The sequence below is a fragment of the Prionailurus viverrinus genome, chromosome F1 (assembly GCF_022837055.1).
Source record: "Prionailurus viverrinus isolate Anna chromosome F1, UM_Priviv_1.0, whole genome shotgun sequence".
Lineage (NCBI taxonomy): Eukaryota > Metazoa > Chordata > Mammalia > Carnivora > Felidae > Prionailurus > Prionailurus viverrinus.
In genome coordinates, this window is record NC_062577.1 from 23,562,501 (window position 1) to 23,699,423 (window position 136,923).

General features: G+C 42.3%; 2 protein-coding genes across 2 annotated transcripts; one reads left to right on the plus strand and one right to left on the minus strand.

The window, feature by feature from the left end:
- Positions 1 to 17,804: 17,804 nt before the first annotated feature.
- LOC125155043 (uncharacterized) lies at positions 17,805 to 51,126 on the minus strand. The gene is made up of 7 exons (XM_047839851.1): positions 50,853 to 51,126; positions 47,639 to 47,764; positions 32,566 to 32,629; positions 24,105 to 24,184; positions 23,811 to 24,007; positions 23,640 to 23,720; positions 17,805 to 17,909 (listed from the first exon to the last, which is right to left on the minus strand). Exons 2-7 carry the CDS (start codon positions 47,754 to 47,756, stop codon positions 17,805 to 17,807), a joined length of 645 nt encoding a protein of 214 aa, XP_047695807.1. The 5' UTR covers positions 47,757 to 47,764; positions 50,853 to 51,126.
- Positions 51,127 to 80,885: 29,759 nt separating this feature from the next.
- Positions 80,886 to 82,592, plus strand: ZNF648 (zinc finger protein 648). The gene has a single exon (XM_047840192.1). It carries the CDS (start codon positions 80,886 to 80,888, stop codon positions 82,590 to 82,592), a length of 1,707 nt encoding a protein of 568 aa, XP_047696148.1.
- The last annotated feature ends 54,331 nt before the right edge of the window (positions 82,593 to 136,923 follow it).

A 136,923-nucleotide genomic window follows, 5' to 3' on the forward strand; every position in this document is an offset into this window, starting at 1 on the left:
ATGTGTTTTGAATAATGTTTGTCAAAATATTCACAATGTGTGTGCAGGGAATGAAGGTTTATCAGAGTTGTTGCCTTGGTTGACAGTTCTGCATTTAGGCATGGGCTAGAAACGCAGGCTGACCCACTGCAGATTTTAAATACTGAGGGAAATGAATTAGGGAAATGACTCAGAATTTCTTTTGCCACAAAAGTATCTTTAATTTCAAGATCTTGCTGGGAGTAATGGCACAAGAGACAAATGATAATATCTCTATAAGATAGATCATTTGAAAGAGTGCCCAGTGCAATCTCCATCTTGTGTGTAGAGTATTTTCAGATTAAAGTTAAGCAAAGTAATGCACTTATGAGAGACATAGCCGTGCTCCATCTTGAGAGGACAAACACAGAGCTCCTAGTTCTGACCCAGGAAAGGGCCCATCCATTCCAAGAAGACTTCGATTCAAAGCACCACTGCAATTTTAAGTGACCAGTAAAGTGGTGGGAACTGTCAGACACAAACTATAAAATCTTGTCTTAGCCTGGTATAAATCCACCTGAATCTGGCACAAGGAATTCTCCTAGAAGTTAGAGTTACCTAATTCTGATAAAGAAATTAAAATGTTCCAGAAAAAGAGCAAAATTGCTGATTTATATATTCATCCATGCATTGAACAAACATGTGAGTGGGTAGTACAAGCTCCTAGGAAATAAACACAATCTCTGCCCTCAGGTGTGTATAATCTAGAAGGAGAATTACGAAATGCTTAGTGTAACTAAAAATCCCGTAAGGAACGTGCAAGGTACCATATGAAGAATCCAAAGGTATGTAGTCTTATGGTTATAGCATGTGAGAGTGAAATCACTTCCATCTGGGGGACAGAAAAAAAAAAAAAAAAAACTGCTTCCAGGAGGGGGTAATCTTTGAACCAGTCACAAAGGCTGAATTATCTGAGGAGATAAGGAACAGGTGGATAAAAGGGATAAAAGGTGGGAAACTGCCTGGAGTGGTTCATTTGCCTGGAGCATAGGGTCAGGACGGGAGGTATGAAATGGCTGCCTTACAAAAACGCTGAAAACAGCATTTTGGCCTGAAAAGGTGAGGCCTTAAAACATGATACAATAAATCTGAAGAAAGTTGAAAGTTTGTGCGAGGGGTAATTGGAATTCCCAGATCTTATAGTGTTGGTATTAAGGACTGCTCTTTAAAGACTGAAAAGGTAGCGTTCAAATTAAGAGGAAACATACAGTACATACTAGTGTGATTAGTACATTTTCTCAAGGGGCATCTGGGTGCTCAGTCAGTTAGGTGTCCGACTCTTGGTTTTGGCTCAGGTCATGATCTTGTAGTTAGTGAGTTCTAGCCTCACACTGGGCTCTGTGTTGAGAGTGAGGAGCCTGGTTGGGATTCTCTCTCTCCCTTTTTCTCTGTCCCTTCCCTGCTCACTTGCTTTCTCTCTCTCTCAAAATAAACTTAAAAAAAATTTACTTAATACATCGTGCTAGAAGATTTAGATTCAAGAGGAATTTAATTACCTTCTAGATAACAAGACTATGATGATTATTCAGAGAACTGAACAGTGTTTGAGGGGGACCAACCTCAGTCTCCATGTGTTTAGTGCCTTGGACAGAGTATGATTCTCCCCTAAAATGTCTCAGCCCTGGAGTGTAACTAGTTAAAAGCTTGGGTTTGGGTTACGGACAGATCCGGGTTCAAGTTCTTTTCTGTAGCATGCAAGATATGTGACTTGGGCAAAATTACTTTGTCTCTTTAAGTTCTAGATTCATCTGTAAATGGTAATAATGACGCCCACTCCACAGGATTTTTATCAGAACAGCCATATTAAAGAAGAAAATGCTTGACAAGTACTTAACAGGATCCCGGTGTTACCTGATTTAAATGTTGCCTGATTTAAATGGACCGTGGGCCCAATTTGGGGTGACGTTTCTTAAGGTCTGAATTTAGGGCTTCAAAGGAAAAAAACATGTCCCCGTTTGCCTTCATAAGGGACCTGTTGCATGTATGCGTGTTGCATGTAATATGCTCAGCAACACACCCCAGGGCTGTCCCTCTGTGTAGCACTGAGGGTTGTGGATCACATGTGAATTTGATTTTAGGTATCTCAAGTCTTCAACTATTGAGCTCCATTAACCACACAAGACTAATCCTGTCTTGTGTCCAGGGCTGGGCTGAGACTTTGAGGTTTCTGAGAACAAGAGTTAAATAAATTAGCTATGAGAGTGTCGGGGCTAGGCTAAAACAACATGGCCTGAGTGAATGTGATATTGAGCCAAGACTGAAATAACAGGGAGCTATGGCTGGCCTGGGCAAAGAGAGAAAGATGAAATTGTTTGTAGGGGAAAAACACCAAGGCACACAGCTCTTGAGAGTCCAGGAAAACAGGGGGGTGATGGGTCAGTAAGAGAGACAGCCAAGACTGGAGGCCACAATGAACCTATCTGGAAACACTGAATTCTGGAACCAAAAATTTACCCAGAGCTGGGCTGTGAGGAAAAGTTCTGAGTATCTCTAGAGAAATGTAGTGGACAGAGAGCAAAAAAGCTAACTACAGTGACTCAGTAGGGCTGGAGCCAGCTCTTTCCTCCCCTTATAAGAACTCTTTTGTCATGAGTTAGATAATGTCTGAGGAAATCTGTTGTAATGAAGCAATGGGACTCCCCAAGACAACATGACGGTGGGACCCTCCAGACTCTCCAGGGCCACTGTGAGCTCATTTCTCAGAACAGCATCCACCCTCCCGGATGAGTTTCCCTAGGAGGACCTCTGTCACCAGTCCCTGGAGAACACCTCCAGAGAGGCCTCCTTCCCTCCCCAGGTTCTTCCAGCAAAGAAGCTCCTTTCTCTTATTTTCCTCTAAAACCTAACAGGGTCCTTCTCAGAGGCTCCTCCCCCAGATTCCCCTGAGTTCACATATCTCAATTGTTTTGAAAAGAAACATTAACACTCAGGAACAGTCAAGACTTGAAAGAAATCAGATGGAGTCAAAGAATTGTGACCTTGGGTAGTGATAATAAGAACCACAGCTTTCAGGGTGCCAGGGTGGTTCAGTTGTTTAAGCATCTGACTTGATTTTGGCTCAGCTCATGATCTCATGGTCGTGAGGTTAAGCCCCACGTCAGACTCCACGCTGGGTGTGGAGCTTGCTTAGGGTTCCCTCTCCCCCTCCCCTGCTTGCTCATGCTCTCTCTCTCTCTCTCTCTCAAAAAAAAAAAATAATAAAATAAAATAAATAATAATCACAACTTTCAATCTTCCTAGAGGATTAGCCCTCAGGTCTCTGGAGCCCCTCACCAAGGCCATGGCACCAGTGAGGGTGAGAAGGGCTGATGACAGGTCTTTACATTCCTGTTGGCAGCCTGAGAGTGCATGGGAAGAAATACAAGCATTTCCTTGTTCTTGTATTTCTTTGCTGCATCCCTTACTGTTCTTCCACTCCCGCCTCTTGTCCCTGCCCATCTCCCTGCAACCAGCCCTCTGCCTTTGGAACTTTCTTCAACATCCAGAGAACTTCTGGAATGAAGTAGGAACGGGGTGGGTGGGGGGGGGGGGGGTGAGACATCATCATGAGATCTTCCCAGACCTGAGATGTCCTAGAAGTTTAATGAAATATTTAGGGTTTGGTGGAATTTGTTTTTCCTTTAAATATTTTCCTTTAAATACTTTCTTTTTGGCCACCAAAAAGAAAATTCAGACTCCTCTCTTCTTCTTTATCTTTCTTCCTGCTCCTCTGTACCAAACATTCAATCACTGATACTCTCTGAGCACCTCCTAGGTGCTAGGCACTGTTCTAGGTTCTAGTGAGATGGAGAGAAATCAAGTTCTCACCTCTGAGGAACTTACAGTCAACCTTCCAATTACAGTTATCATTTATTTACACGTGGCTCAGAGACCTGTGTACTAATTCAGTTTCCCCCCCACACGGTACATAGGCCAACCAAAGTGATTTTGCTTGTACACAAAAGGAGGCAGGACAGGCGGTGGCTGCAGTGGAAGGGGTAGGTTTGACCAGTGACTGGAAGAGGGGACAGGAGGGAGGGAGTGGAGAAGGGAGCAGTACTCCAGCAAAGGACAAGGCACTGTGGTTTCTTTTCAAGCTGTGGCTCCACTGGTGACTCCTGCACATACTGTTTCGAAAAGCTACATCCAAGGCTTCTTTGCTCACCAGCTCAATTTCTGGTAAGACTAGACCAGCAGAAACCTACAGGGGGCAGGACATCCCCCCCCCCCCACCCCCCCGTGCCCTGCTCTGGGGCCCAGGCTCTGTGAATTAGCTAAGGCTGAGCTATAGTCAGATTACGTCCCATAGATGTAGGGAAGTGCAGAGATGCGGGGCCAGCCTTGGGTGCTGGGCACTGGATAGCAGACTTGAATTCCAGTCTTGAACCCACAATAACCATGCAGTAGTAAATCACTTGACCTCTCTGAGCCTCAGTATCTCAACTATAAAATAGAGACAGAGTACCTAAGCTACTGGGTTATTATAAGAATTCGATAATGTGATAACATAATTTTGCAGAGCATGTAGTTAATACTCAGGAAGTAGTAGCTGGTATGAAAGAGTAGTATGCCAAGGACCCAGGAATGTCTCTCTCTTTTTTTTTAATGTTTATTTACTTATTTTTGAGAGACAGAGCGTGAGGCGGGGGACCGGAAGAATGTGAGTGAAGGAGGGGCAGAAAGAGAGGGAGACAGAATCCCGAGCAGGTTCCTCGCGGTCAGTGCAGAGCCCAACACAGGGCTCAAACTCAAGAACTGTGAGATCAGGACCTGAGCCAAAATCAGGAGTCCAACCCTTAACCGACTGAGCCACCACCACACCCCTCAAGAATGTGTCTTTTAAGCTTACCCAAACATTAAACTAATTTCAAATATCAGAAAATATTTTCATCATCTGAACCACATGGTTATGCACTCATCTGAATAACTAGCTCCTTGTTTTGAATATTGTGATCATTGGAAAATGAAATATCTTTGTAAGTATTTTTCTAGACTGGAATTCAGCAGGAAGTAGATGAAGAACGCAATTTTCCATCACTTTGCAAACATTGCCAGGGAACTCTACATGTTCCAAGACTAGATTTTGGATTGCTTCAGAGGCTTTATTCAAAGACAAGTTTGTTGGGCTAAAGTCACTTTCACCATTTTGGTCAGGATTTGACTCTTAGTAACCAATCTTACCAGGGAAAAGAGTTAAATAATTTTTTTTCAGTCTTTCAGACGCTCTACTCTAGTGAGCAGGAATTTTAAATCCATGAATCCTGCTAATACTGCGACTACTAATTATTATAGCTCACATTCAGCAAGAGCTTACTAAGAGCTGGGCGGGCCTGTCATAACTGTTTTGCATGTGTTAACTCATGCCTGGTCAGAAACAAGTCTGAGACTGGTGCTATTATTAGCCTTTTTTTGACAAACAAGGAACCAGCACACAGATGTGGAGAAACTGACCCTTGGCCTCCTAAGTGGGAAGCTCCTAAGTGGGAGCTGGGACTCATCCAAGCAGTCTGGCCACTGTGCCTAGATGTGCCACCTCAACGTCCTGGCAAACTGAGGACTGAGCCAAGTATATGTAAACCGTTTCATTCTTCCCACCTAGGAACTTCTTTTCATAAATTGATTACAATGACTATTATGTGCAGATATTAAAAATTCATAGCATTGTTTTGTTTCGTGGTTTTATGTCATTTCTCTATTTTTATACTTATTTTTAAAAAATGTTTATTTGGAGAGAGTGAGTGTGAGTGGGGGAGGTAGGGAGAGAGAGGGAGAGAGGGAGAGAGAGAGGGAGAATTCCAAGCAGGCTCCATGCTGTCAGTGCAGAGCCCCATTTGGGGCTTGATCCCATGACCTTGGGGTCATGACCTGAGCCAAAATCAGGAGTCGGATGCTCAACCAACTGAGCCACCTAGATGCCCCTCTACTTATCATTATTTTTTATGTACAGACATGATATTGATTTTGCACTGAAAGTGAAACTGTAAAGTTTTCCTCTGCAGAAAACTGGTTTCAGTAAGGAAATCATTCCGAGGGAGAGGGATGAAGCCTTCAGTAGTGTCTCTGGGGGGGCACATGGACATGGCGGGAATGGGGCGAGTGGGCCTCTGGCTTGCTGAGCACCACGCGAGCCCAGCAGCCATCTCTGGTCAGCGAGCTGGTGTTTCCCTGGACAAGGCCAAGTGGCACATGACACCAGGGTGAGGCTGGGGTACAGAGGCGAGCTCACCTCTCGCTGACCTCATGACCCTTTCGGAGGTCAGTCTCAAGCCTTCCGTTCTTAGTCACCTTGTTACCAGCTTTTGTGGAGACTGTGATGTGGCCAGAGAGGGTTCCGACCCCCTCTAGGGAGTAACATAGCTCATACTTTGTTAACTCTTCAATGTTTTTATTGAAAACATTTATTTCAATACTGCTGTGAAAGGGTGAGCATCGTTCGGGTATTGCCTGCCCCACAGCTGATTTCTTTTGTAATGCTGCCAAAAACAAGAAAGGGGAGAATGAGGCTGAAGAAGGGAACAGGTTCAATAGACTTTGTATTTAATTACTCTTCTAAACATTTAAACCTTGCCCTAACCATTGACATTTGTAGGGGCGCCTGGGTAGCTCAGCGGGTTGAGCATCTGACTTGATTTTGGCTCAGGTCATGACCTCCCGGTGAGTGAGTTTGAGTCCCATGTCCAGCTCTGAGCTGACAACATGAAGCCTGCTTGGGATTCTCTCTCTCTCTCTCTCTCTCTCTCTCTCTCAATAAATAAATAAATATTAAAAAAAGAAAGAAAATGCATTTTCTAAGACACTGAGAAAGGGAGCAGCAGTGTGGCCTGGAGAACCGGGTGTTTACTGCCTAGAAGAACCAGAAAGTCTTACAGGCCTGGTTGGCCTAAGAAGTGACAGCTCAGCACAGGGAAGGGGGGGAATAAACCTCCGGCAGCCACCACCCCCCACCCTCTCCAGGAAGGCGGCAGCAAGGCAAGAACAAAACATTTTAAGAGATCTGGCCAGAACTGGTCTGCACGAATTCCCCTCCCAGCCTTCCTTCTCCACTCTCCCCAGAGGAGCAATCTTGCCTCCCTGTGGCAAGCCAGCCTGGGACTCCTCCTAGCTCTCCTCTTCGCTGCACCCACCCAGAGGCAGACCACGTGGGAAGGGAGGGTGAGGCCGAGCAAGAGAAAGACAACTCAGCTGGCTGAAAACAAGCAGAGGCAGGGAGGGAGACATACTGTTCCCTGCAATCTGATCACCTCCGTGCAAGCAGAGGCCCGGAGGCGAAGCTGATTCGGCCAGGCTGGAGAAGGCAGCGTGGGGCAGATTAGAAACACATTGTTGCAGAAGTGGGGGGGGGGGGGGGGGCAGGAGGGCCCAGAGGGTGCGAAGGGGGGGCGGGCAGCCGGGCCCAGAGGGTGCACCGGCAGCGAGGCTGGATGCTGGGCATGGGGCCGGGGCCAGCGCCCCGGTGGGGCAGAAGAAGGACTGCATATAATGCTCTGTTTGTGAGCTGAGATTCCAGCTCCTGGGGTGGCCCCTGGCAGCTGCCTAAGCCTCACAGTGAGAAATCTGGAACAACAAAACCCCTGGGACAAAGGGTCTCTGGCCAGAGGGGCCGAGGGCTTTATAGGGCCAATAGCACTTCGGTTAGGAGGGACATAGATCAGCCCCCTATAAGGCTGGAGCCAAGTTGTCAAATGGGGCTCAGTGAGGAAAGAGAACTCACGTGTATTGGGCATCTACTGGGAACAGGGCACTATGCAAGCCTCTTTTCACATAGTCCATCGAGTTGGGGATCACAGTATGGAATTCTCACTGAATTGGAAACCCAGAAGCGAATGGCCTCCCCCCGCCCCCGCCCCCGCCCAGGTTATGACACCCAGAGTTGCCCAATTTCACATCAGTGTGGTTTTGTTTGAAATGGTAATTAGAGGTCAGCAGGGTATTTTGTCACTAGGAAACCGGTGGAACATGCACCCCTTTAGCTTTCAGCTCAGGCAAGAGTGTGAGGACCACACTAAGGTATATCTTCACGTCTCACCTCCGAACCACACCACCTATGGGACTGCTGACCCTCAGCCCCTCACATTGTCTGTTCCCCTGCCGGCCCGCGCCAGGCTGTTCCCTCACAGCCTCTACTCTAGCGCCACCTGATGGCCTCAGGGCGAATCCATGGCTGATTTGGCTGGAATTTGCTTTATAGCTGCTAAATCAGTATCACCCAGCCCATCTTTGTGAGGCCCACCTGTCCTTCCGTTCTGCTATTTATCTGGGCATTATTATCACTCTTCCTGCTTCCACCATCTTTGCCAGTTCTCTGCTGCCTCATCTCACTAACTGGCCTCCAGTGTTATTTTCATGCCCCCACCCCCAAACCAAATCAAGGAGATCTTGCTTCCTTTGTTAGAATTTTGCCAATACGGCAACTTTTCCATTTGAATCTTTTTCAGTTTTCTAGAGGATCCCTCTCTCCCTCTCCCCATAAGGGTGTGGGGCATAGGATATGTTTCTGAGAGTTTGGTTTTACTCTGTGAGAATGGCACAAAACTGTATCTCATTTGAATTTGTTCCTCTCACCAATATGCAGTCTTGTCCCCATCTGGGGACTGAGACTGGGGATAGCAGCTCTGTCCAGTCACAGGGTGAGTTCCCTGCCCACCTGGAAGCCCTCCTTGGGAATGTAGGTAAAGGACTTCACCCTGGTTTTGACCGGGAGCTCAGTCTTCTGGCGTCTGAATCTGAACCACAGAGCCTGACCAAGCACAATGGGAAAATCAGCCTTACCAGCAATGCATGTGGAGGCTAAACTTGAGTGAGAAGGGGTTTGTCCAGAGCAGAAGCCTCAGATGCACTTGGAAGAGTAAATGCCCGTTGCAAAACGGAAGGACGACCAAGGTCAGGACCAGACAGACAGGGTAAGTCCAAAGCCCTAGAGCAACGTCAGAACCAGAGAGAGGAGAGGGGACATGGGGCTGGGTTTGGGGAGGCTGTGTGACATCTAGGGGAGATTATGAAGCAGCACAAAGCCTGGATGTTGGGGCTCTTATCAGGGGCCTGTTACATGGCATGGGTTCGAGTGAGCAAGCTGAAATTTTGCAGAGCCAACTCAGATTCATGGAGCCACATGCACTCCCCTGATATCGGGTTCTTGTTTCTCTAAGGAGGCCTATCAAGACCTCCTGTAAATAGAGCCTCCTCAAGGGCACCCTCGTGACACAATGCCCACAGTGGATACAGAGCACAGGTATCTCTGGGGCCTTTGTCACACTGATATAGTAGATTGATCAATAGGGCCTTCAATATATAGGGCTTTATTTACAGGTTAATTTGTTTTGTAATCATTTATTCATTTTCACTCAACCAGCAATATTTAGTGTCTACTAATATGCTGGGTACAGTGTTGGTAACAGAGCAGCAAGACAAAGATAACCTCTGGACTATGGTAACTTACAGTTGTAGAGAGAGAACCACATATACTGTTCAACTAGGACATCATTATCTCTCAGTAGTTTTATAAAAACTCTTGTGTAGTACCCAGGGTAGACATCCCTATGATCACATAGCCAATGTGGCTGACTTTCTAGGACTCCGTTTTTTCTTCTGTGGAATGGTGCGTTGGGAGCATTAAAGCCAACACTGTCAGTAAAATGCTTAACATTGTGCCTGGCATATAGTCATTGTCCCATAAATGTTGGCTCTATGATGATTATGATCAAATTTATAGTTCAGAAAGGTAATATCATTGACCCATCTAGTAATGGAGAAAATGTGGGCTCAAAACCTGGATCTTCTGGGGGTGCCCGGGTGGTTCAGTCAGTTGAACTAAGTGTTGAACTCTTAGTTTCAGCTCAGGTCATGATCTCACAGTCTGTGAGTTTGAGCCCCACATTGGTCTCCACCCTGGCAGTGTGGAGCCTGCTTGAGATCCTCTCTCTCCCTCTCTCTACCCCTCCCCACTTGCATTCTCTCTCTCTCTCTCTCTCTCTCTCTCTCTCTCTCTCTCTCTCCTCTCTCTCTCTCTCCTTTCTCTCTCTCAAAATAAATAAATAAAAACTTTTAAAAAATAAAAACAACAACAACAACCCTGGGTCTTCAGATTCAGAATTCAGTATCCTTCCACTCACTCTTTACTGCCTCTTAAGGTACTACTGTCTTAGAGACAGACACAACAGCTGGGTAGTTAAGTGCTTTTAGTTGCTTTCCACTGTCAGGTTGATATGAAAAAACCATGGTTTAGGAGATAAGAGGCAAATGACTATTGTCTTACCAAACATCAGTTGCAGCTATGATTCTTCCTATGCACCAGAATTGCACCTGAATCAGAAATCACATAAAACATTTATAGGCATGAAAGGTAGCTGTGAATTCAATATACAGAAGGTGGATTCTCCTTAGTCCAGGCACTGAGGTGAGTGTCCATATGGAGGAGAAATACACCAGGTCAGTAGGGGCACAGCCCCCAAGAGATTCTTACTCAGTAAGTCCCTCTTGAGACACAGGAATCTGTGTTTTTCAGACTCTGATGATAAGCAGGTTTGAGAAGAACTGGGATAGATGTGTCCCAAGGGCCTCTGTGGTTCCATGGCCTGGCTTCTCCAGCAGAGGAGAGGTCGGGCAAACTCAAAACAGGGCTGGGAATGAGAGGCAACCTGACCACAGAGGACAGAAGTCAGCAAGAAGCTATGGATGCAGAGAAGTGACTTGAATTCCAGCCCCAGGGAAGGGCGTTGCCGGTCTGAGCCCTCCAGTGGCGCAGCCCTCCTTGGCCTGCTCGTGGCTGCTGGCGAAAGAGCAGTTCTCGTTAAAACAAGCAAAGAGTAGCGCGTGGATGGAGCTGATCTAGGTAAATCTCGTCAATAATTCGGCAAGATCAACTGTCTGAGGCAGCATGAACCAGCACATGGAGAGAGACAAGATGTCTTCATGGTCTGCTTGGCTAACGTCCAAAGTTCTGCTTCAGGCTCTTATTTACCTGCATTGTCTTTTCAGCCACATCTTTGGTCTGAGGGTGAGGCAGCACAAAGGTAACAGCACACACATTCCTCGAGCTCACACAGGTAAATGGTGAGGTCCAGGCCCAGCCCTGTGGTAACTTCACCCAGACCTAGGTCACAGGCTCCGGGTGAGTAGAAACGGGTAGGATTTCCACCTCAGAGAACTTCTCCAGGGTCTACCTCGTGACCTTGGCTATAAACCCTACTGCTTCTGTGCTGTTTTTCCCTGGATTTCTTCCCTGGATTCCCCTTGCCTAGGTCATCTGCTTTGATGATGACTCTCTAGAATGTTCTCCCTGGATTTAGTTCTGTTTTCTCCTCCCCTTCATCCCCTCTGTGCATTTCATCCCTCTGTGAGATTTCTGGAGCCCCAGCTCCACTGGCTGCTAAGACACAACATCCCAGCCTGTGTCCAGCTCCTAGGGATCTGTTTGTCTAGAGTGGAGAGCAAGGATTGGGTGCCACAGCCTAAGCAGGAATTGGATGTTTCTGCCCAAGGCAACATGGGACCTGAGAGCCAAGAAGGATAAGAACAAAGTAAAAGTTCGTTAGGAGCAGTCAAGGAAGGAACTGAGCCTTGGATTTTCAGTTTGCCTTCAAGGGCCAGTAGGCCTGAGTGTGTCAGACTGTCTTAAAGGGCCAGAAACAAGGAGAGTTGATGGTTCTCAGCTCTGGTTGCTCCTTAGAACCACCAGGAGTGCTCTTAAAATAAAACACCAATGTACAGATCCCATCACAGAGCAATTAAAGCAGTCTCCAGGGAGGGTCCCGACGTGTGTGTACGTATGTGTGTGTGTGTGGGGGGGGGGGGTGCGGTGTGTAAAACCTTCTCTGAGATTTTGATGTGTAGCCAGGGTTGGAAACCATTGAGATGATGACAGAATTAGACCCATTTGCCTGACCTCCAGTATTTCTTGCCTGGGTCTTTCCCAGTGGTGTGGGTCTAGCTCCTGCCAGAAGCAGCTTGATGAGACAGAGAGAGCCAAGTCTTTGGAGTCATACATGAGCTCAGATCTTGGCCATATCATCTACTAGTTGTAATCTGGGCAGGTCTTAATGTTTCTGAGATGTTTCGAGAAATAAATAAGATGGGATATTTAAGCACCCAACACTGGCAGTTTTTATGACATATGTCAGTTCCCTTCCCTGTCACCAGATGAAAAGGTCCCCTTGTAGACTCTTCCCTGGGTACTGAGACAATCCTAGAAGAAATGAAATCTGCATTGAAGACACTGCCCCATGTTCTTTAGGACATGAGTTCCCATGTGGTCCTAAAGTTTGTTGCTCTGTCAACCCTTGCTGGGACCTAATGTCCTAGGATACGAATACCTAGATTATTTTTAAGTTGCTTAAATTTTCTTCTTGTCACCCCCTACTCCACCCATTGTCCCAGTCCACATGCTTGGGATTTTTACCTGATCTCACTGTTGTTGGGTTCGTCCTAGTCCTTTTTCCCTTTAAAGAGACATAAAATGAGTGTCTAGCCCAGGACCAGGGCCTAGTCCTTACATCTCAGCCCCGGTTGGGTTTCTAGCCTATGTTGGCACATATTCTAACATCTTGGTATCATCTTCTGCCTACCTGGTACTCAGAGGCTCCCGGACTTTGAAGCTTTTCCATTCGTCTACCTGCTCAAGCAATGAGACAGAAATGGCTGTGCTTCCCACAACGCTACTCTGGGAGGAACCAGCCACCCTTCCACGACCAGCCTGACATCTTGGTGGGTCGTCCCTGCTGCTCCCTCTCTTTAACAGGGATCAGACCCCTGCTTGGTCTAAGTCAGACCTGTCCCCTCATGCCAGCCCTGAACTCCCCACTCCTTGCTCCTGGACTATCTCACGCCATCACACTATCTGTGTGTTGTAAGTACTTGGTGGCAAACTGTAGCTGTTGCAGGAGTTTGGACATAAAAGGTAAAGCAGTTGCATTGAAGTGAGGCTGTCCACCTAGAGGGGCTCTATAAAATCACTGTGGATACTTCTTACCACTTTGCGTGGAGTGACAAGGTGTGTTTAATGTGTTATAGGAGTTACACTCATCTTTTCCAAAATCCAAATCCACTCTGAGTCTTCAACAATGCTTCCAGCTCCTACACTAATTCAAGCAATTCAGCTATAGGGAACACGTAACATAAAGCCATAGCCTCTTTCTGGAATCTCTTCTGTAATTTTCTCACCAACGGCATTCTCGTGGATATCCTGAATTCCTTCTGTCCTTTTTCCATACCAACAAATTGACCAATATGCATCAGCTTGGGAGAGCATCTAGGGAAGGCTTCTCATGTGAAGACTCCAAGTAAAGGTGCTAGAGCAACCTACGGTGGCAGGTCAGCTTTTGACGTAGTTTAGGCTTATGGTGCTAAATCAGAATCTGAGACTGCATCTGAGATAACATCTCTACGGTGTAGGCCAGGGGCAGCAATCAGTCCTATCTCATGAGTCAATTCTGACCTATGTATAATGGCTTCCCAGAGCACTATGCTAAAAGTTAGGAGGCCCAGTCTGTGCTGAGTGAAAGAGAATGCAGCCATCGCTTAGTGATCTCTGCCATGGACAAGACAGCATAGTAGTTAACAGCACAGGTGTTGTAATCAGAGAGACAAAAGTTCAAGTTCCATCTCTACTACTTTTTAGCAGGGTGACTTTGGGCAAGTTATCTAATCACTTTCAGGCTTTATTTTCATCAGTAAAATGCAGATAGATTATAGCACCTACTTCACAAGGTTGTTATGAGGATTAGTTGAGATAATTTGTGCCAAGTGCTTAGCAATGTATCTGCACGCAGTACTCAATAAATATTAGCTATTATTGTCATAAATATTATGGGCCCAGGTGTGGGGTGAGGCAGCTGGGGCTTAGCCTATCTGCTACCCAGGTTCAGTCTTACATAAATCCTTGTAGAGAATTGCGATTAAGACACCTTGTAAAGGAACTTAGTAGAGGTCATTGGAACTTCTTTGTTCCTATGACATCAGCGATAAGTTTTCAGTTGAGGTTGGTATTGAGCTTTATTCTATAGATACATTTTTTCCTGCGTAAGTATTAAGTGGTACCTCAGGATCATCACAGACCCTCACTGTAGGTAATTGCGTCTCCTCTGGCCTACTAACTGGTTCCTAATTGTTTACAGGACAGAACAAAATTCTTTGTTGTCTTTGGTGTGGCTTAGAAAGATTTATTCCACCTAACTTCCCAGCCCCATTTTCTGCTTCTCTCCAATGAGTTCCCTGAGCTCCAACTGTGCTGAAACACTTATTTCCCAAATTCATTTTTCTTATCTACCTTTGTGTCTTTGCACATGCCGTTCCTGCCTAGGATGCCTTTTCCCACATTATCTGTCTACACATTATTCTCTGGAATAGTTTAGATATGCTTAGAATAATTTCTTCCTTGAATATTTGGTAGACCTTTCCAGGGAAGGAATCTGGGACTTGGGTTTTTTTGTATTTTTTTTTTCCATTAGAGACTTAATTTCTTTATTGGCTAACAATTGCTCAGGTTAGATATATCCTTAAACCAATTCTTATAAATTAAAGAATTTTTTTTGTTTTCTTTTTTAAATGAATCAACTTTGAATTCATTTAAATGAATCATCCACAATACCATCAAAATATTTGGGGGAAATTTTTCAAGAAAAATTGGAAAATTATGAGTGCAATAAAAATTTGTGTTTAACTTGGAAAGCCCGGGAAGAATGATTATTCTTTAGGTTTTTAAGTGGAAAATCATGAGCTTTCCATAATTAGGTGTTGACAAGTTCAGAAAAGCTTAAGGTCTGTAAAACTTCTCAGCCTACTAAGACTATGTAGTGTGGCAGATTGTTTATTTACCTGTTTCCTCACAATTAATAGAAATAGAATTTTAACTGGGCTATTTGGCCATTTAGCTAAAGACTACTTGACTTGCTCTTTAAAAAGTGAATTAAGTGTGTAGTTCCCCAGTATCTTTCCCTTTCATTGGCTAGGCTAGGTGACAGTGAGAAGTAGGTCGGCTCCTTTGGACCCAGTGAAGGAAGCCACTTGTCGGACATGACAGAGCTATCCCACTGATCCTGCACTACCAACTTCTGGACCATCACATGCAAAAGAAATTAACTTTATCTTGTTTAAGCCATTGCACTTAAAAAAAAAATTTAATGTTTATTCATTTTTGAGAGACACAGAGAGACAGAGCATGAATGGGGGAAGGGCAGAGAGAGAGAGGGAGATGCAGAATCCGAAGCAGGATCCAGCTAACAACTTAGCTAATACACCTAACAATGGGGGAACTGCAGACATTGGTTTAATGCCTCACAAATGCACTGTTTTCTGAGTCTTGTAACCATTATGATTTAGTCCTAACCCAATTAACCTAGGCCAATGGGCAATTATATCTGGCTGAAATACCTTGTCTATTCTACACAACTTAGTCTTCTCTTTTTCCCTTTAGAATGGAAGGTGTGTTTCGATCTTTCAATGGAATTAATGTAATGGCTCCATAATGAACATATTTTTTTAAGATAGTAAGCCAATGCATTTTTGTTTCAGAAAATGCTTAGTTCCTCATTTTCTATGGCTGTTCTGTACACTGAGACTGTGGTATATCATTCCCTCAGGAGGAGATTCAGATATAGACTAAAACAGTGCTTCATGAACTCTCTACATTAAAGGGTCATTTAAAAGAAAATCTAATCCACCATTTTGTAAAATACAATCAGAGCATGAATTCCTACAAAAATTAAATTAGGAACAAACATAAACATAGCGGGCACAAGATTTCTGAATTCAACAGACATAAAACTTCTGTCAAAATTCTATAAAAGTTTCTCTAACAGCTCAAATCCTGTACTTAATTGGTACAGACAGGTAAAAAACAAAACAGATTAAAGTCAAGCACCAACACCGCATAGAAATGGCCTAGGACTAGAGAGTCATTGCCCTGCTTTACATTTCAAGTTAGACCTTTTTGAATCCATGGAAAAGTATTCTTTTGGAAAGTCATGATTTGTTGGAGATAAAGGATTTTTTGGATTTCCAAACTTTGCTTTCACATATGGAATGCAGAGCTAGAACTTGGAGGTCTGACTTTAGGATTTTACTGTAACCCATTGTGTTAAGAGAAGCAAGATGTGACTGAATTCCCATCCAAAGGCAAGAGAAAACCTCTTCCAGTCACTGGAGAGTAGGGCACTGACAGGGTGCAAGGGTTTCAATATGACAATCCTTGCTCTGTCTTTCAGGTTGAATCCCCTTGGGTCTATAGAAGCTACCAAATGTTTTTGGGGGAAGCCAAGAACTGCTTCCTTGGGTCTAGCCTGGGGACACTGCAGGTCTGTCACAAATGTTCTCATTCAGCATAGCTCCATGACCATAAGAGCAAGAAGCAAGACCTCTCTATGGTGGAGGGAGGTGTCTAGACAGATCGTTCCAATAGCACAATCCTGGAATTTGTAGGTGGTGTCAGCAGATCTAGGGGTTCTGACTTGCCCCATTGGGGGGGCACACATGTATAGAAAGGCATGTTGGATGGGAAGGAGCTTGTGGTCAGAGGAGGGTCCTTGTGGTCATCATCAATGATGAGGTCCCCAGTCATTGGCAGAGGTCCCCAGTCATATGGCACCATAAAAGGCCGGAATGCATCATCTAAGATCCTCAAAACCACAGCACAGGCAGTATTGCCCTGTTGATTTCATTCTAGGAACGTAAATCTCTGTCTTTCATGTGTGGCTGCCACTGTGGCTAAGCAAATGGACTTCAAACTTTGAAATATTTGGCAAATATTAGAGTTACGTTCAGCCAGGATGGTGAAAGCCCTTCTAATTGAAAATTGGGAGACAGTGAAGACAAGGGCTTTGGGTCACATTGAGCTGGCTCTATCCCTCGCTCTGCCTTTCACTTACTCTGCAACCTTGGGGACATCATCTCTCTCATAAGTTAAACAGAGATGGAACATCGACCATGCAGCACTGGAGTGAGGATTAGGGAGTATGTATGCAAATCACCTTAACCCCAGGTATGTGCTCAGTGTATAGAAGATAAACTGGAGAAATGGAAGCTGTCCTTATCTTGAGTTGGGATTTGCAAGCTGCTGAGAACCTGGCACTCTTCTCTTTCAGTTCTATTTTCTTCTAGGAAAAAAATAGAAAGGTTCTCAATGTATGTAGGTATGTATGTATGTATCCTAGAAGAATGACTGACACAAAACCCTTCCTAGGCCCGAGGCGGCAGTTTTCAGCAAAGCCTATTCCAACTTCAGAGGGAGGCTGTGCTCAGTTTTCCTGTTAATCAGCATTATCTGTCAAGAGACTCATACTGCTTGTGAAAGTCTACTTTCACTTATTTCTTTTGAGTAGTTTTATTTCAGTAAAGGGAATCCGTTAGTTAATGAAGAAGGTATCTTATATCACAGAAATCATGCAAGGGTCATTCATTCATTGACAGGGCCTTCCTGAGGTCTAAGTGTTCTTCTAGGTCTTTGTCCAAGCCTGTTTTTACTATCCCCAAGTTGGCTATTGCAGGAACCCCTGGCCCACAGCAGCACTTCCCAAGAGCAAGCATTCACACCCCAGACTGGGATTTAATAACTTTGGGTCACTGAATTCGTGTCAGCAGTGGACTGGATATGCCTGAAATTAAGAGGCGTCTTCATGCCGAGTGTTCCCTTGAGGCATGTCAGGTAGATGACCTGAGTCTACAGGCTCACCCATATAGCTGGCCTGGTGGTGGCTTTCAAAGCAGCATTTATAACCTTGAGAGGCAGGCATGTCGTTCAAGACACTGTGAGCCAGAATGACCGTAGGGGCCGCTAAACGATGTCCCAAGTTTCATAAAACCACTGAATTAGAGTTCAGTCATTCAGCTGCTCCATTTTCTGACCATCTCCTCGTGGAATTTAAACTCCGTTTAAACGCTGTGGCTATGGCATTATAGTTGACGGAGATGTTCTGCAATGTTAGCTAGAGGAAAGAAGAGAGACTATGGCCCAAACTGGCAGGAGCTCACTGTGGAGGCAGGAGGCAGCGCCTAGGACAGAAAAATCCAGGTTCTGTTAAATAGAAGCCTCCAAGAATCTTAACTTGCTCAATGGTCAGCTAGGAATGAAAGTAGCAAAACAAATTTGGGTCCAACTTCAAGGTTAACTAAATGAAAGGAAATAAGCACATTGGTAAGAACATCTTACAAGCCAACTGGCAAGTTTTACAGACACTAGTTAGTAGTTTGGAAACATTATGGCAAGGTCAAGGGTGGGGCTAAACTCAGGCCTCCCCCTGGGTTACCCGGGAAGCTACTTTCCTAGCCAGATAGGAGACCAAGAGCTGAGGACAGAAGGTTGGCAGTACTCTAAATTAGACTGCATAGTTCAAATCACTTTCTAAAATAACCCCGTGTTTCCTTCTTCGTGTGAAATCATGCCCAGGCATGGCAACAAACACCAGGATTTTAGTGTTTGAGCAAACCTCAGAGGTCCCTGCTCTGACATGCTCTATTTCCAGTTGGGGTAAGTGATGCTTAGTTAAGGGATGTCACCAAAGCAATACAGCTATTGAGTGGCAAATCCAGGGTTGCTCAGACTGCCTGATCCCAGTCCAGTGCTTTTTCTAGCACACAGTCTGATTCCAAATGTCTGGTCTCTGGGAATTCTTGTTTCCTAATAGCACAGTGTCCCATGCATGCTTTTGTTAGAGATTCTATTTATAGCTAATAGCAGCAATTGTAGTAGCCCTTCTGGAGTTAAGATTGTCTCAGTAGTTTTTATTATTCAGGCTGAACACTGGCCATAAGAGAATAAAACAAATTTTCCACTTTCTTTTTTAGTAAAATGCCATTCCTAATGCAATCTTATTTCCTAAAGCTGCCTTGGAGAGTGATGGGTAACATTCAGGATATTTATTTATTCAATGTCAACAAGAAAATAGTTTTCTCATGCTCAAAGTCAAGGAGCTTACCACCTATTCCAGGAGCTAAAACTGGCCCACACAGAAAAGGAGTGATCCTATGAGGCAGAGCAAATCTATGAGCAAAAAAGGTAAGTTTTGTGATGTTCCTGAAGGAGGAGCTCAGTGAGGGTTGGAGGTGATGAGAGAAGATCTCATGTGGAAGAAAAGACACGTGTTAGTCTTTGGATAGAATGGGATAGATTTACGAATGGGGGATGCTGTGCCAAGGGAAGGTGACATGAAGACTGAGGGCAGAAATGAAGGAGTGAGTAAGGCATCTTCATGAATCACTGGCTGGCTGGGGATGGGAGAGGGTATAAAATGGCAAGGAACAAGACTTGATGATATAGCCCCAAAAAGAAGGTTATAAATGAGTCACCATGGGCAACAGGGAGGCACAGAAAGATTTTGAGCCAAGAAGTGACATGAACGTAGTTCCAAGGGATGACTGGCATGCAGGACAAATTGGAGGACACATAGACTAGAATCAGAGGAACTAGGCATTTCATCAGTATGGCAAGATATAGCATGACATGTCAAGTCCTGAAACCAGGGTATACCAGTACAAATGGAAAGGGCATGACAGATAGGATAGACATTTCAAAGGAAATATTGAACACATGCCACCTGCTCATGTTTCCCTAAGAAGTCTTTGTTCTTTCCTCCAAGTGGTGAAATACCAAACAGATGTACTTATGGAATATTGTGATAAATAAATGCCTATCAGTACGTATAGGTCTCTCATGATATACTTGATTTTTCAAATATTTATTTGCTTTAGATGAGGCTTAAAATATTGGATGCATTTTGTAGGGTGAAATTATCAGAATAATTTCTGATTTTCAGATGACCTCTCAAAATACTTCTGAAATCTTTTAAGATCTGAATGTCACAACATGGCATATTAGTTCAGCTCTTTCAGATTACGAGAAATAGAGAGCTAGATTATCTTAAGTGATGGAAGTTTTCTGCTGGAATTCACAGGGAAATAAGGGGGTGGGACAGGTGCTCTGTAGTTCCAATCATTTTGGGTCTCACATACTGATTCAGTGCCATCATAATGGGATGCACGATAGATATAGATTGGACTCAGGGGACCAGTAGAGCCATTGAATAGGATTCAAGTTATTGCAGTGGCTCCTGCGACCTGCTTTCTCTGTGAGCACTTCCCACGCTCTTCGAGAGAGGATGCGATTGCATTTTCTCTGACCAAAATGGTGGATGCCTGCTGGATAGAGTTTCTTCCCAAGGCACTATGCACGGGACTGTTCTGCATTGCAGTCATCCCACTCTTGATTGCCTTTGACTGGGGCTCCATTCCTGTTGTAATCAGCTAAGACAGGGTTGCTATCTCTCATAAGCAAATGATACAAACCATAGCCATTCAGGCAGAAAGAAAAGCCTGGGGTCAATTTCTCAGCAGGAGTCTAGGGCAGACACTCAAGGCTTCCTGTCTAGTTTGGATTAGGTAGACAATGACAGAGATCTGTGTATGGAAGCAGTGGGAGGGGTTATCTTTATCAGAGAAGCATATAATAGTTCCTGAGTTGCTAAATTTAGGAAGACAACTGGATCTTAAATGAGAAAGGTTTGTATATATTTTGGGCTTACTGCTAGCTTCTGCTTACATCAAAATGTTTTCTCCTCCTCTACTAATATGACAGGAAATATGGTCAGACACAGCATACCTGGGGAATATCATAGCTTTCTGTATTTTATCATGGTCTTTATTGGGGATTAAATATCAGAGATGGTCAGCTGCTCTTTCTTATTTATAGTTTTTTCTGGAGCCAAGAATTTGTCTGAACTAATTTTTCCTAAGATTATTATCAGCAATTAACCAATTAATATTGGGTGAGTAACTACTTTGACTATCTGCTCCAAGATAACATCTCACGATTTATAGCTCTGACCTATTAGAGTGGTTTATGGAATGTTTTAGGTTGGGAAGGATTCTAAGGTTTTGACAGTTCTCAGAAGGAAGGAAGGCTGATACTGATTAGTGACAGTTCCACGAGTCAGGGAGGGAGGGAAAGTAACGACCATGTGATTTTGGCCAACCTGATACCAACCTGACACTCCTCATGGTATTGTCGGGAACACTCTCCTCTTTACCCCTATCCCAGTTCCCTGTTTCTAAACCTTGGAAGCTTCAGTGGGGCCTGACTTCTTTTGCTTGTTTAGCTCCACTCAAATCTATGTTATCAACGAGAACTTTCTGAAACCTCTTTCTCCTTTTCTATTCCTCCAGACCTAACCTTGGTCCAGATCAGCCTTGCAGATGAGCAAAGCTGCTGTCTTTTAGGGGGAAGTGGCATATGGTCTAGGAGATGCCACTTATATATCCAGAAATTGTCCAACTTAGCAGACCCTCGGGCATCTTCCCACATTCAGCTTTAGTTCCTCTTTAGCCTTGCAGGCCTAAAACCCAATCATGTCAGTGCCGCAGATTGGACCCAGAAGGAAATGATTTATGCAAATCAAATTCATAGGGGGCTGATGTATACAGAATTATGGTTAAAAAAAATGTACTGGCTCTTACAGAAAATCGCAAAGTTCTCTGATTGCACGTTTATTGCTGGGGAGAAATCTCCATGCAGTCCAGGACGTGATCAGGAGGCTTGGTGAACATGAAGTTGAGGAAGGGAACTAAGTGTATGGTCTAAAGGGAATGAAGCCCCGGTTGCCCATCTCCACATAGCAATGTGTCACCGCCATTTCCCCTGGACTGCTCCGCATACACACGGTCCAGGCTCCACTCCACAGGCTTTCATGCTGGCGATGGGCCTTTGACGGCATGCTCTTTAACAACATGGATATCACCTTGGCTACTGTTAAGTTGCTCCATTCAGTTTGACCTGAACAACTTGTCTTTTAATATTGAGTGTTGATTTTATTAGTTGAACCCTGACAATTTCAGGGGGGTTCCCCACTTTCATGCCTACCTAGCCAATTCCCTAGCAGCTTACCAAGCTTCATTACCTCCAGATTCTAATAAATTCACTTGCCTAAAAAGATCTTTAATAATCTAACAATACCTCACATTTACCGACCCCCAGTTGACAGAGCCCTCCCATGGATAGTATGTCACAGAGTCCTTACGATGCGCTCGGGCAGCAGATCAAGCAGGGATTGCCATCGCCATTCCACACACTGGGGAGCTGAGATAGAACTCCCTCAAGTTCCTGCAGCTAACTAATCTGTCTCAGGGTTAGGCCTAGGGCCATGTTTTCTCTGCTATGCCCCTTTCCCTGTTCTTTTTCTACTAAAAATGCCGGTAAGATTTCCCAATCAATACTCAAAGCAGAGTGAAATTCCTAATATTGGGTTTTCAGGCTGCCCCCCCCCCCCGTCTGGTTTCCTGCTCCCTACCCCCCAGGTTTTCATTCTGCTCGGTCACCTGAGCCCCGCTCCCATTTCCAGCTGCCCCTGCACTTCACCCCCGGCTCCAGCAGCTGCTGAGCAGACAGAGAATGAGTTCAGAGGGTGCTTTCAGATCCCACTCGAGTGCCCTTCCTCAGGCTATACAGGCTATCACTTTGGCAGGTCACCTTCTGCTGGCACTGGGCTCAGGACCCTGAGATGGCCAGGGGCGAGGGAGGGACAACCTGGCTGAGAACTGAGTATTTTCAATGCATATTTGATTCTCATTTCCATTCAGGGTTCCTCATTAGGCCACAGATGCAGCATGGACCTTCATTTTGAGTTGGCAAGGCCCAAAGCCCCATTAGTGGTAACGCGCACCAGCAGGACTCCAGGGAGAGGAAGAAGGCTGAAAGGACTGGGGTTTCTGGTCCAACTTTTTAAAGAAAAGAAAAGAATGAAAGACCCATAAAACTCAGAAACACTCTCTTCCCTTGGCTCATTCACATGGAAATGCAAGTCTGATGATCATGGACAGGGAGGTGATGGCCCTAGGAGCAGGGGTCGGAGTGACCTCCAGCTCTTCCGCTCCAGGCCCATGTGCCAGCAGGACTCACCTCCTGAGCCACCAATGCCAAATGGAAAATTTTTAATGTCGTGTCTTTGGACACTTGGCAGGACGAACCATGAGTGTTCCAATTACTACACTAATAAGCACTCAAGACCCCAAACAGCCCTTTCTTTCTGGTGCACGTACTCCCAAGTGTAAGGTGCTGGGAAAACTGCACATCAAGTACAAGAAGACCCTATGATTGCCGTATTCATGATATGCAGCAGAAAAAGGGTGGCCATAATGGCCCTGGCAGTGGCTGTCAAACCTTCCTCCGAAGGCTGTATATGCTAGGTATGAGGCCCAAGCCTAGTGGGCGGGTGTCTGGGTTAATGCAGGGAAAGGAAACCATGGATCTGGTTCCTTGAGAAACCTAGAGAAACAAATACTGAAACAAGATCTATGTTTTGCAACCTGATCTCTTGATGACAGGTGTAGAGAGCAGCACCACATTTGTTATAATCACTCTGTTGTTACTTAACCTGTAAGCACGCCTACCCTGGGCATAACACTGCAGACAATGCATGGGGAAATGCCAACCTTGGTTTCAGTGGCACAACCTTCACCTTCCTTCAGTGGATTCTCAGTGCACAGTCACTCAAGGAGGCAGGCAGGGTGGTGTTAATCCTCCCAACTTACAAATGAGGAAACTGAGTCTCTGCATGTAAATAATTTGCCTGTGACTAACAGAGTTAAGACTCAAACCCTGGACTTCTGGTCAACTTTTGTACTTTTTCCAGGAAATCACTTTCTAGAAAGATGTCAAGCTAACTTACGTGGTTAGGATTGGGAAGGGCGTCAACTTTGGGACTATGAATAGCTCTCAGTTTGAAGACCAGTTTTGTGACAGGTGTATCCTAAAGACCCACAATTACCAGACTTTCTTTAAAAGACCTGAGTTGAGGCTCTCATCACAAGGAAGTGCATAATAATTAATATAAGCTAACCAGGTATATTGTGCCCTTTGGTTTACAAAGTTGACTTCTCATACGTGGTTTTATGTTCTGCTCTCCAGGTTTCACACGTCCCTTGTGGCTCACTGGCTCCTCCTTCCTTGATTGCTGACCTCTTTCTTTTCTTTCCTTGGGTTTATTGCCCTCTTCACCATGCTGTTTGTTGTTGGAGGCCAGAACATTCACATCCACTGGAGAAAAGAAAAGAGAGAAAGCCATTCAATGAAGCTGCAAGTACGTTGGTGTCCTATGAGCCCCAGAACTTCTTGTAATACCACATTTATGTACCTGGAGTACACTGATTCCTCAAGCCACGAAGGTGTTGTGCAGCCGCACCAGCCAGCATGTGGCCTCCATTTCCTGCAGGGCTGCAGAGGGAATAGAGGGGTTTGGAAGACAGAGATTGCTTCAGTTTACAAAAGAGAGGTGATATTCCCTAAGTTTCATGGCTCATCAATGGCAAAACAGGCTCATTTCTACTTCTATTATTCTCCTTTTGCCATAGTTTGTAAGACTGAAGGATTGAGAGGAATATCTGGCTCTTTTTAAATGGGAAAACAAGTCATACAAGCCTGCATTCCCTCCCCACAGAGTGTTGCTGAGGGCTACAAAGGTGAGCTGAAGGGGCCTTACTCAACGGTTCTTGAGGGGAAGAACTTAGAGAAAAAGTTCAATCTACTCTCTTCTCCTGGACTATCTTTCCAATTGTTCTTTTGGATCTTTCCAACAGTTCCTTTAAGGTATGAGTAGGAAGTGGGAACTGTGGGAAATGCCAACAATGAGAAAGCCAACAAGTTACACAGCACATAACTGGCACCGTCATGTTCCTTTAACTCCCTATGGTGCCCTTCCTGCATTTAGTTTTCCAGTCTGTTGACCTTTGCTAGAGAATAAAAGTTATAAAGAGGTTGGGAATTGCATATGATTTGTCCTGAGTTCCATGAACTGTGTCCTCCATTCTACTCCCCCATTCATCAGGACAGGCCCCACTGGGACATTAATAAACAGAGGGAGGAAAGCTGGTGAAGACCTGGGAGACATTTGAGCAGTGTCTGGAAGACAGGTGGGGACTGGCCTGGGTATGAGTCAGCAGGGGCACATTCCCTTTGTTGCTTGAGACTAGGTCAGCACTGCCGGCCTCTGCACCATTCATCAGTTGTCAAAATTATGAACATGATAGCTTCCTTAAGTGATGCACCTTCCCCCCCAAAACTGGAAAGCATCATCCTTCAGCATGTTTTGCAATGGTACTTTACTACTAATAATATAAGTCATCGATTGGCTCATTTTTAAAATATCCCCAAATTTCTTGTGCTAAGCATCTGCCCCAAATCAAACCAAAATCAAAAACAAGCTTATCGATTTTTTTCATCCCAATCTAAATGGATTCATTTATGAAAAATGGCCACTTGCACATTTGTTTCTTCATTCTACTTCGGAGCATTTTTGGCTTTCTACTACAATGTGGGTTTTTGTTTGTTTGTTTGCTTGTTTGTTTGTTTGTTTGTTTGTTTTGCTTTGCCACAAAGCACTTTGCTACATGGCTCTGTTTTCAATTCCTGATTTCAGCTGCTGGTAAGAACGAACCAAACAGGCAGCCAACCCGTCCATCTCTTCTACCTGCATGTCTGGACACTGGCCCTCCTCCCCTCGGCCTCCTCTGGTACCGAGTCTGCACTGTATTCCCAGCACAGAGACTGCCCCCAGAAGGGGACCTCCTTCCACAGCACTCTTTCCCACAGTCCTTAATGTCTGTGCTCGGAGATAAAACAAGCCTTATGCTCCCTCCCCTCTGCACATACCTGCTTATCACTAGGTAAGGCAAACATCATTAGAACGTTTCAAAGTACTGCTAACAAAATGCCAGTGCAACCCAAATCACGTGGTTAAGAGTTTTGAGCACTCATCAGCCCTGGCATTGACAAGCCCTTGAGGGAGGCCAACAGCTTCAATGCAAAAGCTTGTCGTTTTGCCTTGAACACCTTAAGTCAGGCTGGAGGTTGTAAACATCACAGGGCTGGGATTTGTGTTTGTTTTGTGCTCTAATGTATCCCCTGCCATACTGGGAACACAAACAGAACCAAAAGAGCGCCAGGGACATGGTTGGTACTCAAGAAATGTTTTTGTTTTGTTCTGTTTTTGTTTTAGCTGAGTTAAAGTTTCCTTACACTGAACAGTCTGTTCTTGAACTTCATTATACATGCAGTCACTTAGTATGCACTCTTTTGTATCTACCAGGCTTTCAAACTAAACATGTTCAGGAGATTAATCCAGGTTTTACCATGTATTATTAGTTTTTCCCCTTTTTATTGCTGTGTAGTATGCCATAAGTATTCCATAATTTGTTTATCCATTCTCTTACTGATGGATATTTGGTTGTTTTCAGTTTGGAGCTGCTATGAATAAAGCTTCCAAAAACATTCTTGTACAAGTTTTTTGTGGACATGTGTTTTTATTTCTCTTGGGTAAATAAATACTCAGGAGTAAAATGGTTGCATCAGAGGGTAAGGGTAACTTTGTAAGATTCTGCCAAGCCAACAATAAGTATTTACTGAGCCCTTTGAAATATATCTAGATAAGTTGTTCTATCAATTTGAAATATCCTTTCCCTTTCTCCATCAATTATAATAAAACTCATTTCTCAGGATTTTCCCACATACAGATTTCTCTGATTGTCACAATATGCATACAACAAGACGAATGTTTGACAGATACTCAATCCATATCTATTAGGTTTCTTCTACCTTCTTGTTCCTCTGAGGCTATAGAGATGGGAATCGGGCCTTGTCCCCAGGAAGCTCACAGTCTGGTAGAAAGAGCTCTGACGGAGAAAAGGGAGGTGTGTGTAGAATGCTCCAGGCCTGCAGAGAGGAAACGTAGGTACTGCAGCCTGAGAGGTCTTTCCAGGACTGGGCACTTCAGTTGACTCTAATCATTGGGGTGGCAAAAGCAGAGGACATTGTAGGCAAAGAAGACTGCTGATGCCAAGAGAGACAAAAAATCATGCTTCATTTGGGGACAAGAGTCCCAGAAGTTGGAGCACTGAGTGTGAATGTGGATCAGGGGAAGCACCAAGGAGAAGAAGAGGGCTGAGGGGATAGCCAGGACCTGGATCACAGAAAGTCTTGCCTGCCTTAGAAAGGCATCTGGATGACCTTCATGCTGAGAACAATGCAGAACCAGTGAATGGTCTTAAAACAGGGAGTGACACCAGAATGAACTACCCCTCCTGCTTTTGCACAGCGATTGACTTGACTCTTATCACACCACTCATTTGCGTCTTGCCACTGTGGTTTGCACATGTGCCTCTTCTTTAACTCGCCTACAAGGTAAGCCTTGTTGAATGTCTTATAGTGCCTGCCAGCAGGTGTGTATACAGTAGGCGCAAGTGCCTTGTGGGTGTTTAATACATAGGATTGATCCAGGAGTTCCCAGAGACTATTTTCACCCTGGGGACTCCCAGACTGAGAGTTAAGAAGGATGTTAATTTTCATTGGGGTATAGGTCCCGTTGAAACAGATCTTGGAGGAAAGATAAGAACATGGCAAAAAAAAAAAAAAATCACATGAAACTCAGAACTCAGTCTTTCCAGTCATGACCTTAACTTTCTCCCACCTAGAATCTCACTGAGGTATTTTGCAGCTGTTCTATAGCAAAAACCTGGTTGCTTTTCTGAAGCTTTCCACAATTCCCATTTAGTGAACAGATGGCATTGTTTTCATATGAAGAGCAAAAGAATTTCATGTACTCAAACACTGAAAGCTTGCAAAAATACACAGAGCAGGGGCAGTAATTACAATGGGGAAAGGACATGACATGTCAACAGAGAGCTAGGCTCTGTACAAAGCAAGAATCCTATTGAATCCTTGGCCAGGAATGTGAATTTTGCAGGGAAATGTCAAAGTTGAGGGTGTGTATGCGTTGATGTGCCATGAAAACAAGCACTGAGTCAGCCTAGGGTTCCTTTATAAGCATGACTCTACATATAAAGTTCTTATTGTGTACTTGACTGAGAATTCAGGATGAAAAGAGCCAGTCCCTGTCCTCAGGGGGCTATCAGCACAGTGATGGAGACCAACTCATAAAAGATCCACATAGAGAATGAGAACAGTGAGGAGAGTCCCCTATCCCCACCTAGGGAGATCCAAAGGAAGATGGTATCTGAGCTGTCTTAAGAGTTGACTGGGAGCTGGCCAGGAGAAGTGCTAAGGATGCAAAGGACATGATAAAGGGCATTCCAGACTGAGAGGACAGTGGGAGCAAAGGTCTGGAGGCCCCAGGAGTGAAGTGAGCGCAGAGACATTCTATAAGCACTTCAGCATGGCTGGATGGGGTAGGGAGTGGCAAAAATTGAGGTAGAGATGCAAGCTGGGGATTAGAAGATAACTGAATACAAAGGAAATATCTGAGGGCAACATTGCACAAATTCATGCAAATTACTTGCAAAACAAGGTGTTCCCTATCAGTAAAAGCTTCTCATAAGGTTGAGAGCATAGGCACTATTTGGTAACAGAATCACACTGCCAAGATCAACAGGCTACACAAGGAAAAATTAGTCATGCATTAATTTAATCTAAACGTGTATGGAGAACATGTGCTAGGTCCCAAGCACGGGGAGACCCATAGTGAATACTCTATTCCTAACAAAATGACTAGCACTTGGCGCTCTGCCCAAAATGAGCGCTCCAGAGACAGTTGCTGAAGGAATGAATGAACGATCAATTTGGGCCCCTGCTCCAGAAGCTCACAGTCTCCTGGGAGAAGCAGAGAGGCAAGTGATGAGTATAATATCAAACCATTACAGTTCAGATAAAGCAGGGAATTTATCCTAAAACATGCCTGCAAGAACCAGTAAAGTCAAATATGTCAATGAAGAGACCCCTGGATGCAAGACAATAGGGACCAGTGGGAACTACAGCCAGTGGACAGTATGTGCTCCTTCTAAAGGGGATAGTTGCTACCCAACTCCAGGCAAATAAGGACCAAAAGATGCTGGAAATTTGTGTTTTTATTAAGTGAAATGGCACTGTCCACATCGGTTTCTCCCATGTGCCCAGGATCCTAGCATGATCAGCCTGGTACATCCACAGTAGTGATGGCAAAGAGAGAGAGAGGGACAGAGAGAGCCCGCGAGAGAGAGAGAGAGGGAGGGAGAGAGGGAGGGAGAGAGAGATTGGTTAGCAAGGCATAGGACCTGAAAAACTGCCTTTCTGGATAGACGTGACATGGGACACAGTGACCTGCATAATCAGAGCAGGACACCGTCACCTGCACAGCCAAGAAGGCACACAATGTCAGGCACTACCAGCAACCAGGACCCCTGCCTCCTGGTAGCCCATGGGACTCATGTGCGCCCGGTGAGGGCCTGACCTGAGATGGATGTCCGGCCTTCTGAGGCCAGGACCAGGCTCCAGTGCAGCTCCTCTCCTGGGGAAGGCCTGTGTGGCAATTGCTAATTCCCTGGCCACGGGGATCTGTTTGGGGCTGTTTGCTCAGCAGAAGGAAACAGAAGATTGCAGTGTGTCCGAATCCTGCTCCTCCTCCCCCACCACATAAAAGCTGCTGAACAAACAGAGAAATCAAAGATGATTATACACTGCTGGAAACCCACGTGCTTCCGCCTGGCTGCAACCCGTGCCAGACTGTTATGTAAGCCACGGCTCCCCTCAGGCCTGGAACCAAACAGAGATGCCACTGACCGCCTGTCCGGGACCTGTACATTGCCCCCAGCTTTCCTCAGGTCCTGTCTCACCTGGAGCAGACCCGCCCCGGGGAGGGGAAGGCCCAGTCGCAAGCTGACAAGCTGCTTTTGCATTTATTTTGGGATTTCCCTCTCTCCCGTTCCAGCCAGTTCAGACGTATGGGTGGGTCAGCACTAGGAGTTTACTTTGGCCTGATTCCAAGTGACTAAGACATTTTATATTGGAAAACTCCATTTGACAATCTGGGGGAGGTGGGTGTTTTTCAGCCTCCAAAGTGAATAATTCACTTTGGCTACTTAGACACCAGAGCCGAACAAGCCTGAGGGGACCCTGTGGCCAGAAAGGGCCTGACCACACCGCTCTCATGACCAATACTTATTTCTATTTAAGGATTCGGGCAAGTCCCTCAGCCCTAACCCACCTAAATGGACTTGTAAGATCTTTTCCTTTGATGTGTCAGTGACTTGGGGAAATAACCTGAATTCTCAGGGCTCTACTTTTTTCTTTCTGTACCAGACGGTTAGGAACACTCGGTGGCAAGGGCACTAGAGCTTTTAAGTGTAAACTCTGACTTTTTAGCACAGTTATAATTATATCTTAAATGAGGTCCCAGCTGTGTAGTGTCAACAACGTTCAGGAGTTTATACCTTTCTATCTATTCACCGGGCTTCCCTTCTTGTCCCCTTCACAGCCTTAGCTGACCACACCCCAGCCAGGCTCAAATTTACAAGTAGAAGAAGCCTGAACTTTGGAGTCAGATAGAACTGTGTTGGAGATACAGCTTGGTCACACAGAGGCTGTGTGACCTTAAGCCATAGCCTAAACCTTGGTAAGTCCCTGGAATCTACTGGCTTCCCTTAATTTTCCTACATCATTTTAGGAAAGCACAAGACTTCCCAGGGGCTGATTCTGGCTTTGAAGAATGGCTGACCATGTCTACCTTTTGCTTGTTCTATCACAGAAAGGGTGAGGGAGTGGTTCCAGGATGCAGAACCCTTCATTGGTAGGTGAGATTGCCCTAGGAGTGAAAGGCTGAATTGGAATCTCGGGCTCAGTCCCCTCTCCTGGCCCTCAGTTCTTTCCCTGTTAATCCTGGAGGGAGCCCTTCACAAGCCAAGGGGTCTGGGTGGCTGTTGACTTTTTCTCACTCTTGATAGCCTTGGTGCCAGATTTTGTTCATAGATAGCTCCTTCCAGGAAGATGGAGAGCACATTTTTGCTACATATTTCTTGCATAGACATTCTGATAAAGCACAAACCAAAGAAGGAATTGGGTTTCTAGATCCCAATCCATAGAAGGACTCGTCAATAGGTCCCTGAATCCTGGTAAGAGAAGGAACTTATGAGGGTACCCTACAAGCACCATAGCAGTGGCGAGGAAAACTAAATACCCTGAGAACTACTTTTACTAAGTACTGCATGTAACCACACTGTGAAAGTAATAAGTTGCCCTCAAATTGAACCAACCTGAGGTCTTAATCCTTTTCTTCAGGGAAGCTTTTTGCTTCTCACTCTGCTTCAGGATGACCTTTGGCTAGGAAGTGACATGTGTGTCTGAAATCAGTAAAGCTTGGTTCCTTTCATATGGCCAAACCCTCCCAGTCTGGAGGGATAAATATCCCTGCTCCTGGAATCCAGTGGCCTCCGTGAAGGAGCTCATCTACCTCTGCTGGTTTTCTGGATAATAATTAAACTCATGTTGATGTGCCTTGTTACGTTGCTATCTAAAAAAAGAGAGTAGTGGTGTGGTTGGGATGGGGCCTTGGAAAGTGAGCCTTTTCAAGTATCTTTCTCCCTCTGCCCAGTTGTTGGCCTCCTCCTCCCTGGCCATACAACCTCAGACAAGAAGCGTCCTTCCTCGGATCCTTCTGATCTCCACCTGGAGAGTGGGGATGAGTATTGTGAAGTTGAATAATCTTGACCAAGGGAACTGGATTCTCCATAAAACATGCTTTCTGGTTACGGCAGGGCAGATAGCCCAGTGAAAGCTTGGAGTTTGCACCAATCATGCTCCCAAGTGGGATGTTTAGTACCAGAAAACACTTTCTTGAACCTACTAAGTAGTGGAGTAAAAAGACTAGCCAGCCTACTAACCTGTATTCATGAGGTTAGCCCTTTGGAAGCCTCCTCTTTAACCCCAGGCAGTATGACTGCAATTCAACAGCTTTTAAAGGATAGACAGAGGGGTCTGAGTCAGCAAAATGCAGTTCAATTCCCAAAGAAACAGATAAGAAAGTTAAAAAGTATGTGACACACATTTTTCATCAGTCATGCTTTGTCTATAAATTTTTTTTTAAAGCATTAGGAATCACTGGTACACATATTGCAAGATTTAGACATACACAAACACTCCAGTGTACAATTTTGGAATTTCTGCACTAAACTTTAGTCATTAATAATCACTGCTCAGTGTAATCCAGGCCATAATCTTAAGTAGAATATATCACTTACTCCTGAAAGCTTCTAAGAGTAAAAAGTCTTCTGGAATATGTATGTGGCTTTGTAGGACAAGCTGTTTTTGCTTTTTAAAAAATAAACTTTATTTTTTACAACAGTTTTAGATTTGCAGAAATATTACAGAGACAGTGCAGAGTTCTCACATATATCTCATCCAGTTTCCCCTATGGATAACATCTTACATGAATATGGTACATTTGTTATGATTAATGAAGCAATATCGACACACTTATTAACTAATGTCCATACTTTAGAGAATGGAGGTTTTACAGAAATTAGCATTAAAATTTCTCAATGGTATCTTATTATTTTTTTAGTTTATTTATTTATTTTGAGAGAGAGAGAAAGAGGGATGCCACACTGTTGAGCAAGGGGAAGGGCAGAGAGAGAGAGGGAGACAGAGGATCCAAAGCAGGGTCCGCCCTGTCAACACAGAGACCCACAAGGGGCTCAGTTTCACAAACTGTGAGATCATGATCTGAGCCGAGATCAAGAGTAGGGTGCTCAATTGACTGAGCCACCAAGGCGCCCCCCTGAGAGGTATATTGACTCAGGCTTTCACATGGTGGGGAGAAGAAGTTCTTTGCTGACCTCGGATCTCCCCCATCACTTCTTGGAACATTCACTGGATGTTCACTGCTTTGCTGCCTTCGTTCTGCAAAGAAAAAAATTGTTTCCTGGCCTAAGAAGATGGCCAGAATATGTGAAGCAACTCGCATCCACCTTGCTTTAGGTTGTTCTCAAAAGTATTTTTAACTAGTAGTGGAGAGAACTGGTGAGGGTTAGCAATTTTGGAATCAAACAGATGGGATCCCAGTTCTGCCATTTATAAGCTGTTACTTTATCAAGTCTCATTTTTCTCACCCATAAGAGAAATAATAGCACCATCTTCCTCATTGATTTGCTGTGAGGATTGAATAAAAACATTTCAAAAGCAGTCAGCACAGTGCCAGGCATATAGTAATAGTTCAACAATGGCAGCTAAGCTTAAAAGGTGAGGCCTTTTTGAAACGTACCTGTGGTCAATAGACTTGTCAATGAATAATCTAGATAAATTTGATGAAAAGTAGCTTTTTCAACAAATATCCATTTCAATGGTCACTAGGAAGAAGGTAAATAGTGACAGACCCATAAACTTAATTACCCGAAGAATTCTCTTCAAACTGGAAAGAAAAAGGTATTCATAGGAACTGCTGATGTGAAAACATCAGCTTTCTCTGCATTACCATTCTGTTTGAAGGATTAAAACATCAGTAAATGTTTGAGGCAGTAAAATCTCTATTGAAGGCATGGTTAAGGGAGAAATGACATCTTGGAGCTAATTAGGAATATTGTGCAGATCGGGCCCCTGTCTGCATCTCCGTTGGTACTCACCACATCCCATCTCGCCACCTCTACCAATGCCCCAGCCACGGGAGCGGCTGCAGTTCATCAAACGCACAGGCTCTCCTGCCTTCCACGCTCTGGCGTGCTCTACTCCTTCTGCCTGAGTGCACCCTACTCTTCACCTGCCTAACATTTTCCTCAAGATTCAGCTTAGATGTCCTCTCCTCTGGAAAGTCTTCTCTAGCCACTGCTGTTCCAGTTAGGCATGCTCCCCTAGGCTTCCAGGCTTGATTCTCAGAGAGGGAGCACCAAACCCACCTCATCCCTCCTGTCCCTCACTCTGTTGTGAGTACCATAGTAACTCAAATCTAGCACGGTACCTGGGACGGGATAAATGCTCAAAGAAACATTGGCTGCTACCTATTCTCTGATTATCTGCCTTCAATAGAGTGGCTAAGAATGGCCACGGAGAGGGAGTGTCCTATAGCCTGCCTTCTTAAACTCCCCCAGCATATCCACTCAGTCTTTCGGTGCCCTCTGTGATTAATTCAGTTGAGGAAACAAAAGTAAAGTAACTTCTTCGAGGTCACCTAGGTACCGAGTTTTGAAATCAGGCTCATCTGTCTGATTCCAGAGAATTTAACCACTGTTTTCCTCAGCTGACACCTGCTCACATTATAGGCTTGATTCCCAGAAGGATAGAGCCTCCCCATAACAGGCTGAGCTGACACACCCAGACCTATTTTACAGGCACACTTATCCCAGACTAGATCACATCAATGCCTTTTTATCTTTCAGGAAGTATTTACACCTCCTGATTCTCTTCTCTTTTTTATCTTTGGAATCCTCTACTACTGGGTATGAAGATGGCATTCCACGGTAGGTAATAAGGGATCTTCATACCTTACAGTATTAAAACCTAACCCACAGCAAGATCCACTCTGCATCCGAGGATTATTACAGAATTTCTGGTGGCAGGAATTGTGCCATGGGTCAAACTGTTCTACTATGGACTCCACTACTTCTTTAAATAGATAAGTTGGATAAGAGCTAAGCCAAGATAAGTAGGTCTTTGTTGGGGTTTGGGGGTTGTAAAATATATAAGATTATTCGTTGTAATACAGGTAGCTTCTCAGCACGAAATGTAGTCTTTATAAAATGATACAGGGCACTCATAACTATTTGGTTAAATTGCCAGCATTCATGATGTATAAATCAAGGCAGCAATATACATACAGTTGCAGTACAGATTCCCATGTGAAGAGCCCTGGACCGGCAGGTAAATATTTCCCAGGCGTGACTCCAGATGCAGACCTGGGGGCAATGGCCATTCTGTCCTCAAGCTAAAGAGCACCTACGAATGGGTGAGCTGGCGCCTATATAGAGGAACATGCACCCTGATTCTGCTTAACACCCTGCACTTTGAGAAGATCTTGTTATTTCTGTCTCAGAGTAATCATCTTGGCTGACAACATTCTTTCTCTTCAGATTGGCAAGCTAGTACAGAGGTGAAATATAAGCTGATTCAGAAATGAAAACCCATCAAGCAGTAAGGAAAACAGAAAGAAGTAGAAGGCAGAGCCATATGTACCTTCTGGCTTCTGCCGGTTAGGCTCACCCCAAGTTAGCCTTGCTGTTCCCTTGCTGGGAGATTATTCTGTGGTTTTGGCACAAGACAGTGATCTGAGAGAGAAAGCAAAGTCTATGGATATGGTTGCCTTTTCTCCTCTAAGCCAACTAGTGCCTTGTTTTCCTGTGAGCCTGCCACTGTGGGAAAATTGGGCAAGTGTAAAGTTCCCCTCTTTGTCTCCAGCACACTTCATTTACCAGTGAGCCAAGCTGGGAACAGAGCCGCCTCTCACACAGCTCATGAATGACTCCGTTTTCTCAGGGCAGCCTCTGCCTGCCCATTGTCTAACTGTCATGCCCTCTTGTATAGGTGTTCCCTGCAGTCCCGGCTGTTATGTAACGCCTGTGCAGGGAACATTGCGTGAGAGCGAGAGATCAGAGACAGAGAGGAAAAACCCAGAGGGTAACTAAGACCAAAATGTCTTCCTGGGGAAGGAAAAACAAAACGCTAGCCATTTGTCAGCTCTTTTCCTCTGGCTTGTTTGCCTGAGTGATAAACTTTGATGCTGGCATACAAAACCCCATGGCTGGCTCAAGTGAACGCTTCTGTTTATATCCACAAGACTGGACATGCTGTACCCTCCCACCCACGTTGGTACAGCTGCCATCTAGGTCTTCCCACAAGACTGACAAGAAATCCTGCTCCCTCTCTCTTATAGCCTAGAAGGAAGGGACTTTCCCCTCCCCAGTCACCATACCCTATGCCTCCCTCTCCTGCAACATCAGTGGTCCAGAGAGAACCTCAACCCTGCTGACCCCCTTGGGCTTGCCTACTGAAATTTCTGGGTGCCCCTGACTTCATCAGAGTTCAGCGTAGAGAGGCAACCATCCCTTGGTATCCACAAATGGAACCACTATCCCCTATAACTTGCATCACCTGGATGCCATGTTTAGTTCTTAAATGTTACCCACCCTCCCTCGGGGCACACTACCAATATTGTGGTGAAATGAAGGAAGGTGGAAGGGGTGCTTGTCATTCTTTCTCCACCTGCTCCTGCCTTGGCCCTGAGCTCGGGCTGCAGAATAGCACCCCCATGACCTCAAGGGACCTTATGACAAATAAAGGAGGATTCCATGGTCAGATATTTTGGGGGATCCTTGCATACTCTACCCACTCTCATAAAGTCACAAAACCTGTTATCATAAAAAAATCCTTGAAATGTTTGCAGTGAAGGACCCTATACCTTTTCAGTGTAATATTTCCCAAACTTACTTGGCCGTTCGTCTACAAGCTCTGAGAGACTTGGCCTGTGTTGTTCATGGTTGAATTTGTAGTTCACAGCCCTGTTGTGGGTGATCAATAAGTGCATTAAATTGAAGTGAATTTAATTGACCCTTATTTCTAAGACATATCTATATCCATCCTACAGAGCTCATGTACCGTGGAACACACTTTGGTGAATGCTGTCTATCCCATTCACTTGTTCTGTTCATTGCAGTGAAAAGAGAAGAACAAGAGCCACAGGTGGACCCAAGATGAAAACTTCCTAGTCCTCATGTAAGAATGGGCTATCAGAGGTTGCTCTGTCCATGGCCCTGTGAATGCATCCAGCCCACCCCGAACCATTGCACAGGAATGCACATTGCCTCTGCTCGCCCAGACCTTCTGACTTGCTCTCCACCCACTCTGTTTTGCTCACCCTGGTTCTTTGAACTCTGCTTTGGTGACTGCCTTACAGTGGGTTTCTGACTCTCTTTCTTATTATAAAACAACAACAACAACAACAACATTAAAACAAAAACAAAACCTCATCTCTGTCTTACTGGCTGGGGCTTTGGAGTCTGAAAAACCTAGATTTGAGTCCATATTCTGCCATTGACCAGCCATGAGAGTTTAAAAAATTTCTTGTGCCTACCAGAGCCTCATTCTTCTCTCTTTACAATGAAGATACTAGCAGCACCTGCCTTACAGTTGTTTTGAGAACTGAATGAGCATGTAAAGCACAATGCCTGGCATTTAGCCAGTATTGGGTACATGGCTGCTATTATGTAACTGTTCTCCCCCCTCAGCTCTTAGCTGTGTGTGCTGACCCGGTTTGTACACATGCACACCTCCAAGTAAGCCTTCCTTTTCCCTCTACTGGGTCAGCCCCATAAGACCCAGCTGCCAGGAACTCTGGTGTGGGCATCCTCTACCTCTGGGGATTTCTCTCTTCTCATCTGTTTCCTCATTTCCACAGACTTCAGTAGCTCTTAGATTCACCCCTTCATCATCTCTTTTTAAAAAGAAAAAAAATTTTTTAACGCTTATTCATTTTTGAGAGACAGAGCGTGAGCAAGGGAGGGACAGAGAGAGAGGGAGACACAGAATCCAAAGCAGGCTTCAGGCTCTGAGCTGTCAGCACAGAGCCCAACATGAGGCTCGAACCCACAAACTGTGAGATCATGACCTGAGCCAAAGTCGAACACTTAACCAACTGAGCCACCCCTCTTCACCATTTCTTATGGCTCCTTGGGGCCCCACCAAGAGAGGGCAACCTTTCACTAGTAGAGTGTTTATACTTTACAAAAATCTTTCTAATACATTGTTGCACTTAATCCTCACAATTCTCTGTATGTTATCTCTCTACAGATGAGAAAAAAGTGACTCCATGACTTGTTACATAGCAATCAAACATTGGAGGCTAGATTTGAACCCAGGTCTGGCATTAGATGCAGTGCTCTTCCTTACTACCTCACCACAGCTGCCACCTCAGTAACTGTGGAACATAATGGGAGGTAGAAGCCTATCCTCCTGCTCCCTCAGGACCTTGTCATTGACACTCTCCTTTTACCTCCACTTCCATCCCAGGACATGGTCTTGAACAGCAGTAAAAGGACATGGAAAGAGAGAATATGAGAGGAAAGGAAGATATGAGGGAGGAAAGAAGAAGGTAGACTAACTGACCCTCCAACTGTATGTCCTGGATCCTGGCCTTGTTCCCTAACCAAAGTGTTCCCAGCCTCCTCTTTACAAGACACATAGAATGCCTATGCCTACATCCAGTAACAGTGAACAAAAATATCCAATGGAATACCCAGGAGAAAATTCTGATAAGCATACTTGGGAGTCCAGTATAAGGAATGCTACATTGTCAGTGTGTGAAATGTCTCAAAACCCTCCAGGAGGGCTGTTTTAGTCTTTGCTCTTTTGAAAAGAATAAATACACATACAACAGACAGACACACACACACACATCTCTATAGTATTAAAATAAAGAAATGAATAAGTGGTGGTCTTCATTTTTGATTGTTTTTATATCCTACAACAAATATATGAAACCTAGTGACAAATCCTATGTCATCTAGGAACGTAGGATGCCTTTGTCATTTTGTCATTATAAATGGTGAATCCTTAGATTTGAGTTCCTGTGAACGTACAAAGCCTGTCAAGAACAAGAGACATTCAAAAAACACAGTAATCCTAGACCAGCACCATGGACAGTCACCCATACCTTTCTTCTGATTACTGAGACCTGATGCCCTAAAAGAAAAAGAAAGTGGCAAGTGAGAAAACAGGGACAGGTCTTCTTTCTCTATGGGAAGAATCATGCACTAGGAAAAGTAAAGCTCTCTGTTCTCCTGTACATCAGTGAACACTTTGTTGGAGAATTGGGACTGTGATAATACAACCAACACAGGAAAGGAATGGTAGTCTCTTGCTGTCTGTATGGAGGTATCAGGAATAGCTTGTCACATTTTTCTCTTCATTCTGGTTCACTTTAATTCTTCTTTCTTTCTCCAGCTTCCAAAGTGCTCTGACAAAGCATCTCCTGTGTTGTTCTCACACAGAGGCCTCAACACAAAGAGTTTAAAGCCTTCTGACTTGCCATTCCAACTGTGCCATTTGAGGGCACATCTAGAACCTCAAATTTTCATTTTCTCATAAAAATGCATCAAATCAAAGCTCTGTGTCTAAACTTTGGTGACTAGGGGCGTTTGGCATATATATTCTGGCATATATATTTGGAGGGGTATGACAAACCCCTCCAAAACCTAGTGGCTTAAAACAATAACATTTATTTTGCTCATTTGTCTGCAATTTGAGCAAGATTTAGAGGCAAACTTTTGATTCACCCGTGTCAGCTAGGACTGCTCAAAGGATGGAAATTGAATGTACTTAGGGCTCACTCACTCACTCACTCACTTACACGTCTGTTACTTGGGTGGAAAGACACAACACTGGGGACAGAAAGACCTGGGGTCCCTTTATCTCCATGTGATAGCTGCACACAGCCTTTCCAGTATACAGCTAAGCTTCTCACACATCAATTCAGAGGTTCAAGATTACGGGTTTCCTTCTATAACCTAACCTCAGAACTTAGTGTAACTTCTACCATGTCATCCTTATTGAGGTAGTCACATGACCTACCCAGGGTTAAGGGGAGAGAACACAGACTTTGCTTCTTAATGGGGGAAATTGAAAGGTGCTAAAATAGCATAGAGGGTAAGAAATATGGCTGGGGTAATTTTTGGAAAGTTCAATCTTCCACAAGGAGTAAACCAGTAGAGGGAACATCAATCTGCCGGGTTACTAGTTTCTGAACTGCCATACACTGGGCTAATGACCTTTTCTATTGTCTTTTGAGGGTTATGAGTTAAAAGAATATAAAGCAATGAAACCAAATAGAAGCAAAGAAATTTTAAATGTCATCTACTCCTTTTTTGTTCTTGTTACCTCTTCAAACCACTGGTGACAGGCACTGACATTATTGTCAGTCAGAAAGGCAAGAGACACTGGGATTTTTATACCAAGTCAAGAAGGTTGACAGTGATCCCCAGAACTGATGACAGGGAGAATAAGACTAACTGTTGCTTCAGCAACTGGAATATAATCAACAAGGGAATTTCTCCTTTCTGCTGCAAGAAGGGTTTTACTCTCAGGAATCAGAGGAATGGTTCCAGGACACAAATATAAGGAATTAGTTAAAATGTGGAATAAATGAAGACATAAAGCAATGTAGGTTCCAATGCCACTAATAAGAAAGGTAACACATTAATAAATGTAAGTCTCTTCCTATGGAGTAGGAGGATAGAAAAAACATCAAAATATGTGAGGGTTATTTTTTTTTTAACATTTATTTATTTTTGAGACAGAGAGAGACAGAGCATGAATGGGGGAGGGTCAGAGAGAGAGGGAGACACAGAATCTGAAACAGGCTCCAGGCTCTGAGCTGTCAGCGCAGAGCCCGACGCAGCGCTCAAACTCACGGACCGCGAGATCATGAAAATATGTGAGGGTTCTAAAAAGAGAAAATGAGAGCTCACTCTCCATATGCCCGTAGGGCTATATGAAAAATAAACTTTTCAAATAATAAAACAAGTTGAGATTAATGAAGTGGAAAATACAGCAGACATTTAAAATATAATATTGGGGCGCCTGGGTGGCGCAGTCGGTTAAGCGTCCGACTTCAGCCAGGTCACGATCTTGCTGTTACGTGGGTTCGAGCCCCGAGTCGGGCTCTGGGCTGATGGCTCAGAGCCTGGAACCTGCTTCCGATTCTGTGTCTCCCTCTCTCTCTGCCCCTCCCCCGTTCATGCTGTCTCTCTCTGTCCCAAAAATAAATAAAAAAAGTTGAAAAAAAATTTTTTTAAATATAATATTAATGTTTATTAATAGTATTAAACATTAAGAGACAAAATAAAACTCAAGAAACAATACAACAAACCACCTAGTGCAATAACCAAGACACTTAGACAATGTGCATTCTGATTTTGATTAATCTTAAAGACTATTATGCAAATAAATTCTTCAAGATGAAGAACTGAGGACCTATTAAGGTTATTAAGGACCTAGTAAGTACTGTCACTACCTGAAGCACTTTTAAGTTTCTCACAGGTAAGTGAAAGTGAGATAAAAACACCATTCTTTCGGTATAGTAGATTATGTTTTATGTTTGAACTCTACCATGAAAGCACACTGGAGGGTCATTTGGAATAGCTTAGGGAAGCTAGAGAAGCCAATTCTTAAAGAAAGAGCACAAATTAAACTGGTGAAAAAGTGAGGCAAGGAAGAGAAATTCCGAAGGAATAACAGAAATGCTCAGAAGCATAATATATTAGGTAATTTTAGACCATGAAATTCAAAAAAAGGAACAGTGGGAATGAGGCTTGAGAGGTAGGCAGGGGCCTGGTTATAAAAAATTTTACAAACTGTGGCAAGGAGCAGAGATTGCCTGTGGATGATAGGAAAACACAGAGAGTTTTAAGCAATGCAATGTCAATGTTAGATCATTCTATGGAGGATGGTCCAGAGAGAATGGAAGTGAGATCAATTAAGAGGCCAGTAAAGACCTCCAGGTGAACAGTCATGAGGGGCCACATTAAAGCAATTGGAGTGAAGATATCCAGGATAGGAACAAATATGAGCAATATTTAGGACCCAAATTCATCAAACTTGGTAATTTGGAGGTAGAATGGAATAAAGGATGAACACTAGGAATCTAGTACAGGCAGCTGTGAGGAAGCAGTGGTGCCAATTGGGGTAGTAAACAAAGAGAAAGAAAAGTAACTAGAAAGGGGACAAGAGACACTGAATTTAGTTCAGGGCATGTTGAAACTGGATTGCCTTGAGCGGGCCCATTTGGTAGCCTGCACCAGTCCATCGTCCAATAGTCCTCTACAGCCCAGGAAAGAAACTAGACCAGTGTTGAACCTGAGAATTTCTTGCACGACTTGGAGGGACTGAGAATGGAATCCTGAATTTGAAGACATTTTTCACTCATACCATTTAAAAACTATCTTGAAAAGGAAAATTAGAGAAGATACTCTACAATATACTTTTTAGGGGGGTTTTAGGCTGAGAAGCCTACTGGTCCATGTAGAAACTGTCCCTACTTCCATTGTATATGTTTTATCTCTTTACCTATTCTTTTTTTACTAAACAAATACTGTCTGAACACTTACTGTTCTAGGTTCTGAAGATACAAAGATGAACAAGATTTAGAGAACATCCTTTAGAGATTCATAGTTGAGTATTAAGAAAAAATATTTTGGCCTCTGTAGCTAACAATACAAAACTCTGGTTCAATTTCAAATACTCTGGTTTTTGTCATTGTTGCTTTGTTGTTATTTTTTCTCCTTCAGTTAGGGTAAAGGACAGTTTAGTGTAAAACAAAAGAGAAGAGTTTTTTGTAGCCAGCCTTATCTGAGCTATTCTAGATATATGACCTTAGTGAGTTAGTTGACCCAGACAAGTTTGAAAATGGCAAACTAGATAACCTAGAAAATTCAGACTAATTTTCCTATTGAAGATAACTGGGGAAGCTTACAAAAAAGAAAAAAAGAAAGAAAAGAGGGAAAGGAGGGAAGAGAAATAAAGGAAAGGAAAAATAAAAGGAAGAAGGAAAGAAGGGGAGAAGTAAAAGAGAGAGAGAGAGAGAGAGAGAGAGAGAGAGAGAGAGAGAGAAGAACTACTGGGCTATCTTGGAGGCCCGAGAAGTAAACTGGAAGACACAACGGCTTTACCTGGAAGTATTTGGTAACTTCTAAGAGGCTGGAGAGAAGCTAGGAGGCTGAACTAAGGGAATGGATTGCAGACTGGAACCTCCCAAGATGAAGAGGGTCAATGGTAAATCCTCTCACTGTTGATAGGCTAAAGAAAAAAGATGAATCAGAAGTAGATAAGCCAGCCATTTCAGCTTAGAATCATCCCAACTTCCTGGTGGAAGCAAATATAAATCCTCTCTCTAAAGTAAGAATACATTTATTATTTTTTTTAATGTTTATTTACTTTTGAAGGTGAGAGAGACAGAGCATGAGTCGGTGAGGGGCAGAGTGAGAGGGAGACACAGAATCTGAAGCTGTCAGCACACTCTGAGCTGTCAGCACAGAGCCTGACATGGGACTTGAACTCATGAGCCATAAGATCATGACCTGAGCAGAAGTCAGATGTTTAACCGGCTGAGCCACCCAGGTGCCCCAAGGAAGAATACATTTCTACAAAAAATTTGCACACATAATTATTGACACATAATAAAAAAGTCATGCTAAGCAAGAAAATATAAACAACAAAACTGCAAAAACAAAGGATAGTAGAAACAGATTCACCTTGAACCTAAATATTTGAATAATCACAAATTTTTAAAAAAGTCTGATATAGATATCTAGTATCAGTCAAGTTTCCAATCAGAAAAAAATGGCACAAATTATGATAATTTGGAAAAGAGTTCAATAAAGAAATAATTTGGGCACCTGGGTGGCTCAGTTTGTTGAGCTTCTGACTTCAGCCTAGGTCATGATTTCATCATTCCTGAGTTCAAGCCCCATGTTGGACTCTGTGCTGACAGCTCAGAGCCTGGAGACTGCTTCAAATTCTGCCTCTCTCTCTCTCTCTCTCTCTGCCCCTCCCCCACTCATACTCTGTCTCTCTGAAAAATAAATAAACATCAAAAAAATTTTTTTAAATAAATAATTTATAAAAGTGGGGGTGATGATAGAGATGATCCAGTACCCTAGGGCCATTAACAAGGAAGAGCCTTTACCACCTCTAGGCTTGAAGAGGTATTAGGAAAAAAGAGCCATCAGAACATTGGAGCTGAGCCTATGGTTAGGGGATGTGGACAGACAGCCCACAGTGACCCCACAGAGAGAGACCAGGTAAAATAATACCCAATCTTACTCTCCTTCTTCCCTCTGGTCTTCTGGTGTTTACCATTAGCCAAACACAGCTGGAAGACAGAGGACAAGAAAATCCATTAATATAACCCATGCAGATAAGGATTCTGGGGAGACAGCAGGCTTGAATAGAATGAAGATATAGCTGGAGAGGCAGACAGAAGATATATAACACATGCTGTTATTTTTTCAAGGAAATAAAAGAAATAATTGAGGATTTAGACAGAGACCTAGAAACAATATAAAAGAGACAAAAATAAATCCTAAAATAAAAATATATATAATGATCAAAATAAACATTTTAATTTTGAATTAGATTAACAAATGACTTTAGTAGCTAATAAGACCCAACTGAAAAGAGAATTTATGAGTTGGGAGATGGGTCAGAAGACAATATATAGAATGAATATGGAGAGGAAAGTGATGGAAAATATACAAAAGATAGTAAGAGATATAGAAGATTCATTGAGGAGATGTAAATTACTTGTAACTAGAGTGTCAAATGGAAAGTAAAAGGAATAGAGGATATAAACAGTGTCTGAGGAGATAATGGTTGCGCATTTTTCAAAACTGTTGAAAGATAACAGTAAGACTTATAGCTGACTTCTCAACAAAACAATGGAAGCCTAGAGGCAGTGGAATGACATCTTTAAGGCTGAAATTTGAAAATATCTGCCCATCTAGAAAGTTAGATCCAGAAAAAAAAATCTGTCAATAACAAATTTTCAAAAGTCTCATACAAACTGCATATAAGCAAAAACTAAGAGAATTGTCACCAGCAGGTTCACAGTTAAAGAAAATACTAGACTGTTCTTCAGACAAAAGGAATATAATTTCAGATGGAAAGCTGGAGATCAAAGAAAGAATGAAAAGCAATGAAAGAATAAATATGTGGTTAAATATAAATAAATATCAGCCATATAAAAGAACAATAACCAAGTATGGAAGGTATATAGAATACAGAGAATCAAAACATACAATAATAATGGTATATACTGTGGGAGAGATAATTAATGAAATTAACATGTATTGGAATTATTTTTTAATGTAATTTAAAGTAAATAAATGGGGAAAACAGAATGATATTCATCAATATAAAGGACACCAAAACAAGGAAAGAAAGAAGAAACAAAATATATGAGAGTTATAGGAAATGCTAAGTAAGATGGGAGATTTAAACCCAAACATATCATTAAATGTAAATGTGCTCCAGTTAAAAAAAAAAAAAAAAAAAAAAGATTGCTAGACAGAATTTAGAAAAAAATAGTAACTATATCCTGCTCATAAGAGATACACATCTGAAACATAATGCTACAGAAAGATTGAAAGCGAAAGAGTAGAAAAGGTATACCAGGCAAATAAATAATAAATAAAATAAAGCTGAGAGAGCTACATCAACTACACAAAGTAAAACTTAAGACAAAAGGTACTATTGGCGATCAAGAGAGACTCCCTTCATTATGATAAAGTTGAATTCACCAGGAAAATGTAATAATTCTAATTTTGTATGTACTACTAACATACAAAATACAAAAACATCCCCAAAATATCCAAAGAAAACCAAATTCACTATGATAACAGGAAGACTTTTAACATAATTCTCACAGAAAATGCTATGGTAAGCAGACAAAACCCTAATTGTAAAGATTTAAATAATGTGATCAATATACTTGACCTAATGAACAAGACTGCAGGTGATAGATTATAGATAGATAGAATTTTTTCCAAACACAAAGAAAACTCACAAAAATTGATCATATGCTAGATTGCAAAGCAAGTCTTAATAAATTTCAAACAATTTAAGTAATTCAAAATGTTTTTCTGGAAAAAAAATGACAAAGAGATAACTAGAAAGTACTTACATGTTTGAAAATTCAATCAAAGAAGAAATCATGATAGAAAATAGAAATAAAATTATAAAAATATCATTCCCTCCAAATTGACCTATAGATTTAAGCAATTTCCCCACATCCAAAAAAAAAAAAACCAAACCCAGCTTTTTTTTTTTTCTTTCTTTTGTGGATCTGACTCTAATATTTTACAAGGGCTAACCACAACCAAGACACTCCCGAAAAAGAAGAACAGGGGCACCTGGGTCGATCAGTCAGTTAAGCATCTGACTTCAGCCCAGGTCATGATCTCACGGTCCATGAGTTTGAGCCCCGTGTTGGGATCTGTGCTGACAGCTCAGAGCCTGGAACCTGCTTCAAATTTTGTGTCTCCCTCTTTCTCTGCCCCTTCCCCGCTCATACTCTCTATTTCAAAAATGAATAAATGTTAAAAAATTTTTTTAAAAGAACAAAGTCATGGGTTTGCTGTCTTAGATATAAAGACTCTAAAGTTACAGAAATTTAGATTGTAGAACTGGAAAAGGACAGCAACACAGACCAATTAAAATGAAGAAAAAGCCCATACATGAACACCTGATTTATTATGAAGATGACCCTGTGGAGCATTGAGGAAAGTCTGGTCTTTCCAACAAATGTGCTAAGACATTTTGCATGTCCACATGGACAACAACAACGAAAATTTAACCGTTGCCTAACACCATCATAAAAATTAATTTCTGGCATAAGTTAGATCTAGATATGAGTGGTAAAACAATAAACCCCCTAAAGACAATGTAGGAGAATATCCTTATGATGCTAGGATAAAGGAAAGACTTTTTAACCTGGACACAAATAAGTATCAAGGAAAGCATTGATAAATTAGACCACATTAAAATTAATAATGTCTGTTCATTGACAGACACCGTTAATAGGGTGAAAAGATAAGCCACACCGTCTAAGATGTTTGCAATACATATAACAGGCCATCTATTTGTATACGAATTAGGTGACACTCTATCACAAATCAGTAAGAAAGAACCTGATAGAAAAGTGGGATTTGAACAGTCACATCCTAAAAGAGAATATCCAAATGACAAATAAACATTGAGTGACCACTACACATCCACCAGAATAGCTAAAATTAAAGAGATGGAGAATATTAAGTGTTGATGAGGATGTGAAGAAATAGAAACCCATACAGTGCTGGTGGGTGCATGCTACTTAGGACCATTGTTAGGTATTATCTGCATAAAGTACCTTATGACCTAGAAGTTCTGCTCCTAAGTTTATACCCACAGAAGATATGCTCCAAAAGACAGGATGCTAATATTCATCAGCATTATTTACAACAAACCCAAACTGGAAACAATCCAGGAGTCCACCAATAATAGAATGGTGAATAAATTGGGTTCCATTGATACAATGAAGTACCATAAAAATGTGAACATGAAAAACTACAGTCACAAATAATATGAATAAAGCTTATGAACATAACATCGAGCCAAAGAAGTCAGGCACAAAAAGAACATTGTGTGAATCCATCCACATGAAGTTTAAAAAAAAGATTAAACTATAGTGTTTAGAGATTAATGCTAATCTCTATAAAACTATATTAAAAAACAAAAGGCAAGTGATCTCCATAAAAGTAATGATAGTTTTTTTCTTTGAAGAGAAGGAGGAGGAGGAAGAATCGAGAGGGTCACTCTTCTGGAGTTCTGGCAACTTCTATGTCTTGATTTTACATGGGTATTTGCTTTGTAAGAAATCATGGAGCTGAACACCTTTGTTTTGTGCACTCTTTGGTGGGACAGTTATAGTGCATATAAAAAAGGCTTTACACAAACTCATAGGCACACACACTTAACACAGTACATGTGTTAAGCTCCCAGCCTCACGCCTGGCACATAACAGATGTCCAAACGACATGTGATTACTTTTCTTCCCCCATTCCTTCTCTCTTTTCACTGACAGAAAAAGAAAAAAAAAAGGAAATGTGAATTTTCATAAACATCTCACTACCCAAGTACAAGCACCACCATTTTCTAGCTTTCTTACAACAATCTTAGTGCCATGGCAACTGCAATCATAGGTGGAGCCTGTGAAGAGGAGGGATGTGAACATGAGGGTCTGAACTTCATTACCTCCTCCCAACAAGAAAATCCTTGCTAATAACTGATATGCCGGAGCCCTAAGTTGAAAGTTCACATTAATAAATAATAGGACTGTCTGTTTTATATTTTATTTTCTTCTAGAAAACAAAGGAAAACCTTTGTTTAAAGGCTTACCTTCCTGCAGGTTGCAGTTAATCCTATAATCGCTGGGTGAATATTTATCGAGCCAGACATTCTTTTGTGCGTCAGAGAAGCAAGAGGCTGGCAGGAGAGGCATTGTCCTCTGCGCCATCACAATACCTGGGGAGGACAAGAACAGGGTTGGGTGGTGGGCACAAGTGGGGTTGTGGGCTGTAGGCAGCTGTCACTCCCTTGCTCCTGCCCCCACAGGCAGGCTTCAGCCTGCACCTGCTGAGAGGTGTGCATTCACCAGCCCACTTTCATTCCTCAGCTTTTTACCCATAGCTACTTGACTTGTTTAGAACTGGGGAAAGACTAATGACACTTGGGAAAAACACTTCAGCTCTATCAGGTGAGAAATCAAAGATGTCTGAAAATCAAGGAGGTGTCAGACACCATTTTTAAATTACCTTCCCTCAAGCCACATCCCCACCTCATACACCCCTACAACCAATTCACCTGAAAAATGCCAACCTTGGAAAGAGATGACAGAATGAGATTTTCAGGTCTAAAAATGATCCAAAGGACCAAACACTGAAATCATGAAGGACCACGGAAGTTTATTTTCAGCTGATGTTAAAATTCTTTCTTCTGACCTCAAGGGAATTGTGTCTGTAGCAGAGATTTGTTCTATAAGGGGGACTGGAAGGAGGTGGGGGACAGGGGAAGGGAGTCAGGAGAGGGCATCTATACCTCACTTCTTTGGACCTATGCAATTAGGCAAGAGGCATTCATTCTGCTGGTTTGGTAGAAATGGGAATCTCCGAGGACAAGATTATTTATTAGTTAAGTCAGCAAGTAGTTATGAGGGCCTAGAGTCTACCTGTGCTGAGTTAGGTGCAGGACTTAGAATTGCCAACCAGAGAGACTGTTGCCCTCATCCCGCGGATATAAGACAGGAGGGCTCAAAAGCAGGCTCCAAGTGGGTCAGAGATGCCTATTTAGACACAGGCATTATAAAGTGACAATTCTCAAAAAAGAGGAAAGATAGCCAGAGAATTTGCAGGCCACAAAACAATGAATTCCTCCATTTCAAGTCTGCAGAAGTCTAGCAAGAGTGACAAGATGTGAAGAGGAGGGGAAGAGAATGTCCTACATGATTGCATCCACTGGTACATGATCAAGATGGGCCACAGAAAAAGAGAACTCAGGGACATTATTGAGGAGATTGGTCATTTACATAAATATATAAATTGTGTCAGGAGCCAGGGATATTAACTCAAGGCCAGAACAATACCATCTTACAAAATAGCAAACAACGAAACAAAAAACCAATCAGAATAACATGTCAAATATGTTGTCTACCTTCTTCTAGGAGTCCAGAACTAGAAGGAAGAGCAAATAAAACATGATTGACTGACACTAGGTTGACCACCCAGAGGTCAGCCAAAAAAGGTACACACACTGCCAGTATGCTCGTGAGTGGAGAGGTAAAGGTCTGATGTTCCCATCTATCTGGGGCAGTAAGAGATCTGCCAAGGGATGAGGTATGCCTGCTGGTCTAGTCATGCCATGATTTTCAGAGTGGATTAGTGTGGAGGAAGCAGAGAGATCTGAAAGGGAAGGACTTTCTAGCTAGAGTCTGCTTTGCATTCCTCTGCATGACCCTTGGCAAGCTTCTTTCCTCAACGATTTCCTCATTTGCAAAACATCAAAAAACACTCATTATAGCAATTCCCATTACGTTACCTTCACCATGCTCACTGCCAAAATTAAATAGTGTAACACCAACATACTCTCTGTAATGTTCCCCTATGACACCATCTCAAATATTTATAAAGTGTTTCTCAGCCAAATTAGAGCAGGGAGAATTGGTCTTTAACATCCAGGGAGGGAGATGCAACTGTCTACTTCCATGAGATGAAGTCACAGTCCCTGTAGAGTTACTGTAGATGGCCCAAGGACACCGTGGGTAGAACTCTAGACAACTTGGAGAGATGAGCAAAGTGGACATCTCAGATCCAGGAGGAGTGTAATATACAGATGTGTCCTAGTCTTAGACTACTGTTCAGTGGGGTCACTCTCCAAGTATGTAAGTCTTTTTTTGACCACCAGACTGTAGGACAATTGAGGACAGAAACTTGCCATTCTTCTTTTTTATCCCTAAGTATCTAGAACCAGGGCACAGTGTTCTTTAAATTCTTATTGACAGAACAGTTTCAGCAGACATCTGCCAAATGTTTATTGAATGAATCCTGCATGACAGGACTATGCTCCCATAAGCACAGGTTGTTAAAGGCCCAAGTAACTTCCAGGTAAGTGCCTACTGTTACACATTGTTGTCAATTACTTGTCAAAAATAACCCATCAGATCAATATTTCTCCCTAAAATAGCTGCCATCTGGAAGTGAGAGGGTAGGAGTACACCATTCCCTGCCTTCATATGGGCCAGTGCCAGGCAAGTCCACAGCAGGGTTGGACCAGTCCTTGTCCAAGGGATCCAGGACCTGCTGTTGAAACAAGTTACTGCTACAAGTTTTAGGAGCCACTAGGGTCCCAAATTCCACTCAAAAGGCAAAGAAGGGAATTTAGCTTAAGAGTTTTCTGAGTTTGTTGTGAGCTGAATTGTTTTCTGAGACTCTGGTAATAGGATTAAGCAGAGAGGGTACAGTAGGAGAGAAGGGATGTAAAGAGAACAGGTAGGAGGGTCAAGCAAGGCCAGCGTTTTAGAGTGACCCCAAAACTGCATCAAGTATCTTCTCAGATGTTGTAAAGGTGGAAGTGGTTCTTACAAACTTTGTCCCTTTGATAAGATAAATGGAACAGAAAACTTGAGTTATCTTATCTTGCCTACTCTCAAGAAACAAATAAATGTTCTCTGGATGGCCTGTCTGGTTCTTGTTCTGCACATCCAGACATGTAGACACCTGAGAAGACCCAAGCAGGTTAAATGCAGATGAAAGTACATCTTCTGCAAGTACTTTCCAGGAAATCAGGCCTTCAGGGACAAGCTTCATATCCTCTGAACCTTTCTCAATGTCCTAAAAGCTGAGGCCAGAGAAGGTTCTTGCTATATGGTCCCACAGGTTTCCTGGAAAGCTGTTCTCTTGCCTACAGAAAGTTGGCAGAATGGTTCGGTGGGTATATCCTCTCTGGCCTCCCACTCCTTCCTCCCCCTGATATCCTGGGGTCAAAGTGACCTTGAATCTGATGGCCACAGGGACACCAGTTTTTGCCACGACTTTTCTCTGACCGCACTGACACCTACTGTGAGAATTGAGACCTGCTCTGAAGCAGAATGAATTGTGACATTCACACAAGGTTGAATTTCTACATCCCAAATGCAAGGAGACAGATTTCTTGTGGAGCAATGACTAGAGCTTGCTGGATCAGATTGGCTTTGGAGAGAGCCAGGGCCAAGAGCCTGCTGAGGCAGAGTGTGAAGACTGGCTCCCCCGACACCAACCCGGAGGGATTTCATGGACCAGGGAAGCCTTCTTCCCATTGACAAAGGGGAGATTAGAAACTGCCCCTCAAGGGCACCTGGGTGGCTCAGTTGGTTAAGCATCTGACTCTTGGTTTTGGCTCAGGTCATGATCTCACAGTTGGTGAGCTCGAGCCCCTCATCAGGCTCTGCATTATGAGCACAGAGCCGGCTTGAAATTCTCTCTCTCCATCTCTCTCTGCCTCTGTCACATTTCTCTCTCTCTCTCTCTCTCAAAATAAATAAACTTAAATAAGAAAAAAGATACTTCTGCAGAAGTTGTCTCAGAGGATGGATATCTTACTCACCATCATCAATAATCCATCTTTAGCAAAGGGGGCTACACTTCTTCCAAGATCTTCCCCAAGGCTACTTGGCATGGAAGCAAAATCATCAGTTAAGTAATACAGCAACTCTGCTGAATACCAGAGCTCAGAGTCACAAAGTCCCAGAGTTAGAAGAGGCCATAGAGGCTATCAATCCTTACCCCTCATGGATGTGAGTTACCACAACACCAAGCCAAAGAGCCATCTATTTTTTTTTCTTCTAATAAAAGAACCATATTTCCCTTTTCTCTGGGCTATACATTCTCAGTTGCCTTAGTCATTCCTTCTAAGATATGACACCAGATGCAGGTATTTGGCCGGCCACTGTCCTGGGCATACAAAGATGAGTAAGACAGAGTAACCAGGTAGGCACATAAGCATAGTGTCCTGCACGCTAAGTGCTGCAGGAAGTGGAGGGAAGGGAAAGGGCTGCAGAGCAGGAAGGGCTTTCAGAATGCCTGATGCCTGAGCTGGACGCTTTAGAGGATGAAGGGAATTTACCACATGGACAAATGGGAAGGGAGGGCATTCTAGGCAGAGGAACTGGAACTGATTCATTTATCCCTCCATTCATTTGTTTGTTTAACCAGTATTTATTGAGTACTTGTTTTGTGGCAAGATCTTCCCTAAGCAGAAAAATAAGAATGCAATAAGCAACACTGGCCTTGCCCTCAGGTAGCTTAGGTCTGTAGGTGGTAACCATGACGTAGTAGGGAAAGGCAAGAACAAACAGGGGTAGAATAGGTGCTGTGAGAACCCACGGGAAGGCATGAAATCTATGAGAAAAAGCACTAAGCAAGAGCCAGCCTGGTAAGCTCTGGGTACATGGTGGCCAGAATATCAAGCCCACTGGGAAAGTAGAGTGAAATGCTACTACAGAGACAGGGTTAGGATCTGGAAAGTCTTGGGTTTTATTTCGTAGGCAATGGGAGAAAGAGTACCGAAGGCTGTAACTAAGTGAATGATGTGACCCTATTTATTTTCTTTTATTTTTAAAGTTTGCTTATTCATTTATTTTCAAGAGACAGAGTGATCAGGGGAGGGGCAGAGAGAGAATCCCAAGCAGACTCCATGCTGTCAGCACAGAGCCCAATGGGGGCTCAAACTCAAGACAGTGAGATCATGAGCTGAGCCGAAATCAAGAGTCGGATGCTTAATTGACTGAGCCACCTAGGCACCCCATGATCCTATTTATTTTCAAAAGAAACCACCCTGAAAACAGTGTGGAGAACCTGTGAAGAAAGCAAGACATGAATGCAGGAAAACAGTAGATTTCGTGGGTCCTGCTTTTCTCCTCTGTATGCATCCTACTATGTCAATTACCTTCTTCAAGTATGATACCAGAATGTAATAAAATCCTACAGGTGTGGATTAGCCAGCACAGAATGCTAATTAATTATTATAGATACCACTATTCTGTTATTGTTGCCTGGAATGACAATAGTGTTTGGTAATCTATCAGTATGGTGCTTCATACAGAGCTTAATTATCAACAGAAATTGTGAGGTCATTTTCTTATTTACTATGGCTAAACACTGGTTCCCCCTCTGATATTTATATATTCATTTCTTGCTACCAAAGTGCAGGAGTTTCCATTCATTCTGATTAAATGTCATTTGTTCACTCTGCCCATTCATCTAGCTCTGGGAGACCTTTTGGGTTCTGTCAATAGATTTCTATCTTGCCAAGCTTTGCAACAGCTTCCAAGTTAGACCATCATTGCAATAATGCTTTTATTTGAGTCCTTGATAACACCTGAACAGGCCAAGGGGAGAGAGGGTAGAATATGCCATTCATAAATTTAAGGAATAAAACTGTGTTATAAGCCTCTATTTTGCCATCATGTCAAAAAATACATATATATTTTTTCCCATGTTGAAATCTGGGAAAACTATGGAACTGTCCAGGGACATTTTATAAAGAAAAGAATGTATTTCATCTGGCAAAACCAATCTTGAATCCTAATCAATACCATTTTCTTCTCCAAGGATTCGCTGATGATACTTTTAACCAACTGTTTCAGTGGTCATCCCTCAGTCCTTATCTTCCTTTGATTTTCAGCTTGAGTTAACACAGTCGATCCCTCCCTCTTCCTTGAAACCTTGTCATCACTGGCCACCAGGACCTTCTCCTGGTTGTCCTCCAACCTCGCTAGTTACTACCTTGTAGTCTTCCTGTGGTGCTTCCTCCTCGCCTTCTCTGTATCTCAACATTGAGGTGTTCTCCAGCTCAGTCCTTGGACTTCCTCTCTTTTCCAGTTAATTTAGTCCTTTGTTAATTTCAGTATTCGCAGGTAGGTACCTCTCCAACCATGGCCTCTTCTTTGATATCCAGACTCATGAATCCAACTAACTGCCATATGTCTCTTCTTGGATGCCTAATAAGCATCTCAATAGTAACATATCCCCAAACAAGTTCCTCATCAACCCCCTTCCCTAAGCCAGGTACTCCTGTAATTGTCCCGTTTCAGTTAATGCCACCCCATTATTCCAGCTGATCAGGCCAAAATCCTTGGAATTAAGGATTCTTTTTTTTTTTTCCTCTCAAGTGTACTCAATCTATTAGCAAAATCCAAGTGTTTCTATCCAGAATTTGACAACTTCTTAAACCATATCTCAACACCTTCTTGGGCTAAGCCATCACCACTGCAGTTTGTTACACAGCTTATTACAAGAACCTTGTAACAGGCCTCCCTGCCTCCATGGTAGCCTCCTTTCGGTCTCTTACACCATGAAGCAAACTTTTACAATGTAAATCAGAGAGTGTCACTCTTCTGGTCAATAGCTGCCATCTCTCTAATTCCTGGTCCTTATGAGGGTCTGCAAAGCCCTGCCCAGCCTGCTCTCCTGCTATCTTTCTGACCTCATCCTCTACCACTAGTTCCCCAGGTCCCCAACCCCCTTATGCAGCCATGCTCGACTCCACACTGTGTCAGGAACCCATCAGATGCGTTTCCCTGCTGGGTTCTTGGCACTTGCATTTCCGTCTCCAGAGAGCCACACGTCTTCAGGTTTTACTAAAAGGTCTTCTTGTGTCAAAGACCTTACCTGACTCCCCTCTTCCAAACTGAAATCTTCTCCCTCTACCATTGTGCATCTTCTTACCCTACTTCATTTTTCTCCATATCACCTGTCAGCAACCACTATGTATTTACTTATGTAAACTTACATATCTCCCCCTGATAGAGCTACTATCCTGAAGAAGGCATGGATTTCTGTTTATTTTGCCATCCTCTTCTCCCAGGGCCCAGCACAGAGCCTGGCACATGGTAGGTATGTAATATTTGCTCAATAGCTACATAGTTAGAGAGTTTGCCTCGCATGGACAGCATTGAGAAAATTCACTTCTTTGATTTTCTAAATTGGAATATATTTGTTGGAGCACCTGGGTGGCTCAGTAGGTTAAGCATCGAACTTCAGCTTAGGTCATGACCTCACAGTCCATGAGTTCGAGTCCCACATCAGGCTCTGTGCTGACAGCTCAGAGCCTGGAGCCTGCTTAGGATTCTGTCTCTCTCTCTCTCTTCTGCCCCTCCCCACTTTCATTCTGTCTCTCTCAAAAATAAACATTTAAAAAAAGGAATATATTTATCTTTGTCTTCTAGGCTTTTCTCTGATTACCACAGAGTTTTATAGACTACCAGATCAGCCATAAAATAGTAGTAGCCGCAGCAGCTAACAGTTATTGAACACTTGAAGGTACACGGTTGAGTGCTAAGAATAGACTGAATCTTACTGAAACTTTTAACAGCCCTGTGAAGTAGCTATTATTGTTTTACCCATTGAACAGGTGGAAAAACTAAGACATAGACTGGTTCAGGTAATTTCCCCAAGGTCACACAGCTAGCAAGTGACCGAACCAAGATTCAAACCCAGGTAGTGTAGCTCCAGGGCCTGTGTTAACTATTATTCTGCATCTTCAGTCAAAAGATTTTTCAGAATTTTTTCAGAATTCTGGAATAGAATTCCTTTGGGCCAGGATGTGTCAACTAACTCGATGGGTAAGTTTCCCTCTTGCACACTCTTCATTCATTGAGGATTTCAATGTCTTCTCTTTTTTTGGCCTTAAAATGATTCACTTTGACAAAGACATTGGACATAAAGTAGAAATTGATGGACTGTTTTTTTAAATTTTCTGTCATTCAGTAACACCCTGCCATCCATCCCTAGGGACAGACCTAAGTCTCCTTTGTCCACTCAAAGCTTAAAAAAACTTTGCCAACATTTTTCAGTTATCCTGGATCAACATTTCTGACATGACTCTGACAGCTCCCTACCAGTCTTTTATATTTTTATGTTGTTAGAGGTCAATAGCCACTCTTTCTGCCTTTTGTACATGCTCCTTTTTTTAAGGCTGAGCTCCACTGAGAGTTTCCTGGGTGGCCATTTTTGCCTATTTACTTACTCACCCACGTTTATTAAGGTGGCCTTTTTAGAGCCCTCCCACTCTCCTTCCATGCCTCAGGAGCAGCTGAGATCACAGTAGCAGAATTTCATTCTAGGATGCCTCCAGCTGGCATTCCCATTTGGTTGATTCTACCAGTCATTTTTCCAGTCCACAGTTTGGGGGGTGGGGTTGTCACTGGGAAGGGCTTTCCAGTGGAGGCTATGTTTCCCAGCCTCACTTAAGATGAGGAACCTTGTGGTGGAGTTCTGGTTAACAGCATGTGGTCAGAAGTGACGCATTCTGATTGCAGGCTAACCCTCACAAATCCCTCTTCCCGGCTCCCCACAGCCCCCCTTCCCCATCTGTGGGTTGCTGTCTCCACTCCAGCTACTGTTAGGAGCTGCCTGTTGAAGGGGAAGTGCCTCTGCCCGCCCAGGTGCCTGGGTGAGCCCTTGTGGGAGCAGGAAATAAACTTCTGCTGTGGTAAGCCGCTGAGGTCGGAGCATCTGTAAACAAGAGCTACGGAGCATCTTCACTAGAACCTCGCACACATATGCTTTTCCAGGAGCCTAGTGAAATCTGTCCACAGCCTGGGGAACGTGCTGAGCCCTAGCACCGTTTCTGTCCTCAGCCATCACCACTTTCACCGGGACATGGGTATGTTCTCCCAACAAATCTCACTGCCACCATCCCGCCAGCCATCTGCTCTGTCATGCCCACCTCGCATGCCCTCTGCCAACCAGTAGAGAAAACTCAGCAGAATGAAAGGTAGAGAGGCAGCTCTTTAAACAAGTGGTTCGGGTGAAGGCCCACCCAGTACCTACTAAGAAAGCTAATAAGAGTAGGAAGAAAAGTAAAGATTCAGGGAGGAGGCCAGTGTTCTCCCTGTTGGGGGGCGGGGGGAGGGGCAGGAACAAGCTCCAGGCCATGTAAGAAACTCTTATTCGGCCCTGAGGTGCAGGCCAAGAAGCAGGCCTTGTCCATCCTGCAAGCCAGGCAGCAAGTAGCTGCTGGCAGCCTGGGCCCCTGGGTGGTTTGGTGTGTTCTTTGTGCAGCCTTTATGCCGCAGTGACAGCCCAAGTGTTCCCAGGACAGATGGGTGTTTGAGAGCCTAGCCCGGCGGTAGGGAGAAGGCCAAACCAGAGAAACCCGTTCCTAGAAGGCCCAGTCCTGGTGCCCCAGGACCTCCCGGCAGAGGGCGCTCTGCGCAGGCGGTGTGGCCCCAGACCCCGAAGAGAGAGGAGCTACTGGTTGTTTGGCTTCAGATTTTTTTTTCCCTGCATAAAATAGGAATAAGTCAACAATATTGCCCTGTTTGGAAGTAATATTAAATATCAAACATAATTAGTATTAACGACTAAGACACTTATGAAGCATTTACTGAGTGCTAACCACTGTTTTAAGTGCTTTGCACAAATTAACTCAGTCCCCCGAACAAACCCTATGAGGTGGTGCTGTTCTAATCCCATTTTCTAGATGAGGGAACTGAGGTCCAGAGAAGTAAACTATATTGTCTGGTATCACACAGGCAGTGCCTGCCCGTGGCTGAGATTTAAACCCAGGAGTCTGGTGTGAGCCCAGGTTCTTAGCTACTGTGTCAGGCCTCCAGAAAAAACTGCTGGTTACTGTCCACAGCAAAGGAGGGCTTAGGGAGGAGACTATACCAAGTCGACAGACAGTGGACACCGACTACACCTTGCTCCCCATCGTCCTGCCTTGTTCCCATGCCTCTGCGGGACTGGGAAAGGGTAAATGGCCCCATTCAGTGTTTCAAGGAAGGAGGTGGCTTTTGTGTAGGGGCAAAACCCTGAATTAGTAATCAGGAGACCCAGGTCTACCACTTAGCATTGTGGTCTTGGGCAAGTTACTTAAGTAACCTGAGTTTTAATTTCTGCATTTATTTATTTATTTATTTATTTATTTATTTTTTCAACGTTTATTTATTTTTGGGACAGAGAGAGACAGAGCATGAACGGGGGAGGGGCAGAGAGAGAGGGAGACACAGAAATCGGAAACAGGCTCCAGGCTCTGAGCCATCAGCCCAGAGCCTGACGCGGGGCTTGAACCCACAGACCGCGAGATCGTGACCTGGCTGAAGTTGGACGCTTAACTGACTGCGCCACCCAGGCGCCCCTTAATTTCTGCATTTATAAGAGGAAATCATGCCCTGTGGGGGGCTGTTATGAGGCCTAACCATGAAAAGGCCTATTACTATTCCTAGCATCTAGTGGCACTTCTATCAGCTAGTTGACTACAAATCTGAGCCAGGATTCAACTCTGGGCAGATGGGATATTGTGGGACAGGTCCGGGGTGCCTTTTGAGCAGGAGGAACTGGACAGAAACCCTGTTGCTTGGAGGGCTGATGTCCACACCACTGCACTTAGGCTGCCATCTGCTCCAATCCTCAAGAACAAAATTCTCACCTTTCCCGGCAGTCTAGAAGGGCAAGTTCACAGCACAAGGCCAGGAGGATACAGCCAACCTGAGGGCAGAGCTGGCCTCACCAGCCCAGTGTTGAGGTGCAGAGCCAGCCTAGAAGCCCATTTCTCGGAGGGTAGTTGGGGGCACACGTGGGCTGCCTCAAACACACTGCCCTGGGTTAGTGAGTAATCGTGGCTGTAGGACCGATCCCTGCCTAGAGAGCTGTTCTTTCCCCACTGCCTCTGAGCACTCAGCACATTCAAACCCCCAAACTGATGCCGATGACGGTTTTGGTTTTGTGTGTTTGTGATTGTTGCCACGTCTGCCGCTTGCTACAGGGATAAGGGGTTGAACCATGAGCTTCTGGCCTAGACAGACAAGATGGGAATCTCGCCGGTCTTCGGGCCTCCACATGGGGTCTTCATGGATTCTGTGTTCACACGTCACTGGGGGTCTGATCCTATGGGTGATTTTGTCCCCACTCCTGCCGCCATCTGTTCAGTGACTATTACAGTTCTTAGGGTCCCCACTCTCTTGATGTGATTCATGATCAGCAGGCCCATGCAACCCCCTCCCCAAGCTAAGAAGTCCCATTAAGTGTATCTGCACTGGAGGGTGCTGTGTGTGCAGTGGAGAGCTCAGGGCTTAGAGGGGGCAGTGAGATTGGGTGTGACAGATGTCTGAGGTTCAGTCCTGTTAGCCAGGACTCATTTAAGCAAACACCTAGGACTTGATAGAGCAGAAAACCATGTATGTCTGCTCTGGCTGGCTTAGGACATTCCGTTTTTCCTCGCACAAGTCCGTTCCCATGTCAGGGGTGGTTCCTGCTGCTTCACATGGGCTCAGGGGATCAAGTGTAAGGTCCAGGTTCAGGATCTGGAATGTGTAGAACCAGTGTGCTTCCCTGAGGGGATCTGGGCTTCCAGCAGGGAGGAAAGATGTATTTTTCTCATGTATGCCCCAGGATGGGGCTGCTCCTTCTAGGTCCTTTGATGATCAAAAGGCATTGATCTGCATGATGGGTTCAACATTCTGTCTTATGTGGTGTAGGGAAGGAAATCGAGAGAAAGAAGGGGGAGGATACCACATTCCAAGCAGTTTGGGGCCAAATATGAGGAACAGCTCACATTTTTTTTTTCTGAGAGTTTCTCAAGCCTCTGTTAAATAGAATGGGTATCCCTTTTCTTTCATCCATCAGAGTATCCCACAAATATTGTCTCTGTGTGCTAAGGGCTTTCCAGGGCTGCAGGACCCTGGGGAAGCATATCTACACTCTGGGGCAGATGTCGGGGGAGGAAGAGGATCCCTCATTGGGGCTCCTATCCTGGGGTGTGTGGAAGGGGTGGGTCATTACACTGCACATATCGCTGCCTTACAGCAATGGCGGATGGGAACAGTGTACGGGCCCAGGTACGAAGGACGCACACACACTTCATCTAATGGGCATCTGCTGGGCACTTGGGATGAGCCAGGCTCTGTGCTGGAAGTCAAAACTAAATAAGCCCCAGACTTGCTGTTGAGGAGGCCAGTCCAGGGGAGAAAGTGGTATCAGGCAGATGCACAGCTATAAGCAGACTGGTTCATCCTCCCAGCAGGCAGGAGAACCCAAGGATGGGCCTGTTGTTCTTGTAAGCTGAGCAACTCTGAGGATGTGACCTTCTGGTCCAGTATCTCTCCTGTCACTTTTGGAGAAGTGCCCAAGGGGCGGCATGATCACCCAAATCAGCACCCCAAGTTCAGCAGCTGCTCTGTCATTAGAGTTACCTCTGGTACCACTGGGGTGCAGCATGGGCTGAGGGGTTTGTGCACCAACTCAAAAGGTGTCCACTGAGTGCTTACCAGGCACAAGCATTATAGTGGCTGTCCAAGACGGGTACCTAGGGCTCCCCATTGGGAGGACAGATCCATAAGTTACATGCTGTAGGACGAAGAGCCAAATCGGTGATGTGGATGCAGAGGAAGGAGAGTGTGTTTGGGATGAGCTAGGAGGGAAGTGTGGCTTATTTACAAAAAGGCATTAGTCAACATGAGGCGTTCAACACTGTCTTCCGTGGAATTCACCTGGCACCACCCTGATCTTATTACCTCTTCCCTTCCTGGTTCCTACCTTATGAAAGGGTATAAGAAGATGCTGACGTCAGAAATGGCAAGTCAGGGCACACGCCAAGTTTCAGGATGCTTCTCCCGCTGCCCCTCCCACCAGCTTGCCGCAGCCTCTTCCTGCTGCCCCAGGGACAGGCCTAACCTTGGAAGACTGCAAGCAATGCCCCAGCTGTACATTTCCCTGGTCTGGGACTGCCACCTGGGGCAACGAGGGTGTTGTTTTTCTCCCGTGGTTGCCCTTCTGGTTACCTGAGTGACTCATGGGAGGCGGCAGGCCAGCCTGGGGCAAAAGAGAAGGGCTGTGGCCCAAGGCCAGCTGGGGCTTAGTGCCAGGGATGTCCTGAGTGTCCAGACCTCATGAGATGCTACAAGGGAGGAGCTTGTTCCCACATGGGCATAATTGTTTTTTGGAAGTCAGCAATGTGGCTTGGTAAAGAATACAGTGAGGCTCTCAAGGAGGAAGAAAGGAAAGGTAGGGAGATACACATTTTTTGGCCAGAGTGCCATCAGATAGTAGAGAGCACATTCTCCTAGAAGGACGCAGGGCACACTCTGTCCTTGCGGTGCCTTTTCCCAATCAGCAGGGGCCAGTGTCCCAGGCAAGCCACGGTGGGTGTAGTGCTGGCGTGTCACCAACAGCTCTCCATCCTGTCCGTGACACCCACACCCACTCTCAGGACTGAGTGGGTGGCTGAGAGGGGTCTCCCTGGTGGAACCTTTCCTTGTCTTAGGCAGACTTAGAAGGAAGTGTGGTGAGTGTGGGTTATGCATCCAGAGCGGAGCTGAGAAGGCAGAGAACAAGGTTTCTACCCACATCGTGGACACCTCTGCTTTCTCCCTCTTACCTGTTGTCTCACCTTGGCTCTCATTAAGCAAAGACTCAAATTTTCACTTAAGAGGAGAAGCTGGTTAGAGGCCCAAAGTCTCACTGCATTTATGTTGGGGATAGAGGAGGAGAAGGTAGGGAGGTTCACGTGAGTGCAGAAGTCCTCAGGCTCCAGCCCACAAGGTGTACCTCTGAAGTACCGGAAGACATGGATTCCACCTCCCAGGCTATTCCCTCTTTGATTTTAGGATGTCACTTTGCTGGACTGGTCAGGCAATGGCTACATCACAACTCTGCTTCAAACACAAGGACTGTGTTTGGGAGCACTGTGCCCACTCTGACAGCATCTGCCTCTAGCCCTCTCTCTGGCTTTGTGCTTGCTATTCCTTTCTTGGTGTGAACTGCGTCCAGGAGACAAACCAATGCCTTACTGTCCATGCCCTCCTTACTCCCTAGTCATACCACACACTCCAGAAAGTTCGACTGGGACTGACCAAGAGTATCAACAAGATTGACTGTTGATCATGATTGGCCTGCCCCACCCATGAACCCCTTTCCACCCAGAATATCTCAGCATTGACTTGCCATTAAGAAGAAAGCTCTGAAAACATGCTGGTGACCTTTCACCTAATCATCTAAGCCATCCTTCAGGGCTCAGACCAATTTTTACTCCGTGACAAAGCCCTCCCTGTCAACTGCAACTTACCACCATCTTCTTCCTTCACCTTCTGGACTCACAATATTTAACAACCACACCTCTCTTGTGTCTTCCTTCATCACTTCCTGCATGCTCCCTTTTGGCATGCCTACGTATGACCTTGCACCAGGGGCCAGGGGGCAGGTGTAGCATGGCACCTCTATATCTATCTATATCTATATCCTCTATATCTGTATCTATATCTATATATCTATCTATATATTTAAAAAAAAATTTTTTTAACGTTTATTTATTTTTGAAAGAGACAGAGACAGAATGTGAGTGGATTAGGGGCAGAGAGAGAGAGGGAGACACAGAAACAGAAGCAGGCTCCAGGCTCTGAGCTGTCAGCACAGAGCCTGACACGGGGCTCGAACTCATGAGCTGTGAGATCATGACCTGAGCCGAAGTCGGATGCTCAACCGACTGAGCCACCCAGGTGCCCCTCTATCTATATATTTTATACATATACATGACCATCTCAGATCTCACAGGTGGCATCTGAAAAGTGATCTTTTGAAACATATAAGAGTTGGATGGAAAAGACTTTGTGGTAGACAAAGGCATCAAGACAGGAAATGGTGGGTGGATATGTGGGGAACCACCAGGATGGGTCCCAACCAGGCCAGGTCCTTCAAGTTGGCCCAGTCAGCACCTGGGCTTCACTCTTTCAGGCTTTACCCACTTTGGCAGCTTTCTGCCCAGGGCCATCGGCGGGCAGTGACTCAGAGATGCTGCAGGAGGGAGTAGAAACAACAATGTGGTCACCTACTGTAAAACCCAGTCCGCCACCCCAGCCCCGATTTTCCATGCATGGGTAACCCTGCTAACCCATGCCCCCGGTCAACACCAGGACGCCGTCCATGGGTCTCAGCTTCATGAGGTACTACTGAAAATACTGTCTGCCTGAGAGGTGAGAGAACTGGCCACTAAGCACCCCATGGCGGTCTTGTTTGCTTCTGCAGACTGGTCAACAAGCCCTGAAGTTGGGTTAAAGCTCAGTGGGTGGTGGGAGTGGGCTGTGCTGGGGAGCAGACCGGCCAAGGTTGAGAAAGAACAAAGAGAGAGGAGAGGGCCTAGGGGGAGCACGGAGCCTGTGCCTGGCAGCCACCTCCTGCTGGACCCCTGGAGGCACGCTGCTCAGCCCTCCCAGTTGAAGTGCTCTCTGGGGCAGAGGGGCGGGTGGTGGGCCCAGATGTACTGGGTTTTCCTAATGGATAAAGTCAATTTTGTGACTGAAAGGCTAACCATGGAATCTAATCACACAAATGAGAATTTGGCCTTCCCTCATCAAAACCACATGGGAATTCCCAGGAACTACCCAGGAGATTCTGATTCAGTGGCTCCAGTGAGGACTGTGAGTGAGTGAGTCAGTGATTGATTGATTGATTATTTATAACAAGAATGCAAGACCTCTAGAAGAAGGCCTGGAATTAGAAAAAATTAGATCCACAAATGGTTACAGATCTTTTCTGTGTGTAGAGCAGCTGGAATTCCGGCCTCATCAGGCCAAATCACTCAAGGCTCAAATCACTCTGAGGCTGGCCTACAAAAGGCCTCCCATGAAGTGCCCTGGAGAGCAAGAAAGAACCCTGAGCTCATCCTGTGGAAGGGAGTTCCTCATCCAAGGGGCAATGCTGCCACCTGCTGGCTAGTTCTAGAAACTTCTCCCATTTTCCAGGTGCCTGGTGTAAACAGGTGAGAAGCCAGGTGACATGGCCCTGCCCTCCCTCTTGTTCTGCCTTTGAAAATGTTCTATTTCTATTCTGAGAACTACAGCATCCCCAGATCTTGCACCTCTTCTGTCTCCTCTCATTTAAGCCCATGTTCCCTGGGAAGCCACTAGTCAAAGGCAGATCCTGTTAATCTGATACCTTGCCCTGAATTCCATTCACTTTAGCACACATTTGACATGAGCCAGGTGTGGGTTGGCCACACAGCGGAAAATAATGGAGGGCCTTTTGCAGAGGTGGTGATTCATGAAGATGGAGAATTCTTATCCAACGTGACGTCTGAGCTAAGTCCTAAGCATAAGCGAGAGTCAGCCAGGTGAAAAATAAAAAGGGAGATTCCAGGCAAAAACACTAGCACAATAGGATATTCTGGCCATTTGACTATAGAAACTCAATTGTTTTATTTTTAATCCACTTCTTTGCCCCAAAATGATGGAAGCACAAACATTGCCCCTCAATTTCTGGGCAGGTTTCGAGATTTAGAGAAAGGAAACAAGTTTTCCAGTTGCTAAAATTAGATTCTGGGTTTTAGAGGTCTCCAGGTCTGTTGTGACAGTACAAGAGGCAGGTCTAGGTTTGAGAGAAGAAGCCACATAACCAGGGAAGACAGCAGGCAGAGACACTTTCTCTCTACTAGAGAGTTCTCCTGGCCCGTGTGGGGAAGGGCTCTAAGTCACCACCCACAGCCTGGTCCTGCAGTGCCCCACAGGGGTATCCAGGCCCGGAGGGAAGTGGCCGCATACACTGCATTTTCAGCCTTGCAAAGAATCTCCAGGTTATGAGAATGGCAGCAAAGCATCCCTGAGCCAGCAGACCTATTAGCCCCACGCTGAAAGAGCCCCAGATGTCTCCGTGCTAACCCTTGTTGCTAAATGCCCAGCCACCAGGCACCCTCAGCCCATGAAGGACTTGGGGACCTCGACATAGGCTCAGAAACAGAGAAATACAAATTTAAACCACAATGAGAAAATAAAGGAACTCAATGTTCTTGCATGCCCGCTGTGCAGCAGATTCATACTGGTCATAGGCACAGGAAATACCAGGACGTGGCATCAGAATAAAACGGAGAAGGTGTACCTATTGTAAAGCTGGTTGATGAAACTCTCTGGTTGGTGGGTAGGAGGCCAAGAGTCTAGGACATTCTGTAGCTATGGTGGTTCCAGGATCCTAGCCAAATGTTCTCTCCCAAATGGCATGAGGCCTTATTTGTGCCCTAGAAGGTTGTGGTTGTCTGCCTCCCGAGTGCCACCTCTGCACTTATTCTGGGGCCAAACACAATGGAGGCCAAATTTGATCACATTCTACTTCCGCTCATAATCCTTCTGCAAAAGAAGTCTATACCTTCTAAAGTATATCCTTTTCAGTGCCCCCTCCCATACCCTCCAGGATCGAGCCCAAGCTCCTTAGCATGTTCTACAGACCCTGCTTGTCCCTCAGGCCCCCATTTGGCCATTTTCTGAATCCCCACTTCCACCAGAATGGCTGAGTTAAGGCCTCTGTCCTGTGCTCCCACATCTGGGTTGCTCCCATCATGGCCCTGAGTACACTCTCAAACTACCTGCTCACTTCTTCATTTGTCTCTCCACACTTTGGGGTACCTGAGGACAGAAACTGTGGCTCACTTCTTCATTTGTCTCGCCACACTTTGGGGTACCTGAGGACAGAAACTGTGTGTGGATCACAATCACTTCTACAGTGCCAGCACAGCACCCTCATTTCAAAGGGGGTATTCAGCAGGTTTTCTTAAAGGAGATCCTCTCAACATGAGACCTCAAGGATTGGGGTGCAATTTCAAGAAGAGAAAGCATGGCACCAAATGCAAAGGCCCTGGGGTTGGAAAGAATGTGGCATGTCTAAGAAACATGCTAAGGACACTGTGGCTGGGATGCAGAGAGGTAGGTGAGCAGGTGGCATGGAATTTGGTCTGTTAGGTTCTAAGCGATGTGGGAAGTCACTGAAATGTGTTAAGCTGGATAGAAACATTATCCTATACCCACCACTTCTCTTTTTGCTTTCACCTAACACAGGTTCTCTTCTGAGAACGGTTCCTGGCAGCCTTCTCCAGTGGTGCTTAGTTTTCTCCACCACATCCCTCCTACCACTGGGTGGGGCACCCGCCTTGCCTTCCTCACTCCTTCTTGCTGTTGCAAGCTATTCTTCCTCAAAAGTTCCCAGCTGTGAAGATCAAGTCGTCAGCCTGCAACGCCCACCACCCCTCAAACCCCAGATGACTACCCTTCATTCCTTCTATGGCACTTAGCACCGGGCTCACTGTCACCATCTGTCATCAGTCTTGGGATTATAACTCCATGGAACTGGCTTCTTAGTTCCCTGGGTGTTTCTCCCTCAGTGATGTCCTCCCAATGGCATCTCAAAGACTCAAGAGCCTGACATCGAGAGTAACTGCATCCCTGTCAGAATCTCAGCTAGGTGCGTCTTCCTCTCTGACCAGCACCTATCTCCTCCTGAAATCCCATCACTGGCAATCCTTTATCTCAGTGAATGGCTGCCTCTCTTACCTTTAACTCATGCCCCACTCCCCTCCTGTTCTCTCTCCCCACCTCACTTGGCTCAAATTCCATGGTTTATCACTTCAATTACTTCTTTCTTTCATATGCCCTCATCCCCAATACCCCTCTTTTGCTTCACTCTTTTGTTTGGCAAAACTCTGATCTAGTTAACTGCACCTCTGAGTCTACTCCATGCCTGTGCCCACAGAGTGGACCACAGCAGCAGGAAAGTGCACATCCTCACACTCTTCCTGACTGGCCATGACAGCTAACCTCAGATGGGCCTATAATGCTGCCCGACAATCATGAACCCATGCACTGTCCCACATTCCTAGACAAATACTTTATACCTTCTTTTTATGCAGGTCCCCCACACCTCCTGCCCCACCTGCCATCTTAGCCAATGGCCTCACTTCCTATTGCACAGAGAAAAAGCAGCCCTAGAAAGAGCATTCCCTCAAGTTCCCACCTCTACATCTCCCCACACACCTCTGTCTGTGTCTATGTCCTTTAACGTTCCCCCTGTTCTTGTGGATGAGCTGCCCACTCATCTCAGAGGCTGACCCTTGCTTGGTCCTGGACCCCACCTCCTCTCACTTTCTCAACGACCAGAAGTTCCCTCTGCTCCTGCCTCAGGCTGTTCCCATGCTCAGCTCTCTCTACAGTGAAGCTCCTTGAATGGCCTGTCTATACTCATTAGCTACAATTCCTCTCCCGTCTGCAATCTACTCCAATCAACTTTTGAGGCCCATATGGCTAAATCAAATGGTAAAGTCACAGTCTTCATTTAACTTCATTTAATGGGCTCTCAGCAGCATTTGACATAATGGTAATTTCCTTCTCTTTGAACCATTTCTTCCCTTGCTCTCCAGAACCTCACATCTTTCTGGTTTATCCTCAAGGCCCTGTGTTCTCTGCTTTTCATCTCTTTTGCTTCTCATCTCCCCACTTCTCAGACTCTGTCCTTGGACTTCTTCCCTTTACTACTACTACCCTCTCTTGGTGACTCATATAATCATGTGGCTTTAAATGCAACCTATATGTTGATAACTCTTTAAATGTTATGTTCTACTAAGATCTCTATCTTGAATCAGATGCCTATATCCAATCCAGTGCTGATATCAATGATCTCTTATCTATCAGTTATCAATTATCTTTAGGCATTGCTCAAGCCTAAGCTCCTTTGATCCTTTCTTGTAAAATCTACTCCGAAACGCCTTCCCCATCTCAGTTAACCACAGCATCACCCTTCCAGTTGGTTGGGCCCCAAATCATAGGGTGTCCCTGATACCTCTTTTTCTCCTGCTTCCACATTCAACCTATAGCCACATCATGTTAGCTTGAACTTCAAAATATTTCTGGAATTTGACCATTTCTCACCATTCTGATCTAAACCACTGGATTACTGCAATGTCTCCTAACTGACCTTCTTGAGTTTACTGTTGCTCCCATGTGGTTAACACATTACTCACAGCAAAAGCCAGACTCCTTAAAATGCCCTGCAAGATCCTACACAATCTGGCCATGACTTCATCTCCTCCTTCCCGCCCCCCCCCCCCCACCACGCTCACTCTATCCATCCACTCAGGCCTCCTTTCCCCCACAGTCTAGGCATGTTCCTGCCTCAGGGGCTTTGTACTGGTTTTTCCATCTCCTGCCTTCTCCCAGATGTCTGTACATCTTGCTCTCTCGCCTCCTTCAAGGTTTTGCACAAAAGTTATCTCTTTAGTGAGATCTAGCTCAGCCATGCAATTCAAATTGCAATCCCCACACCCTCACTTCCAAGCCCCTTAACACTATTCAATTATTCCCATAGCACTTATCAACATCTCACAGACCCTATCATCTGATTACTATGTTTATTTTGGGGGTTTGGGGTTTAAGATTAAAAAGCAAAGTTTATTTCTCTCTCGTGCTACATGTTCTCTGAGGATCCGCACAGAGGCTCTACCCACCGTAGCCATTCAGGGATCCAGGTTACTGGACGGTGGAGGTACCACCCTCTCAAATGTTGCTGGTTTGTCAAGAGAGAGAGAAGGGGGAGCTTGGAGTCTCATTGAGAAACACGCATGCCATGTCAGAAAGACACTCATACTTCATTGGCCAAAAGTAATCACGCGGTCCTGACTAACCACAAGGGGCCAGGGAATAAATCCTACAGTATGCTAAGATGGGGGAAACTGGAAATATTTGATGGACAACATCACATGATTACTAAGCAGTCAATATTTATTACATGAACAAATGAATCAATTTGAGGGAATGAGCTAGAAGCTTTTGCCCTTGATGAAGCCTTTATTGGAAATTGAGGAAAGGGGAGGAATACGATATAGGAGTCAGTGACTAATCAGATGTGTAGAGTGTGAGAAAGTCTAGTCTGACTCCTAGGTTTTCAGTCTGGGTGAGTGGAAGAATAGTAATTGTGACTTTATTTTACAAAAAAAAAAAAAAAAGGTAGAGAATATACAAATGTAGATGTGTTCCCATGTGTGTGCTAGGTAGGCTGTAAACGAGACACCTGCATCTTGCCGTCACTCGTTGCTAGATAAGATATGACATTTGGCACCAGGTCTTTTGCTTAGTAAAGTGTTTATTCTTTGTGGTCAGAGGACCTGGGGACCTGGCTGGGAATCATAGGTGCCCTGTGCTCTGAAAGCACTGCAACCTGTTATAGGGGCAGAGACCTGCAAAATGTGGGGAGCAAGGAGGGATTTAGGGAGATGCAAGGCACTTTGAATGTGTCGCCTCACAACGTGTCATCAGTGAAGTATTCTTATAGAATTTACCATTAAAGATACCCTACCCAGGATCATGCTCTTCCCAGAGCACCTGTACCTGGTGAGCCAGTGAGAAGGAGGTAGAAAGACCTGGCCTCTGGACATGGAATGTTACTTGTGTCCTGGTTTTTAAATACAAATTCAATTTCTTTAATCGACATAGGGCTATCACATTATCTATTTCTCCTTGACCAAACTTAGGTAGTACATTTCTTTCAAGGAATTTTTCTATTCTAACCCATCAAATGTGTTGTGATACAGCTGTTTATAATATTTCCTTATTATTAATCTTTTAATGTCTGTAGAATCTGTAGAGATGTCACGGCTCCCAACCCTGATATTAGTAGGTGGTGTTTTCTCTCTCTCTTTTTTTTTTTTTTAACATGATCAGTCTGACTAGAGGGTTATCAATTTTATTGATCTTCTCAAAGAGCCACCTTTTGGTTTCACTAGTTTTTTTTTCTATTGCATTTATTTTCTCTCTTAGTTATTTCTGCCCTTATCTTTATCATTCCCTTTATTCTACTTTAGGTTTACGTTGATCTTCTTTTTTCTAGTTTCTTGAGGGGGAAACTGAGGTAGTCATTTTAGACCTTTCTTCTTTTATAATAGAGACCTTTTGTGTAAGTGTAAGTTTCTAGTGGCTTGAATTTGTTTCTGTTTTGTTCACTGATAAAACTGTAATGTCAAAAACTGGAATTGGTACATAGTAGGTGCTAAATATTTGTCAAATTAATGAGTTAATGCCTCCTGTCTACCCAAAACCCTCTGAAGAGTTCCCATGTTATTCCAAAGAAAGCCAAGTCCTTACAGAATCCCTTCTCTGACCCCTGTTCTTGCTGTCCCCCCCCCCCCCCCCCCAAGCTACATCCCCTTCTTTGCTGTCCCTCAGACAAGCCTGGCAGTATCTGAGCTCAGGGCTTTTGCATTTCCTGTTTTTCTGCCTGGAATCCTCACCCCCACCCCATTTCTCCAGGTAACAAATGATGTTTATCTTTGTGCCAAGAGTTTCTGCCATCTCTCATCCTCCCTTCCCCTGTGGCTCCTCCTGGATGAAGAAACTTGGCCGAAGAGCTGAATCCGGATACTTTGGGTTCTCATTTCCACAGCAGCCCTGCCTAGAATCCTCACTAGAATCCTGTGCCCTGAGCACATGAGCCCCAACACCTTTGGGTGCCTCATCAAAATCAGGTTTGTTTCTGCAAGGCTGAGGACTGGAATTGGCCTAAGCACTTTCACCTCATGAGGCACAGCCACTAGGAGGTTGTTGATACAAGAGTTTAACTTTATTCATTTTACAAACAAGGACATAATTTGCCTCACTGTTTTCAAATATAATGGCATAAAACTGTGCAAAGTGTGTCTTTATATTTTTATAATCGCTTATAATTTTGTTTGTGTTTTTATCTCCATCCTCCACCCACACCCTCTGAGTAGGCTTGCCAGGGATTTTCGAGACCTTTCCACTGCTGGGGTATGGTGCAGGACCACTCCTCAGTTCGTTTTAGCCAGGAGACTCCACACGGAGGGAGTAATGTTGCATTCCAGGGGCCCTAAAAGGAATTTCTTTCCAGAATCTCGGCTGCACACCCAGGGCCAGAGCATGAAGAAGAGAGGTTCTGTCCAGTTACGCTCCGTGCTGCAGTTGAAAAAGGAAAGAGGAGGTGGTTTTTTTTTTTTTTCATGGAAACCTCAAACGCCTCTCCTGTGAATTACCTCTATGTTCAGGCAGCCGAGCTAGACAGCTGCGAGGAGAAGCATGTGTGTTTGGCGGGGGCCTTGGAAAGAAAAGGCCCCTTGTACCGTGGCCAGCGACTGGAGGTGGTGTGGCCAGGAGGACAGGGGAGTTGGGGAGCCCCGCAGCAGCTGCGCCAGAAGCCAGAATCCCAGTGGCAATGCTCAAGTGGGCCCGAGGGGGAGCCCGAGAGCCGAGACGCCCATCCCTGCGCAGAGGCGCGCAGGGAGGGCTGTGCCCCAGAACACAGGGCCCCAAGGAATATGGTGTGAAATTCCTGACAGTAGTGAGGCCCCTTCCCTCCCCTTCTTTTCTTGGCATACTCAAACTCATCCTTCAAGGCCCAACTCAAAAGACGTTTCGTTTGGAAAGACTTCCCCAAAGCCCAGGCAAAGCCAATTCCCCCTCCTCCTCCTTGCAACACGCAGCATTGGCGGCCCAAGGTGCTCCGGGTTCTCCAGCAGGCTTCGCAGGGCTTCGCAGGGCTTCGCAGGACCTGGCCTGGTTCCCCTGCACCAGCCGGGCTCAGCGCCTGGCTCAGAGCAGCGCTTCTCGGTGTACCTGGGACTCATGCTTCAGGATCCTGCATGGGCTGGTCGCAGTGCGGACTCCGGGATCCTCCTGGACCTGAGGAACCCCTGGGGAGTGTGCCCCGGAATCATCATATTTAACTAGATGCCCCAGTTATTCTTCTGCACAGCAAGACTGGCACAAAGTACAGTGTTTTTAACCAAGAATCAAAGCAAACCAGACTAAGAAACACAGTTGCCATCACAACTCCGCATATACATAAAACTAAAACTAAAAAAAAAAAAAAAAAAAATACTTGAAACTAAAGTTTTCCTTACGATGTGTCAGATATTCTGATATATTTTATATTCTACTCTGTTCTGTTTTACTCCATTCTATTCAAGCAAGCACGTTGGGTGTGACTCACTAAAGTGATTCCCTGGCCTGGTCACAAGTTTTGTCCCTCAGTTTGGAAAACATAGAGTGATGCTCACCAAATGTTTGATGAATGAATAAATGCAAGACGGAGCAACCAAGCAAATGCTTGTATCTCAGCAACTGTAAAGCAGAGGGGCTGCGTTAGATAATTTCTAAGATCTTTTCATTCAAAATTCTGAGACCCGATGCCTTTTCTTCAATTTCCAACAGCTTCATCATGCCCTAGGGCTGGTGATCTTTACTTACAGAGATTCCCACTGATAGAAGAGCGCAGTGGGTTCTATTTCTGTGTGTTCATTAAGTAAGGACATGCAGTGCCTTCCCTTCTAGCGTCCCCAGGCTTGTTGTCTCCCAGCCTGGAAGGACCAGCAAAGGCAGGAGGCAAACCTAATAGTATAGGAGATTCCTGGAAGTCCTGTCTGTGGTGTTCTCTCCTTGTCTTCCACATGGTCCCAAGGTTAAGGTGGAATAGAAGAAATCTCTGTGGCCTGGAAGGGTGTGTTATCCCCAGGGCAAAGAAAATGTGCTACTATATCAATAGAGAGAGTGAATGTTTGAGTGTTTGGCCAGTTGTGTTCAGAGGGCCGTGAACCTCAGAGATTCCCATCCTGCGGCTGATATAGCTCATCCTCCTACAGTGTGGGCCAGGGGCTTTGGTGTTCATCTGGGAAGGCCACCACAGCACAGGGTGGGTCTTGAGGAGCCAGAAGGGGGCTGGTCTTTGTGGAGAGTCACCAAAGAGGTTCTGGTTCAGTGGTACCTGGTTATAGCTCATCTATAGGGTAAGGCGTCAGGAGAGCTGGAGGAGAGTTCTTGTGGAGACCAGAGGTGGGGTTCTCGGCTGCTCGCTTTCTTTCTTTCTTTCTTTCTTTCAGATTATTTATTTTGAGAGTGCGGGGGAGGGGAAGAGAGAAAGGGAGAGAGAGAGAAGCCTAAGCAGGCTCCACAGTGTTGAGCTGAATGCAGGGCTCAGTCTCATGACCTGAGCCAAAACCAAGATTCAACACTTAGTCAACTGACCCATCCAGGCACCCCCTACTGCTTCCTGATGTTTGGATTATAGCAGAGGCTAGTTCCCATCTCCCAAAATTTTATTATGATTATCTAATATTGGTAGAGTCCTTGCACTCTGCAAGCCACATCATCTCATTTAATCCCCACAACTCTGTAAGGTAGGTAACTATTATTAGCCTTAATTTACAGATCAAGAGGCTGAGACACAGAAAGGGTAAGTAACCGGCCCACACTCATGCAGCAAGTGGTAGAGGCAGGATTAACTAACCCGCACAGCCTGACTCCAAAGCCTGCATGCTCGGTCACTACACTGTGCAGCCTTCACCAGAGGCAGGTGGAGTTGTCAGCCAAGGGTGGTGGTGTCCGCCTGGTGCTCTTCTGCAGGAGGTGCTGGCAAGCACTGGCATTCGGAGTCATCACCATGTCTTGTCATCCTGTCTGGAGCACGCACCTCTCACTGCATCATTGATTACATGTGTTGAGTGTAGCACATAATGAAGAGCCCAGGCTTATGCTCTTATGCCCAGGCTCACTGCTCTGGGGATGTCGTTGAAAGCCTGTTTGACTAGCCTGTCAGTGGGGATGCTTGGGACAAGGAGACCAAAGTGAGCCAGAAAGATGGTAGTTTTCTGGTGGCAGGTAAAGAAGGAAAAGCATTCTAGAGGAGCAGGGATGGTTAAAGACATCAAGCTCCCACCAGCTGTAGGATAAAAATAATAATACATCTTATTAAAAAACCACTCTATGGTTGACATTGGACTAAATTCTTTAGAAATATTGTTTTAGGGTATTTTCACAACAAGCCTGTCAATGAAGGTATTCTTATTCTCATTCTACAGAGAACCCAAGACTCAAAGAAGGTAAGGAAACTGATCAAGGTCATCTAACAAATAGAATTGGGATTCGAAGCCAGATGTGTCTAATCTAAGATCATGTACCCAGTTCCTATCCCACACACAATTCTGCTTCTCGCTTATATACTTTTACTCAACAAAGTTTCATGCCTGAGAGAAAAACAACACTACTGTGCTTGGGACACTTAAGTGGTTCCATTAATCTTCCTCAAGGATGATGCAGGGCTGGTGCAAGAAAGCAGATTGGTGACAGCTGGTGGCAGAGCATGGGGAAACCCGCAGGGGAGAGGGTCCAGGCTTCAGAGTCTCATCTGCAGAACTTGGGAAGACTCTTGGGTCCTCTCAGAATTACTGTCTGACCCAGTGTCCAGACTCAGCCATGGTTCACCAGCTCAGCAAGGTGCCAAGCACCCTCCAGGTAGAGGGTCAGTCTCGTCCATTTTCTACCCATGTCACTCAGTTCCCTTCAGCCATCCATGTAGTTCAGACACTGCTGGGCCCCTACACGGTGCCTAGTGGGCGTCAGGTGCCTTTCTTTCTCTTCCTGCCTTGTGCTTTTCTCTTCATCTCTGCTTTATTCCCTTCCCAGATAAGCAGGAAGGGGGGGCCCTTATTTTCACCACTGCCAGTCAGGGCAGCTCTGGGACAGTACCAGATTTTTAAGGTAGACTTTTTAATAACAAATAAGTAAAAATAATGTCTCCCTTGTTTCCACAACATAGGATTGAGCAGAATGATATAAATTCCAAAATTTCTTTAAAAGGTGGGGAAAAAACTGAGGGTTGATGGGGGGTGGGAGGGAGGAGAGGGTGGGTGATGGGTATTGAAGAGGGCACCTTTTGGGATGAGCACTGGGTGTTGTATGGAAACCAATTTGACAATAAATTTCATAAAAAAAAAAAAAGGTGGGGAAAGATGTGGTCCTAGGGGAAAGTCCTTTCACTCCAATGCCTGTGGTCCTTACAGAGACTGTTGGGAAGACTGGATGAGACAGTGAATATGCTTGTGCTATCAGAAGTGGAGGCATCCAGGAAACAAAAGGGATCTGAGCAGCAGGTTGACCAGTGGTCTAAGCAGGACCCAGAGTACAGTTCTGAGACCTGATCAGTGCCCTGTGCACAACTCATCAGGATGGCGAAGTCTCATATATAGAAAAAGTGTGCTCCAATTCAAAGCAGGATTTTTAAGATGGCTAAGGGGACATCTCAGGGTAGGTGATTCAGGGAGATATAAGGCACACATTATTTTTCTATGTAGGTAGCATCTGGGCCACTCCTTACCCCTTTCATTGCTAGGTGGCCTACATATTAGTGAGATGATAACACCAATGTGCCTTGAAAACCAAGGAGGAGACAAAGTGGGCAAGTTAACATGGAAGGAAGTCCCATGGTATATGGTAATTAATTATTTGTTACAGTTTCTAGAAATAAAGCATGATGAGAAACAGGCTGTTCAGGCTGGACACTAACAGGTAGGCATTCAATGGAACCATTGTCTCTTTAGGCAGCTGTACTGAGGGAAGAGATCTTCTGGGAGAGTGACTGCAGTGACCTCACATACACAGGTCACATGGCCTCGGGGTGGAGGGACTAAGTTTTCAGGAGGAAATGAGGGTGGAGCCAGGCAAAGGCCAACCATGCAGACTCTAAGGGGTCAGTGTGTGGGTCACTTGTCCTGTAGTGGTTAAGAATGTGACCCTAACAGCTCAGAATCGATCACTGCTCCACTGCGACCTTAGATAATGCACTAAGCTGTCTGTGCCTCAGTATCCTCAATCTGTAAATGGGAATACCATCGACAGGAGCCACTCCATCAAAATGTGGTGAAGATTAATGGAAACACCGCATGTGGTATGTTAGCATAGTGTTAGCACAAGGAAAGCTCAGTGAATGTACATCATCGCTGTGAAGCTGCCACGGGGAGGGACACATGCAGGCTGATCCCAGCCCCAGCTCTCACCACCACAGGCCCCTCCTGAGGAATTGAGCCATTTCCTTGTCAAAGGTGTCCAAAGCCCAACACTATACAATATGGCCACCTGAGAAATTTTGAGCAACAGTGTTGGGATGCAGGTTGGTGGTAACAGAATCTGCTAAGTTGCTGTGGGAGACATTTTACTTTAAGGGTCTGTTTTCCCCCATCCTACACCATCCCTGCCGACACCAATGGTTCTCAACCTTTTTGGGACCATGGCCCCTTTGAGAAATATGTGATTGCTAAGGATCTTCTTGCTCAAACAGTGCATATCCACATAGCTGTAGCATTCTTCAGTTTATTTCAGGGGTATGGATATGAAGGTTTGAATCCTGTTCTAGACTTTGAGACTCAAAGACCTCGAGGCATCTCTGCTGTCTGCCTACTCCCTCTGAAGCCACAACTATACAACTCCAAGGTGAAGATAGACCTGCTTTTCTGGATCATACTCTGAAAATTGCTGTTCAGAAAAATGGATGAGGTGTCAGTATTGCCGTCAGAGTTGCAGCCCTAACGAGGCCACTGGGATCAAAAGGAGCCCCTTGAGCCATGTCTTCCCTAGAAACAACAGCATCAGTAGTAACAATGAAGGCAGCTGACTTTTCTGGGCACAGCTATGTGTGAGATACTGAGCTAACTCTTTACATGCATTAGCATATTTGATTCTCCAAGACCCCCATGATGAGGATGCCATTATCTGATGCCATCAAATGGGGATTCTCATTTTACAGATGAGAAGCTAAGGCACAGAGTGATTAAGTAACCCACCCAAAGTCACACAGCTAGTGAGTGGTAAGGTAGGCCAGTCCCACAACCCTGCTGTCAACCAGTATACTTTTTGGCTACTCAGGGACATCATAGGTACCATACTCCCATCTCCTGTTTTAATGTCCTGAGCTTTCACCCTAGTAAAGACACATTAGACGTGAGTGGGTGCAAGTTCTGGAAAGAGTGACTCTCATATCCTGGGCCAACCTTTTTCTTCAAAATGAACCTGCATGGGAGCCAATGCTGAAGGATGGAGAGAGGTCCCAGGTGGGCCTGGAATCCATGAGAATAAGGAGAGAAAACAATCTCCCTGCATCCCACCCCGTCGTGAAATTGTCATGGGCATGTTTGAGCCGATGAGTACTACAAAAAATTCTGGGAACACCCCTTTGTCAAACCACAGCTCTACAAAAGGCACGCACCAGAATAGGGGAGGTTGTGCACCCTGTCCTGCCTGCCAGGGAAGGAAAAAGTATGCTTTCCCCAGGAAGATCGCATGTGACAGTGGCCTATGGACATATCAGGGCAGGACTGAAGGATGGATTTCTTGCTCTGCTGGGGAGAAGGAATGGGAGTGAACAGGAAGGAAAGGCCACCTGCAGGAGGACTGAGCAACCTTTCTGAGGGAGGAGGGGAGAGGGAGGGAGGCTCTGGCAGGAGGGGAGGCGGGAGCAGAGGGAAGGCAGGACCTTTCAGGCAGTGAGAGAGGGCAGCCCCACTGTATTTCCCAGGCTGCTCTCTGGGATGCAGGCAGGAAGGTCGAGTGTATTACACTGGCCCCACCTCCTGAAGCTCTCTCTGCAGCTGCTGGACTGGACACAAAAGAGTGAGGGACGGAGACACCACCTCCGCTGATTTGTACCAAACTCTGGTTCCAGTGGCTGAGAGGCCACATGTGACAGAAGTCAGGGTGGGGGACCCACGCAGCTGTGTGCATTTCCCAGGTAAGCAACTATTTGTGTCAGAGCCAGAGGTAGAGAGCAAGGCCTGAAGGCAGAGGAGAAGGCGGGAGGTGGCTGCCCGGGGATGGACCTAGAACTATCGATAAGTTACCTTATTGATTAGTTAGGTAATCTTATAGATAGTAACTTATCTATAGAAGGCAAGTAGGAAGAGGGGCAGGGGCCAGCGCCAGAACAAGCCCTCAGGCCAGGCTTCTACAAGGTGTCCCTGTCTGAGGTAAGTAAGGCTTACATTTGGGCCACTTCTGGCCGGCAAGTGTGGTGGGAGTTCCAGGGCAGGGCTGTGCTCTGACAGCCTCTGGGGGTCAGCAGATCTGGAGAGCAGAGGCACCCGCCACACCATGGCATCAGTGTTCTTCCAGACCAGGAATGTTTGTGTAGGCTTTGCCAGAAAGCCCTCCCCTGGGCCCCTGCCTTCCTGTTGGTCTTCTTGGTGGTCAAGAGAGAAACTCTGGAAGCTACAGAAGGAAGAAAACAGGATATATTCCCTAGGGCTGTGGCTTCAGACAGGGGAGGGACTCCCCACCTGAAAAGACAATCTCCTGTCAGGCTTCTGAGAAGCTGTGAGCTGGTGGAGCGTGCCCTGAGGAGGCTCACCTGTGGCCCAGAAGAAGGGGAACGGGACACGTATGTAAAACAGGGTCTGTGTGCTGGAGGGGGGTTGGGGGCGGGCAAAGTAAGTGGTCTGCAAGCAATTCCGTATGAACGTGCACAGAGTGTTGTCCCAGAGAAAGAAAGAAGCTTAAGAAGTCTATCTCAATCAAATCCAGCATCCCTTTGCTGTCCCTGCTGGTGGACCACCGTCCCTGATCGGGCATGCTGGCCTGTGCTGTGACCCTTCTATTGACTAGACACACACCCACACACCCACACACACACACCCACTCTTCTAAGAACCAGTGTGCTGAAAATAGATCCAGCCTGGTTTCCTTTCGAGGGATATGCTAGCCATGACATGGTAATGCTCTGACTGGTAATGGGAATAGAGCAGAGAGGTCTGAGGGAGGGAGTGGTCCCTGGGCTTCAGGTCACAAAGGGACATTAGATGCTGAACCCCAGCCACCATTGCACCATGTGCTCCCTCCGTCTGTGGCTTCTGTTTCCAGGTACAAGGTGAGGGTTCCCCGGTTTGCTCCCCTCCTATAAGCGCGCGCGTGCACACACACACACACACACACACACACACACCTGGGATTATGATCAGGCAGGAGCTGGGGGAAGGACAGTTTGATGAGCTGGGGCTAGGACATGACTTTATTGTGTGAACCTTGACCACCAAACTATGACTGTCCATCTAGACACCTCCCAGAAGTCCCGCTTGGGTGCAGAGGAGCTCATGGTACAAGGGACAATGCGCTAGTCATTGAATGCCAGCTGCGTGCAGGAGCTTCCCACAGACTACACAGTAGGGGTATTACCTTCCATCTTTCAGAGGAAGAAAAACAAGGCTCTGAGACCCTAATTGATGCACAAGCATATGCTTTTGAGTTTGATACACATCTGCTGAATGAATGACTACTCTTTGCTGGGGTAATAGAATGCCTCCTGCCATACGGGGAGCACACTGGAGCCACACCAAGTGCACAGATCACTCCTCTTATCCCGCCCTAGACGTGGAAGGTGGAAGGTGGGAGGTGGGAGGTGGGAAGTGGGAGGTGGGCGGAGGAGGAAAGAAGGATCTTTCTGAAAGTAAATACTCAGTGACTAATACTCTTGACCACCCCAGGCAACAGTCTCCACAGCATGTGTCCTGGCCTCTCTCTGTGGAGGGCAATTTGGGTCAACACGAGCAGGGAGGAGCCCAGTGGTGGGGCCCCGGAGCCAAGGTTCCTTGGCCTGGAAAACACAAGGCGCTTTGATGCCTACAGAAAGCAGTGGCTCTCCCCCAGGACGCTGTGGCTGCTCTTGGGCAGGGCCCTGCCCCAGGGCAGGCCTCAGTCTGGAGGCCACATCTGGGAGGTAGGCCCTAAGGCTCAGGGTGTAACATGATGGCCTCAAGTTAAAGAGAAGCCTCAGGGCTGCTATGAGCAGTGTGGTCTTGGGCAGGTAGGAAACCTCATTAACCCTCACTTTCCTGGTCTGTAAAATGGAAAGATTAACAGTAACAGCATTCCTCTTAAAGGCTGCTGGAAAGAATAAATGAAATCATGCTTATGAGGTGCTCAGCATTCTGTCTGGCTCATAATGTCTGCCCAGAAAGTGGAACTGCTAGCATTATCCCCTCTGAGAGTCCCAGAAGGTTGCCTCCAGACAAAAGCAAACTCAGCCCTCTGGTCTGAAATTGCTCCTTGCCCCCGGGGCCTGCAGGAGCCCGCTTCTCACTCCAGCGGCTCCTGTAAAATGTGTCACTCACACAAACAATCCTTAGTAAGCCAACCCCAGCAGGCTTTCTCTGTGTCTTCAAGCTAAAATAAAATCACTCAGAAAACAAAACTCAATGGCTTCCTTGTCTCATGCCTTGCTCTCAAAACTTAAGTCTATGCTTCTCAAATCGGGGTACATGCATCCCTGGGGGCATATGGGGTTTGCCAGAAACACATGAGGCCATGGGATAAATAAATATTGCATGTTTAAGGGGGAAAAGTTAAACATTTAAACCAAAGGTAACTTAAAACACGATCTTTGGAAAAAAAAAAAAGACAGTATTTAGTGGAAAAGAAAAAGAAACACAGGGTAAATGTGTGTATAAATACATATATGCATGTGTATATGATTTACTTAAATTAGAAATACGTAAATATAACATTGTATGTCAATTACACTTCAATAAAACTATTTCCGTAAGAATACATAAAAATGAGATATGTTAAACAAAAAAATCAACATGACATAGAATGTAAATTCTCATGACTGTTTAAGATGAAGCAATGTATTTTTTTAAATATAATTTATCGTCAAGTTAGCTAACATACATTGTATACAGTGTGCTCTTGGTGTTGGGGGGTAGATTCCCGTGGTTCGTCGCTTACATACAACACTCAGGGCTAAGACATTTTAAGGATAGTTCAAGTTTCTACAAGCACCCCCCCTACCCAGGGTGCATATGTTCACTGCCTCCCCAGCAGCTAAGGGCTCTTTATTGCAAAGGCCTGAGAAGCTCTGTTTAAGCAGGGAGGAGCGGCTGGGTATCTTCTTGGGTACGTCCTGACCCACCTTCCTGACCCACCTGCATTCTCCCAGTGGCTGCTCCTTATCTTTGGAGGACATGGCCTCACAGCCCGGAGCCTGGGAGGTAGTCCGAGCTGATGCCACCGAGAGATGGCAGACTTGGACACGTGGCAGGGACATCAGGAGCCAGCCTGGTTTTCAGCTTCCCAGGTGGGCCAACAGTTTAAGAAGCCTGAGGAGGCCAAGACCTTGCTTCCTGCCCTGTCTTCTAGTCTTCCCCCATGCTCATAGAGAAGCCACCTGGCCAGCAGCTGGGGTTTGAGCCCCCTGGACAGGGCAGGGCCCAGCTGGCACTGGGCAAATATCCTGCCCTTGCCACCCCTGACAACATGCTCTCCTGCGACTTCTGGCAAGTGGACCATTAAAGTGATTAAGGATGGCCGTGTGGGTTTTTCGGGAGTGCCCAGCTCCCCCTTGCCAGTGAGGAGCAACAATGTGCCAAGCACAGCTACCAGCTGGAAAGAGACCTGTAGGGAGAACCTCAGTCCCCGTGGCCATGAAGGCGATGAAGTACATTCTTTGTGATTTCTCTTCATACCTCCCTTTTTTGCAGGTATCCTGAGCCAAGCAAAGGTTCTGTCTAGGAGGAGCAGGAAAAGAAGTGCCTGAACATCATGACACAGGTGGACCCCCAGGACAGGTGGGGCAAGGTGTCTCCTCTTTGCAGCGTGACCGGGGAGGCTCATGACCCCCGGATGCTGAACATGAGCTTAGAGAGTGAGGATGAGGACGGTGGGGAGGCAGGAGACAAAGGGAGCCCTAGGGGCCATGATCACCAGGCCTGTCCAAGAAGCAGCCCCCAAGTGACTCAAGACAATCCTGACTTGCCATGGGATCATCCATCCAGTGAGGAAGAGAGATTCTCTGGCTCCTTTAGTTCTGGGAGCCCGGGGAAGGAACCGATGGGGGTACCTCGGAAGAAGGCCAGCTGGGGGAGAGATGAGTCAAAGATCACCCAGACCCAGGACTCCTCTGGGGCAGGCGTAGCTCCGGGGACCGTCCCCAGTGACCCCTCACACAAGTTGTTAGGTCCAGCGCAACTGCTTAGGGACTCACTACCTTCAGGTGCTGATGGAGACTCCACGGAAAACCTGGACGCTGCCTTGGGTGTCCCATCCAGTTTCCCTGATACTGGAAGGTATTTCTGTGCACAGAGGGGTGTGGATACCCCAGACCACTCCTCCCTCGTGCGTTTCCCCAAGCCCAGTGGCAGCTGGGACCTCCCCACGCAGGAGACGCGCACACCAGCGCGGGGATCGGCCTCCCCAGCCGGCCTGGCAGCAGCGCTGAAGGCCAAAGCGCGGATGGGCAGGAAGGGCCAGAATCCCGAGGGCACGTGTGAGGGTGGGCAAAGGGAGGCGCACCCCTACAAGTGTCTGCGAGGAGGAAGGGCCTTCCAGAAGTCCGGCAGCCTGCTGAGCCCATCGCAGCCCCGAGGCACGAAGCCTTACGCCTGTGAGCTGTGCGGGAAGGCCTACTCCCACCGGGGCACGCTCCAGCAGCACAGGCGCCTGCACACGGGAGAGCGACCCTACCGGTGCCCCTTCTGCGACAAGGCCTACACCTGGTCCTCGGACCACCGCAAGCACATCCGCACCCACACAGGCGAGAAACCCTACCCCTGCCCGGACTGCGGGAAGGCCTTCGTGCGCTCCTCCGACCTGCGCAAACACCAGCGCAACATGCACAGCAACAACAAGCCCTTCCCGTGCGCGGAGTGCGGCCTGACCTTCAACAAGCCGCTGTCGCTGCTGCGCCACCAACGCACGCACCTGGGCGAGAAGCCCTTCCGCTGCCCGGCTTGCGACAGGGAGTTCGCGGTGGCCAGCCGAATGATGGAGCACCAGCGCGTGCATTCGGGCGAGCGGCCCTTCCCCTGCCCCACCTGCGGCAAGTGCTTCACCAAATCCTCCAACCTGATCGAGCACCAGACCCTGCACACCGGCCAGAGGCCCTTCAAGTGCGCGGATTGCGGCGTGGCCTTCGCGCAGCCTTCGCGCCTCGTGCGCCACCAGCGCATCCACACTGGGGAGAGGCCCTTTCCTTGCGCCCAGTGTGGCCAGGCCTTTGCCCGCTCCTCCACCCTGAAGCGGCACCAGCAGATTCACTCTGGGGAGAAGGGCTTCCTCTGCGCCGAGTGCGGCAGGGCCTTCCGCATTGCCTCCGAGCTGGCCCAGCACATTCGGGTGCACAACGGGGAGAGGCCCTATCAGTGTGAGGACTGCGGCCAGGCCTTCACCAGGTCCAATCATCTCCAGCGGCACCGAGCTAAGCACAGTGCCGGCAAGAAGGAGCCCATCCCCTCCTCCTCTGATGAGTGAGGGCTCTGTCAGCTAACTCTCAGGACGGTGAAGACACTGTCGACCTCATTACCTGGAACCCTCCTCCGTGGGCAAGCCCGTTCACATGGTATTGTCACCTCGCCCCACTGGTCAGCCATTTCTCCCAGCGGGTTGCCGGCCATGGGGCGATCCATTTGATTTGTATGTTTGGTCTCTTTGTGTAAAAACGAACAGGAGGGCTGGCATCCCTGTGTGTGGCTTCATGTCAGTCTTCTGAATCTCAGAGGTCATATTCCACTGGAAAAGGATAAGAAAAAGTGGCAAGAGCTGGTCAAGAGTTGAGTTCCTTGGCTGAGGGATCTCGATGGATTGGGAATTATAGAATTAAATCGTGGGCACTGTGCAAGGCTCCAGAGATAAGTAAAGAAAAAGACTGTCGTGTCCTGCCCTGGAAGCCATATGCAAATACTAAGAAGGCATGAGGGTCTGGGCCTCTTGGGGAGAAAGGTACTTTTCAGTTTTTACTTCAATAAAGGAATCCCCAGACGTGGTCTCTGTGAGCAACTCTTCTCAAGCAGCAAAGCCTCCCTGGGGCTAGCTCAGACCCAGCCAGACAGCACATTATTTCACTTTCCTCCCAAATTACTTTACCCTTGGGCAATGAGTCTTGGCTTTGAAGTAGAGAAGGTCTCTATCTTAAAGAGAGGGGAGCTTATGTTCTGTGTTTTGGAACCAGTTATTCTGGTTCCAGAACAACCTTAGCATCTGGAAAACGTCCATTCCTCTTTAGGGTCAAACTCAGTAACTGGATCCAACCTGAGTCTCACCCACAAAATTCCCATGTGCCTCCTGTCTGGCCACCTCTTTTCCTGTTCCCACCCTGGGACCTTACCTCCTATGTAATAGAGAGTAATATGCCCATTTACAGACAGATATATAAAATTTCTCCATATGGGCCTGACCATAATTCAAGAAACCTTTTAGATTCATTGAAATCTTTGAGTATCATTAGCTCCAATTTGAAGTAAAAAAATAAAATACCTCTTGCCCAAGTGCCAAGTGTCTGTGTTTCAAAGTCATTAAGACCAGGTTTGGAAACCAAGATGATTCACAATTACTCTGTAATGAGGTTATTTGCAATTTGGATTACCAACAGCCATTCTCCATAATGTATTGATTTTCTGTAGTTTATTTTTATTTTTAAAACATTTTAAAATGTATGATTTATTTTTGGGAGAGAGAGAGAGAGTGAGGGAGGGACAGAGGGAGGAGGAGACACAGAATCTGAAGCAGACTACAGGCTCTGAGCTGTCAGCACAGAGCCCGATGTGGCGCTCAAACCTGCAACCTGCAAGATCATGACCTGAGCTGAAGTCAGAGCCTTAACCAACTGAGCCACCCAGGTGCCCAATTTTCTACAGTTTAAGGTCAGTGATTCTTAGTTCTGGACCTCAACTGTGAAGAATCCATGACCTCACAGAGTTCCCTTGATGCCTAAGGGAAAAGAGCGCTTCTAATCTTACCAAAGTTAAATAAGCTATTCCATAAGAATGTATAGTATATTCCTTTTGTAGCTATCATTAGCACTTTTTTTTAATTGCCACCAAAGGGTGCCAAATCTGAATTTCTCTTGGATTCCATCTTGACACACGGGAGCCAAAGAGAAGGGGTACATGTTGTCATGCCTTGTTTGACAAAGGTAACCTTGGTATAAGAGTTCTGACTGCATGTCTGGAGGTTTTGTGTCTCAATTCCCTTAGATACATCTGCATGTTCAAACAACAGAGTTAGCCTGGTTCTGGGTCTGACATGACAGCCAGTGGTTGAGTTATTAGTCCATTCCCATTATTTACCAGTGATATGACCTTGGCTTCAACTTCTGTATCTGGCTAATTAGGAAGGACAATAGTGGGGTAATGAAAGTTGGAGTTATCCTGCCAGGAAAGGAAATTAGGTTGAAGTCACAGGTATTAAATTGGTAGATAAGTCATAAAAATCAACCATAACCTCGTGATTATGAACAAAGTAAAGGCTAGTATATTTTTCCTGGGTAATCAATGAAATCTTTGAAGATTGAAGTTATTGCTTTTCTTTGTATTTTTTTTAAAGATAATTGTCAGTACAGTTTTAATAGTTAAAAGTTTTTAGTTTGCTTCTATAAATTTTTAAGGCATTTTTCCCCAGACCAGTTCATAGAATGGCTGTATAGAAATCACCTGGGCTGTTTGTTAACCATAGAACTTCCTAAATCCTAGCTTGGAATATTGGAACAGGTCTGTAGCACATCTTGGATTCTAATCTTTTAAGCTTCCTGTGTGTCCTGATGCACAGCCAAGTTGGGACCACTGGTATAATTAATGTGTTGGTAATAATTAAGTTTTATCATCTAGTAAGCAGACAATATGAAAATAAACAGGCAATCAGGATGAGATCACAACAGAACGAAACTAAAAATAGGTTCCAACTGCTAGAACTCCTCCTGACTTGGATATGGAAAACTCAAATTAGCAAGCAGGTTTTGATATGGTCCCCTAATCTCATTTCTGCAGATGAGAGGCAGTATCTAGGTATAGGCTTCTGGATGGGCACATCTTTGGGGAGATGGTGAACATCCTTTTTTAATACGCAGAGAAAAGCTAGATTAGCTTGTGCTGGGTATCTTTAGAGCTACATCCTGTGTTTCTGGAATATAAGGGAATATAATATACTGAACAGACTGAAGAGAAGTTCACTAATCCTTCAGTGCTATCATATAATCAAGTCACAATTTAAGGAAAAGTCTCCCAACCAGTGTTTTCTCGCACCAGCTGCAAGGGTCATGCTGAATAGGTATTGAAGGGGAAAGCAGGCCAGATACTGTAGCCACAGGTCACTGGGCTGGGCAGTGGCACTCAAGTGGAAGGCAGCGATACAGGCAGTGGAGAAGCCAGTACAGAAGAGAGGCCAACCAGATGCAAAGTGGCTTGGCACAAATTCTTCCCACTAGAGTCTGTCCTTCCAAAGTGGAGGCAGTTGGAAGAAGGAAGACCTATGGTTTACTTAAGAATGGATTTGGGAGAACCTGGGTTGGCAGCTAGTAATCATTATTTCCTTAGAAAAGGTGTCAATAACCTGGCCAGGAGAAAGGAATTTGAGTTAAAGGAGTGATGGTTCCTGGAAGGCCCACCAATGTTTTACCTCACTGACTAACAAAACATTCTGTGTCTATGCCATTCACAGAAAAATACACCAACAATGAATCTTGACACAGCATTTACTCAAAATTTTATAACCTAAATGCATACACATCAAAAAGCTATATTATCTCTGATATGAAGCCAACAGATCACACGGGAGTTCCAGCTAGGCCTTGACAATTCTTGCAGGGAAGAAAATCATTGTTTAATTGATAGAATACTTGAGCAGATGTCACTGTTAAACCCAGAAATAGGCTGTGAACCACAAATTCAAGGATCCATGAAAATATTGCCAAAGATGGAACAGCAATGTTTCATCAAGCCAGAAAAATGGTATCTTTTTAAAGTTGAGAGGGAAGCTCATCTTTAACATAAGTTGCCCTCTCTCCATTTTGCATAAAATTTTGCCAGAACAGTTAAAAATTTTCCACCATGGTACAATAATAATTTCCTATGTTTTCTTCTTAGCCAATTCCCGCATCCTCAGTCAGAGTTGGCTCAGAGTTTCAATGTCTTAGGAGTGTCAGGCACTCAGTAGAATGGTTCAGTGAATAAATGGAGCCTCTGTAAAACCCAAGCTATAATTAAGATGTAAAGTAAAACATTTCTTCTGTAAAGGAAAGAGGATGTAGAGGAGGCTGAGGACAAGGAGGGAAGCAAGGATCTTCTGTGGTAGTTTAGGTGAAGTTAGGACAAGTGGGGGCTAGTAAATAAGATGAAGAGATGCCCAAGATTTCAGAGATGGAATCAATAAGGTTTGGTGACAGGAAAATAACAGCTACCATTCAGTGACACTTTTTAGAGGTCTGACACTACACCCATTATCCCAATTAGCCCTTACAACAATCTGTTATGTGAGAACCTTGAAAATATTCCCACATGAGGTAAATAACAGTGTTCTTTTCTAGGAAAGCCGGTAAGACTAATAGGTCTTGGCTATTGTCTATCAGTATGGTTAAGCAAGGGTCACTAAGGTTTATGTGCTCCTTCTCAGAAATAGGTTGCATATCTGCCACCAGGAGAATGTGCTGCAAATCCCCCATTTTTGGTTTAGAAACATGCTTGCTTACATTTTTATTTTCTACCATTGTGGTGGCTTAAAAAATATACCCACGTAAGTGTCCATCACAGAATGATTGGGTAAAGAAGATATGGTGGACACATACACACACACAATGGAAAACTATTTAGCCATGAGAAAGAAGGACGTCTCCCATTTGTGACAATACAGATAGACATGGACATTATATGTGCTAAGTGAGATAAGTCAGAGAGAAAGACAAATGCTATATGATAACACTTATATGTGGAATCTAAAAAAGTCAAACATATAGAAGCAGATAGAATAGTGGTTGCCAGAGGCTGGGGGTGGGGGAATTGAGGAGATGTTGGTCAAAGGGTACATGCTTTCAGCTATAAGATGAACGAGGTGTGAGGATCTAATGTAAAACATGGTGACTGTAGTTGATAACATTGTACCATATAACTGAAATATTTTAAGAGAGTAGAACTTAAGTATTTTCACCAAAAATAAGAAAAGATGAATATGTGACATGATGGATGTGTTAACTAGAAAGAGAGAACCCTTTCACAGTGTATATGTATATCAAATCACCACAAGGCATACTTTATCTTAGAGTTTTATATGTCAACATACCTCAATAAAGCTGAAATAAAAAACCCAAAGAATTAAAAAATTAAATAAAAATAAAAAATATACCCACAAATTCTTTGATACCCTTCCTTTTAAGAAGTGAGCTTAATCTCTCTTCTTTTTTGTGTGGGCTGAACTCAGTGACTTGGTTCTAATCAATGGAATAAGGTGGAAGTGTTGGTGCACAACTTCTGAGGATAGATCATAAAAAGCATTGTGGCTTCCATAGCTCTCTCTCTCTCTCTCTCTCCCCCCCCCCCTTGCCCTCCGCCCCCACTATTACTTGCTCCGAGGGAAGCCAGCTACCATGTCATGAGCAGCCTTATAAAGAGGGCTTGGTGGTAAAGAAATCTGGAGCAGCCACATTAGTGAGCCTAGAGGGGACCGTTTAGCCCCAGTCAAGAGTTCAGATAACTACAGACCTGGCTGACTACTTGACTGAGACCTCCTAAGAGACCTGAAGCCAGAACTATTTATCTAAGCGGCTCCCAAATTCCTGACACTTGGAAACACTGTGAAATAATAAGTGCTTGTTATTTTAAGCTGCTAAGTTTGGTTGGTAATTTGTTAATGCAGCAATAACTAACAAACCATAATACAGAGAATAATTCACTCCTAATGAGTAAGAGAGCAGTCACTAGATGTCATCATGAGCCCTGATTTCTGCCCTAGAAAAATTGACAGATGGGTTGGAATACTTTTCCACTTCCTGTCACCACATTCCCCATGCCCACCCCTAGTCGGTGGTTACTATTGAGGCTGGCAGAGGCCCAGCTGGTATTCAGGAAACCCCTGTGTCATCTGCCCCATTGCCAAATGAGCCATCCTAACTCTAGGACCCAGCAAAAGGGAAACTCTGGGAAACGGGCAGAAACACTGTGGGTAATATCTAGACACCAGCACCACATTTGATACGGAATAAGAATCAAACCCTTTTTTAAAAATTATTTCTTATTTTTTAAAATTTACATCCAAATTACTTAGCATATACTGCAACAATGATTTCAGGAGTAGATTCCTTAGTGCCCCTTATCCATTTAGCCCATGTCCCCTCTCACAACCCCTCCAGTAACCCTCAGTTTGTTCTCCATATTTATGAGTCTCTTCTGTTTTGTCCCCCTCCCTGTTTTTATATTATTTTTGTTTCCCTTCCCTTATGGTCATCTGTTTTGTTTCTTAAAGTCCTCATATGAGTGAAGTCATATGATTTTTGTCTTTCTCTGACTAATTTCACTTAGCATAATACCCTCCAGTTCCAACCACGTAATTGCAAATGGCAAGATTTCATTCTTTTGGATTTATGAGTAATACTCCATTATATATATATATATATATATATATATATATATATATACCACATCTTCTTTATCCATTCATCCATTGATGGACATTTGGGCTCTTTCCTTATTTTGGCTACTGTTGATAGTGCTGCTATAAACATGGGGGTGCATGTGTCCCTTTGAAACAGTACCCTTGTATCCCGTGGATAAATGCCTAGTAGTGCAATTGCTGGGTTGTAGGTGTTTTTAGTTCTATTTTTAGTTTCTTGAGGAACCTCCATACTGTTTCCCAGAGTGGCTACACTAGCTTGCATTCCTACCAACAATGCTTCTTTCTCCGCTTCCTCTTTCTCCACATCCTCGCCAACATCTGTTGTTGCCTGAGTAGTTGTTAATGTTAGCCACTCTGACAGGTGTAAGGTGGTATCTCATTGTGGTTTTGATTTGGATTTCCCTGATGATGAGTGATGTGGAGCATTTTTTCATGGTGTTGGTTGGCCATCTGGATATCTTCTTTGGAGAAGTGTCTATTCATGTCTTTTGCCCATGTCTTCACTGGATTATTTGTTTTTTGGGTGTTGAGTTTGATAAGTTCTTTATAGATTTTGGATACTAACCCTTTATCTGATATGTCATTTGCAAATATCTTCTTCCATTCTGTCGGTTGCCTTTTAGTTTTGCTGATTGTTTCCTTCACTGTGCAGAAGCTTTTTATTTTGATGAGATCCCAGTAGTTCATTTTTGCTTTTGTTTCCCTTGCCTCTGGAGACGTGTTGAGTAAGAAGTTGCTGTGGCCAAGATCAAAGAGGCTTTTGCCTGCTTTCTCCTCGAGAATTTTGATGGTTTCCTGTCTTACATTGAGGTCTTTCATCCATTTTGAGTTTATTTTTGTGTATGGTGTAAGAAAGTTGTCCAGGTTCATTCTTCTACATGTCGCTGTCCAGTTTCCCCAGCACCACTTGCTGAAGAGACTGTCTTTATTCCATTGGATATCTTTCCTGCTTTGTCAAAGATTAGTTGGCCATACATTTTTGGGTCCATTTCTGGGTTCTCTATTCTGTTGCATTGATCTGAGTGTCTGTTCTTGTGCCGGTACCATACTGTCTTGATGATTACAGCTTTGTAGTATAACTTGAAGTCTGGGATTGTGATGCCTCCTGCTTTGGTTTTCTTTTTCAAGATTGCTTTGGCTATTCAGGGTCTTTTCTGATTCCATACAAATTTTCAGATTATTGTTCCAGCTCTGTGAAGAACCCTGGTGTTATTTTGATAGGGATTGCATTGAATATGTAGATTGCTTTGGGTAGTATTGACATTTTAACAATATTTGTTCTTCCTATCCAGCAGCATGGAATGTTTTTCCATTTTTTTGTTTCTTCAATTTCTTTCATAAGCTTTCTATAGTTTTCAGCATATAGATTTTACCTTCTTTGGTTAGATTTATTCCTAGGTATTTTATGTTTTTTTGTGCAACTGTAAATGGGATCCATTCCTTGATTTCTCTTTCTGTTGCTTCATTGTTGGTGTATAGGAAGGCAACCGATTTCTGTGCGTTGATTTTATATCCTGCAACTTTGCTGAATTCATGAATCAATTCTAGAAGTTTTTTGGTGGAATCTTTTAGGTTTTCCATATAGAGTATCGTGTCATCTGTGAAGAGTGAACGTTTGACCTCCTCCTGGCTGATTTGGATGCCTTTTATTTTTTTGTGTTGTCTGATTGCAGAGGCTAAGACTTCCAATACTATGTTGAATAACAGTGGTGAGAGTGGACATCCCTGTCTTTTTCCTGACCCTAGGGGGAAAGCTCTCGGTTTTTCCCCGTTGAGGATGATATTAGTGTTGGGTTGTTCATATATGGCTTTTATGATCTCAAGGTATGCTCCTTCTATCCCTACTTTCTTGAGGGTTTTTATTAAGAAGGGATGCTGTATTTTGTCAAATGCTTTCTCTGCATCTATTGAGAGGATCATGTGGTTCTTGTCCTTTCTTTTATTGATGTGATGGATCATGTTAATTGTTTTGAGGATATTGAACCAGCTCCGCATCCCAGGTATAAATCCCACTTGGTCGTGGTGAATAATTTTTTTAATGTATTGTTGGAGCCAGTTGGCTAATATCTTGTTGAGGATTTTTGCATCCATGTTCATCAGGGAAATTGGTCTATAGTTCTCCTTTTAATGTGGTCTCTGTCTGGTTTTGGAATCAAGGTAATTCTGGCTTCATAGAAAGAGTTTGGAAGTTTTCCTTCCATTTCTAATTTTTGGGACAGCTTCAAGAGAATAGGTGTTAACTCTTCCTTAAATGTTTGGTAGAATTCCCCTGGAAATCCATCTAGCTCTGGACTCTTGTTTTTTTGGCAGATTTTTGATTACTAATTCGTTTTCCTTACTGGTTATCGGTCTGTTCAAACTTTCTATTCCTTCCTGTTTCAGTTTTGGTAGTGTATATGTTTCTAGGAATTTGTCCATTTCTTCCAGATTGCCCATCTTATTGGCATATAATTGCTAATTGCTCATAATAATCTCTTATTGTTGTTTTTATTTCTGCTGTGTTGGCTGTGATCTCTCCTCTGTCATTCTTGATTTTATTTAGGTGGGTCCTTTACTTTTTCTTTTTGATCAAACAGGCTAGTGGCTTATCAATTTTGTTAATTATTTCAAAAAACCAGCTTCTGGTTTCATTGATCTGTTCTACTTTTTTTTTGTTTTGATAGCATTAATTTCTGCTCTAATCTTTATTATTTCCTGTCTTCTGCTGGTTTGGGGTTTTATTTGCTGTTCTTTTTCCAGCTCCTTAAGGCATGAGGTTAGGTTGTGTAGCTGAGATTTTTCTTCATTAGGAAGGCCTGGATTGCTATATACTTTTCTCTTATGATCGCCTTTGCTGCGTCCCAGAGGTTTTGGGTTGTGGTGTTATCATTTTCACTGATTTCCATACACTTTTTAATTTCCTCTTTAACTGCTTGGTTATCCCATTCATTCCTTGGTAGGATGTTCTTCAGTCTCCAAGTGTTTGTTACCTTTCCAAATTTTTTCTTGGGGTTGATTTTGAGTTTCGTAGCATTGTGGTCTGAAAATATGCATGGTATGATCTCAATCCTTTTGTACTTATTTAGGGCTGATTTGTGTCCCAGTATATGATCTATTCTGGAGAACATTCCATGTGCACTGGAGAAGAATGTATATTCTGCTGCTTTAGGATAAAATGTTCTGAATATATCTGTTAAGTCCATCTGGTCCAGTGTGTCATTCAGAGCCATTGTTTCCTTGTTGATTTTTTGATTAGATGATCTGTCCATTGCTGTGAGTGGGGTGTTGAAGTTTCCTACTATTATGGTATTACTATCGATGAGTTTCTTTATGTTTGTGATTAATTGATTTATATATTTGGGTGCTGCTACATTTGGTGCATGAATGTTTACAATTGTTAGGTCTTCTTGGTGGATAGACCCCTTGATTATGATATAATTCCCTTCTGCATCTCTTGATACAGTCTTTATTTTAAAGTCTAAATTGTCTGATATAAGTATGGCTACTCCGGCTTTCTTTTGTTGACCATTAGCACGATAGATGGTTCCCCATCCTCTTATTTTCAATCTGAAGGTGTCTTTAGGTCTAAAGTGGGTCTCTTGTAAACAGCATATAGACGTATCTTGTTTTCTTATCCATTCAGTTACCCTATGTCTTTTGATTGGAGCATTGAATCCATTGACATTTAGAGTGAGTACTGAAAGATATGAATTTATTGCCATTATGATGCTTGTAGAGTTGGAGTTTCTGGTGGTGTTCTCTGGTCCTTTCTAATCTTTGTTGCTTTTGATATATATATCATTTATAATATATAACTTATATATATAATTTATATAATATATAATATATACATATATATTATATATATATATATATATATATATATATATATATATATATATATTTCTTCCATCTTTTCTCCCCTCAGAGAGTCCCCCTTAAAATTTCTTGCAGGGCTGGTTTAGTGGTCACAAACTCCTTTAATTTTGGTTTGTCTGGGAAGCTTTTTATTTCTCCTTCTATTTTGAATGACAGCCTTGCTGGATAAAGAATTCTTGGCTGCATGTTTTTCTGATTCAGCACACTGAATATATCCTGCCACTCCTTTCTGGCCTGCCAAGTTTCTGTGGATAGGACTGCTGAAAACCTGATCTGTCTTCCCTTGTAGGTTAGGGACTTTTTTTTCCCTTGCTGCTTTCATGATTCTCTCCTTGCCTGAGTATTTTGTGAATTTGACTATGATATGCCTTGTTGACGGTTGGTTTTTGTTGAATCAAATGGGGTCCTCTGTGCTTCTTGGATTTTGATGTCTGTGTCTTTCCCAGGTTAGGAAAGTTTTGTGCTATGATTTGCTCATATAACCCTTCTACCCCTATTTATCTCTCTTCCTCTTATGGGACTCCTATGATTCTGATGTTCTTCCTTTTTAATGAGTCAGATTTCTCTAATTCTTAAATTGTACTCTTTTGCCTTAATCTCCCTCTTTTTTTCCTGCTTCATTATTCTCTATAAGTTTGTCCTCTATAACACTGATTCTCTGTTCTGCCTCACCCATCCTTGCTGCTGCTGCATCCATCCGTGATTGCAGCTCAGTTATGGCATTTTTAATTTTATTCTATTTTTTACTTCTTTTATCTCTGCAGAAAGGGATTCTAATCTATTTTGACTCCAGCTAGTATTCTTATTATCGTGGTTCTAAATTCTGGTTCAGACATCTTGCTGTATCTGTGTCAGTTAAATCCCTGGCTGTCGTTTCTTCGTGCTCTTTCTTTTGGGGTGAATTCCTTCATTTTGTCATTTTGAAGGGAGAAAAGGAATTAATGAGGCAGAAAAATTAAAATTAAAAAAATAAAATTAAAAAATATTAAAATTAAAAAATTAAACACACACACACAAAAATCGAATAAATGATGCTAAATCCTAGGTGTGTTTTGGTCTGGGCATTGAAAGTGGTTTGACAGATTAGAGAAAAAAAGGGGGGGAAGAAAAGAAAAAAAAAAAGGAAATCATTTGAGAATTTGAAAAAATGAATACACTGAAGCAGACTAAAATGAGATGATGGGAGTAAAATAGAATTTGAAAAAATATACACAAAAGTAAAGAATATAGTAGAAAAAAATTAAAGAAAAATATCTTTAATAAAAATTAAAAATAAAAATGAATTTTTTCTCTTTATGTATTCAAGAAAAAAAAGAAATGAAAAAGAGAAAAAAGAAAAAGAAAAAAGAAAAAAAAGGAAATCGTTTGAAAATTTTAAAAAGTGAATACAGTGTAGTACACTAAAATAAAATGATGGAAGTAAAATAGAATTTGAAAAAATTTACATGAAAACAAAAAAAAACCTAAAAAAGTAAAGAAAAATGTTTTTAATAGTTGAAAGTAAAAGTGAAATTTTTCTTTCTACATTCAAGGAAAAGCAAAGAAACAAAAAAGAGAGAAAAAGAAAAAAAGGAAATCGTTTGAAAATTTGAAAAGGGGAATACACTGAAGTAGGCTAAAATAAAATGATGGAAGTAAAATAGAATTTTAAAAAATTTACACAAAAGTAAAGAATATAGTAATACAAATTAAAGAAAATATTTTTAATAAAAATTGAAAATAAAAATGAATTTTTTCTCCTTCTGTATTCAAGAAAAAGAAAAGAAGTGTAAAAGGAAAAAAAGAAATAAAATTGAATAGATGGACCTGCTAACAGATTGAAGTAGGACTGAAATTACTTCATTTTCCCCTAGAAGTCAGACTATGAAGCGCTTTTTGGTCCATAAACTAAGCAGGCGGTGAGACTTGTGTTTTTGAAGATCGAGGTTGGCCCAGTTGGGCGGGGCTCAGTGTAACAGCTCAACTCCCCACTAGATGGCACTACTAGCCTACTGGGGTGGATCGTTGTGGCACTCGTAAGTGCATATGCACCTGTGCAGGAGCGGTGAAAATGGCACCAGCCAGTTACCCAGGCTGTTCTCCCAAATCAGCAGTCACACACCCGTCCTCGGTCTTCAGCGCTCGTCCACCCCCCGCTTCTTCACTCTCCGTGACCAGGCCCCAGGCAGCACCTCTCTTCCGAGTTCTGTCTCAGATGCGGCTGTTTTCCTCGGCCCCTTACTTCTGAAGGACTGCGGCTTTGACCCCTTCCGCCCCTCTGCGGGAGGGTCTCACGGAGCAATGGCCAAATGCTGGCTGCACCCACGGATGCTTGCTGGACCCTGCTGCTGCTGCTGCCTCAAGACTGCGGCCGGGTGCCACCTGCCCCAGAAAACGTTCACAAGATAGTGTAGCAGCAGCGTTTCAGGGATTATGGAAAATCACAACACACATCTGTTATCAGAGTTCACTCTTAATGACCTTGTTCCAGCACCAGTGAATGTGGCCATTTTCTGGGGTCTGCTGGGACCAGATGGCTTCAACAGTCTCTACCAAATGTCCTTCCAGCAGTGGAACCGCTTTTCCCTGTGTGGCCTGAGAACCTCCCGGACCCCTCTCTGCTTCTGGGGATTCGCCCTTCCCACCAGAGCACCGCCAGGTATCGAGCTGCAGACTTTGTGCTCCCCTTGTTTACAGTCTTATTGGAATTTAAACCCTCTCCTTTCTTCTTTCTCCCTTTTTAGCTTAGTCCCTGCGGCTGTTTCCAATTTTCCACTTTCTCTCCAGTTGCTTTTGGGGAGGGGCGCTTTTCCCGTATTCTCCCCTGCCCCCAGTCTCTGTCCTCTCTCCGCTCACAAAAACACCTCCCTTCCTGCTCCTTTTCGTTCCCCAAGTTCACCTCTCCGCACCATTTACCTGCTGAATTCTGTGGTTCAGGTTGTGCAGATTGTTGTGTTAATCCTCCAATCAGTTTTCTAGGTGTGTAGGATGGTTTAGTGTTGGTCTGGCTGTATTTCATGGATGCAAGACACACAAAACAATGAAACCCTTTTGATTACCTTTTTTGGGGGAATACTGAAATTCCTAATCCATGGAGAAAAATGAACTAAAACATGGTCTTCCCTAGTAAGTGGAGAAATCTCTAATTCTGTAGCATCTACAACACAGTCCTAGGAAAGTAGTGTTGTTATCCCCACTTTTCAGATAAGAAAACAAAGTTGTGGAAAGCATAAGCAATGTATCCAAGATTCCCTAGCTAGTAAGCATAGAAGCAGAACATCTGTTCAGATCTGCCTAGCTGTACTGCCTCCACCTCAAAGTGGGGGCAGAGTGTGGAACTAAGGCCAAACCCAGCTTCCTCCCTTGGCTCACTGGGAAGTTAGGGCTCCTTCTGCTATAAATACTGTCTCTTCGCCTAAACCCTATTTGTTCCCACTGTCCTGCCCTCAGCCTTCTGCAGTTGGCAGTTCCCCATTTCTCCTTTTCACTCTCACCTTTGAATTCCTGTCTTTAAGGACCAAGGGGGCCAATGAGGGAGAGGAGTTGAATGAGAGGGTAATGTAGATGCATATGTGAGGCAACTGAAGCCCCTATTTGGTCCTCCTCAATTCACGTTCCTGAAAGGAAAGTGGTAGGAAATAAATACATAGATACCTAGTTTTTCCATTTTGAGACTGCAAAAGGTGTATCCTAAAAAAAGGGACTTTAGGCATCAATGGAGGGGGATAGTTGGGAGAGGCACCTCCCTGATACTTCTGCAATCATAAGACGTACATCTGGAAACATATGTTTAATAATTCTCCATCAGCCTGGGATTTGTATAACTCTAAACAGACAACACAGAAATGCAGTCGGTATGCATCTATCTTCCCCCATATAATTAGGTCCACAATCATAACGCCTGGATGTCTGCATATGTGTGTGTGAGCCACTTGTATTAGTTTCCTCTGGCTATGTAACAAAGTACCACAACCTAAGTATCTCACAACAACAGAAATTTATTTTCTCAGTGTTTTGGAAGCCAGAAGTCTGCAATCAGTATCACTGGGCTAAAATCAAGATGTGGGCATGGCCAAGCTCCCTCCAGAAGCTCTAGGGGAGACTCGGTTCCTTCTCTCTTCCGGCTTCTGGTGGCTGCCAGCATCCCTTGTCTTGTGGCTGTATCATTCCAGTCTCTTGTCTCCATGTTCGTACTGTCTTCTTTTCTGTCTGTGTCAAATCTCTCTGTGTCTGTCTCCTGTAAGGACACTATGATGGCATTTAGAGTTCTCCTACACAATCCAGGAAATCTCTCCATCTCAAAATCCTTTATTGCATCTGCCAACCCCCCTCCCCCCTTTTTTAAGAGGTAACATTTACAGGTTCCAAGGATTAGCATTGGCAAGTACTGTCTCCAGACACTGCTGGTGGCTGTTGTTCAGTTTACCGTACTACTGTGAAACAAATAGTATCTGGACCCTCTTGCAACCATGAATATTAAATGATAATCACTTATGTCACTTCAGGTAGCTGAAAGCACAGTGGAAATAGAATTCATCCTGTCACTTAAGCAAAGAAAATTTGGAACTGCACTGGACCTTAGAAATCACTATTTTGCAAGCGAGGAAGCTGGAAATTGCACAGCCCCTAATGGCAGCCCAGAGCTCTTTCCATTCTACTAGATCTTCTTTTTCATTTTTATGTGATTTGATTTCTATCTGTTACACTTACTAAAGATCATCACTTTAATGGGATCTGTTAATTTCATAAATTATGGTAGACTTAATGCTTAGAACAGATATTACAATGGAAATGTTTATATTTTCTTTTTATCCTGATAAAATGGCTTTAAGAGTACATTTAAAATTCTCACCTCAGAGCCATTTCTGTCTTCTAAGCCATTCATAATTCCCCTTTCCATTTCAATGAAACTATTTACCTATGCTTTCAAGTTGTTCCATCACCATATTGCTTATTTTAGCTTGTTTTCTACCATCACCAGGTATTAACTGCGTAAAGATGTAAAGCAAAAACAAGTTTGCAATTTTAGCATGCAAGTTTCATCAAAATTTCAAAAAATCTTAAAACATACATCATGCAAAAGAAGTTAATGCCAATACAATCATAAATGTAAAAGAAGACATTCATTAGAGGTATATTAAAGATGGTGCTTTCGTAATGATACATCAGTTCTGAGAGAATTCATAAAGAACAAAAGACAACGATGAAATCAGAGTGAATGAGGCTGAAAGTCACTCCATAAATTTTGTAAAGTAGTTCTGAACCTTTTCTTGAATCACAGGCTCCTTGAGAATCCAATAAGATATGAATCCTATCAAAATAATCCACATCACTGATGTTTTCCTTTGGACTTCAGGAGACCATAGACTTTGTAAAGCCCAACAACTGGCTTGAATTTAAGAATCTGTATTAGACTGATTCCATTTCCAAATGTGTGTCCAGCACCCTAACCCAGGAGCTTAAGTCAGTTACAATAGGAAAGGACCATAACAGACTTACAAAGTAAGCTCAACCAAATATTCTCTTTTTGATGATTTTTAAAAAGGAAAAAAAAAACCAACAGAAGATGACTAAGACAACACATACTCCTAAGGGGTGAGTGGATTTCTTAAAATACATAAGTGAATCCACTACTTACTAATATGGGAAGTTCACTACTAATATGGGTCATATTCTCTCTCAAAAGGTAACATTACTCCTGGAATACATAAAATTTGTACCTGTAGTTTGAAGTTCATCCAAATAAATACTGTCAAAAATTTTAAGAAAATATTTTATTTTGGAAAAAAATGCAACAATTAATGGCAAAAATAAACCAAATTACCAAGATACTCAAGGAAAGAGACTACATTTGCATCCCAAACAGCATGCAAACAAGCAGAGAGATTACTATAATGGAAAACTCCAATAAAGACTAGTCCTGAAAGTACCAAGCAAGACACCAAATTATGAAAAGGGCCAGGCTTCTTGATAAGGAGTCTGCTAACTGTAAAAACTCAATTCTCAGTCATTAATAACAGTGTTCTCTGCACCTGAAAATACCTACTTTACTCCTGCTAGAAATGACCATAGCATTTCCAAGGGGAAAATAAACCACATTCTTAGATTTATTTTGAGCCATCCATGAAGGGACAGAGTCTGGGAAAAAAATCTGGCCTAAGTTAGCGACCATATTAGAAACCTTGATTTAGTTAATAGATTTTGATGGAGATAAAAACAAAAGGTGATAATAAACTTATCTGTCCCTGCCACCAGGATTCCTCCACCTTAGGAAGCTGTTCCTGCCTCCTCAGAGCACTGACTCAGTGAAAGAATGGCCACAACAAGCACAGGAATATGGTTTCTCTCCACTAGGAATCCGCTGATGGGGCCGAAGGTATGCCAGCCTCGTGAAGGTCCCTCCACACTCATCACAGTAGAGGGAGTGCTCTCCAGAGTGTGTTTGCTGGTGTCTTTTTTTTTTTTTTAATGTCTATTCATTGATTTTTGGAGAGAGAGAGAGAGAGAGGGAGAGAGAAAATCCCAAGCAGACTCCACACTGTTGGTGCAGAGTCTGACGTGGGGCTTGCTCTCAACTGTCAGATTATGACCTGAACCAAAATCAAGAGTTGGACACTTAACTGACTGAGCTGCCCAGGTCCTCCTGTTGGTGACTTTTTAACCTGACCAAATGAACAAAGGCCATTCTTGGCACTTGTATGGCCTGACCTGTCGATGGATCATGTTTGGATAGAGGGTTTAGATATGCTTACATAGAGGGTTTGGTTTGCAAAATCACTGCAACAAACAGGAAAAATGTATAATTTGGAGTCCTCTTTTCCTGTATTTCACCCATCTGAACTGTGATGGTTCTGATGCAGTGTAGCAGGACTTTTTCAAGACACCATTTCCCACGGCCATATTAGCACACGCCATGTTGTGTACATTACACCATTGCCTCCACACATCTGTGAAGATGAAACCTTTATCACATTCAGGGCACTTATAGGCTGGTCCCTAGAATGAATCAACTTGTGCAGGTGTAGGTTGGCAGCCCGCGAGGGTTCCTGGCTACAAGAGGGGGCAGCAATAGGAATGTTCCACTACATGATTCTTTATGTGCTCCCAAAGTCCTGAAAAGATTTCCTGCAGTTCTTATGTTGCTAAGAGCAATATTTTCTCGAGATTGGTTCTAGGTTTTCATCAGATGAATCAATATGGATAATATTTTCATCATCCTCTGCAGGATTTTCTGAAGTTCTTCCGAGTGCCCAGAGGATGGTGGTTCTAAATCCCATGCTATAAGTCAGACTGGGAACCAGAAGTGACAGAGGCTCCTACAGTGGTTTCCCTTTGTGAGTGGTAGTCAGTTTCATCAGTTTCCTGAGTTCCACCGGAAGCATTTGCCTACCTGAGGGATCCGCAGAGAGACAGCCAATCTTGGAAAGTGGCAAAGACTCTGCTTGAACTTCCAGATGGAGGCTGGATTTCTGGTGCATCTTCTGCTGGCTCAGGAGGTATTCCTCTGAATATGATTTCTCTGTGTCCTGGGCATCTCTTAACTGCCATGCTACCTCCATACCCATCCTGGGGCCACTGGGCAGCTATTCTTGGCTTTTTATTGAAGTTCTGGTCCTCTGGTCTTATGTACTTTCTGAACAGATTTGATACAGCTTCATTTTATCTTTTAAAAATTCTAAGGCAAAAAAGGATAACTTTTATTCACAGAAATAGTTAAAATTTACTCTTGGAACTATAAAATTATTTCTGTTTTTCTAAACAGTTAAAATAGTTTCTAATTCTACAAAGAATTAGAAAAATGTTTGCCTGACTTTCAGTCAAGATGGTTCTGTGAATTTACAGTTTAACCACCACTCCCAAAATACATGGCAACGCAATGATAAATAAAATATAAGAAAGGAAGAACAATTAAAATACAGCTGTGCTCAGAAGCTAGATTAAAATCCTCATGGACCATAACTGAATAGAAACAATGCAGTAATTGGGGCTAATAATGTACACCTGTTGGGTTCTGGGTCAGAGAATTGGCTGATGTGGCTGGGAGTCTAATTCTCAACTTATGTGTAAGTGAAGTAAATAGTGGAGCCGGGCTGGAAGAAAATGTGATCCCAACCTGTGAGATGGCTTATCTAAAGCTTCGTACCTAGAATAGCAGATAGAACCAGATACAGCCTCTCAACAAGGATGTAGTCAAGATAGAAATAAATAAATAATATAGAAAACAAACGACTAAAGGATCACAACCAGAAGCTAGTCCTTTGAATACACTAATCAAAAAGAGAAAACACTAGTAACTGATAAAGGGAAAAGGAGGGAGAACACAAAAATACTAGAAATTAAAAGGACAAAATTGTATTTACAGTAGAAAACTTGAAAACTAGAATAGAATAAACATTTCAATAAATTAAATTTGCCCACAAGTTTAAAAACTTAAATGAAATGGAAAACTTTCCATAAGACTATATATACATCATCAAAGTGGCATCAAAAAGCTAAAAATTTAAATAAGGCAATAACCAGTAAAAAAAAAAAATCTATTGTTGAAAATATTCTTTTCCTCTAAACCTAAAAAAACAAAAAACAAAAAACCACAAACCTTAGGCTTATGTGGTTTTAAACTAAATTCACTGATGGGCATTAAGGAGGGCACTTGTTGGGATGAGCACTGGGTGTTGTATGTAAGCGATGAATCATGGGAATCTACCCCCAAAACCAAGAGCACACTGTATACACTGTATGTTAGCCAGCTTGACAATAAATTATATTTAAAAAAATTTAAAAATAAACAAAATTCACTGAATCTTCAAAGAACACAATCCTTTTCTAATATAAGCCACCCTAGAGAAGAACAAAGAGAGAAGGGAACTTTATAACAAGACTGGATTAGGACAACGAAAAGAAAATTATGGCCATATCTCACTTATAAATGTAAATACAAAAATCCTTAGTAAATATTAGCATATCAAATCCAGCATGAAAAATGAAAATCCAAAAGTCAACAAATGAACAAACAAAACCAAATACATCATGCAAGTGGCATGACTTCATTATTTTTTATGGCTGAAAATATTTCATTATATATATCTATCTATATATATATCTTCTTTATCCATTCATCAGTTGATGGACACCTGAGATGCTTCTGTATCGTGGCTATTGTAAATAATGCTGCTATATACATAGGGGTCAACTTATCCCTTTGAATGAGTGTTTTTGTATTCTCTAGGTAAATGCCAAATAGTGCAATTGCTAGGTCACAGGGTAGTTCTATTTCTAGCTTTTTGAGGAATCTCCACACTGTTTTCCAGAATGACTGCACCAGTTTGCATTTCCACCAATAGTTCATGTAGTTTCCTTTTTCTCCACATCCTCGCCAACGCCTGTTGTTTCTTGTGTTTTTGATTTTAGCCATTCTGACAGGTATTAGATGGTATCTCATTGTAGTTTTGATTTGTATTTCCCTGATGGCAAGTGACGATGCACTTGTCGTGACCAGCTCAGAGTGTTGAATGGAAGTGTGACATCACTATATTGTGCACCCGAAACTAGTATAACACTGTATGTTAACTAACTGGAATTAAAATAAAACTTAAAAAAATACAACAAAATCACACACGCACACACACAGAAACCAAACCCAAAAAATAAAAAAACACATCATGACCGAGAAGGGCTTAACCCACCCCTCCCCCAAAAAAGATGTTTCAACATCAAGACATTTTATTGAAGTAATTAGCCACATTAACTGATTAAACTGAAAGAAATGTAGGATCATCTTAACAGATATGATGGAAAGCATATTCAATAAAATACACTAGAAATTCATGATAGAAGCTCTTAGAAACTATGAAGTAAAAAGATACTTTGAAATTCCTTGAAAATAGCTTAAGACAAGAACCAAAGTACTAAGTGCTTTATTTGGGAGATGACCCCAGGAAGCAGCGGTGAGGTTTCAGGCGAATGACACAAGCAAGGAAAGTAAGTCAATATAAGGGTGTGTTTTAAAGACTGCTGTTATAAGCAGCAAGGTCTCAATATTTATATCACTGAGGCCCCGAGGAGCATGAAAGGAGTGGTCCATCAGACAAAGGAAAGGCTGGGAGCTGGGGCATCTATCTATGAGCTGCCATTCACAATTGACTGAGGGGCGACCCCAGGAGCATTAACACTCCTAGCCCAGCACCAGTACAGCCCACAAGGACTGAGTGGGCTCCTGTGGTTTCTGGAAAGGCCCGCAGAGAGGCCATAAAGGGGAAAAAAGTCACCAGAGACACATGGCATACACTTGAAGTAAGATGCTTTTAGAATAAGTCAACTATGTTCATTATAGATGCAGCTAAAATTAGAGATGGAGGGGATGTGATACTAGACCAAAAATGTCTGCTACAGCTACCTAACAAAAACCTACAACTGACATCACAATGGTGAAACTCTCTAAAGTCAGGAACAAGACAAGGAGGCCTCTTCCTATGACTACTACTATTTAACACTGTACTTAGGACCTATCTGATCCTTTCAAAGACCCTATCTGATCATTTCAAAGGATCCTATCTGATCCTGTCAAAGAAAAAGAAAAAAAGAAGTGCAAAAATTTGAAAAGAAGGGACAAATTGTCTTTATTTGTAGATGATATATCTGTCTACAAAAAAAGTCTAAAAAATTGACAAACCATTGGAACTAAACACAAGATTAACCTATAAAAATTGATAATTTTTTTAAAAAATGCTTATTTATTTTAGAGACAGAGTGTGTGTGAATGAGTGGGGGAGGGGCAGAGAAAAAGGGAGACAGAAAATTCAAAATGGGATCTGCACTGAGAGCAGAGAGCCCAAAGGAGGGGTTTGAATTCATAAACTGTGAGATCATAACCTGAGCTGAATTTGGACACTTACCCAGTTGCACCACTCAGGTGCCTCCAAAATCAATAGATTTTTATACACCAGCAATAATCAATTTAAAATGTAACAAAAAATAGGTAACATTCACATTAGCAATAAAACCACTGTGATCTCTGGGAATAAAATCCAATAAAAGATTAGCAGGACTCATGGGGAAAATTATAAAATGTTATCAAGCAACATAATGTAGAACCTGACTGAAAACAAGATATATCAGATTCATGTTCATAGTTGGAAGAACTCAATATCATAAAGATTGCATTATCTATAACTTAATTCACAAAGTCAATGGGTTCCCAATATGAATGTTATGGACTTTAAAGGCCCACAAACAATCAAAATAATTTTGATTTTGGGGTGGACAAAAAACCAGAAAGGGCAGCCTAACTAGTTAGTAAGACATGTGATACAATAAGTAATTTTGGAGTAATAAAGTCATTATATATTTATTATATTATATTGTGTTATATTTAACATAAATGTTAATAAAATGTTAAAAACTATAAGAAGTAACCATAAGCAATCTTTACAGCATAGGAGAGAATTTATTTTAACAAGAACCAAAGGAATTGTAAAGGAAAACATGGTAGAATTAGACTACATTAAAATTTTAAAGATCTGCAAAGCAAAGCATAACTAAATATAAAAGACAAGTGACAGTTTGGAAGGACATCTATGACACATTACTCTCAAATAACATCTGAATCAAAGAAAAATAGACAAAAGATTATGAAAAACCAATTCTAAAAGAAGAAACTCAAATGGCCAGTAAACATAGGAAAAGATGCTCAGTGTCATGATCCATCAAGAAAATGCAAAATAAAATGCAATTCCATTTCATGTCCATTAGATTGGAAAACTTAAAAGAACTGACAATCTCCTGATGTGATTCACTGAGGACACAGTTTCACTTATGTCATATTCTCGCCAAAAATGTATAACCGAATCTCACATGCACAAACCATTAGGCAAATCTAAATTTAGAACAGGAAACAAAATAACTGGCCTATACTCTTCAAATTCGTCAATGTCATGAAAAAGAAAAAAAGTCTCAGAAGCTTTTTCAGATTAAAGGAGACTTAGACAAGACAACTAAATTCAACACGTGTCCTGGATCAGAAAAAATTGCTAGAAAGGATTTGATGGGAAAATTGGTGAAATTTTATAATTCTATACCAATGTTAAGTTTCCTGAATTTGATAATTGTACCATGGTTACAAAAGAAAATGCCTTTGTTTTGGGGAGTTACATATGGGAATACTTAAGACTGACAAGTCATAATATCTACAATATTCAAACGGTTCAGGAAAAAAATATGTAAATAAAATACAAATATATACGAAAGAAAAGAAAGGAAAGAGGAAAGCAGAGAAGGATGGAGAAAGAAAGCAAATGTAGCAAAAGTATTAATAGTTGGTGAATCTATGTAGAATTTACATAGGAGGTCGTTAAACCATTCTAGCAACTTATCTGCTGATTTGAAATCTTATCAAAATAAAATGTTTGAAACATATGTTTATATCAAGTGTTAGTAAGGATGTAGGAAAATGGAAATTTTCATATTCTGAAGAAATGCAAATTAGTATAGTTGTTTGGATACTACTACTACCAATAATAATGTGGCATTATATTGATATATGATAATATAATATGATGATAATATGATAGTAGTGTAAGTAAACTATACATATCTATATCCTAGAATCTAGCAATTCAAATGGAATGTGGGAAGAAAATAATAGAAGTTTGTATTTATTCATTTCATCTTGTAAGAAAAATTTTACATTTGATAATGGATGTTATATATTTGTGTAATAGAGCATTTATATAATTTATAAATAATATAGAAATACTGGGGTTAGGCAGTTAAATTCTTTTTTTTTTTTTTTTTTTTTTTTGGCAGTTAAATTCTTATTGGTAGGGCAGTCTGGTCAGCAAAGTAGGAGACCACTGCATTCAAGAAATTCTAACATAAATGAGGATATATATATACATATATATATACACACACACACATATATATATACATACATATGTATATATACACATGTATATATACACATATATGTGTGTGTATGTATATACATATATATGTGTATATGTATGAATATTGGGGCACCTGGGTGGCTCAGTTGGTTGAGTGTCTGGCTGTTGATTTCTGCTCAGGTCATGAGCCCAGGGTCATGGGATTCAGCCCCAGGTTGGGCTCTGCACTGAGCGTAGAGCCTGCTTTAGATTTTCTTTCTCTCTCTCTGCCCCTCTTCCCTGCTCTCACTCTCTCTAAAATAAAAACAAAACAACTATATTTTTTAAAAAGTAATATTAACTGCTACATGATTTGTAATAGCAAAAATATGGAAACATCCTAAATACCCATCAGTAAGAAAAAGATAGATGAATTGTGTTTAATAATATGATGGGATACTAAATAGCAGATAAAAATAAATGAAATAGAGTTTTAAATATTAACATGGATAAGTTTAGAAAATGTTGGGTGAAATAGCAAGTTGCAGAGCAATAAGGAAGTAACACTGTAAAACTATGTACTGTTCGTAGGTATTTAAATCTATCCTTGAAAAACAAAAGCACTGACCAGACAACAAATTCAGGGTAGCGCTTACCTCTGGGGAGGAATAAAGAATAGAGGACATCAGCATCAGAAAAGAGATTATATGGAGTTAAAATTTAATTTGTAAAGTTTTATTTCTTTATCTCCCACCCCCCACCCCCATAGAGATAAAGAAATCTAAAGAAAATATTACTGTTAATATTGGTTAATTCTGTGTGGCAGATACATAGGTGTTTGGTCTATTATTCTTTAAACTTTTCTGTATCTTTTGTTTTTTCAAAGAAGCAAAACAAACCTGAAGTTTTTAATTTTTCTGGTGGATTACAATTCCCATACATGAAGATTTTGACAGATGAGACTCATTTCTTCGACTCATGCCAAAGCAACTCTAAATTGGAGCCCCTTAAATGAAATACTTCTCAATGGAAAACTCATGTTTCCTATTTTCATAATATATGCTCTTAATTTTATGGAAATGTCAGTATGGTAAGGAGCATGTAGAACTACAAGTGATGTCTTCTTGAACCCAAATATTCTGCAGTGATAAGTCATCGGTTATTATCTTGATTTATGCAGAGATAAAACTGAAGATTCTCTCAAAGTTTAAAAAGTATTTTAACAACACAAAATTTGCATATTGCTGAGTTACATACATTAAAGTCCATTACAACTTCTACATAAAATTACTAAGTTCTTGCTAATGGCTCCCTTAGTTTAATATTTTAAGTTGTGTCTAGATAATAGAAGAGCTTTAATTATTCAGGAACTTACTGATTCAGATTTCTCTAACATTTGGCTTCCTAATGGCATTTTTGTTTTGCACTTTGTATGCTACTTCACCTTCACTAGAGAGAAAGATGATAAAGCTTAAAATTGGTCTTAAATTTTATTATTTGTCTGGGTCATTAGTTATATTTGAGTGAGAAAAAAACTGGCACTATTGATTTAAATTTTTTTATTTTTAAAATCTTTTTTAACGTTTATTTATTATTAAGAGACAGAGAGAGACAAAGCATGAGCATGGGAGGGGCAGAGAGAGGAGGAGACACAGAATCCGAAGCAGGGTCCAGGCTCTGAGCTGTCAGCACAGAGCCCGATGCAGGGCTCAAACCCACCAGCGAGATCATGACCCGAGCCAAAGTCAGATGCCTAACTGACTGAGCCACCCAGGCACCCCTAGCACTATTGATTTAAAAGGCACTTGAGGTTACCCCCCAAATTTAATTGTAGGAACTTCCTGTGGTGTTCATCTGCATTAATAACAAGGAGATAGCTACCATATTATTACTGCCAAAAAGTCTGTAGGATAAACGTGTCCAAGGTCTACCCAATGATCCACTTATTTTAAGCAGTAATTTTGGCAGTCTCTAAACGCTGGAGTGTAGAGAGAATAAGGTATTAAGAATTTCTGTCTGAAGGAGTTGCTTAGGTTCTCCTTTTACCATATTTTTAATGCATGCTGGATCTGTAGTGTTGTCTCTTTTTTCATTTCTTATACTGGACATTTGTTTTCTCTCTCTCTCTCTCTCTCTTTTTTTTTTTCCTTAAAAACTCTCACTAGTGTCTTCTCAGTTTTACTAGTCCTTAATTTTTTTTGTTTGGTTGATTTGTGTTTTCTCACTAGTTTCTGCTCTTATTTTTGTTATTTTATTTCTTCTACTTTTCTTGTATTTTCTAGTCCTTTTCTAATTTCTCTAGATGAATAGAATGCTTGCTCACTAATATTCAGTCTTTCTTTCTAGTCCTTTTCTAATTTCTCTAGATGAATGGAAGGAATGCTTTCTCATTTAATATTTGGTCTTTCTTCTTTTCTACTATATGCCCTTAAGGCTATAAATTGTAAGGATTTCTTTGGCTAAATTGTATAAATTTTGAAATTAACATTTTCATATGGTTCAACTCCAAATATTTTCTAATTCTGTTAGGATTTCTTCTTTGATTATGGGTTATGAGGATATATAGTAAATTTACAAATATATGAGAATTTTGTGGTTATCTTTTATTATTGATTTATAGCTTAACTATATTGGGGTCAATAATGTATTCTATCTAGTCTGTATAATTTCATTCATTTGAACTTTGATGAGAATTGCTTTGTTGGTCCAGCTTGTATTCAATTTTTGTAGATATTTTATGTGTGCTTGAAAAGAAGGTATATTAAGTGCTTGAGTAGAGTGTCCTATATTTATTCATTTGGTCAAATATCCTGAGTATACTTTTCTGGTATTATATCCTCATTAAGTTTTTGTTTGCTTATTCTATAAATTACTAAAAGAGGTATATATAAAAAGCTCTCACTACAATTATGAACTTGTCTACCTCTCTGTGGTTTTGACCATTTTTACTTTATATATTTTTAGACCACATTATCTTCTCCAGTTAAAATGTGGTGGGGGGATAAAAGAAGAAAAATTGGTGTAACGGTAACTCCAGTTCTTTTTCAACGTTTATTTATTTTTGGGACAGAGAGAGACAGAGCATGAACGGGGGAGGGTCAGAGAGAGAGGGAGACACAGAATCGGAAACAGGCTCCAGGCTCTGAGCCATCAGCCCAGAGCCCGACGCAGGGCTCGAACTCACGGACCGCGAGATCGTGACCTGGCTGAAGTTGGACGCTTAACCGACTGCGCCACCCAGGCGCCCCTCCAGTTCTTTTTAATAAATCAGAAATGTTGCTGGAAAAATAATTCACATTGTAGGACATTTTCCTTGATGACATTTATTATGGGTTGTGTTTTGTCTCCCCAAAAGAGATAATGTTGGATTCCTATCCCCTGTACTGCAGAATATAGACTTACTTGGAGATAGGGTCTTTACATAGTCAACCAAGTTAAAATGAAGTTATTAGGATGGGTCCTAATCCAATACTATTGCTGTCCTTATAAAAAGGGGAAATTTGGACACAAATTTGTCCTTATAATAAGGGGAAATCTGGACACAGAGTCATACATGTATAGGGAGAAGGTGGCCATCTACAAGCCACTGAGAGAGACCTGGAACAGATTCTCTTTCACGTTCCTCAGAAGGACGAACCTTGCAGATACTTTGATCATAGATTTCTAGCTTCCAGAACTTTAGGTAAATAAATTTCTGTTATTTAAGTCACTCAATTTGTGGTATTTTCTTATGGCAGCCCTAGCAAACTAATGGAACATTATAACTTATAAGGCGATTTTGTTATTTAAAATGAAAGGTATGATTTAAGCAGAGGATGAAAACCTTTCTTCCCTTAAAAAGGTAAAATGAAGAAACTAATATTTTATTTAATAGAATATCCTTTTGTAGCTTAGTATTAAAGTTAATTTTTTTACCTGATATCAAGAGAGATTTTGGTAGGTCAGTCTTATTGAGCCAAAGAAAACAATTCCCCTGTCCTCAGAATTGCATTTTATGATTTCCTAATTAAGGATGAGAAAGACAATTCTCAAGTTTCCTTCAGGGAATATCAGTGCAATAAATATAATTAACTCTAACAGGTTTAATAATAAGCCACCAAATCTCATGAGCGTAATAGATTCAACCAGGGAATTATTGTAATATAGACTCAGTGGAATAATCACAAATTCAACTTAGGAACATCACGAATTACAAATATAGTGCAGGTATATTAAACTTTCCTGAAATTCAAAGTTTAAAGTTTTAATTTTCTTAACAGAGATCTTAAGCCATGTTATTTTTGAAGTTATTTATTATTGGAAAGAGAGGGGTGTGATAATATATGCCCTTGGCTGTCCTAAGATAATATCAGCAAGGATAACAATGTCTTCCTACAAGCTCTTTATACTACCCTGCTAGAGAGAAAATATGAAACTGAATAAAGCATAGAATACGAATATGGCCCAAGAGAGAACTTCTTAAAGGCCACTTGTAGAATTTTGCCATCACATACACAAGTTTTCTTGTTAGCAATGTGGTGGTCTCTCTAATTGTCAAAAGTACCCTGCTCTGATTTGTGAGTATTTTGAGGCTCTTGTCTCATATGTTCAGATCAGTGCCTGGGATATACATTGATGGATATTCAACTGATAAATGAGATAAACAGTGTAATTTCATTCCATCATTATCTGATCTCATAAACCCAGAGCAAGCTTATTCACATTAAGAAATATACCTACCATCTGCAAACTCTTGATGATGACACCCAAGCTGATATAATAGATATGTAGATAATTGGCCAGATCAATGAAATATGATTTAAAGTACTTAGGCTTAAGTATTTTCAAGTCAAAATTTTAATGAAGGGTCATTCTACTGTTTTTTAGTTTATAGATTCTTAGAAATGAAAGAAAAAACTCTTGGAAGTCATCTTTAATCAACTTAATGAAGGAAACTCATATGCATGCTCACCTAACCTCTTCCTAGACATTTCAAATGGTTTGAGTGATAGAAATATCACATATTCATTAGACAGTCTATCCTACCATCTGATTGTTCTAGTTATTAGAAATGCTTTCCTCAGAGTGAGCCCCAAATTGGCCTATAGTTATGTCTACTCTTAATTTTGCCTCAAGGAGATATAAGAAATTCATCTTAGAAATGACAACTCTTCAGATATCTAAAGAGAACAATTATGTTTCCACTAAATCTATTTCTAATTATAAAACAAACATACTTCTATATTTCAATAAATGCCAGGGATACAGTTAATTTTCAGTGATGGGGTTGGAGATAAGTAGGGGCTGGAGAGAATAATTTTATTATAGTTATAACCTCCAGTAACTTGTGTCTAAGCTAAGCTTCACATGCCAAGGCCAAGGAATATTTCAGCAACAAGGCACACAGAGAGTCAGTTGGGATGAAAGGAAGCTTCAGAGAACATATAGTAAAAAGGTCTTAGATAATTTGTTTCTTTGTTTTCCCAGATTCTGTTTTTTTTATTCTTCTTCATATTATTTTCAAGATTTGTGAAATAGTTGACATATAACTTTGGGTAAGTTTACGGTGTACAATGTGATGATTTGATATATGTATATATTGCCAAATTATTGCCACAATAAGGTTAATTAACCCACCTATTACCTCAAATAGTTACCTTTTTTGGTGTGTGTGGTAAGAACTTTTAACATTTGTTCTCTTAGCAACTTTCAAGCATACAATACAGTATTAACTATATTCACTATGCTATACATTAAATCTCCATTAGATGATTTTATAAATTGTTCATGTTGCCTGTAATCTCGTTCATAATTCTTCTATTTCTGACCTTTTAAATTATAGGCAAGGAAGATCGTTATTAAGTAATTAAGAATAAAATGTGGTGAGATACCTTCATTCAGTCATGAAATCCTTCTCTCTGTGGTAAGCAGGATTTATACATTGCCTATCAATTCCATTCTACCCAAACTTGGTTTTATTAAGAATCCCCTGGATGGGGTGCCTGGGTGGCTCAGTCGGTTGAGCGTCCAATGTTGGCTCAGGTCATGATCTCACGCTCTGTGAGTTCAAGCCCCGCCTCGGGCTCTGTGCTAATGGCTCAGAGCCTGGAGCCTGCTTCAGATTCTGTGTCTCCCTCTCTCTCTGCCCTCCCCTGCTCATGCTCTGTCTCTCTCTGTTTCAAAAATAAATAAAAACATTAAGAAAAAAAATTATTTTAAAAGAATCCCCTGGATAAAAGGATGTATATTAGTTCAATTAATTAATAATTTCTATAAAATAATATTTCAGTATTTTAAATTTTGGTGCCTATTCCTGAAAGATAAATACCTTGACAATGATAACTGGAATGATATTTATATGTGAATTTACTAAGTAGAAATCATCTTTCACTGTTCTAATTTCCATTAATAGCAACCTCTCTTTGTATGCACACAGTATTAATCTCTCAAATCTCCAGATTTTAGGAATGAACATTTTACATCCATATTATATAATAAAGATATAAACAGACTACTTTTATTTTTGCATCATGGGCATATGTTATCTTAGGGTACTAAGGCCACATAAAGGATGGGGACAGGGAAACAGTAGAAGGAAATTAAGGCCACATTTCAGGTCACATAAAAATAACCCTATATTTGGGACGCCTGGGTGGCTCAGTCAGTTTAGGGACCCACTCTTGGTTTTGGCTCAGGTCATGATCCAGAGTCATGGGATAAAACTCCAAGTTGGGCTCCCTGCTGAGTGTGGAGCCTGCCTAAGATTTTTCTCTCTTGGGGTGCCTGGGTGGCTCAGGGGGTTAAGCATCTGACTTCAGCTCAGGTCATGATCTCATGGTTCATGAGTTTGAGCTCTGTGCTCCCTCTCTCTTAAAAATAAGTGAACATTAAAAAAAGAAAAAAGAAAGATTCTCTGGGATGCCTGGATGGCTCAGTTGGTTAAGCATCTGACTTCAGCTCGTGTCATGATCTCGCAGTCCATGAGTTCGAGCCCCAGGTCAGGCTCTGTGCTGACAGCTCGGGGCCTGGAGCCTGCTTCGGATTCTGTGTCTCCCTCTCTGCTCCTCACCTGCTCGTGCTCTATCTCTCTGTCTCTCAAAAATAAATAAGCATTAAAAACTTTTTTTAATAAAAAAAGGATTCTCTCTCTCCCTATGCTCCTCTCCCCCCCCAAGAATAATTTTTTTTAATAAAAAAAAATAACCCTATATTTTTTCTTATATTTCCCTTGTCTTTTGATGGTGGCTCAGCTTATCTACTGATGCTGTTTCTGCTCATTATTTTAGTCTGTCACATGTGTACAGCCACAAAGCATATAGTATAAACCATTATATTTCTCTCTTATTTGTGGTTATCCTTCTTTTACTAACCAGTCTCAGTCCCGGCCACCGTAAACCCACATAACTGTGTTGTGATTAGCATCAGAAAAATATATCCCAGCACCACCAATGTCTTTTGTAGAACATAGATTGCCAAAGTTTCAATTGTGTACAAATGATGATGATACTACTTGATGTGGTAGGGACATTCCCTCTGATGGATGATCATTACAAAAACAAAATTATCCAGAAAGCAAAGGCAGAGAAAGAATAATAAGGGCCCAGAAAAAAAATCCTCAAGTTATCAGATGCTTAAAGTTTTATGTTTCAGAACCCAGTTCCTTTTAAAGTATATCATTCCTAAGACCTAAAGAGGTATGTAAACATGACGTATCAGTTTGAGTTCTAGGAATATGTTTAAATCTCTCCTGAAATATATAAAGTTCATATACTTGAGAATAAAAATATGTGCAACATTCAAAAGCACATACACACACCAAATCTGTGGGCTAAAAATTAACAGTGAAACCTTTGTTGGGTGATGGCCATGCTCTATGTCTTGATTGATATTTGGATTGCATAGGAATATTTGTTTCACAAAAATCACCGAGTGATACACTTCAATTTATACATTACATATAAATTTTACTTCAAAAGAAAAAAATCTTAAGAAAATATAACCCCAGTTAGTGATATACATGCTGTAGTGTTTAGGGGTGAAGTGCACTGATGCCTGCAGCTTACTTTAAAATACTTTAAAAAGTCATGTGGATTGTTGGGTGAATACATGATTAAGATATATGAATAAATCAAGTATTGTAGGGGTGCCTGGGTGGCTCATAGGTTGAGTGTCCAACTTCAGCTCAGGTCATGATCTCACAGTCTGTAGGTTTGAGCCCTGTGTCAAGCTCTGTGCTGACAGTTCAGAGCCTGGAGCTACTTCAGATTCTGTGTATTCCTCTCTTTCTGCCTCTCCTTCCCCTTGCTCATGCTCTGTCTCTCTCTCTCTCTTTCTCAAAAATAAACATTTAAAAAAATTTTAAAAAGCAAGTATTGTAAAATGTTAAAACATATAGTACACATCAGTTTAAATCAAATAGTATTTTATTAACCACACAATACATATTAAGTTGTCAACTAGAAGTTTGGACACTTCTTTACTGTTTAGTGCACAAATGACGTTTATTTATAGACCCTATTTTGATTATCTCTAAACTTGTAAAATGTTGCCCATAATATGAAAGTTAGAAAAATAACTTTTAAGAGGTGCCTGGGTGGCTCAATTGGTTGAGCGTCCAACTTTGGCTCAGGTCATGATCTCGTTGTTCGTGGGTTCGAGCTCCACATTGGGCTCTGTGCTGACAGCTCAGAGCCTGGAGCCTGCTTCAGATTGTCTCCCTCTCCCTCTTCCCCTTCCCTGCTCACACTCTATCTCTCTGTCTCAAAAATAAAAAAAAACATTAAAAAAAGGAAAAATAACTTTTAAGTGTTTTTTAATCTAAAAAATGTGAAGAAACTATAATTAAGTGGTTCCTCCCTTGGTTCGGACTATGTGGCAATAATGATCTCAAAATCTTAGTGGCTTATAACAAAGGTTTGTTTTTCATCTATAGTGGGGTCAGGATTGATTCAATATCTTCTTCACTGTAGAACCCATGATGAAAAAGCAGCCCTCATTTGAAACATAATAGTCTCATGTCAGAAGGAAAAAGAAACTGGTGGTGACTGACTGTGGAATGGCTATTAAAGTTTCCATTCAGAAGCAGGACTATCATTTCCAGTTATATTTCAATGATCAAAGAAAGTCACATGACCATACCTGCTACAATGAGCAGAGACATTTCATCCTCCCATAGGCAGGGGCCCATGGAAGAGGCAATGAATATTTTGAGCAAAAATACAGTCTATTGCAAAGTAATATAAGTTTAAAGTTTCATCAGAAATTTATGGAACTTCTGTGTGCTAGTACTTCTATAATTAAGGAAACATGTTCAAAAAATGTTTGCTGAGGAATGAATTTTTCTGTATTGTGTCTTTCAAAATTTATGAAAGAATCACAAATTATTTTATAGGGTCCAGGAAAAAAATGTAAATGACTAAAATAGCAGGGCGTGGAGTACATGCTTTATTATTATTATCATCTTGCATTCTAGCATGGCACATTGGTTACAAGTGTTGAGCTAATATTGATACATTATTATTAACTGAGGTCCATAGTTACATTAGCATTCATTTCTTTGTGTTGTACAGTCTCATGGGTTTTAACAAATGCATAATGTCATAGTATATCCAGTGCTTTAGTATCATACAGAATAGTTTCATTGACTTGAAAATCTCAGGCTCAATATATTTATCCCTGACGCCTCCCCCTGAATCTCTGGCAACCACTAATATTTTTACTGTCTCTATAGTTTTGCCTTTTCTAGACATGATACAGTTGGAATCATACAGTATGTATGTAGCTTTTTCAAATTGGCTTCTTCCACTTAGCAATATGCATTTTTTTTTTATTTTTTAAAATGTTTATTTATTTTTGAGAGAGAGAAAGAGACAGAGCGCGAACTGGGGAGGGACAGAGAGAGACGGAGACACAGAATCCAAATCCGGCTCCAGGCTCTGAGCTGTGAGCACAGAGCCCAAGGCGGGGCTGGAACTCAGGAGCCTCGACATCATGACCTGAGCTGAAGTCGGACACTTAACTGACCTAGCCACCCAGGCGCCCCTAGCAGTATGTCTCTAAGGCTCCTCCATGTCTTTTCTTGGCTTGATAGCTCATTTCCTTTTATCACTGAATAATATTCCATTGTATTGATTACCAGAGTTTGTTAATCAATTAACTTACTGAAGGACATTTTGCTTGATGCTGGTTTGGGGGTAATTATGAATAAATCTGCTATTAACATTTCTGTAGACATGAGTTTTCAACTCATTTGGGTAAATACCTATGAGAATGATCGCTGGATCATATGGTAAGATTGTGTTTGAGTATTTATTTTCTTTTCTCATAAATCTGCAGGTTGGCTTGGGTTTAGTTAATCTTACATGTATGTGGCTGGGCCAAGCTGAACTCACCTGGGTCCAGTTAGGTTTGGGTCCAAGCTAGGATAGGATTGGTCCCCTCCAGATATCTCTTTCTGGGATTAACAGCTATCCAGAACATGTTATTATGGCAACAGCGGAAACATAAGAGGTCAAGGTAAGCCACACGGACTTAAGGTCTCTGCTCATGTCATGATCATTAACAATCCATTGGCTAACAAATACATGGCCAAGACCAAAGCCAGTATGTCAGAGATGAATACTGTACTGATTTTGCTGGGAGACACTGCAAAGTTACTTTGTAGTGGAAAATCAGAAGGGAGTAAAGAATTGTGAACATTAGTTCCATTTATTACACTAGCCCATGTGGCTATAAGACCTAATTTCTTTGAGTCTCAGTTTCTTCATCTATAAAATATGAACAATTTCAAGTAACCACACAGAGTTATTGATATGACATTGTACATACAAATATTTCTAAATTTTATAAAGCTCTATGCATGTCAGGCATTATTAGAGCAAAAGGGTTGTTGCTATTAAAATGATTGCTTTCAGGGATTAGAGGCACAGAAGTCAATTGGTTTAGTTAACAACAGCAACAACAAAAAAAGACTTTAGATATCTTTCAAAAATAATCACACTAATGTGGGTTTCCTTACTGGATATTCCAATTGACTGTTTAATAATATTTACACTAGAGATTAAAAAAGAAATGGAGATGAAAGGGGAAGGGAAATGTTAGAATTTTGCATTTTGAACACTAAGGATATTGAACTGGTATTATCTGCTCCTTACAATGTGGCATTTATTAACTTTAGTACATGTTTTATCAATATTTTTTCCAATAGAAAGAATGATTTCACTGAACCATTCTCAACTACCTCCCCTTTCCTTTTCATCAATCTACTTGAGCTGGTATCAAGATCCTTTCAGTCTTTCCCAACCAGAGCATCCATCAAGATTCAGTCTCTAAACCAGTTTACTCACCTATATATCTACTCACCTATATATCTCTTAGTACAAACATCAATCTATTCATTTGTTTATCTATCCCTTCACTCCCACATGTATGTCCATCCTTCTAGCTATCCCTTCACCTGTACACCCATCCATCATCTGTCCATCCATTCGTCCATCCAATATCTACACAATATCCACTGCTACTGAGCCAAACATAGGAATACCAAGATAGAGATACTGCCCTAGCAATCCGGTACAGAAACTGGTAAGAAAAATTACATCACAATGTGACAAGCACCATCAGAGATAAGTATCACAGAGCACTGTGGTGGTAGAGGAAACTCCTGTACTTGGAGAAAAGAGATACTGGAATTTTCTAGGTGAGCTGATATATTTGCTGAATTTTGAGGCAAAAATAGTGAAGGAGCAGTATAGGAAATAGAAGAAAATGAGATGAGTCTGGAGAAACTGTATAGTTTGGCCTGGCTAGAATGCAGAATGAATAAATCAGAGACGACTCTAACAAGGTGGACACAGATGAGATGGCAGATGGTCTTTCTTCAGTTCTGGTTTAAAATCTTACGAAGAAAGCTGCTGGATTTCTATCCACCCACATATTTTATTATCTTGGTTAGGTGTACTTTTTTTCAAAGGTACACTATTCTATTTTCCCCAATTTTCAACTGAGGATGTGGAGACCTCATCTCAGATATATTTTGACAATTTTAAAAGCATCTTAAACAGCAACCTAACTAATGCAAGAGGAGGCAGGTATCATTAGTTCTTTCAAAGAAAATAAAATGCTGGGTAATTGTTACTCATCTAATACTTCCTCTCCCACAACTTTTGCTTCTATATACTTTGCATTTATTAATAACAGTATTCGTGCATCTGCAAGGGTGAAAAAAATCACCCTAGTTCGAACTAATACTTGAAGAAATTATAATCAACTATACATATCTAACTGGTAGCATTAACATCCAAGCTGTGGTGTATCATTCTTTGGCATCAGTGGACTGCTTCTAAGTTGTTTAGGAGGTTTCCTGAATAAATCAAGGACTAGATGATGTGGCAGGGTGGGATGAGGGAACAGAGAAAGAAAAGTTAAGTGTAATAATGGGGTCCTGGCTTCTGAAAGGTTTCTTTCTCCCTGCTCATGAAGAATTATCTTCCCTCCTGTCCCTGCGTTGACTCCACGAATTCGGCTTCCCAATTAACAACTTATTCTGCACCTGCCACCTGAGCCACCCAAGGAGGATGTCACTTAGCTACACTCCAGGTGCAGCCCCTGCCCGCCCCCGCAGGCTGGGCCTCTCTCATTCCAGCTCACTGGCTCTCTCTGCCCAGCAAGGACAGTCATTTCTACTCCGCCCATCCCCACGGAGCCAATAAACAGTGTTCTTGGCCCCGCCCCTGGTCCTGACAGATAAGCCTCCCAGCCAACCAGGCTTCGAATCTTCTTCCTCTAAGGCACGCCCACTCTCTCGTTCCCCTTCTTTCCCCAGCACTGAGACCCACCTACAGTCTGCAACAGAGAAAAGTGAGCTAGTGGAAAGTTACCTGCCCTTTCATCCAAGGAACATTTATTGAGCGCCTGTTGATGCCAAGTCTGAGTGGGGAGGGGGCTGGGTGTGAGTTGGGTGTGGGGAGATGGGGTGAGGAGTAGAGGGAACATGTTTTTCCCAACTTCAGTACTTAGAGCAAGAGGAGAGAAGTAAACAAGGGAGTAGCTGTTACATAAGGAAAGTGCTGGAGGCTCTCAGTAAATATCAAGTACAATAGAACCCCCTTACTTTTGGTTTCAGTTACCTGCTCTCAACCACAGTCCAGAGGCAGATGATCCACTTTCTGACCTATCATCAGAAGGGCATAGTAGCTTAATGCTAGGTCACAATGCCTACCTCATTCACCTCACTTTGTGCATCACCACAGGAAGAAGGGTGAGTAGAGTGCAAAAAAATATTTTGAGAGTGAGAATAATATTCATATATTTTATTACGGTGTATTATTATAATTATTCTAATTTATTATGAGTTGTTAAATTCTTACTGTGACTAATTTATAAATTGAACTTTACAATAGGTATGCATGTATCGGGGGGAAAAAACAGTATATACAGGGTCCAGTACTACCTATGGCTTCAGGAATCCACCAGGAGTTTTGGAACGTATCCTGCAGAGATAAGGAGGGACTACTACAATCTTGCTAGACTAGTAAGTTAGGGAAGGTTCCTGTAGGAACCATCATTTGATGTGAGACCTGAAGAATGAAGGAGCTAGCTGGGCAAAAGGAGGTAAGGAACTGAGGAGAGAGAAGAGGGGACAGAGCTCCAGTAAGAGAAACAGTATGAGGGAATGCTTCTGTTGAGAGAGATCACAATAAGTTCCAAACACTCAAACACCAGTTTGGGAGGAACATGGGATAGTCCAGCAAAAAAAAAAAAAAAAAAAAAAAAAAAAAAAAAAAAAAATCGAGGTGGACAGGAAACCAGAAATCAGTTTCTGGAGAACTCTATAAGACACGGACTACACTTTATCCTAACAAAAAGCTATCAAAGTTTTTTGAAGTAGCAAGGTGTCATGATTAGATCTAAAATTTACGAAGATCACTCTGATGATGGTGTGGAGAATGTATTGAAAGTCAAGACTAAAGGAAGGAGATCAGTTAGTAGGTTGGTGTTGATCCAGTAATGTGAACTAGGATGGTAGCAGTGGGGATGAAGAGATACAGATGGATTTGAGAGATACTTTGGACATAGAATTAACAAAACTTGGATGGAGTGGCAGGTAATTGAAGATGAAGAGTCAAGGATGACTGATTTGTGGCATCAGCAACTAGATGGATAGTGATCATAAAAGTTATCTCTTTCTCTCTTCTCCATGCCTTCACCACTTTTAAAGCCACTATCTATAGGTATTATCTACTCCCTTTAGTGATTCTCATTTGTGTAGAGACTTGATTGCCTTCCCAGATTATAAATTCCTTGAAGATATGGACACCATCTTTTTCAGGTTTTCTTTTGCTTAGACTGCATCACAAAGGATCCATTTGAATGGTCAAATGAATGAATGAACTCAAGGTTTTGAGCCTCAAAACCAGAAAAATCAAAGTTGCGAGGGCCCAAACTATAGATGAACTTGAAGCTCTGAAAATTAATAGGCTTGTGGACCAAGAAGAGTATCAGCCAAGGCCTGAACTTTGAGAAATATACCATTTACATAAAGGATTAGATTACTAAATATTTTAGGCTTTGTGAGCCTAACTCTGTCACAGCTACTCAACTCTCTAAAGTAACACAAAAGTAGCCATTGACCATACATAAACAAATAGACATGGCTGTCTTTCAATAAAACTTTATTTACAAACACATGGGCTCAAATTTGGGGCCCATGGCTCATAGTTTGCTGACCCCTTTTCTAGATCATAATTTGTAGATTTGAGTGCTGCTTTGGGATAAGGAGTTGGCTTTGTAGTACAAACAACCTTAGAAAATCACAGAAGTGGCCTCAAGTCCCCTCCCCCTAAGTATCTTTGTGCCTGGTACAATGCCAAATATATAGTAAGTGTCTAGTAAATATTGAATCAAGGTCACCTGTGAATGCAATATTAAAGAATCACAGAACCTGGTAAGATCTCTCCACCAAAAGCTCTTGGCAAATAACAAGGAATCAAATGGTAACAACCAAAGTTATCATTTTGATATCTGGCTTTTATTCTTCTTTACTTTTCTCATATACTGTGTGTCAGATATTGTGCTAGGTTTTTTTAATATGTATATTCACACAGGATTCTCATAACAACCTTGAAAGGAGGTACTTTTATTCCCACCTAAAGAATGAAGATAATAAATGCTATGCTTTGCATTATGCTTCCTCCCCCCCCAATGATATGTTGAAGTCTTAACCCTTGTTACCTTAGAATATAATTTTATATTTGGAAATAGGGTTATTGCAGCTGTAATGATTTAGGTTAAGCTGAAGCCATACTGGAGTAGAGTGGGCTCCTAATGCAACATGACTGATGTCTTTATAAGAAGACAACTATGTGAAGACACAGAGATAAGGATAATGCCACATGAAGACAGACAATTGGAATGATGCTTCTACAAGCCAAGGGACACCTGGGGCTACTAGAAGTTAGAAGAAGACTTGGAACAGATCTTTCCTCGGGGTCTTCAGGAAAGCTTGACCCTGCTGAAATCTTAGTTTGAACTTCTAGCCTCCAGAATTATGAGACAATAAATTTCTGTTCTTTTTATGCCACCGAATTTTTGGTACGTTCTTATGGCCTAGGAAACTAATATACTGAGACTTTTAAGGAAGTTTTCACTTGTCCAAGATCACCCAGATAGTCTGAGACAGAGTGAATATTCAAACCCATGGTTGCCTTTTTCCCAAATCCATGTTCTTTTGCTTATACTGAGATGAATCAATCTTTGATCCTACTTTATAATGATAAAATGATATAACATAAAATGTTGATATACACCAGAAAAGTGGCTCTCTCTTCTCACTCTACACTATTTCCTATGGATGATATCTGTCTGTCTGTCATTATCTATCTATCTATCTATCTATCATCATCATCTATCTACTGATTGATTTCTCTACCAACACTATCTTTAAAAAGAATGTTTCTAATACTTTTATAATCACAAGCTATAAGTTCTACTTTTCACTCCCTTCTTGCCTCACCCTATTAATTTTTTGTACTATGTTTAAGTAAACCATCTTAATATATTTGTGCATTTAAAAATTTTATCTATGCATATGTCTTTTAAAAAAGCTTCTCCAGCACATACCTTAATGAAGATTTTTATTATATAGTTAATAAATATCTCTAGGTGATATTTCCGGGAAATGAGGAAATGGAAGGTGAGAAAAAGTAAATATTTTGCACCTTTTAAAATATATTATCTCCAATCCCCATTCCAATCCCAAGAGGCAAGCATTTTTAACTCTATTTTTGGAAGAAGAAATTCAGGCTCAGAGAAGGTTAAGAAACTAGTTTCAGATCAAAGCTAGTATGTGACAGAGCCAACATTCCTCCCAGGTCTGTCTGGCAGGCTGCAAAGACCACACTGTCCTCAGTTTAAGTTAGCCACATGTATTATTCTCCCCTCTTTCCCTCGCCATCTTCATGACATTATTTCCAAACTAACACTACCTTTCCCCATTTCCTTCACAAAGATTCATTTTCCATATTCACTTATATCACTAAACCCTTGTCTCTCCTTGCTTAAATTGGCCAGGACTAATATTGTGAAGTATGTAGAAATCCTCTCAGGGATCTCCTTATCTTTTGATTGTTTGGCAAACGTTAGCAAGGCCTTGTTCAGTATCTTGGAAGTTGACAAACACACCCAGCATTTTCTCTTCTCTTACATTCTTAGAGACTAAGGTGCTTTTCTCCTATATAAGAGGCCCACCCTCTGGTCCATTGGTCCCATCCCATTAGTCTCTTTAGGGATATTCCTGGGTCTCAGATCTGTATCTTAATCACCCCCTCCTCCCCTGCTGCTTTCTCTCTGCTTACTAATAGTCATTCTTAAAAAAAAAAAAAAGTCCTTCCTTTATTCTGTCCACTCCTCAAGTCACCACCAAATGGCTCTCTTTCAATCTATTTCTTCCAGCCCTTAAAAGGAATGTGTAGTCTACAGTTTCGACTCCATTTCTTCTTCAACTAGCCCACATTGGTCATATTTTGCCCCCATCTTCCACTGAAGGTGCTCTAAGACTACATGAAAGCCTCTTAAATATCAAAGCCAATGCATGCTTTGAGGCCATTATCCTACTCCATTTTTCTGCTGCATTTAAAGTTTTTACTATCTCATTCTGCTTAAAACTCTTCCCTCTTTTGGTTTATGGAAGATTGCATCCACCTATGCTCCTCTTGATTTTCTTCTTCCTCTGCCTTCTAACACGGCCCGCACTGTTTGTCTCTCATTTCATGCTTTCCTGAGAATCCTTCCACTCCGATAGCTTCAACCAACACCTTTACTCAGAGCTGTTCATCCGAATTATATAGCTGATCCTGTCCTCACCCGACCTCCCCTTCAATATTTTCAAAGGACTTTTTCTTAACATGAGTTTTGAAGAAAAAGTAAAAATTTGCTATCAGACTCACAAAGTAGAGAGAGAGAGTATTCTGAGCAGGCAGATGCAAATCATATGCAAAAATAAAAAGATATGAAAGATTAGTGCAGATTGAGAGGGATGTAATCAGTGTAGTTGAGCTACAGTGTGAAGTGCAAGTGGTGGGCCAAAGGCAGATAGTCAGGGGTCAGATGATATTAGATTTTAGCCTGTGTATGCATGGTGCACCACTGTGGAATTTGACATGGAAAGTGACTACCATGATGGCTCTGAATTCTAGAAAGTTCACTTCGTTAGGAGGGTGAAGAAAGGCTGAGACTAGAGGCAGGAGACCAATGAGGTTGTATCAATAATCCAGGTGACAGATGATGATGGAGTGAACTAGGACAATAGAAATGGCTTGGAGAGTGGGGACAACAGGATGAAGAGAATCAAGAGAATTTCGTGATTAATCAAGTAAAAGTGTACATAAGAAGATGGACTCTAGGATGATGGGGTTTCTAGTTTGGGTAACTGGGTAGATGAAAAGCTATTCAGCATAATGGATGATAGGAAGTGAAGTAGATTTACTGGTCAACATTCATTCATTCACTCACCAAACAGATATTTCCTGAATGATTTCTATTGGGCACAAGTTTGAGATGCCTTAAAATATTCAGGTTTGAGATGTTTAGCAAACTTGTAGAGAAAGTCACCTAAAACTCAGAAGAGGCACCTAAAAGATGCCTAAAACTCTGCATTGTGTTGGTGTTATTAACAACATTGTGATATATATTCTTGTGGGCAAATTTTTGCCCAGAGGCTCAATTAACTATATTGTGCAGAAGGTATTAGTGAAATGAGAATTAGTTCAAATGTCTAATAATCCAATACCATGTTACTGATATTACTTTCTTAAATAATATCCTTTAAATTTGTGTTCTTGTACAATTAGCATAATTTTTTTTCCAAAAAGAACAAATGTGCAACTACATAATTGAGTAGTATATGGCTGGTTTATGAAAAACTGACATAGAATAAAAGGTTAAAAAATCCTCTTCATAAGCATTTTTATTACCCCTGAAGGAACTGCTACCTTCACCATCTTTCGGAGTGTACTTTGAATTTACAACATTTTATATATGTATAATACTTATTCATTGTTGATAGCTTTATGAATACTTACATTCCTTTTTGGGAAATGGGAAAAATTTACAAAGAACTTAAATATATGTATACTTTTTGATCCAATAACCAACTTCTGGAAATTCAACTGTTCTAAATAATCCAAGCAATGAAAAAAGCTATATGCATGATGATGTTTATCGCAAGTTTATTTTTATTTTTTGAAGCAAAGGAAGCAATCTTGACATCCAAGTTCATCTATATGTATTCATTAAAATTATGGTTAGGAAAATTATAGAAAGATATGGAAAATGTGTATTATAGAATGATAAGAGAGAAAAAGCAGAAAAATTTTTAAGTAGATTGTAATTACAATTATATAGGAATATATATATATATGTATATATATATATAAATGAAAAATAATGGGAGTAAATGTGCCAAAATACCAACAATAGTTATATTTGAATGGGGAAATTAAGGATTATTATTTTTAGTTTTCAAATTATCTATGTATCAGAGATTGATCATTTTTGTTTTCCCAGAAACCACTGGCCCCTTTTCTGGTAAAAGTGCCCTGACTTTCCCTAGGGAATTGATAGTTCCTTCTCTGAGTTCAGGTGGTTTTAGTGAGGTTGATGCCACCCCTGCCAGGCTCATTAGAGGCAATTAGGTCATTAGAGGCAATTAGAGCCAATTCTAGGAAGTTTATTGGAACTTTTGGAAATGATGCAGGTTCTTTCCACTGTGACTTGCTAAGAAGATAGGATATAAGTCTGGAGCTTCAGGCAGCACTACTGTCATCATGGGGGTAGAATCCATCTGTGAAAAGAGCCAAGACAGAGCAAAGCAGAGATGACATGGAAGGAGACTGAAGCCTGGGAACATTGTTTGAGCCTCTGGAGGTAGTCATGTCTAATGTAAAACTACTCCTGGACTTTTCAATTACATGAGCTCACAATTTTTTTTTTTGTAAGCCAGATTTATTTTTTTGTCTTTTAGTTTACAACAGAAAGAGCCTTCAATCACTAATAATCAGATCATATTCATTTTATGTTTTTTTAATTAAATTTTTAAATGTTTATTTATTATTGAGAGAAAGACACAGAGTGTGAACAGAGGAGGGGTAGAGAGAGGGGGAGACACAGAATCTGAAGCAGGCTCCAGGCTCCGAGCTGTCAGCACAGAGTCCAACACGGGGCTCGAACTCACAGACCACGAGATCATGACCTGAGCCGAAGTTGGTCACCTAACCAACTGAGCCACCCAGGCGCCCCCTCCTTTTTTAATTGTGTTTAAAAAATGTGTTTTTTAAAAAATCATATGCATCAATACACATTCCTGAAGCATTCTAAATAAGCATTCTGAAGTTTGAATTCATTTATTGAGCTGTACTAGAAGCATGGATGAAATATTGATATTAATTTCAAGATTCCAGAAAAAGATCTTGACTTTGCCCAATCACATTGCCCTCCTAAAGTTACTAAAGTATTTAAACAGAGGGAAGAAATACAAATGGACTTATTAGAAATTGGGCTAGTGTTTGTAATTCCTGGCAATAGACATCTCTTTGTCTCTCTGGCACACTTCTCCTCCTAACAGCATCTCCTACTGTTTTTTTTGGAACTACTTCCCCTTCCAACTCTCCCAGGGGATCAGATTATCTAAATTAGACCATTGGGGCCCTTTTGGGATTTTTTTGAATACAAATTAAGGAAAGAGATTCTTTTTTTTTTTTCTCCAGAGGGAAAGCTGAAAGATGCAGGTGTTCAGAGTCTAGCTTACAGAAGATGCTGGTCTGAGAGAAAGAAGCCAATTTGCTGAGGAAAGCAGGGGCAAAAGACAGTCCAGAAGGCATATTTATCCAGTTATAGTCACCCCCAAGGATAAAATAGCTACATTCCTGCCCTTCCATAGTTTGATTGTATAAGGCAATAAATTCTTTTTCTTCCCCTAAGCTACTTTCCACTGGATTTACTCATTTGCATCAGAGAGTCCTGACTAAAATTATCTCCAGTGCCATGCCCTAATGACCTAGGTAGGGTCCTGTGGCCAAGCCTAAAGGCTGCTGTAGATCTGTCCTTTCCCTAAATCCAAATCTTGGGACTTGCCAACTTCTAGTCAATGGCATGTTGCTGGAGACAAAGCCACCAAGCCAAGGATATGCACTTAGGAATATGTCTGTCTTAGTGTTTTGGGGCTGCTATAACAGAATACTCTAGACTGAATGACAGCAGAAACTTATTTCTCACAGTTTGGGAAGGTTGGAAGTTCTAATATCAAGGTGCCAGCAGATCTGATGTCTGGTGAAGACCTGCTTCCTGGATTATAGATGGCCTTTTTTCACTGTGTCCTCCCATGTCATGAGGGAGCTCTCTGTTGTCTCTAAGAACACTAATCCCATTCATGAGGGGTCCACCCTCATGATCTTTCCAATGGCCTCACTTCCAAATACCCTTACATTGGGGATTAGATTTCAACATATGTATTTGGGGAGGGAGCATGAACATTCAGTCTATATCAGTATGAACGACAAAGACAGAAGATAATGCAACATGACAGGACATATTTCCAATAGGGAAGCCCTCAGTCAATGTGCCCACTTAGTTGAATAGAAGGAGTGGGAGGGAGGGAGGGGGAGAGAGAGAGACAGAGAGAGAGGTTAAGACCAGTCAGCTGTGAAAAGGCAGATTCTTAGCTATAAAGAAGAAGAACTAGAGATACCAGAAGGCTGACTGTGGTTTAATTTACCCAACCATCTACATGGCACTAATAAATGGAAGAAACAACAACTAGGAAATATGGTTCAGTCAATGACTTGGAACCAGACTGGATTAACAATTCTTTCTCCTCTGGAAAAGGGAGAAAGGAAAAAAAAAGTGATAGAAGAGAGGAGACAAAGGTAGAGAATCTGATGGAGGTTGCCTTCCACTTAGTCATGTGGCTGTTAAGCACTTGAGATGTGGCTAATACAACTGAGGAATTGAAATTTTAAACTTGCTTAATTTTAATTTTAAAACTGCAGTAGTGTAAAATATTTCTCCATTAAGCACAGCTTTATTGTTTTGGTAGGATCATATTTCACTTTAACCACTGTGTTGTCTCAGATTTTATTACCATAGTATAGTGTGTGTGTTAGGCCTGTGTGTCATTTCTAGTATTACACATAAACACATCACTGATCTAATCAGTGTCAACCTACTGATTCCATTTGAATGATATTTTTTTCTAATTTTTTAAATGTTTTATTTATTTTTGAGAGAGAGAGAGAAAGAGAGAGAGAAAGCACAGGAGGGACAGAGAGAGAGAGAGAGGGAGACACAGAATCCAACGTTCCAGGCTCTGAGCTAGCTGTCAGCACAGAGCCCGACATGAGGCTGGAACCCACGAACTGCGAGATAGTGACCTGAGCCGAAGTCAGATGATTAACCGACGGAGCCACTCAGGCGCCCCTGAATGATATTTTTTCCAAGCACCAATGTAATGTAATGCATTTATCTGAATATTTTATGCAGGCAGTTTGGGTTATAGTGGTACCTATGTAAATTATAACTGGTAACTAAATTGAAACACATTATTGTAATTATAATACAATTCAATTATTTTTCCAGATTAAAAAAATAAGGATGGATGGATTTTTAAATTTAAAACAAGGGCGTAATACTGATGTAGAATCAAATGACAATGCAAACGCTAGTGCTATGCCCAGAAAAGTAAAGAAAAAAGATAGATCGAAAGAAGGAAAGCTGCAAATTTCACACTGAATTGCAATTTGCTGTTACAAAAACCAAAAAAACCAAAAAACTATTTGTCACATAAAAAGCATTTTAGGGGCGCCTGGGTGGCGCAGTCGGTTAAGCGTCCGACTTCAGCCAGGTCACGATCTCACGGTCCGTGAGTTCGAGCCCCGCGTCGGGCTCTGGGCTGATGGCTCAGAGCCTGGAGCCTGTTTCCGATTCTGTGTCTCCCTCTCTCTCTGCCCCTCCCCCGTTCATGCTCTGTCTCTCTCTGTGCCAAAAATAAATAAACGTTGAAAAAAAATTTAAAAAAAAAAAAAAAAAAAAAAAAAAAAAGCATTTTAAAGATAAGAAAATGGACATGGTCAACAAATAGTAAATTTGATCAATAGTCAAAAGAAGATCAATGAAGTTAATTGCCTGAAAACCATGATTAAATGACCAACAAAACATTCTTAAATGATTTTTAGCAAGATCTGAGTTTGTAACATTGTTCAGCTATAAAACAACTTGAATTCTTGTGTGCACCTGCACACATGAACATTTTTAGATGGAGAGATGGTATAAAAAGTTATGTGTTTTAGAAATCTTGTTAGAAAATTATGAAGAAAAGACTAAAACATGTATTTTACAAAAAGCGAAATATCTCTAGTTAAAGCCACCAAATAATTTGTCATAGCATACGAGAACTTTCTAACAACATCAAAGATCAACTGATTCAAATTTCAAAAATTGCTAATGAGAAACTCATTGTTTTGTTCCTTTTTAATATATATTGAAAATACTTGTGCCTAGTTTTCAGAAGCACAGTATGAAGTATCATGGATACAGTTAAAATTTTTCAGTATATATGTGCAAATGAACATGAATCATTATTGGTTTATGAAATGGTGAAAGAAGTAGGAGACAATAAATTTAATAACTTTGTGTTCTTTTCATTTTGGTTGAATAGAAGAGTTTTATAAAGATTTGTTGTGCGATTAACTAAATTTTTTGGAAACAGAAGTAATGCTTGCTAAATATTTAGTGATCAAAGATGAAAATGTCAGTGTGTTACTGACTTATGATTTCTCACTATCATGTTTCTCAAGGAACACCTAAATTTGAAGCTCTAAGGGGGGAGAAAAGTTATATGAGACCTATAAATCTGCAAGCATTTATGTTGAAATTGAACATTTTTGTGATATAAATCAATCCTAATAACTTGTATACTTTCTCTAATATGGACCAAAATGTATAAGGTTTTATTCATGATTGGCAGCATTACATAAATTAGCTGGATAAACTGCAAGAAAATTTTGAATAACAGTTTAATATTTATAAATTTAGAGTTACTTTCAATTTATATAAAATCCTTTGGAATTTGATACTAATCGTACAAGAGTTAGTGAGTTTATTTAACTTGGACAAACATGATTTTGAACCTGAAATATATTTGTTTTAAAGTCAAATAAATTATTCTATAAAAGATGAACCAGTTTTAGAAATGTGAATGGAGATATTAAAGGGATTGATATTTTGACAGTTGACTCAGTTATTGCAAAACTCTTCAACATGTCTGGATAGATCAACTTGGGTATATAAATCTGCTTTTTCCATTGTAAATTTTATGAAACTCAACCACAGATCAAGTTATTTCTAAGGAAAATTTTGCATCTGCATTGAGATGTGGTATACCTGCAGAATACACATCAGATTTCAAAAACTTAGTATGACAAAAGGAATGGAAAATACTCAATAATTTCATATTGATTGCATATTGAAATGATAACATTAGAAATATATTAGATAAATAAAGCATTATTGAAATTAATTTATACCTCTTTTTACTTTTTTGATCTGACTACTAGAAAATTTAAAGTTTCATATGTGGATTGCATTAAACTCCTACTGGAAGCACTGGTCTAGAATGTGAAGCGTGTGGATGGATGACTGTCCCTTCCATGGTTGGCCAGCTCTTGGAGGATGGAAACCACAGATTGCTGATCATTTGCTTCCTGTACATTACTTTGATGTAAAGGTATTACATGAAAGAATACTTTTTATGTAGTAAATAATCAATAAATGTGCTTGCTAAATTTAATTTAATTTGGAATGAGACACTACTTTCTGAGAAGCTACTTTCATCTTGTGGATGTTAGTATTTATTATTTTTTTATTTTAGAGAGAGACAGAGGAGAGCATGAGCAGGGGAGAGGGGCAGAGGGAGTAGAGAGAATCTTAAGCAGGCTCCCTGCTCAGTGTGGAGCCTAACACCAGGCTTGATCCCATGACCCTGGGATCATGACCTGAGCTGAAATCAAGAATCAGATACTCAACTGACTAAGTCTCCCAGTGCCCCTCATCTTGTGGAGTTTTAGAACATTACCAGCAATGACCACTCATCTTAGATTGTAGTTTTTCAACCACAGGGATGTAATATACTTCACATTTCTTACGTCTTCCATTAGGTGCCAGTTCTTTGAGGCATCTTTATTTGCTTCTGAGTTCACCACAGTGCCAAATACTTATAGGTACTGTAATTGTGCTCTTTCTGCACTGATTACTTCTGTTGGCACCAAGATAGAAATACAAAGGTAAAATATCAGGAAGAATTCTGAGGAAAAAGAGAAGAGAGAGTGGGGGACAAAGGAGATCTTAAGAAAGAAATGGCTGAAACTGTATTTCATGAAGCAAGCAATGGGGTGGAGAGCTGTCATAAATACCAAATACCACTAGGAGAGAGATCCCAACAGAGCAAGGTAAATACAAAGCCCAAGGGTCAGTCACTGCTGAAATAAATGAACAGGAAGTTAGGGCTTAGAAGCTAAGATGTAGAATGATCAATTCAATCAATGCCCAAGCACAGAAGTTATAGATACGTTTGAAGATCCGAGTCCAGAAGGCTTCTAGGAAGATGTTTTTGTTCACCCAGAATGAGCCTGGCATATAACAATTTTATCTATTCAAGCTCTTATTATTATTATTATTCTGCTTGATGGAAGGGGGGCCAGAGCTGGAATGTCTTATGTGATCGCCCATTACATTACTCAAGGAAGCACAGGGAACAGAAGAGACTTCCCAGGAATAGGCTCCTTCCCCTAACTGGTTCTTCTTCACTGACAGAAAATAAAGAATTAGGGTGGATCTCTGTGGCTGTTTCAAGGCTTGAGGAATGTGTGAAGTATGCTCAGGTGCAGTGTGGGATAGTGATTGTCAACACTTAGAAGGCTGCAGCACATACCCTAAGTATGCACGTGTCAGTTTATATGGGTCAGCCACAGATTCCAGCCTGAATTCAAGAGAATTGCCTGAGAATTCTCAGCCCTTGCGTTTCCTGACCTCTGGCACTCTTCACCAGGTCCAACCCCAACTTAATCACCTTGACCTCTATTTTATCTCTGTAGGCCTGTCTGTATATGTATCCTATCTTATAATTTGGTCCTAGCTTGAGTCTGAATTTCTAGTTCATCCCTTTGGCTCCCAGCTTCCCCCCTTGCCTCCCACAGGAAATGCCCACTCTAGGCTCAGTCTTGAGGAATCTCATCTGGCCACAGCCATTCAGTTGGCTATATTAACAGTCAGGAGCTGGGGTGAGAAAGCCAACATTTTGTCTAAAATCTATACCTATGAGGGACTCTCCCTGGTTCTATAGCAATATGAACTTAGCCATTCATATGTCCTACTTTCAGTTCACAGAAAATAGGATACTATGAAAAAACAGAATATTTCAGAAGCAACACCCCACACCATTGGTTCAATTACCAAAAGATATGAAGGAATGTTAACATTACCTATAAGCTTCATGGGCTTTTACTCACCATGCCACTTTCTCTCTGGGTGTACCAAATAAGTGTGCCACTTCTTAGGAAGTTGGTCTGGGCAATGGAAGACTTGCCACACAGACAAAAAAGAAAAAAAAGTATATTTCTAAAAAAAATATATATATATATATGTATATATATGGAAAAGCTACTTGACATGCAGAAAATACATATATTTATAAAATTTATTATATGTATTATACACTTACATATATTATATACATATATACATATGTATATTATATACCTACACATATATTATATATATACACACATAGCAAAGCTACATACGGAGTTTATGCCAAGAGCCTTTGTCCCTACCAGAGGACATACTTACTTTCTGAAGCTGTGGCTGTTGCCCTTCACAACTACAGCATGTGAGCTTCCAGAAGGTTTCTTGTACCCTCAACTTTCCCCTGGGAAAATTAAGTTGTCTTCCTCATGAGAGTTAGTGGGAACATACCTAAGTGACTTAGCCTCCCTAAGCCATAGATTCTTCATCAGTATAATGGAGATAAGAGTACCTACTTGAGAACTGTGAGAATTAAGTGACCTAATGGACGTACAAAGGTTAGGATGTAGCTGGCACATAATGAGCACTCAGTCTAGGTTAGCTGTTGTTGCCCTGCTCCTTCAGGGTAAACTGCACAGGCCCTTTTCCTGTCAATACTTCTCAAGAAAGTGGTGGATGGTGTCTGCTCCCACATCCCCATGAGATATCCTCTACTGAGGTTTTGGAGCATAGTACATTCAGATTTTCTATTGGTGGCTTTTCTGTAAAGAGGCACTGGTGTTTGGTGAAGGGATATGTGAAGTGAACCCAAAGTGGAACTCCTGCCTCAGCCTAGAAGGAAAGTAGATACTCGTCCACTGATCAGTGGGGAGACTTGCATGTTTCTAGGGAAGTGAGGTTGGCATGTTATTGTTATAAAATCTTCCGAGTGGATCGGGATGGTATCTTGTGGAGAACAGGACTCTTCTAGTTGGGTGTTAGACCTCATTCTGACCCTAAAATACTTTACCTTAGAAAACACACTGATAACTGGCTGCCTTTTCTTTTCTTTTCTTTTCTTTTTTAATCATTTGAAAATTGGGCATTAAAATAGATAAGCTCAAAGTCCCTTTCAGGTCTAACATTCTAGAATTATGTAATTTGTGAATCACAATGGTTTAGGAAAAACATAAGGAAATAGGTCTCTCCTCCTTGTGGGATGCACTCATAATTTCTGAACATCTTATTAAAGATTAGAGGGGAAAAAAACCTAACGGGCCCATCTGGCTATTTTAAGGGCCCATTAACATAACTTCATAAGACATTTTGTTACTGACTCTCATAATTCTGCAGCTCCAAGTTCAAGAAAGTTCTCATACTGTGCTGTGTTAACATTGAAAAGTGGGGGTGAAGGAGAAAAACGAGTATATGCCCACATCTTGGTACACTGTACCCAACTCTGCAGTCACCTTGCATGGTGTCTGGGCCAAAGATTGATGAGATGAATGTGACTCAGATGAATACCTTTCCAGCATGTATCCTGTGTAGCCCACTAGAGACTACCCAACTACCTATCAAGGATAGAGTAGATAAACAAATAGTGAACTATACATGATTAAATTCTATTAACGACAAAGAATGAACTACTGTGCATGTGACAATATGAATAAACATTACAAACATGGTATTGATCAGAAGTCATATACAAAAAGAATATATATAAAAGAATATATGCTGTATGATTCCATTCATAAAGTTTTGAAAAAGAAAAATGTTCATTTATGATATTAGATATTAGGATAGTAGTTACTTTTGAAGAAGAGGGTAGAGATTAGGAGGGGGAGGGAGGGAGGCTACTTAAGTATTTATAATATTCTATTTCTTTCTTTTTAAAGATCTTTTTTGTTGCTTATTTGTTTTGAGAGAGAGAGGAGGGGGGGTGGAGAGAGAGAGAGAGAGAGAGAGAGAGAGAGAGAGAATCCCAACCAGGCTCTGCACTTTCAGTGCAGAAGCTGATGTGGGGCTTGAATCCACAAACCATGAGCTCATGACATGAGCTGAAACACAGTGACACTTAACCAACTGAGCCACCCAGGTACTCCTAGAATACTCTATTTCTTGATTGGGGAAGTAGTTACATGGGTGTGTGTACTTCATGAAAATCCATCAAGTTGTATACTTAAAATAGATAGTTTGTAACATTAAGGAACATTTTTAAGTTGGAGTTCCACCCACAACAAATGATAAGATACACTGAAGGAATGGAATACACACAATTTCTGTAACTTCCTGAGATTTATTTTGCATAGAATTTGCACGCTCTCTGAGACTAAAGTGATGGATGAGATTTTGGCAAAATTGAGAGGGAGCAGGAGGAATAGAGACAGAAGCATGAGAAAAGCATAAAAGTGAGCAAATACACATCATGTTCAGTGACAAGTGAGAGGTGAAGTATCATGGGAAAGGTGGCTGAGAGGGACTTTGGGGCCATACTGTGGAAGGTTTTGAATAAAAGGCAGGGTTTGTTCTTCATCTCACAGGTCCTAGAAAGCCAGTGTGAGTTTTGAACAGGGAAGTAATATTCACTTACCCCAGTTCTTTATCATTTTAATAGGGTGAGGTGTGGGGAAGGTACCTGAACTTATTCAGAAATGTTTTTATCCTAGGCTGATGGGTACACATCCCCACCCCACCCCCACACACATGCACATACAATGTATTTATTTATAAAATGAATATTTCCCCCCACAACAATCTAAGGAAGGGGGTCATTCTTATCTCACAAATGAGGAAATTGATGCTTAGAAAAGCTAAGTAACTTGTGAGAGAGAGGACCACAGAAATGGCCTTCTGCCCACAGTGGGACAACTTTGTTTTTCTTGTTTTTTGTTTTGTTTTATTTTGTTTTTTGTTGTTGTTGTTGTTGTTTTTTGTTTTTGTTTTTGTTTTTGTTTTTTAGAGTGATCCCAGGGAACAGAGCATAGAGGGACTCAGCAAGTGATTTATTCATTGGAAGTGGGAGGTGTGAATAGGGAGAGGAAACAAAGAAAGCTTCAGAAGCATTCTGCAGAGGCCACTTTGCAGGGCAAGTGGCTGGCATGGTTTCCATGGTAACAGGTACCCACCCTGCCACAAAACCTCAATCTCCTCTTGGCCAGAGAAACTGATTTGATGATTTCACTCAAGCTGTGGAGTCAGCCACTCAATCCTGTGTCAGCTCGGGGCACTGCCTCTAGAAAAATACTTTTTATTTTAGCAGGTCATTATTAATGATTATTCTTTCTTGTCTCAGAAGTGTTCTTCTCAGTGATATGCTGGGTGAATGAGTGCTTTTTGAAATTTTCCGTCTCCTTCATAGCTTTCAGATTTGGCTCTTGTGAAAGAGTTGAGAAGGTGGAAAATTCCCTTTACTCATACTGAGGTCTGTATCACTGATTGTCTTTCTATATGTGAATCTATGATGTGCCATTTTCTCATTAACATCCAATAGTGGTTTTGAAGTCAGATGATGGTTTTGGTTCAGTTCTAGACCCACCCCTTCCTACTTCTATAATTTGAAGCAAGTTAATAAATCTCCCAGATTCTCAGTTTTCTTATCTTTCTTTATTATGGGATATGATACCAGTACTTGCTTCATAATGAGAAATTGGTTATAAAGTGCTTAACATACAGCCAGAAGCTAAATATATGATTATCAATCACATATCTAGACTGTTTTCTGGGGTTTCCATTACTTAACAGAGAATTTCTTCGTAATTTTTAACACCTATTATTCAAATGAGTTGGAAAATGGGGTGTTTCAAGCGATTGAATATTATGAGTAACTGAGTTGATGTACACACACACACACACACACACACACTCAACATACAAGACCTAGAATATTTAGGGAATAAGATTCACAATTGTATGCAAGAGGCAACAGTATTGCAAAGCACTTAAAATGCATAATTTGAATTCAATCGGCTAACTCCAGAGACCCTACTTTAAACTTCCAAAGATACGGACATAAATGGGTTCTGTGTGCACCCATTTTAGAAATACGTAAGCCGTGGCATTCCTTTTTATCTACAAGTTTATTACACCTGAAAACACAGACCCTCATTTTGTGGCCATGAGAAAATCACTTAACCTTTCAAGATGAATTCCTCCGAACTGTAAAATGGAGACAATCTTAATACCTCCTTTCTACAGTTATTCTGAAGTTTAAATGAGACTGTAAATGAAAAAGGACTTAGCATACCATATACACTCATTAAATATCAGCGTAATGTATTCTTTTAGTGCCCCACCTGGATCCTCTTTACAGGCAATGTGCCCACCCCCTAGCTGCCGCCTGTGTTGACTGATAATAATTCACAGCTGCCCCCACTCCTGAAAATAGCCCTCCTCAGCCAAACAGCAGTCTTCTTGCCCAGGAGGCAACACCCCCTACCGCCCAGGGCAGGTCTCAGCCAATGGCAACAGGCTTCATGGCATAAAAGGCTGGCCTCTTTGCCTCAAGTTGGGATTACTTTGTGGTGCAATTTCAGTCCCTCTGTAGAATTAAACTGAAACTAGTCTTCAGCAAACAAGAGGTACCAGTCTCTTGTTTAAGCTTTCTACCTCTGTCCTACTATGCTTTTACACCTCTTATCCTGAGAGCACTTTCCCAGTCACTTAAAAGAAACTTCATCTCAGTCCTGGCTACTCAGGAACCCAAATGAAGACAACTGACATCAGAAATGGTTTTAGGAAGCCAACCCCAGGAATGGAATTCTGGGGTTGGCTCCCTTGCTGGCTGGAGGGCAATGAGCACCCCACAGCTGAAGGTAGGTGAAGAATTGATCTTCCCTGTTATGCTACACAGTGTGATTGCTAAGATTTTCATCTGTAATGAGCTGGGATGGGACTCAGGTGGAAGGAGATGTGCTAATTGGTGCAATGTCTCTCCTCGAGAGGCATGAGAAAATAATGACCATAAGGTTTCTGGAACTGGATGGGTAGTGGAAGAAAGGAAATTACACACTCAGATTTATTGGTCAAAAATTTAAAGTAAAACATGAGTTAGAAGGCCTTAATTCCTGTAGTTGGGATGGAGTTGGGGCAAAAACAGCTGAAGATTGGGCACAGGACCTAATTGCAATAGTGCAAACTTTGAAAAGACTGAGTTTTCAGCCTCGGCAAGTGTTTTAAGCCAACAATGGGGACTTAATGGGGAGACAGTGTAATCCTGAGACTTGGGAGGGAGATGTCCTCGTAGATGCATTTTGAACTTTGATTCTTCTAAACACTTTGATTCTGCAGAAGCGGCCTATTTCTCATTATCAAAGATAGAGCCTCCTACCCCCACTTTGCTTGAAGACTACAAAGAGACTTCAAATAAGGCCTTATAAAATGGTGCAGGGTCCTTTTCAGGATATGCTCCCAATTACCCTCCTGGACATCAGACTCCTAACTAACATCAAATCTCAGCATAACTTGGTCAGAAAAGTGCTGGG

Bases quoted from the DNA above. Each gene is read 5' to 3' on its own strand.
- ZNF648 (XM_047840192.1), top strand. From the start codon at position 80,886: ATGACACAGGTGGACCCCCAGGACAGGTGGGGCAAGGTGTCTCCTCTT.
- LOC125155043 (XM_047839851.1), bottom strand. From the start codon at position 47,756: ATGGCGCAGAGGACAATGCCTCTCCTGCCAGCCTCTTGCTTCTCTGAC. The intron at 24,185-32,565 runs GTCAGCAAAGAA...TTCCCTCTGCAG, and splicing joins AGTGATGGGGGAGATCCGAG to CCCTGCAGGAAATGGAGGCC. The intron at 24,008-24,104 runs GTACATAAATGT...TCTTTTCTCCAG, and splicing joins GAGGAATCAGTGTACTCCAG to TGGATGTGAATGTTCTGGCC.